At 46.0% G+C, this 144,179-nt stretch overlaps 1 protein-coding gene and 1 pseudogene across 1 annotated transcript; one reads left to right on the top strand and one right to left on the bottom strand.

Moving 5' to 3' along the window:
* Positions 1 to 25,748: 25,748 nt before the first annotated feature.
* Positions 25,749 to 123,252, bottom strand: CCDC60 (coiled-coil domain containing 60). The gene is made up of 14 exons (XM_032654073.1): positions 123,154 to 123,252; positions 122,959 to 123,038; positions 84,056 to 84,226; positions 75,593 to 75,700; positions 66,192 to 66,299; positions 50,491 to 50,581; positions 46,030 to 46,264; positions 38,998 to 39,082; positions 35,425 to 35,496; positions 32,671 to 32,733; positions 31,892 to 32,014; positions 29,799 to 29,930; positions 27,856 to 28,045; positions 25,749 to 26,028 (listed from the first exon to the last, which is right to left on the bottom strand). Exons 1-14 carry the CDS (start codon positions 123,250 to 123,252, stop codon positions 25,927 to 25,929), a joined length of 1,659 nt encoding a protein of 552 aa, XP_032509964.1. The 3' UTR covers positions 25,749 to 25,926.
* On the top strand, positions 95,162 to 103,251 carry LOC116739012 (annotated as a pseudogene).
* Positions 123,253 to 144,179: the final 20,927 nt, after the last annotated feature.

Here is a 144,179-nt window from a genome sequence, read left to right as displayed (position 1 = left end):
TGCAACGAAGAGTAGCCCCCTGCCTGCCGCAGCTAGAGAAAGCCCATGCGCAGCAACGAAGACCCAACACAGCCAAGAATAAAATATAAATAAAATACATATGTATCTTAAAAGAAGAAAATATGTTAAAGTAAAAATTTAAATAGCGAAGATGACACTCAGATACGGCAAACATAGTGAAGGTGGTCTATGGATTACTCAAGTTTGGGAAATACTGCCTAAGTTATAATGCATCTATCTGAAAAGAACCTTAGGGATAATAATCCCATTCTTTTGGTTCAATCTTTTCCCACATTTTATAAAATGTGTAGAATGAAACTGAGAGAGGGTAAATGACTTCCCTAAGGGCACAAAGTCCCCATGATCACAGCCCAAGTTCCATGACTCTTTTGCCAATGTCTCTGTTTCTCTTTTCCTTCTATTATTTATCATCTTGAAACACTTTTTTACTTTCCCCACTCCCACCCTACTATTTCCAATTCACGTTCCTTTAATCAGAGTTTCTCAAGAGCAGCAGCACTGACATTTTTGGTCAGATGATTCTTTGCTGTGGGGAACTGTCCTGTGTCATAGAGGCTGCTGAGCGGCATCCCTGACCTCTACCCACCAGAATACAATAGTGTACTCACCCGCAACTGTAACAATCAAAAATGTCTCCAATGCCTCCTCGGAGGCAAAACTTCCTCCAACTGGGTATCACTGCTCTAAAGCAGTGGGATTTTTTTTTTTTTTTTTTTTTTTTTCAGTACGCAGGCTTCTCACTACTGTGGCCTCTCCCATTGCGGAGCACAAGCTCCGGACGCGCAGGCTCAGCGGCCATGGCTCACGGGCCCAGCCGCTCCGCGGCATGTGGGGTCTTCCCGGACCGGGGCACGAACCCGTGTCCCCTGCATCGGCAGGCGGACTCTCAACCACTGCGCCACCAGGGAAGCCCAAGCAGTGGGTTTTATTTCTACAAAATATTAGGTCCTGTTGGCGCTGCTGGACTGTAGATCACGCATTGAGTAACACTGCTGTAAACTACACAGCCTAATGAGGTAACCAATTTTTTCCTTCCATTTTTGGAGACTTGTGTATATCACAGATGAAATGCAAAGTAACACTCCATTCAGTACAACATTTGCTATGAATTAAATTAGGTTTCCTATGTGGAAGATGAAGATTACAGCATTACAATTTCAGAAGCAAAATTTTCCTGAGGGGGTGGAGACCATACTTAATATAATTTTACCTCCTACACTTGGCAAATTAGAAATCAACTGGATAAATTAAGAGGAAATGCTTATCAAAAACAATCTTCACTATTTGTGTTATTTTGAAAAAAAAAAAAGTAATGAGCCTTACACATGTTTAGCAATCGCAGTTTGAGAAAGGTTTGCAGAATGAGTACAAGTGAAGTGAATAACTCCTTAGTGTGTTGTCACAATCCATGCAAAGGCTAGGATGAGCTCAGACTCCTCCTAGGCAGCAGAATAACCATTTTTAATTGCTTCAGAGAGCTTCCTGAGATAGCTGCACATTAGCGAGGGTTTGGAGTCTGTGTATAAGCAGGAAGGGTTGTATTGCTGCCCTAAACATCTTCAATTATACATGAAGGCGTGGGCTTTCTATCACAATCCAGCAAAGAAGCTCTTCTTGGGCTCTTGGGGAATTTTTGTGCATTAAGGATTAAAACTTTCCTGGATCCTTTGGGCCAATGAAGGTACAACACTCTTGGTAAGGGAAAATTTTCTCTATGGTTCTTTTGAGTAAGAGTGAAAGTGGGTTTTAAAAATTCAGAACTAGTCAGCAGAGCCCATATTTGACCTAATCTTTCTTCTTTCTTTTTCTATCCCCATCGACGTCTTCCTCCCCTGTTCCTCTTTCCACTTCCTTCTCTTCGTTCTGTACCTTTGATCTCTTTGCAAAGTGGATATAGTGAGGCATACATGCTTTTCTTTTATGATTTGCACTCTGAGGTGCTGTGTTTGCTTGTGTTTTTTTTTTTCTTACAAAAATCGGAACAAAGCAGCACAGTTCTAGGAAATGGGATGTGATATTGTTTATCAGCTATAAGAATTTTCAACCATATGGCATTATTGGTTGACACTGGATGACCTCATTTCTTCAGGCAACCAAAGTTTGGGAAGAGCAGAGTTCAGGCAGAGAAGAAAGAAGGTTCCAAATACTAGGTCTATCAAACTGGTATGTGATCATCTCTCCACTTCTGAAAGTTTCCTGGCACAAGCTGCTTATATCAGGAAGCTCAGGCTGGATAAACCTGACCTCTTCTTTGCTGCTTACCAGAATCACCTGCGGGAGCTTTCCAAAAGAGGCAGATGATTTTTAGCCTTGGGTTCAAATCCTAGCATCTTTTTTTTTTTTTTTTAAATCCTCTCTTGAGACTCAGATGAAGTCAACCTGGATCTGGTCCCAAATGGCATTTGGAACCAGTAAACTGGCAGAACTGAAAGGTCCCTTAGAAGAGCCTGAGGACTCCCTGAGATCCTCCATGATTTTAGGAACTGAGTTCGGTCAAGGGTCACGTACATCATGTGGGGGAGAAGGGTAGCCGATAGAGTGCGGCCAAAAGTAGCATGGCATACTCCTGGACAAGTCAAATTTCTGTTCTCCCACTTCTTTCTTTAGTGATTTTGAACAAATCATCCAGTCTCCCTGAGCCTCAGTTTTCTTGCCTGTAAAATGATACCATCCCTAACAAGGTTGTTGTAGGCATTAAAGGAGATAATGCATGTCTAGTGCTTAGCAGGGCACCTGACACATGATAAGAGCTCACTAAGTGTTAAGTACTGGGAATGGAAAAAGGACAAAGTTATTTTTATCGAGAGGACTTGAGGTGGCATGAGATAAGCTAAAACCACTGGGATGCTTCAAGTTAGAGGATGAAGCTTAAGAGTAGCCATGATCCAAACCTAAACTCATGAAAGGGATAATGGAGAAGTTACTTGTTTACAAGAACGAATGTCCTTTCCTAGTTCCCAAATGCTTGGGAGAATTCAGCTTAAACCAAATGACAGAACATACCATTCTGGACACTTACTGAACTTCTGATACTCTGAGCCACACTGAACTTTTTTCTGTTCCTCTAAAAACTCTTGTTCTTACCTCAGGGCTTTTGCATATTCTGTTCCCTTCAACTGGATTATACTCTGATCTTCACATGGTTTTCAATTACATTTTTCAATTATTCTAATTATAGTTATTATTTACTTAGTATCCATCTCCCCACTAATACATAAGCTTCATGGTAGCAGGAACCTTCTTTCACTGCTGTACATGAGGTCTTAGTGCCTAACACATAGTAAACACTCAGTAAATATTGATCAGATGAAAGAATGTTGAATGAATACTGATCAAAAAATAAATGAATAAATATGAAGTGATAGATATCAAAGCCATAATTTTATAAACAATAAAGGGTATCTAGAGATAAGCAGTCAGACTTAAAGGGACCAGTGAGATGATTAACTCCAAAGCATGCATATTTACAGGTGGCGATATCTTTAGAGAGTAGGACCAGGTTTAATATTCTGATATCCAAGCTTTTTACCACCATTTCCTTAGTTACCAAAATTTGAGCATGTATTCCACTGATCACAAGGATATATGTGAAGACAATGGAATTATATATTTGAAATTAGGACTCTGGCTATAAGGGTTGTCCTGACCTGGAAAATTGGGAATAAATGGCTATAGGTCAGTTTATCCTCCTACCACATATCATGACAATCAAAGTATTTCTTAGGGTGGTGGTTGTGTGTCCAAATGTGCTCTACAGGATTTGTGGATTGGTGAGGGTTAATTTCCAAAAGGTGACTGCATTTGACACTTGAAAGCCTCCTTGGCACTTGGAAAGTTAGCCTCAAGGTTTAGTGCTGGAATATTGAAGATATCAAAGCAGTAGCCATAACATAAGTAGACTGTATTAGCACTTAGCTTGGCTCGCTGGTGTCCCACTGGGGATGGCTGCACCCTCCACTTTGTTTCACTGGCTGAAGAGGAGGGGTCCAGGACCATCATAAATGCCTACATACTCTCCGCTCAGCCATCTGGGCTTCAAACCTTCTTTCAGAGAAGAGATGTTGTAACGGAGGCATCTATCATTCACTCATGCACTCATTCACCTACTTAACACAGAGTGTCAAATGGGCTGTATCGTACCCCCCCATGCTTTCGTGTGTTGAAGTCCTAACCCCTGGGACTGCAGAAAGGGATGGTTTTTGGAGACAGGGTCTTCAAAGAGGTGATTAAGTCAAAATGAGGTCATTAGGGTGGGCCCTAATCCAGTATGACTGGTGTCCTAATAAGAAGAGGAAATTTGGACACAGATACACAGAGGGAAGACCATGTGAAGACACAGGGAGAAGCCAGTCATCTACTCGTCAAGGAGAGAGGCCTCAGAAGAAACCAACCACACCGACAAAGGAATTCCAGCCTCCGGAACTATGAGAAAATAAATTTCCGTGTTTAAACCACTCAGTCTATGGTACTTTGTTATGGCCACCTGAGCAAACCAATACACTTACCCTATGCGTGACACTGAGGACACAGAGGTAGATAAGACCTAATTCAGACCTACGGGGAGCTCATAGGTTTGTGTTCCTGTGAGTTCAACTGGAGTCACTTTTTGTTTTTAAATTAATTAATTAATTATTTTTGGCTGTATTGGGTCTTCATTGCTGTGCGTGGGCTTCCTCTAGTTGCGGCGAGCGGGGGCTACTCTTTGTTGTGGTGCACGGGCTTCTCATTGCGGTGGCTTCTCTTGTTGCGGAGCAGGGGCTCTAGGCGCATGGGCTTCAGCAGTTGTGGCACATGGGCTCAGTAGTCCTGGCTCATGGGCTCTAGAATGCAGGCTCAGTAGTTGTGGCACACTGGGCTTAGTTGCTCCCCAGCATGTGCGATCTTCCTGGACCAGGGCTCGAACCTGTGCCCCCTGCATTGGCAGGCGGATTCTTAACCACTGCGCCACCAGGGAAGCCCCCTGGAGTCCCTTTAACAGTAATATCCAACTGGCCCTTGCCTTCATCTGCTCACCCAGAACTTCTAGAATACGGCAAGGGACCCTCCGTTCCTGTGTGGTAGACCCTGGGGGCATGTCACATATGCTTGCAGACAGGTCTGCCAGCTATAGTCACTATATCGAGTCTCCTATGTACCCTCACTGCTGCTGGTCCCAGTCTGAAACCCTGATTTCCATGCCAAAGTTGGTGCAACTTAAGCCTGCCAACAGCTGAAGTGCTAAGTGGTAACCTGCAATCAGTGAAAAAGTGAGGAGGATGTATTTTGTCTTGTGAATTCAAGCCTTATAGCATCCTTTATGAAAACAGGATATTTAGTGAATGGGGTGAGAAGGGGTCAGTATTCTTTTTCCACGTGGATATCTAATTAATATAGCACTGTTAATAATTTGTCATCAATCAAATGTCTAAATACATGTGGGTCTGTTCCACTGGTTGGCCTATTTGCCTCTCCTCACACAAGTACCATTGTCTTAATTTCTGTAACTACATGAGTCTTCTGCCTGAAGAACCTACTTTGTGTTTCTTTTAGTGGATGGAGTCCTTCAGCCTTTGCTAACATTTAACTTTCATTGTTTCAAAATAATTTATTTTGAAATAATTTCAAACTTATGTAAAAGTTGGAAGAACAGCAAAAAAATCCGTATCTCCTTTACTCAGATTCTCAACTTTTTAAAATTTCACTTCATTAATTCATTATTCTTTTTCTTTCTATAATGTCTGTATGTGTGTGCAAACTCATTATCATTAGTTTTTATGAACCACTTGAATATAAGCTACAGATGTGTTGCCTTATCGCCTCTAAATTCTCCTGTGTGTATTTCCTCCAAACAAGGACACTCTCCTATGTAACCATCATACAACCCTTCAAGGAAGGAAATCAACCTTGAGACAACACTGCCATCTCATCTACAGACCCTGTTCACATGTTGCTACCTGTCCCAACAGGTGGTCCTGATTGCATCTAGGAACATGCACTGCATTTTGTTATCGTGTCTCCTTCAATCTGGAATAGTTCTTCAGTTTGTCCCCATCTTATATGTCCTTGACCACTTTTATGATTTTAAAATTTTTGTGGGGTTTGTTTTATGGACCAGAATACAATCTATCTTGGTCAATATTCCATGAGCACTAGGGAAAAAAAAAGTGTGTATTCTACTGTTGTTGGGTGGAGTGTTCCATATATGTCAATTAGATCATGTTGGTGGACTGCATAGCCCAGATTTTCTATATCCTTGCTGACTTTCTTGTAGCAGTTCTGCTAAGAGGGGGATGTTGAAGTCCTAACTACAACTGTGTATTTTTCTATTTCTCCTCTCATGTATCTTGAGGCTCTGCTGTTTGATATGCACATATTTAGAACTGTTATGTCTTCCTGATGAATCGATCCTTTTGTCCTTATGTAATGTCTTCTTTGTTTCTAGTAATTTTCTTTGCTCTGAAGTCTTATTTTTTTCTGATATTATAGCCACTTCTGCCTTTTAAAAAAACTGTTTGCACGGGATATCTTTTTTCATCCTTTTAATTTAACCTACCTATGACACTGAGTTTGAACTGAGTTTCTTGAAGGCAGGATATAGTTGATCTTGCTTTGTTATCCGCTTTACCAATCTGCCAATCTCTGCTTTTTAATTGGTGTATTCAGACCACTTAACATTTAAGACAATGAACTTAAGAACTTAAGTCTTCCTTATTATTTGATTTCTGTTTGCTTCCCTGTTTCTCATTTCTTGCGTTCCTGTAGGTTATTTGAATGCTCTTTAAGATTCCAACTTGATTTCTAGTGTTTTTAGATGTATCTCACATGGTTTTTGTAGTGACTGCTCTGGATATTACTATCTATATACATATATTATAAACGATATGTGTTTATTATAAATTTTATCATACAAAGGATGTGTAACATTCCATTTACAAATAATTAAAAATACAATATTCTTTACTGTAAACTCCAAATACCCAATTAATTCTTACAGAATCCTTTTGTTGATTTTCACCAAACTCTTGTGTCCTCAGTCAATCTCTGATTATACGGATGAATGAGCGTAGCTTTGACAAGAATGTTAGTTGAGCTTTTTAGTTAGTTTAGTTAGTTGAGCTGTAGGTTAATGAGAAAGGCAAAACTGAAAGGATGAAGACCTGTGGGAATTTCACTTATTTGTCAATGATGTGAGCAACTGTTTTTTGAATTGGAGAACAGTTTCAAATAGTAGAATATCTCCTCCTTTTCTTATTCCTAATGTGATGACTACTTTTAAGTTTAACTTGTATTACTATTTTTTTCTAGCTTTATTGAGATATTGTTGACATGCCATGTTGTATCAGCCTAAGGTATACAATGTGATGGCTTGATATACATATATGTTGAGAAATGATTACCACGATAAGGCTTTAACACAGCCTTCAGCTCACTGGCAATTATCAATATACTATTTCTATGAGTTTGGCTTTATGAGATTCCACATATAAGTGAGATCGCACAGCATTTGTCTTGCTTATTTCACATAAATATAATGCCCTCAAGCTTCATTCGTGTTGTCCGAGACTTCAAATGGCAGGATTGCCTTCTTTTTTATGGCTGAATAATATTCATATATATATAGACACACATACATATCTATATGCATGTGTGTGTGTACACACACACACATACAATGTGCAGTCAAAAATCTGCAGACGGTTTTAGAGTGGGCCCTCCATACCTGCAGCTCTGCGTCTGCAGAGTCAACCAACAGCAGACTGTGTAGTACTGTAGTATGTATGCACTGAAAAATGGACCCACATTTCTGTCTATAAATGGACCCACACGGTTGAAACCCATGTTGTTCAAGGGTCAACTGTATATATATAATCATTTGTAAAGCCTTGGGGAGTGTTCACATTCCCATATGACAGTATTTTAAGTCTATCTTTTTATACCTCACGAATAAAGTATTACTATTATGTTCACTTTTTTTTACATAGTATTTTATATTTACCTATTTACCAATGTGTTTGGTATTGTTCCTTCTTAAATTTCATATTTTCTTTATGGGCTTTTCTTCTCTTTGAAATATATCTTTTAGAAATTATATTAGTGGGATCTATTGGTAATAAACTATTCCACTTTTTGAGTTTTGGAAAATGTCTGTATGTAGCCCACATTCTTGGAAGATGGCTTGTTTTGAGTGCACAAAACTAGTCTGACAGTTATTTCTGCTTTGTATTCACTCACAGCTGGCTTTCCATGTTACTGATAAGATGTGTGCTGTTGACTTGTTTCCTTTACAAATGACCTTCTTTTCGTTCTGGCTGCGTTTAAGATCTTTGTTTTGCTATTTGTAATTGTACCATGATGCGTAAGTAAGAGCTTTATCTACTCTGGTTGGGATTTGCTGGGCTGATCCAGATCCATATCTCCAGATTCATATCTTTTACTAATTTTTAAAAAACCACAACCATCATACCTTGAAATATTATGTTTTCCATTCTCTCTATTGTTTACATAAACTTTGATTAGATATTTGTTAGGCCCTCTTATCTATCTTCTATGTCACTTAATATTTATTTCATATATTTTATCTCTATGTCTCCATGTGGCTTTCTGGGTAATTTATTTAGAATTTTTTAGTTCATCAATTTTCTGTTTAGCTAGGTTTAAATTGCCTGTTAGCCCCTCCTCTGGGTTTTAAATTACCAGATTAAAATAAAAAACTTCTAGCAGTTCCATTACCTTACTTTTCAAAATCTCCTGATTATCTAAGCAGGTTATTATTTCTCGTCCACTCTTTTTTTCCCCCCTTACATTTTGTTGATATATTATAAATTTTATTTTTTAATTAATGCACAGAAAAACTGGCTTTTGGGACTGTTCAGTTCTAGGAATTTAAACACATGTATAGATCTGTGAAATCACCACCACCACAAGTTTCATCGCTCTGAAAAAAATCCCTTCGAGTCACACTCTTCCCCACTGTTCCCACCCAATCCCACACTCCCTGAAGTGTGAGGTGAGCCTGAGAGGATTTTAAAGTAGTCTCCACTTAGCGTCCAATTCAGAGAGAAACTTATACTGATGAACAGCAAACCCATCTTTCAAGAGTTGTGTGCTCATCTTTCCCACAACGTGGGGACAGGGCTGAGATGGAGACAGATTCCTGATGGTATCATTTGAACACCTGGATCCTGCTATATCTGAAGCATCTACCTTTGGATTTTTTGGGTCACGTGAGCCAATAAAATTTTCTTTTGGCTTAATTAGGCTTGCATTGGATTTTGTTCCACATAGCTCAAAGTCTCCCCAGCAGCGATCTTCCTTTATTCAAGAAGTCCGTTTTTTTTTAAACTCACTTTTAAAAACTGTGGTAAAATACATATAACATAAAATTTCCCATCTTAACCATTTTTTATGTGTACAGTTCAGTAATGTTAAGTGTACTGACATTGTCAGCCCCGGCAACATTCATTCTATTTTCTGCTTGTATGAGTCTGACTACTCTAGCTACTTTATGTAAGTGGAATCATACAATATTTGTCTTTTTGTGATTGACTTACTTCACTTAAACATAAAGTCTTCAAGGTTCATCCGTGCTGCGGCACGTGTCAGAATTTCCTTCCTTTTGAAGGCTGAATAATATTCCATTGTATGTTATACCACATTTTGCTTACCTATTCACCCATCGATGGATGCTTGGGTTGCTTCTACCTTTGGCTGTTGTGAATAGTGATGCTATGAACATGAGTGTAAAACTATCTCTTTAAGATTCAGCTTTCAATTCTTTTGGATATATACCCAGAAGTGGAATTGCCAGGTCAAATGGTAGTTCTATTTCTAACTTTCTGAGGAACTGCCACAGTTTTCCATAGCAGCTGCACCATTTTACCATCAACCATGTACGAAGGTTCCAATTTCTCCACATCCTCACCAGTACGTGTTACTTGCTGTTTCTTTCTTTCTTTCTTTCTTTCTTTTTTTGCGGTACGCAGGTCTCTCACTGTTGTGGCCTCTCCTGCCACGGAGCACAGGCTCCGGACGTGCAGGCTCAGTGGCCATGGCTCACGGGCCCAGCCGCTCCGCAACATGTGGGATCTTCCCAGACCGGGGCACGAACCCATGTCTCCTGCATCGGCAGGCGGACTCTCAACCACTGCACTACCAGGAAAGCCCTGCTGTTTCTTTTGACAGGAGCCATCCTAATGGCTGTGAGGCGATGTCTCATTGTGGTCAATAAATTTTTACCATGTGCCTGGCACTTTGCTAGTACAGCACAGCACACAGGCTTGGGGCTTGCGGGTATAACATACATACAAGTGACTAAATACAGTTCTGCAAATTGCTCCAAAGAAGTTACAGGGCCAGGGTGGAGTGGCTGACTAATTCCTGGAGGAGGGGCACCTCTTAAAGAGACGGTAGCTCACTCCCATGCATCCTCTTTGGACGTGGAACTTTTCATGCTGCTCCCTTCATAGGCTTCTGGGGAGGTAGCCTTTTGGCTGCTCAGTTTTCAGAGGCCCACAGATTTTTTTTCTCAGCACACATCAGCTTTTGGGACTGGGCTTTGCCAAACATCTTCAAAGGTCCCCAGAGAGCTCTTAATCTGGCAAACAGTTTTCCATCAATAAACAGGGCAGTGTTTCCTGCCCAGATACCTGCTAAATCTGTCTCTCCCCGTGCCCGAGAGAGAGTCACTCTTAGCTGAATGTTCCCTTGTTGGGCAAGATGCTCTGTTACCCAAAGCCACCCGGTTTTCTGTGATCCCATTTGCCAATTTGTGACCAGAAGCTGAATGGTCACTGAGGATGGGGAAAGGCAGCGGTAAATGGGGCCAGGAGACGTGGCAGGATGGCTGCTGTGTTTAGGTGCCTTTTCTGTAACTCCCTCTAAGACTCAGATGTTCTTTAATAAAGTGGCAGGATTGGACTTGATGATCCCTTCTTGCTTGGCATTTGGTGACTTTGAGAGGAGATGGCTAGGTCAGCTATTTCAACACTTTCTTTAAAAAGAGATAATCAAAACTACAATGAGGTCTCACCTCACACTGGTCAGAATGGCCATCATCAAAAAATCTACAAACAATAAATGCTGGAGAGGGTGCGGAGAAAAGCAAACCCTCTTGCACTGTTAGTGGGAATGTAAACTGATACAGCCACTATGGAGAACAGTAGGGAATTTCCTTAAAAAACTAAAAATAGAACTGCCATATGACCCAGCAATCCCACTACTGGGCATATACCCTGAGAAAACCATAATTCAAAAAGACACATGTAGCCCAATGTTCATTGCAGAACTGTTTATAATAGCCAGGACATGGAAACAACCTAAATGTCCATTGACAGATGAATGGATAAAGAAGATGCGGTACATATATATATATATAATGGAATATTACTCAGCCATAAAACGAAATGAAATTGGGTCATTTGTAGAGATATGGATGGGCCTAGAGTCTGTCATACAGAGTGAAGTCAGAAAGAGAAAAACAAATATCGTGTATTAACACATATATGCGGAATCTAGAAAAATGGTACAGATGAACATATCTGCAGGGCAGGAATAGAAACACAGAGGCAGAGAACAGACGTTGTGGACATGGCGGGGAAGGGGAGGGTGGGATGAACTGGGAGATTAGGTTTGACATAAATACACTACCACGTGTAAAATAGGTAGCTAGTGGGAACCTGCTGTATAGCACAGGAAGCTCAGCCCAGAGCTCTGTGATGACCTAGATGGGTGGGATGGGGTGGGGAGGGAGGTCCAAGAGGGAGGGGATATGGGGATATAGGTATACATATAGCTGATTCACTTTACTGTACAGCAGAAACTAACACAACATTGTAAAGCAATTATACTCCAATTTTTAAAAAAAAGTTAAAAAAAAAAAGAGACAGATATAGTGGCTGATGTTCATAGAGTGACATCACACACAGCAGAGTGACATCACCCACAGCTATGCTCAATACTCGGAAAAGTAGCTGCACTCTCTCCTCTCCCACTCAAGAGAGTCCACTGGAAAGCCAAATTCTAAGTGTAATGTTATTATAGCGAAACATACTTAACGCAGCACCTGACACTTAGCAAATTCTCAAAACCACAGGCTTGTAAAAATTATTCTTATTTATATTTAAGGTTAACTGACAACCTGAGATAGCCAAACTACACCCCAGGAGCCAAATCCAGCCTGCCACCTGTTTTTGGATAACCTGTGAGTCAAGAATAATTTCTGAATTTTTAAGTGGTTGAAAAAAAACAACATTCTGTGACATGTGAAAACTGTATGAAATTCAAGTTTCGGTGTCCATAAATAAAACTTTATTGGGATACAACAACGCCTACTTTCTTACTCATTGTCTGTGACTGCTGGCAGAGTGGAGTAGTTGTGACAGATACCATATGACCCCAAACCTAAAATATGTATTATCTGGTCATTGATAGAAAAAGTTTGCTGACACTTTCACAGACTGTGATCTCTATTGGAATCAACCTCAGATTTGTACATAGTTGTTGTATCTGTGAGGTCCAAGACCATGTCTATCTTGTTCACCATGGTCTTTCTAGTTCTGGATACAGGATTGATAGTCAATACTGTTGAGTTCATTGTATCCCAGATGTCCTGGGATTCTCCATCTTCCATTCGTAACTGCATCACAATTGTTTGAGCTCTTCTCCTAGTTGATCCACTGGAGTTGCAGTCTTCTACCAAGCTGCCCTTCCCAGGTACTTCTGGGGGTTCCTGCAGAATGCTTCCCTGCTCCCCATATCTATCCTAAGGGCTCTCCTCTGGGCTCCCACTCCTAAGTTCTCTGTTGGGCATCTCTCATCTCCTTAGCCCTACATCATTTACTGGATGCGTGGAGGTGAGAGCAGGAAACTGTACCATAGAAGGGGTAACCTAGACCCTGAATCCTGGCCTTGAAATGTCCCAACTGGTGCCTCTCCTCTCCTGCCTCAGTGGGGTCAGCCAGTTTCCCAGAGTTGCCAGTGCTTTGGATCATCTCTCCCCCAAATCAGGGTTGAAGCTGCCAACTCCCACTTTGTTCCAGAGGAAGGAGAGTCTCTCCTTTCCTGCTGACACAGAAATCTCTTTAGAGAGACATCTCTGCCCTTAATGAAGACCTTTTTAGAAGAGGCCTTTGCTTCTCCTTTGCTTAATTCAAAGGCCTCTAAACAAAATACAAGTCTTCTCTTCTTCCTATGATGAACTCAACCTCTATCTCAGGAGCAACTGAAAAAATACTATGGCTTTAAAATAGGTGTGTCTTCCACTTTAAGACGAGAGGTGGTACAAAATATCATGTGAAAATGTCCAGTTTCACAGCACAAATGAATAAATGAATGAGTGTACTTTCTATATACACACATATATGTACATGGTAAAATATAATAATCTATATACTTTTATATATCATATATATTGTGTAGTGTATAGTACTGTATAAATATATGTACTTTTCTCTATACAGCACATCATGTAGTAAAATATATTTACTACATATAATAAACTATATACTAAGTTACTATAAATATTATTTTAAAACTTGGTACTATATGTTAGTGACCCATGACTATAACCATGACTATGCATAACTCGCTTCATAGGAATTCTATCCCAGGGGTGTTTAGCCTCTGGTTCAGAACTCTGGGACCTGCGAGTAGGTATTAATACCCAAAGTTGTAAGATGAATCTGAGTGTTTCACCGGCAAAGCCCATGAACAATTCCCAGGAAATAAAAATAGAACGTGGGTAATAAAATCTAACTGTTTTCCCCTTTGTGCTTAGTGGAGTTTCACTTGCTCACAGGGTACCATGTGCAGAGGCCTTGCACCCGGCACTTCAGAACAGAGTCCCTGGAGCGAAAAGGCTGTGCCCAACACCTGGCGTACCGTGTGCAGAAGTGCCGCACACGACACCCGAGTTCAGGACGGTGGCAGTGGGGCACGTGCAGAAATGCCACACTCAGCACTTGGATCTGGAGCACCACGAGCTGCAGGAACCAGTCCTGTGACAGTCCTTCTCAAACCTGCACATACACGGCCCATAGGGAACAGTACCCACCCCATCCGGAGGCCTTGTTGGGCATCGCCCCTGTCATACAGGGCCTAACTGACCAGGGCCTTATTAGACCAGGCCAATCAGCCTGTAACAACTGCATTCTCCCTGGAAAGAAACCCAGGGGGGAATACTGGATGGTATAGGACCTCAGGGAAATCAATGAAGCCACCGAGGATATGCATCTAGTGGTTCCTGAGCCCTACACCCTGCCGACCACTCTACCGTCCACCAGGACCTGGTATTTTGTATTAAATTTAAAAGATGCCTTCTTCTGTATTCCATTAGCTCCAGAGTCACAGAATTTTTTGCTTTTGAGCAGCAGGACCCCAACTCACAACGAAAAGCAACACTGCTAGACAGTCCTGCCCCAAGAGTTCAAAAGTTCACCCACCATCTTTGGGGAAATCTTAGCTAAAGACCTAAAAGATCTACATCCTGGATGTAGACATTCTGATAGCCAGCCCTACTAAGGAGGCCTCTGAGCTGCTCTGAACCACTTAGCCAATAAAGGATATAAAGTGTCCAAGAAAAAGGCTCAACTATCACAAACTAGGGGGAGTTACCCAGGCTTCCTTCTCACAGAAAGTCAGAGAGGCCTATACCAGGAAAGGAAAGAATACACGTGCAGCCTCGCCCCTGCCAGAATTGGAAGACAGCTTAGGGGTTTCCTGGTGATGGCTGGGTTTTGCTGCGCCTGGGTCCCTAACTATGATCTAATAGCTAGACCTCTGTATGAAAGGTTGCAAGGAAAGGATGATGATCCTTTTGAATGGGATTCAGAATGTGAAGGGGCCTGTCAAAAGTTGAGAAAGCAATTAGTTCAGCCCCCTGCCCTGGCCCTTCCACATTTAGCTAACCCTCTTAACCTTCATATTCACGAGAGAAGAGGAATTGTCATTGGGGTATTCACTCAAAACCTAGGACCCCTTTCTCAGGTGGTTGCTTATTTCTCTAAACAATTACATCAAACTGCTAAGGGGTGGCCTCCTTGCCCACGGGCAGTGACAGCTGCTACCACTCTGCTACAGGAAGCTGAAAAGTTAACGTCTGGTCAACCTGGACTTCACACCAGGTTCAGGCTTTGGTTAAGTTCTAAGGGAACAGAATGTGTCTCCTCCGGAAGGTTGATCCAAGCTCAGGATATGCTTTTAGACAAGCCAGCAGTTACCATAGAAACCTGTCACACGCAAAATCCTGCCACCCCGCTACCCACAGAAATGGACCACTTGGAGCACGATTATATAGACACCATAGACATGATCTATTCCTGTCACTGTGACCTAGGAAGTGAGCCTGTACTAAACACCAAAGAGGACTGGTTCATAGACAGGAGTCGTTTTATGAGAGAAGGAAAAAGCCTGGTGGGATACACGGTGACCTCCCAGACCCAAGTCATGGAGGCACAAAGCCTTCTGCCCTAAAAAGCCAAGCCGATAGCCCTCACCCAAGCCTTAGAGCTCGGGACAGGGAAGAACTTCAATGTTTACACAGACTCCCAGTACGCATATGCCATCCTATACGCACACGGGGCTATTTGGAAGGAAAGAGCTATGCTTGCTGCAGAGAATAAATAGGTGACGCATGGCTTAAGCATACTGAAGCTCTTAGAAGCAGGACAGATGCCAAGAAAGGCGGCAGTGATTCACTGTGGGGGTCACCAAAAGTGGGTGCAGAGGTAATAAAGGGAAACAACAAGGCGGATGCAACTACCAAAAGGGCAGCCTTAGAACCAGTAACTTGGCAACTACCTTCATACCTCGAAGGCCAGATCCATTCAATTATTCCCCAAACCACACAAAGGAAGAATCAGACAAAGCCCGAAAATGGGGCTTCAATAGAGATGGGGGTGGCTAGTTAATGAACATGGACAATACTCCTTTCCCCCAAGCCGCAGCTTGTCAAGCCATCATGAAGGTTCATCAAGTAACCCATTACGGGAGGGAAGCCCTTTATAACTGGTTAGTTGAGGTCATGGTAACTCCTGGCATGAAAGGTATAATCCGCCTGAGAGTTGAGATATGCCCCATCTGCACAGTGAAAAACCCAACACCAGACCCCCCAGAGGCCTCCAGAGAAGACCCATTCAGGCCAGAGGAACATATCCTGGGAAAGACTGGCAGATTTTGATTTCACTGTCATGCCCAGAGTACCTGGTAATTTCAGGCACCTCTTGGTGCTGACAGACACATTATCTGGGTGGACAGAAGCACTCGCCGCTAGAACTGAAACGGCAGCTGGAACAGCTAAGGCATTACTAAAAGAAATAATCCCTAGGTCTGGGGTCCCAGGATCCCTACAAAGTGATAATGGTCCAGCATTTGTGTCTCAGTTGACAAAGTGAATAACGAGTGCCCTGGGCATAAAATGGACTCTGCACTCAGCCTGGAGACCCCAATCACCTGAGAAAGTAGAGAGATCCAATCAGACCTGAAAATGAACCTCAGCTGAGCTATGCCAGAAGACTCAAGAAAATTAGATTCAGTTGCTTCCAATTGCCCAGCTGGAACGCAGTTAGCCCCAAGGATAAGGTAACTCTAGTGCGTTAGAACTCACGAATGGTAGACCCATTCCCCATGCCTGAGAGAAGAGACACCTGAGCCCCCTTGAAATGGACCAACTCAAGTGGGCCCTCCAGGTGGGAGAAAACGTGAAAGCCCTCATTGAATATGGTGCCCAGGTGCTGCCCGCACCCACCCACCTACATGGCCCTGCACCCCCTCCAGCCAGGAGTCTGGGTGCACCTAAAACCCTGGAAAACCGGCGGCCTGCAAGTCCAGCTCACCCCCAAGTGGCCGGACCCCACTTGTGACCCCAATCACCCGTCTGCCCTTAAGTCGCAGGGGTCACTCCGGGGGGGCATCACGCTGGAGGGAACCTCCAGAGACAACCTGGGGCAACGGCCCCCCTTGACTACTCGCGCTAACCTCTCTCTGACCTGAAGCCTCTCCTCCGAAAAACAACCAAAGTGTGACCAGGGAGAGTCCGCCCCGCCTGGGCCTCCACATCAGGCACAGTGGCCAGCAGGCTGAAGACCAAGAGCTTCATGTTTAGGAAAAATCTGACATGTGACCATTACGCTCTTGCTAACGTCTGGGCCACGCACCCTCAACTGCCTGGCGTCCTTTGTCTCCAAGAGGTTAGACAAATGGGGGTCGCTCAGGGGCAAACAGTCAGGGCCGCGGCCTGCTGACCATCAAACACATCTAAAGGCGGCTGGCGGAGCTCTGCTCCTTCACCCAGGCCACGAAGACGCCCAGCCTCAGCAGGAGGCAGTTACAGAAGACGCCCAGCGCCGGAAGAAAGGCAGACGAGGGAGCTGCCGCTCGCAAAGCTCATGCACAGTTCCCAAGAAATGATTTAAAGTCTAACCTTTTTTTCCTTTTGTGCTTAGTCTGGCTTCCCTTCCTCCTAGGTGGCTGCGTGCGGAGTCCTTGCTCCCGGGCCGCGTGCAGGGCTGCCGCCGCCCGGCTCTGAGATCTGGAGCCTTGAGCAGCGCATGCGCCCGACTTGCGAGAACCCCGCCCCCTCCGCTGCCCAGGACCCTATAAAGCAGCCCCGCCCACGGCCTGGCGGGCTGCCGGGAGAGCTTGTCGAGGTGGCACCTCTCCATTCTTTGATCAAAGAATAAAGCTTTCCTTTGTTTCTGGACTGAATTCAGTCTGCTTCTATTGGCCCGAACAACACTGGGCAGGAGGACCCTTGTTGGGGCCCAACTCCGAAGGGTCAGAACAAGCGGTCTACTTGCCTCCATTCTTACTTTTCCGTGCCCACAGCCTGAGTTCCTTCTCCAACCTTAGCCTGCTCTGGTGTTTCATAATGATCTTCAAAGTCCTCAGGACTGGGGGCAAAGGAGGTGGGGGGGTGAGGATAGGACGAGCGTGGGTACAGATTGGTCACCTCCTCTTCCTGGAAACATTCTTCTGAGTGTATGCCCTACCGGTGGCAGGTTATTCTGGGCTCCTGAGTCTATGGGGGTGTGATGGCGTTAATAACATCCCCTGTACCGAGTGGGCACAGATGGACAAAGTGGGCACCCAGGAAGCTGGAGAAAGGCGAGAGAGGCATTCACAGGCTGAGCAAAGCACTTTGATGTTGTGCTAGTGGTGTCTGGCGTTAGCCTCTGACTGCGAGGTCCTTCTGGGGACCACGGCCATGATCAAGGAACCAGTGGCGTTGGTGGCAGTGGTGGTGATAGTATTGCCAGTGGTGAGAATGACGCCTTTTAATGTCTTGCTTCTTTGCTATTTCTTCTTATGAATTCATTGTATACATTTTTAAAAATAGGTAAGAAAAAAAAATGGGATTTCATCACTGAGCAACTTCGCTGGTATCTATAGAGCTTTTCCTATGGCTTGATTCTAGGTTCTGGGAATAGAGGGAGAATGAAGGACTCCCTCCCTCCAGGAATTTATAAACAGATGAACAAATGGATCAGACATTTTCAGAAAGCGTTAAGGGCAACGAAGAAAATAAAATAGAGCATGGAAAGTAACTTCTTGGAAGTTTAGCTTAGAAGAGATGGTCATTATTCACATCTTTACGTGTGTGCTTTTTCAAGGTCATTTTCCCCTCAGTATCTGCCCTCCTGATCTAACTATATATCATCCACCTGAAAATGGGATCATGATGTACATTCTGTATTGTAACCTTTTTTTTCACTTAATATACTGTGAACATCTTTTGGTTTCATTACTTATTCATCTGCATCTTTATTTTTATGGATGTAGAGCAATTATTCAGACAGGCTGTACCATACTTACATGACCCTTATGACTGCACACAGGTTGCTTCCAGTGTGTTGAAGGCATGATGCCTCTGGAATCTGTCCTTTTCCTTCCATCATCACTGTCACCTCCCTGGCTCAAGCTTGCACTGACCCCGGTGGACACCTGACCCAAGCTGGGTCAATTAGAGCTTTTCCCTGGAAGTTGAAAAACCAGAACAGAGGAGAGCAGCCTTGGGAAGGCCAGAAACCATACCGCCATCTGCGTTAAGAGGATGGCATGCTGCAGGATAGCATATGGCTGATGCACAGACAGAAGTAAACGGGAGGCACAGAGAGAAAGGGCCCCTGGTACCAGATGCATCAAAAGATCCAGATGCATCTTCGTCCATACCATAGCTTGCTGTTTCAATCCTTCACTGTATTCCTTGAGGCAACAAATTCCTCTCTAGTCTAAGTGAGTCTGAGTTCTGTCGCTGGCAACCAACGTGCTGCAATTCTTGGAGCCTCAGCTTTCTCATTGAAAGTGATGATGATAACGCTTTCTTCATAGAATTGTTATATTTTAAAAAGATATTGCGGGCTTCCCTGGTGGTGCAGTGGTTGAGAGCCCGCCTGCCGATGCAGGGGACATGGGTTCGTGCCCCGGTCCGGGAAGATCCCGCATGCCAAGGAGCGGCTAGGCCCGTAAGCCATGGCCGCTGAGCCTGCGCGTCCGGAGCCTGTGCTCCGCAACGGGAGAGGCCACAGCAGTGAAAGGCCCGCAAAAAAAAAAAAAAAGATATTGCATACCAAGTGTTTAAGAGAGCACCTGGCATGTAAGTGCCCAATAATTGTTAACAATGATTATTATTTAAATCAGCACCCATGGTGCCTAGAGGCATTGTGGGTGCTCACTATAAGTCTGTTGAATAAGAGAGTTTGGACTCTCCTTTCCGCTCTGCCCAAGACAGAAGGCTCATTCTTCATGACTTTAGTACCTCTCTGTCTTCTGTCCTTATTCGTCTCAGCCACGCCTCCTTCTCTGATGACAACCTGAGTTCTGAAGGTCCCTCACCATTTTCAGTCAATTCTCACTGAAGCATCTCCCACCGTGGGGGCCTGAGACAGACGGCTTTATTCCATACTCCAAACACAGCCTCACCTCACTGCATTTCCATTTGGCTCCAGCTGGTAGACACCCAGTACACAGCTCCAAGGCTTAATTGCATTCTGCTTGTATGTTGCCAAACACTAAAACCTTGTTGTTGGACTTAAGTGTTTTGGGAAACGGGCTGTGCTGTTTCCCCAACCGAGGCTTTGAAAAGTTGGAACTGCCGGATGAGCCGCCAGATCCAGCCTTGGTCTCCGATCGGCGCACCTGTACTTGCCAGGGAGGACGTATCGAAACACTCACTGTGAGCTCTGTGAATGGACTTGGAAGTTGCCCTGCTCCTGCAATGACATGACTGGCACATAGTAGGCTCTCAGTTGTTACCATAATATAAACACATTATGAATTATTCAAGACGCTAACAGTATAGTAGCAGCAAACACTTAAATCAGGGTCACACTGTGCGCGTGTTTTAAGCTGTCTGCGCACTAACTCAATGGTTCGCAAACTCTTCTGCACGTTAGAATCACCTGGGTAATTTTTAAAAGCCCTGATGCTCAGGCCATACCTTGCACGAGTGAAATCAGAATCTCTGGGCAGCAAGAGTTTTAAAAACTCTCCAGGTAATGCAAATGTGCAGTCAAGGGTGAGAATCAGTGAACGAACTCATTAAATCCTCACAGCAAGTTTATGAAGCGAGTACTGTTACTACCCACACTGTCTTATTGAGGACACTGAAGCACAACAGACAGGGTAAGTGACTTGCCCGAGGTCACACAGCCGACAAGTGTCAGAGTCAGGTTTGGAACCAGGCTATCTGGTCCCAGAGTCCATGCTTTTAATCCTACAACAATACAACTACAACACTACACGACATCCTACAGCAGAAGCCTGAGTTTCTCCCCCTTATCCTCTGTCCCCATCCCACTGCCCGGGGATCTCATCCTCTCCTGATTTCTCCTGGGTGTTTCCAAAGGCTCCTCCTTGGTCTTCTCACCTTCAGTCTCAAGCCCTCTACTCCAATAGGATCATAATGCCTGCCACATGTGTAATTCTGAGTTTCCTATGGGTTACATTAAAAAAGTAAAACAAAAAATGGATAAACAAGGTCCTACAGTATAGCACAGGGAACTATATCAAATCTCCTGAGATAAACCATAATGGAAAAGAATATTTAAAAAAAGATTGTAGGACTTCCCTGGTGGTCCAGTGGGTAAGACTCCACGCTCCCAATGCAGGGGACCCAGGTTCGATTCCTGGTCAGAGAACTAGATCCCACATGCATGCCGCAACTAAGAGTTTGCATGCCGCAACTAAAGATCTCACATGCAGCAATTAAAAAGATCCTGCATGCCGCAACGAAGATCTTGTGTGTTGCAACTAAGACTGGCGCAGCCTAAATAAGTAAATATTTTTTTTTAAATGTATTCAATATATATAACTGAGTCACGTTGCTGTATGGCAGAGACTGGCACATTGTAAATCAACTTTACTTCAATAAAAAAAGAAAAAGTAAATTGAAAGAAGAAGTTAATCTTAATACAATATTTTATTTAACCTAATATATCCCAGATATTATCCTTCTGACAGGTAATCAACATTAAAAAATATTAATGAGATATTCTACATTTCTTTTTTCATACTAAATGTTCAAAGTCCTGAGTACATTTTCAGTTACAGCACAGCTCAATTTGCACCAGCCTCATATCATGTGCTCAGTACCCACAAGCAGGTAATGGCTACCATATTGGACAAGGTAGCTAACTAAGGGCGTAGAGCTTAAAAGTGCTCATCACAAGAAAAAAAAAAAAGTAACTGTGTGAGGTGATGATGGATGACATCTACACTTACTGTGGTATATCAAATCATTACATTGTATACCTAAAACTAATACCACGTTATATGTCAATTATATCTCAAAAGACAATTAAAAATAGAAAAAAAGAAGCGGTATCGTAGTTTACTGGAAGACTGAGGATGAGAAGACGATGATGCCTTGATGAACCCTTTCATACTGTGGAACTCTCCTCTCCTCTTGGGTTTCCTGGCTTGACTGACACCAGACCCATAGAGCCATTCTCAGTACAGACTGAGTGAAGGTTCCAGGGTCAAGCCACATCTAAATGACTAGTAATGCTTAAAATAGACTTTAGTTAAGATAACTCTAAGTTCCGATATTTTCTTCTCCCTAATGGATCATCTAGTGCATGGCCACCCCTTCCAGCCCCTCACCCCACACTTTGGAGACCACGGAGCTGGGGACTTCACTTATCCAGCATCTCCTGTCACATACGGGAGGCTTGGCTCTGATCACAACCCCTACCTTACGTGTATCTATGCTCTTTTAAAGCTAAATTGGCACTTTCACACCTGCTGCAAAGCTGAGTGATAAAACATGTGTTCCTAGTCTGCCCTTTGTGTCTTGATTGGTGCCACGGGCTTTAACTCAGGATTTTCCCTTAGCTTTACCTGCATCATTTATTGTATCTGATGTTAGTCTCTCCCACTACTGTCCCACCAGCCCTGTGAGAGGAAGAGCCCCTCTTCAGGGCTGTCTAGAATTTGGCCACACTCATACACGGATCCCTTTTCTCCTTTTTAATTAGGAATCCTTTTGTTGCCAGTGAAGGAGACCAAACTGAATGTGGCAGAAGCAGGCTTTATCCCCATGACTCAAAAGTTCAAAGGTCTGGCTAGATCCAGGTGCTCCCATGGTGTAACCAAGATTTGGTATCTCTCTCACTGCATTCCTCAGCTGTGTTATCCTCTCTTTATTGGCAGTGTCCGTGTGGTGGCTTCCACAGACTTATTTTGTCCTTATTGTCAACAATTCCAGCAGAAAGCCCCTTTTTCTCACCAGTTCCAACACAAGTTCAGGGCGTGACTTTTATTGGATTACTTTACATGTCCATCCCTCTGTTCCACTCTGGCCCATGGTCCAAATCTGTCCTGCAGTCTACTTCAGTGTGACCTCCAACCTCAGAAGCTTTTTACATTTTTAAAGGGCCACGTATATAAGAAGAATATGCAACAGATATGTACTATCTGCTCCTTTACAGAAAAAGCTTCTTCAGGGCGCATGGGGTTTTAAAAACTCTCATGATAACCACTCAGGTGGCTCAGTCAGAGCAGTGGGACAGAGGACCACCTGGCATGGGCTTGGCATATAGTAGGTGCTCAATTATGATTCTGATGAAAAGGCTCACAGCAAAATATTTCTCCCTGAGAAATATTTTTTGAGCTTGGGAGCTGGGGGGTGATGTAATGCCTCCTTCTGGTCCCTAATCTATTTTAGTAGTAAAAGAGCTTCCTTTGTTTGAATAAATACTCCTTGCCTAAGCTGTTAATGCTTGCTTTCTTCCTTTTTGGCAGGTTTTATTTTGCTGGAGAGCATGATGGAAGCATAATACTAATATATACCACTAGATGGAGCTACAGCTCTTGAGCAATAGGCTTTCCCAGAAAGTGGCGAGCAGGAGGGTGGAGTAAGTCTTGTAATTCCAGCATCTCCCCTGCCCAAGACAGACAGACACGTTCTCCACTTGGCTCTGCCACTTGCTGCCCATGTGACTGTTGGCAAATGACTGTAAGTGTCGGCATCCTTACTTGTAAAATGGGGATTATAACAATGCCCACAACAGAGGGATGCTGTGATCATCAAGTAAGATGCAAACCGTAGAAGGCAGAGTAAATGTAAGTTAATGAGACGCCAGGAGGCCCCATCATTAGAGCTATTCCTGGGACATGATTCCAAAAGCCAGATAACTTTCACGACGTTCTTGTCGCATACAGCCAGGGCTGGGGCGTTAGAGGGCAGCAGCAGAAGGGAGGGAATTCAGTCAGCAGGACATGAGTACAGAACACCTTTTGGAGGCTCCATTTCATCATCTGTAAAGCAGGTGAGCCCTGCCTTGCAAGATCACGAAGATGAAATAACACATGGCAAGCATTCTGCACAGTGTCTGGAGCAAAGCAGTCCCTCAGTCAATGCTAGGTTGTGAGTGGGCTGCTTGAAGCTTTTTGTGACCCTCAAGGGTCCTCAAGACCCACCCTCTCCTCTCCTCTTCTAGCCTCTCCGCCCACTTCTTGCTTTAACAGTCACAGCCCATAGGATGTTGGTGTCATGTTTCTACCCCTAGTGCTACCCTGTCTCCTGAGTTTTAAGTCCCCCGACTCGACTGTCCCACAAGCATCTCCCACTCAATATGCTCAAAACAGAACTCCTTACCTTCTCGTTCTGAACCTTCTTTTCTTCCTCTCCTCCTGGTACATTAAAGGCATCATCCTCCACCCCGTGCTCTGAGCTGAAAAACCGGACATGATTCCTGACATTCCTGTCTTCTGTCCACTTGTACCACGCCACACCAACTTCTGCTGATTCCACCGTTTAAACACCCTTCTAATATCTCCCCCCAGCCACTGCCACCCACGGTCGCTGCCGTAGCCTTATCTCAGTGCCCTTCTCCCTGCCTCGTCCTCACACAGGCGTCTTTTTTTTTCTGAATGCAAATCTGATTATTCCCCTGCTGAAAATCCTTCCATGGCGCCCCATAGCCTAGAAGGCATCTAAAAATCTGGCTTCCACCTCCCTCCCCAGACTCCCTCTCTTCCCAACCCCTGCTCTGCGCTACCAACCTGATCTTACAGTCCAACCAGACGCGTGTTATTCTGGCTCCTCAGATGACATTAAGCTTCTTTTTGCCTCTAGGCCTTTGCCCTCCTCCTTTCTTCTCTGCTCCCCCTCACCCCAATTCTTACTGAATACAGAGAAGTTTAGGATCTCTTAACTTTGCAGACTCCTGACAGACTGCATCTCACCTCTATACCCTAATGGCTGTCACAGAGTCACCCTAAACAAAGGGCACCAGTGTGGATGTCATGCAGTCCCTCTGCCCTCCCCATCAGCCTTTGTTGACTCCAATCCATGTAAACTGTCTGTCTCCGTGTAAACTCTCGAGATCAGGAGCTCGTCTGCTTTGGTCACTGCTCTACCCTCAGAACCCAGAACCTGGTTGACGCATGTGGTGCTCTTGATAAATATTCATTGAATGAGTGAGTAAATAACTGAAGAGGTGAACGGATGAGTGAGATGTTTCTTAGACAGAAGAATGGCTCCAGTTCAACTCTCTTCCTTTCCACCCCTTCTGGATCATGGAGAGATGCGGTGCTCCAGCCTACATGAGTGTCCTGATAATCGGGGCATAACCGCAAATCAAGTCCAGTTGTTTCATTGGTAATTCAGCTTGGCCATCAGTGACAGAGTTAAAATGACTACAGGTCCTGTAGCTTAGTGAGGATGTAGGGAGCAGAAGATCAAGATGAGAAAAGAGGTTAAATGGCAATGAGCCCACACACATTCGGCGATGACAGGAAGTTAAGCCTCCTTGGACAACCCAAACCAGCACAAGATATTACAATGACTCTTAAGAACGAGATTTTCTGGCACACTATTTGCCTTGTTGGGAAATGCCCCATCCATCCACCCATCCACCCATCCACCCACCCACCCACCTCTATCCGGGACAGTATATACAAAGCTGAGAAATACACTCTAGCTCCAATGGTGTGAAATGGGGATAACATCAGTACCTACTTAACCAAGTAATTGTGAGATTTAAATGCTATTATTAGGCAATAATTTCACCCAGCGCTGGGCCTGTTGTATAACGAAAACTCCATAAATGATAACTGTATGTTATTATCAGGATCTGAACACCACGCCCAAATTCCACAGCTCCAACTTTTTCCCAGCTGAACATCAAACATTCAACTTAATTTTATTATCTAGAATTTGAGAAGGAGAAATAGAGTGAAGGATTCTGGAGAGGGAGCAGGTAGAGTCAGGCTAGACCAGTGAGGGACGGAGGCTGGGAGACTGAGGCTGGGGTGCGAGGCTGGAGGGAGCTCCCACCTGGGAGGAGCTCCCTCTAGAATGCTGGCAGGGTCATCTGGTCTCCAGATGACTCTACTAGGTCATAACGAGTATCCATGAGAGTAGGTAGGAAACAGGAACACAGTGTAGACAGCCCTCCTCCACTGGGATCGCTGGTCAACCCAGGCCCACTACGTCTGGGCACTGTGGGGCCGGATGGGGATGTTGATTCGGTCCTGCAGCCAGCTGATATAATCCTCTTGAGGCATATGGATGATGTGTTCTCGCACAAACTGAGGGGCAGACACAGTGACAGCCTCAGATTTGGTCTGAAAGCTAGACTCCATGCCCCCTCCCTCCCCAACAAGATCCTGGAAGATTTGTGACTGAGGCTGTGGCCCCAGGATACTTCCAACCCTTCAGGCTTTCTGAATGCTTGGAGCATCACACTGGGGATGGTCCTCTCAAGAAAAGGGTCTCTTTCCAGCTTCCCGGTTCAGCAGGCTAATGTTACGTCCCTCATTGTCACCACTGACCCCAAGAAATTTGGGAAGAGCAGGAAAACCCAGTTGTCTGCGTCTTTCTTTCTTTTCTCCTCCTGAATATCTTTTAAAAAAGTCATTTGACCCTAAACTTGTTTGGGTTCTTAGGCCCCCTTCGAGAATTGAGGACAACTATGGGCTTGCTTCCAGGAAAGGGTTAAGACACAAAACATAGAGCCTCATGTAGATTCCAGGTTGAGAGACTCCCGCATCCAGGTTAACAGAAGTTCTGTGATGTTCTCACTGGGAGAAGAGCATGCTAACTTTTATTAGCTAGGGCCACGAACTCAGCTCAGCACAAGGGGAGCATCCAGGCCCCCTCCCCTCTTACCCACTCAGTGATTGCCTTTTCCACGGCCTCCACAATTGGCAGGGGGAATGCAGACCCCATAACTGGACAGATGCCCTAGACTTAGTTTTGGAGTAGCCTGCCAGAGCCTCTCCCGAAAGAGCTTCCCAGGATGTGGGAAGTAGAGTCTGGGCGGATGAACTTGCCCACAGAGTCATCCTCCCTCCCCCACTCCTGACCGTGCACCCATATACACAACCCAGGTCAGCCTGTGGAAGGGCCAACTTCTCATGAAAACACCGAGAGGACTGAGAATGCTACCACTTGAGTCACTTCTTCACCTTGAGGCATTGAAAGCCCTATTAAAATGGACACGTGCCATCAGATAAAACTTAGGAAGTGACTCCACTGACACCTGTTAATACCTTAGCGTGGGCCATCCCCGTCCCCCATCTGCTGACCCCTTTTGATGCCCTAAGGGAACTAGGACTTCTAGGGTGGGTAGGGAAGGTAAGCCACTACTGCAAACCCTTCAGTGGCTCCTCAGCACCCTCCAGATTAAGACCTAAACCCTTGACTTGACCACCAGAGATCTGCACAGACAGACCTCTTCAGTCCCCTCGGAACTGTGCATCTTCCTGTTCTCTTCCTCCCAAACCCACTGACTGCCGCTGAACAGGTCAAGTTCTGTCCTGTTTTGGGGCCTTTGCACCAGCTGTTCCCTCTTCCTGGCCTGCTCTTCCCCTTCTCTTCACGGGGCTGCCTTTACATTGTTCCGATCTCAGCTTTAAAGTCATCTTCCCCAGTGGCTCTAGTTACGATGAGCTCCTCTACATTTACCTTACATCAGGGCTCCTCAAACTTCATTGTCCACACAAGTCACCCGGCATCTCATTTAAATGTAGATCCTGAGCTGATGACATACGCTTTGGAGCCTGAGATTCTGCATTCCTAATGAGTACCCACGTGAGGTCCATGGGCCACAATTTTAAGTTGCCAGATTTAGAGCGCCCCTTTTCATGATCGCCAGTTATTGTATTCACATGTCCATTTATTTATGTCTCCCCAAAACCTCCAAGTTTCCAGGGGCACCGTTTACACAGAATATAACGTCCCCTGGAGTTGAACAACCAAGGTCACGTGACAACACCTCTCCTATTAGATGATGAGTTCCACGAAGGCCTTTATGTCTTTTTAAAACTTTAAAAACTTAAACAGTGCCTGGATGTTGAGAGAGGAATAAATGAGTGTGCCGGAGGCACTGTGAGGGGGAAGGAAGGGGTCAGTACCTCGACAGCCACCGCGATGTCCGGAGAGCACAGCTCCCAGACCCTCATGTCCTGCAGCACCTTCAAGAGAACGTGCGGCCGGATCCTCAGGTCCAGATTTTCCCCAAACTTCTGCAGTTTCGCCAGGATCTTTTTGGCAGGGCGGAAATTCTTCAGATCCTCAGGGAGTTTGGACAGCAGGTCAAAGTACCTTCAGTTCCAAGAGGAGAGGGTCAGTTAGGAAACTGCTGGGAGATGGGTCTGGGCACCACAGGGACCCCATCTCCACTATCTCTATCACTCATGTGGTGTCTCCAAGGCAGCATCGGTCTTTATCTGGGGGACTTTCCTCCCCCCCCCACAAAGTAAAGTGCCCACAGATCAGGCAAGTCTTTACTTTTATGGATAGTAAAAGCTGGACCATGATTTGCACCGCATTAAAAAAATTAAGGGCATGCTTTAAAGTGATGCATTTATGATTTCTCTACCAAGCAGACAATGTGAAAAGTTAGAAGAAAGGAAGAACGCTGGTATTCTGAAGCTTCTCTTGTTTTTTGAAGGTTTTATTTATTTATTTTTTTAACATCTTTATTGGAATATAATTGCTCTACAATGGTGTGTCAGTTTCTGCTTTATAACAAAGTGAATCAGATATACATATACATATATCCCCATATCTCCTCCCTCTCGCGTCTCCCTCCCACCCTCCCTATCCCACCCCTCTAGGTGGTCACAAAGCACCAAGCTGATCTGCCTGTGCTATGCGGCTGTGAAGCTTCTCTTTTGAGAGTTAATCAAGCCAGGGAGGACACAGACACATCTGTGGGATACCTTCCAGGATGCAAGAGTGCTGCTGCTGCGGGTGTGTGTGTGTGTGTGTGTGTGTGTGTGTGTATTTTCCATGTCCCTGATAACGAGTAAGCAGGAGTCACAGCTTCGTGTATTTTAAGAATCTCTATTAATATGATGACAGCGTGTGAAGGTAGTCTGGGAATCCATCCTTGAGATGGTGGGAACGAGGTAGGTTCTAACCTGGGGGCTCAGGTGCGGGTGACGGCAGCAGTGGTACCTCATGAAAAAAAAGGTTTTTTTCCCTGATTGCAGAAAAAGTTGAAGAACTTGATCCTCCATCATACATTCCGGCTGCCCATATTGCTTTCCATCTGTGATATATGTTTAGATATTTATTCATGTCTCTTTGGAAGCTCCCGCTCTGCATTATTAACATTTTTGAAGGGATTCTGGGTACGTTTTTAGGCTTGCCCATCTTACTCGTAGATCTTGATTTACTCACCCTGACAGGATGGAGCTTTGGGAAGTCAGACTCCACTTTTTTATTGCTGCTAAGCATAGAGACAGGTCAGACAGAGGTTTAAACCCTAACATCTCCTCGTTTGTGAAGTGGGGGGTTAATATGTACCCTTCGGGAGTTTTGTGGGGAACAAAATAGATAATTTATGAAAATTGCTTAGGAGCGTGTCTGCCATCCAGTAACCACTCAGTTCCCACTGCTTTCTGTTGCACTTACTATCACCCCTGCGCTGGCGCACAGGGGTCCTGGGATATGCCTGTCTGGCTTTGTATCTTTAAGAGTTAAATGATTTGGAGAAATATAGTTCTCCCCCCGTAGACCTCAGAATCTGTAGAATTTTCAGATTGGTTTGCCTCTTCTACCTCTCTTATAGGAGATAGCTTGGATAGGATTTGCAAGCTGAATCAAACAAGGTAAATATGGAGAACACAGCTGGGTAGATTATCTGCAGTTCAGGAACTGAGGGGTTCTTGCCTGGTTGTACTCTGGATATAGCCTGGTTTGAGGGGGGGTGGTACTGGTGGCCAAGGACAGTTCTGGAGTGATGCCTCTCTGTGTCTTGAAGGATAATGGGATCAAATGTAATTTTGTAACACCACTGCCCCCTTCACCCACTTCAGGGACTGTCTTATCTGGCTCTCAGGATCTTTACCAGTGGTGTGCAATGTCTTCTGCATCTCCTTTTACCACGGAGATGTGGTGTCTCATTTTTGCTACATCCTTTTGGAAATTTGAGACAAGGTCCAAAGAACGGAACTTCTGGAGACCTCTTTCTTCTTGGCGCCTGCATCACAGGTTGCATGAGAAAGAGGAAGAAGAATCAGATACTCTTCTCCTTTAACCATCCTAGCTGCCCTTGGAGATCTGAGTTAAACACCTCTTCCTTCTTGCCATCCTTCTCAACCCTCTCAGCCACTCTAATATACAAGCTGGCCTTGGGCACAAGAGCATACAGCTCTCTCCGAGGTCCTGAAATGCTCAAGTCTCGCTAAATCCAGTCACTTAATCAGCCCTCATTCTCTCCCTACTTTTGATTGTATTTACTCGGCTCTCTCGTCTGTAAAATGAAGGATAATAACGATTCCCAGATCCCCGTGGTGAGGAGGAAATGGCAACGTGTGTACAGTGCTGTGCTTGGTGCCAGACGCACAGTAGGTGTTTAACTCATGTTGGCTCCTCTCTTCCCCATTCCCTTTATCATTTGGTGTATATGTCCTATCTCTCCACAGAGACTATATTACAAATATAACCACGTCCTCACCTATGTATTATGAATTTCAATGGCTTTCCATTGACTCAGAGTAAAGTCCCCTCAGTGACTTACCCTCCAAGGCGCTGGATTATTCAGCCCCTACGACATCGTCCAGCTTTATCTCTAGCCTTTCCATCCCTTTCCTCCCAGCATTTTACAGTTTGGCTCATGAACAAAGACTCTGAGATAAAGTTCAGCCTCCACAGCTGGGTTAGGAAGGCCTTTTATGATCTGGCCTCTGTCTGCCTCTCTGCTTACCTTGTAAACAACCTAAGCCCCAGCACACCCGACTACTGGCAGTTTATGGCCCACTGTGCCCCTTCTTGCCTCTGGGACTTTGCTGTTGCTTTTCCCCGGAACTCTCTTCCCTCCTACTGTTCCTGTGTGACGGTTTAGGTTTGAATTCCACCTTTACTATTAATACTTAACCACTGCGTGGCCGTCGACAAGAGACATCTTTGAGCCCACTTTTCTCATCTGTAAAATGGGTCTAATAATAGCACCTACCCCACAGGACTGTTGTGAGGCCCAAGTAATAAAAACAAAGCTCTTACACCCATGTCTGGTACAGAGTAAGTGTCCTGGAAATATCACCTATTTTTATTAAGCTGAAAATATTGTTTCCTCCAGGAAGACCTTTCTGATTTCCCTTGGACCTTTCTGTGTTCCCTTAGCCCCCTCCTTATTCCCATGCTGGCCCTCATCACCCTGTGTGGTAATCGCCTCTTTATTTGTCTGTCTCCCTCACTAGACTGGGAGCTCCCAGAAGGTAGGGGCAAGTCAACTTTGGACCTGTGGCCCAGAGCAGCTGGTCCCTCCACGCTGAGAGGGTGAGAGGGCAAAGGGTCATCACGAAACCTTCGCTGAATGGATGAGTTCACTGGAGTGAAAACAGTCACCGTAGTCAAGGGGTCAGGTGGGAAGGGAGGCAATGACCGGCTTGTTGGAATAGAAAAGAAAAGCTTCTAATTGTCTCCTGCTGCTTGGAAAGTCAAGTTCCAAGTCTCAGTCATGACATTTATGGCTGTGCGTGATGCAGAGCTCACCTACTACTTCTCCCTCCTCTTCAAATGTTCTACATCCCTTCCTACCTTGGGAGTTTTATGTACTTTTCCTGCTGCCTGGAATGTCCTTCCACCTTCTCACCATATCACCAGCTCCTCTCCATGTGTCAGGGCTCAGCCTTAACATCATCTCCTTAGAGAGGTCTTCCTGGATTATCCAACCTGCATTAGGAGGACCCCATGGTTTCTCTCTCTCTCCGAGAACCCTGTTCTCTTACAGTATAGCAATGATCATAATTTGTACCTATAAATTTATCAATTCAGTTATTTTGTCTCCGCCCATATTTTCCAGGAGACTACAAGCTCTCTGAGGGCAGGGAACAGGTCCTTCTTGTTCCCTGTTATAACCCCAACTCCTAGCATCTGGTGGGTACAGAGTAAGTGCCAGATGAATGTCCTTTGAGTGAATGGATATATGTGTGCCCTTACTTCATGAGGATTTCCATCTTGTCCTGTAGACAGAGGCCAGCCTCCTGGGCCACACTGTTAAACTTGGCCCTCATGGCGTAACACACCCCACTCTTGCAGTGGATGATGTCACGGTTGGTGCGGCTGTGGACACAGATGAGAAGGGTTTGGGGGATGGAGCCCAAGGGACAGGCCCACGAGGCTGGCCTCCCCGGGCCCCAAGGTGCTCTGCAATAACACCCACCCAGGTTCTCCACCCTCACTGGAGCCTCCTTCAGCACTCCCCTGGAGGTAGGAAAGATAGATCTTCCCAAAAACATCAGGCTGGTGGGTCAGGCCTCATGAAACGAGCCCACAGAGAGACATCTGGTCTCTTCAGCCCAGCAAGTGTTAAGGACGGTGTGATGGAACTGAGAGATTCAGGTTCAAACTCCCATACCACCACTTTTTAGCCGTGTGGCCTCTGGCGAGACATTTCACCTGGCCAGGTTTCAGTCTGTTCCTCTGTAGAATGGGACACCACCCCTGGCTCATAGGATTGCTCTTGAAGAATAAGCAAGAGAATGGATACAGAATGCTTTGCCCAGTGCCAAGCATGAAGGAAGACCTTGCTGCTGTTGTCTGTCTGGTTGCTCAGCATCCTGGCCGTGAGCCCCTTGCCCTGGGAGTCCTTTGTCCTTCAGGTGTGTCTACGGCTTCAGGGAGTCTGGTGTGCACCGGGTTATTTCTACACCCCTGGGAAGGTGGAGAGTTGCCACAGTCCCTCTTACCTGGCATCGCCCACTGCCCAGCTGGCCTACCTTTTAGACTTCTTCTGGAGCACCTGGGAGTGGCTGTCTCCACTTGTACTGCTGGATCTGTCACTGAAACACAAAGGTTGGCTTCAAGTTGCCTGGAGCCTTATATTTCCAGAAAGGGTGACTTTAGGGCCCCCATGACACCTGCTGGCCACCAGGATTCAGGTGAGGGCGGTGGTTCTAATCGAGGCATCAGAAATAGAACACGATGTGCATTTTCCCCGCGTCTTGGCCTTTACTCCTACCGGACGCACTGCCTGGACAGTCCTCGTTTCTCCTCTACCTGCTCAGATCCCGCCCTGTCTCATGGCCTAGAGCAAGCTCTGCCTGCTCTGACGCTCCAAGTCCAGCTGTGGCCTCTTGCCTCTGCATATTGTTGGGAGGACACATTGTCTGGATCCCAGCTTCATCTGGATGAGATCGGTCTCTCCATCTGGAGGACAAGCTCATTTCGGACCCTCCCACCATCCTCCTCTCTGCACTTGTCAGCACTTACCCTGGGGCTGAGTGCAGACCTGCTGAGGCAGCGGGGGGGGTGGGGGGTGGGGGGGCTGTCGAGTCCTCCTGGGAACATTGTCTGTGGTGTTCCCGGCCCCAGGCCACCTCTTCATTCAAGGCTTCTCTTCTCTAAGCTGAGCACCCACTGCACTCAACTCTGGAGGCAGGCAGAGCTGGGTTCAGAGCCCAACCCTGGCGCTGCCTTCTCCCAGGCTGTGGATAAGCACCTCTGCTCTGGATCGTCAGTTTCCTCATCTGTCATCAGTCGACTCCTGGTGTCATTTGACCCTTTCTAGGTGGGGGTGGGGGTGGGGGTGAATTCCTTAAGCAGCTGCTCCCTCCTGTGACTCTGCCTGGCTAGGGTCCCTAGATGGGGGTGAAGGTCTTTGCCCGCACCCATCCCCCCATACATTCTTCCAGGTCCTCCTTCAGTGACCTGGGCCTGCAGCATCTTCTCTCACACGCTGCCTCCCTTTGTTTCTCTAAACATTTGAGAAACTGACTTGACTGCTTTATCTGTGTGACTCTAGAGGGTAAGACTGTTTTTCTTATCCCTATGATGTGTGGCTAACCCTTCCCTTCCAGCCCTGTGGCAGGCGGGGCTTCTTCAGGCCATTTCCCAGACCACTCCCCATAGGAAAGGGCCCGGCCTTTGCTGCTTTTCCCAGAGGCTCATTGGACTAGACCTAGAGACCTTAGGTCTGGCAGGTGATGGAGCAAGCCCTATCCCACCTTGCTGGGAAGCAGAGCCCTAGTAGTAATACCCAGAAGGCCATGTGTTTGGATTCCACCCAGCTGCCCCAACCTCTGCTGCTGAATTCTCTGGGGGAGCAGGCTGGCTTTGACCTTCCTCCTGTAGACGGCTCTCTTCTAGGGCTGATAGTGTGACTTGGCGGGGAGGCAGGAGAGGAAGGAAGCAGTGTTATTAGTTGTGATAAACAAACAAGCAAACAACAACAAAAGACCCTTCTGCCTGTCTCAGCCTCCCCTCTCCTTGGCCCTCCCTGAGTTTCAGCCACACTGGTCTTTGCTCAGTGCCTCTAAGCTTCCTCCTGCCTCAGACCCTTTGCACATGCTATTCCCTCTGCTCAGAACACTATTCCTACTATTCCTTCTAGGGCAGGGCCCGTAGGCTCTACAGGGGGAAGGGCATTGGAATCACCTGGAGAGATGGCTCAGAATGAGAACGCAGATCCCAGATCCCAGCCTTCCCAGACACAGGCTAGCTAATTCTTCTTTTTTCCTTCAGGTCTCAGCTTAAATGTCAAACTCAGCCTTGGTTAGAACCCTGGTGCTCAACATTCACCAAATCCTCCATAATCCTCCTTCAGAATGCTTTCCACAGTCATGATTATACAGCTACCTCTGTGGTGTTATTTGATAAATGCATGACTCTCCCATTAGAACAGCAGTTCTCAACCATGGGCAGGATGCAAGGGGTCCATGAACGCAGATGGGAAAAAACAGCTTTTACCTCTTCACCCAGCCTTTCACAGAAATGGAAATCACCACTTTTACACATCACGTTAAAATTGTGGGCGAGATTTTGAAAAATCATTTACACTTGACACTAAAATTACAGTAGTTATTAGACCCGCTGCTAAGTCTTACTGCATAAGGTATTGCTAAAGAAGCTCACAGACGACTATATATCTCACGTTTGGTTGTAATATTGTAATCGATATTACTATAGATTTCTTTGTAAAGCTTTGTCATTTATAGTCTGCATTTGAAAGCATTTTTTCTGAAAGGAGTCTGTAAGCTTCCTCGGATGGTCAAAGAATCTATGACACAAAAGGAGTTATGACCCCAGACGAGACAGTGGGATCCACCCACGTGGTCAGACTGCTCCTGTCTTGTTTGCTGCTGAATCTCTAAAGAGCTGAGCACAGTTCCTGGCATATAGCGGGGACTGAGGAATATTCTATAGATGAATAAATGAATTGAGGGCAGACCTTTACCTCCCCCATTACAAGTCACCCAAGTAAAAAGGGAAGAGGTAGTTCTGTAACATACCCTCCCCACTTCATCCCTCCACTACCAGAAGATTGTAACTTCATGGTACACGATTATTGGGGAGAAACGGCTGAATACTCACCCCCAAGACCTGGGAGTTAAGGAACTTATTTCCAGGGAATAAGGAAGAAGATCTCCCTCCCTGCCCTACTTTCCACAGTCTGGTGAGGGGCATCTCTGCAACGCCACCCATAACTGTGCGGTGCCCCCTGACCCACCTGCTAGGGCCCCAGGCCTTCCTACCTTGATTTGCGGGTGGTCTGCATGTCTTTATAGGCAGAATCACTCTTGTTTTGTCTGAGCATCGAGAAGATACTGCAAAGCAAGATGAGTCACTTAATACGGCGCTGAACAAATGATGCTCCCCAAGGCACTAAATATCTGTGGGAGAATGGAAAGTTCTCCTTCTAGAGCAGGGATCCTAGGCTCTACAGGAGGGCATGAATCACCCGGAAAAATTGCTCAGAATGAGAATGCAGATTCCTGAGCCGCACTTCCAGAGATTTGGATACATCAGGCCTGGAGTGGGACCCCGGAAGCTGCATTTAAAACCACACACACAGGGCTTCCCTGGTGGCGCAGTGGTTGAGAGTCTGCCTGCCTATGCAGGGGACATGGGTTCGTGCCCCGGTCCGGGAAGATCCCACATGCCGCGGAGCAGCTGGGCCCATGAGCCATGGCCGCTGAGCCTGCGCATCTGGAGCCTGTGCTCCGCAACGGGAGAGGCCACAACAGTGAGAGGCCCACATACCACAAAAAAAAAAAAAAAAAACCACACACACAGACTTCCGATGCAGGTGTGCAGGGAGCATACTTTGAAAACCTTAGCATTTCCTGGCACACCATGAAATAATGCCTGCTTGAAGTGCCTGTTAAAAAATGCGGTTTCCTCTAAGGATTCTGACTCAGTGGGTCTGGGATGAAGACCAGAAATTTGTAGTTTTCACAAGCGTCCCAGCTGACTCCGTTCTTCGGGGACATTTGTAAAATACTGCTAGAGGATTTTAAGAAAAGGTCATCTTCCTAGGTGATGTTATGGTCTGAATGTTTATGGCCCCCCAGATTCATCCCAAGAGGATGCTGTTAGGAGGTGGTGGCCTTTGGGAGGTGATTAGATCATGAGGGTGGAAGCCTGATGACTGGAATTGAAGCCCGTATAAAACAGACCCTTGAGAACTAGCTTGTTCCTTCTACACGTGAGGACACAGTGAGAAGGCAGCCGTCTATGAGGAAGAGGGTCCCTGCCGGACGCTGATCTGCTGACACCTCGATCTCGGACTTTCCATCCTCCAGAAACTGTGCGAAATAAATGTCTCTTGTTTACAAGCCATTCAGTCATGACGTTTTTATTACACCAGCCCAAATGCCCTATGACAGGTGACCAGAGCGCGTCTGGTCCTTGAGGCTGAGGGCTGGAGAGAGAAGGCTTTCAAGGGGTTCCTAAAACCCCCAGAATTCTACGTCAGTCTTGATGGAGCAGGACACTGCTGTCTGAAGTGAAATAGGGATCTACATTTTTAAAGTGCGGGAGGGCAAAAAGCAAATCTGCAGCTTCCCCTAACTATCTCTGGGCAGCTCCACAGAGAAGGCTTCAATATTTGCTGCCTTATTAGCAAGGGGTTAGGGAGGTTTTTCTCCCGGAGGAATTGAAGAGGATGGGAAATTTCAACAGGTTCTTGCACTGTAACCATGGTTATTTTATCATTAAAGTGAATGCAGAGGCCACGTGATGAGTTCTGTGAGAACCAGGTTCTTGTGTGGTTTTGTCTTTGAGGACCTGAAGCAGGTCACTCTCGGCCACCCTTCTCCATCTGTGAGATGGGACCATGGTACTGGGTACTGGTTAATCAACCTGTCTCAGCGAGTGGCTGCAGAGGTTCCATAGGAGGCTGTATGTGAAACAAAAGTAACAACCACCACCACCACTGTCACCAATTTTTGTTTGCTTACAGTATGCCAGGCACACGCTAATATGTTAAATGCATTATCTCACTAAATGCTTCAAATGACTGCGATGTAGACATTTAAAAACACTTTACTAGGAAATTATCATTTAATTCTCATAACAGCCCTTTGGGATAGGTTGTTAATGAGCCTCATTTCACAGAATTGGAATCAGGCTCAGAGAGGTGAAGCAACTGGCTCAACAGCACACAGCAATTGAATCATGGAAATGGAGATTGACCCTAGTCTACTTGGTACCACCGCCAGTGCTTTGATGAAACACAATCTCATTTTACAGATGAGAAAGCTGAGGTTTAGAGAAAGGCTGAGGGACTTCGGTTCAAAGAGCATCTAGGTCTTGAACCTACGTCTGTCTGACTCCAAAGCCAGTATTTCATGGCGTGAGTTCTTGCAAAGGAAGGAGCCTCTTGGAGCTGATGCTTCATCACTGTCATCTGTCTTTAACGCTGATAAATCAGGCGCAGCGACCGGGCCCTTAAGGGCCAACATTGTCTCTGAGAGCCTTCAACGCCACCCTCCAGAGCCCCGATGTGAGTTGAGGCAGCAGCTGCCAATTCATCATGAACAAGCAGAGGCAGGTGTGGTGCACGTGAAACGTGCTTGGTGAACCGTACTTATGCTAGTAACATAACCAATAAGTCACAGCCGCATCCCAGGAGGCTGAAGGCGATAATTGGACCTCTCCAGTGCCTCATTTTTTCTCAGGAAGTCATCTGCTTACTCTGAGGGATCCACACTTGGAAAGGGAACTTCAGCTCTAGCCTGCGTGCTCTCTGAGGCTTTTAGAGGCCAGAGGTCCAGTGGACAGGGCTTTCCGCTGGAAGGAGGACACCTTAGGTTCAAGTCTGACTCTCTGAGCCAATTACATTGGTTGCCGGCTTGAAACTTCAAAGGGTTCTTTTTGTTCCTAGGATAGAAATCAGAATCCTAGAGGTGGCTTCCAAGGTCCCCAGACAGACTTATATCCCTGCCCATCCCATCTGGGAAGCATTTCAGTTCCTTGAAGGTGCTACACTCCCTTTGGACCATGTTTGCACATGTGCCGTCTGCAGTATTCACTCCCCGTGCTGGCTCTCCCGGCGACCCCCCAGCGACTCTGGCTGGTGAGCTCCTTCTCATGCTTCATCCCAAATCTCAGCTTAAAGTTTCTTCTTTGGAGGGAACTTCTCTCATCCCCATCCCGGACTAGATCAGATGCCCCTATTATGTCTTCTCACAGGTCTGAGCTTTTCTTTCATAATGCTTCCTGCAATAATTAGTACGGTCCATCCATATTCACAAATACTCACTAAAAGAATGAATGAATAGGGCTTCCCTGGTGGCGCAGTGGTTGAGAGTCCGCCTGCCGATGCAAGGGACACGGGTTCGTGCCCCGGTCTGGGAAGATCCCACATGCCACGGAGCAGCTGGGCCCATGAGCCATGGCCACTGAGCCTGTGCGTCCGGAGCCTGTGCTCCACAATGGGAAAGGCCACAACAGTGAGAGGCCCGCGTACCGCAAAAAAAAAAAAAAAAAAAAAAAGAATGAATGAATAAACCTCTGGGTTCCTGGGAAGCAGTGCAGCGGAGTGGATAAGAGAACAGTTTTTGGAATACGAAAGATTTGGATTCGAGATGTGGCCTTACCATCCGTTAGCCTCTCTGAACCTCATTTCCTTATTTGTAAAATGAAGACAACGGTACCTACCTTGTAGGGTTGTTGGAAGAACTCAGGGAGGTGATACACATGAGCAAAGTACACGGTTCAGCGCTTGTCACAGAGGAGATGCTCAACCGTTGGGAACTGCTGTCCTTTATGTTATCACTATGATGCTGACATCCTTTATTTGCCCAGGTGTCAAAAGAACATACCTGGCCGCTTGTTTTTGCATCCCATTTGCCATTGTGACTGTTCTCTGAGCATCTTCCCGAACCATCTCCAGGAGCTTCTGCAGATCTGATGGGAACACAAGAGGTCACTGTCTGCAGGGTGCTCGTGAGACAGGACTGCGCAGGTCACGGCCCAGCCCCCAGGCCGATATCGCCTCTGCTCTGGCGTACTGGGGAGCCGGAGAAGGATTTGACCGGGGTCTAGAAGTCTGCAGGTTGTAAACGTGACTCGTCTGCTTCCAACCAGTGACTGGCCATCTCCTTTGGGACGACAGCTAAATTCCTCCCCGTGGCCTGTGAGGCCTTGAGGGTCTTGGCTTCTTTCTATTTCCTGTTTCATCTCATTCCTCCTGGCCGCAGCCCCCCTCCACCCTGCCCTTAAACACTCTTCTGTAGCCTGAGATAACTGTTTCCAATTCCAAGAAGAAATCAACTTGCCCGGGAAAACCCTCTCTGATCCCAAAGACCTGAAGCTCCAAACTGGTGATCCACAGGCCGACTCTAGCTCGTAAATGTGTTTGATTTGATTTGATGTAGATGCTCAAACTTTTCGTAACTGGAAGTTTTCAAATTACAAATCTGGGCCTCCAGTTTCCCTGGAAAAGACTCTGAGGTGGGGCTCATCCCGTGCTGATGGGGCCCTTTAGAACTTCCAGTGCATCCTCCAGCTCCCCATGCCCCCCCCGCCCACTCCTCACTGCATTAGTTGACTTATATATTCACACTTCACATTGTTGCTTTTTACACAATGTAGAGATATTTCTTTGTGCCTATCATGGGTTGACTTGTGTCCTCCCAAAAGATAATGTTCAAGCCCTAATCCTCAGTACCTCACAATGTGAATTATTCATATTCTTATTTAGAAATAGGGTGGCTACAGGTGTAACGAAGATGAGGTCATACTGGAGTAGGATGGGCCCTCAATCCAATATGACTGGTGTCCTTGTAATAAGGCGGGAGAGACACAAAGGGAGAAGATGGCCATGTGATGACAGAGGCAGAGACTGGACTGCTGATGTGTCTACAAGCCAAAATGCCAAGGCTTACCAACAATTACCACAAGCTAGAAGAGGCAGGGAAGGGTTCACCCATACAGATTTCAGAAGAAGCATAGCCCTGCTGACGCCTTCATCTGGAGTCTAACCTCTAGCGCTGTGAGACGATAAATTCCTATTGCTTTAAGCCAGGAAATGTACTTTGTTAAGGCAGCCCTGGGAATCTAATACATGGACACTCTTAAAAGTTGGAAAATAATATATATTTGGAGTAAGCGAGGTGCTTCAAGAAAAGTGGGAGAGTGGGAGCCCTAAGTGTTTTGTACAAATACAGATGGGCAAGCAGTTGGCACCCTGCTTGTCATACAGGCGTCTCTGTCAACATTTGCTAAATAAATAAGCAAACGACTAAGGAGGAAAAAAAAGTAGGAAGGGGTTTGGGAGACTATGAGCTAGATTTGGGATATCAATGAAGGAAGACAGGGCCAACATGGACACTTTTCACTCTTTAGTAGGCGCCTGTAGTCAGCTCGAGGTCAAGTCTCAAAAGCCGTACCTGCAAGGGTGAAGGCGGTGCTTCCCAGGGCCGTTTGTGTCCAACCTTGTTTGTGAATGCAAGTCACTGGGTGCTAGGGAAAGGGTGCTCCCGTCAGTGACCTGGGAGCCATCTAGGCTGTGACAAACGTCAGCATTTAGCCACTTTCCACTCCCCCTTCCTCATTCTCAAGTACTGATAGTTTATCTTCCCAGTAACTGGTGGGCATGATTCCATCTGACCTGGATCTGATCTTCATTTTTGTCTTGTCATGCCCACCTTCCCTACTGCCACGCATCCCAGAATCCTTGGGGTGTGTCCAGAAGCCTATTGATGAGGGAGCTCTGGCTGCTTCCTCCACTTTCTTCCCTTCTCTTGGGGACCCAGCAGCACCATCTGACCACTCCCCCGCTCCTGCCCCTACCCGGAAGCAAACCAGCCTAGTGTGTGGATACCAGCAAATGAGCCCAGTGACCTGGCACACTGGGCAGCTCTCCTACAGAGTCCCCTATAAGGCTCCATATGCCATTTAATGCACCAAAGGTTTCTTTCTGCTTGCCAATAATGCCTCTGGGCAGGAACGGTGCCCACCAACATCAAGCTCCACCCGTCACATAGCTGAGGTTGGAGATGTATGAACTAGAACAAAGCCTTGGGACTGCGAGGCCCATGTCTACCCACCAAGGCCCATGTCTACTCTCCAAGGAAGGAGAGATTTCTTTGGAAAAGGTGCAGGTGCCACAGAATAGAGTCTCCCTGAGGAAGACAGTCTTGTGATGGATGTCCACACTCAGAGGAACCTGCTTAGCTCCCCATCCCCAGGGCTATGGGGATGCCATTGCCCAATGCTCAGAGATAACAGCATCCTCTGTTTCAGCGCCGAATCACACCCCTAAAGGAAAATTCTAACTCCCTTCCTCCATTGTCCATCCCCGGCCTGTCTAAGAATCCCCCTCGAGAGCAACTATACCCATTTCTTCCTCTCTGTTGGGGGAAAAGAGAGGAAGTCCTTTTGTTGTATGGGGTTGTTTCGGTGACGGAATAGGGGGGGAACAGTAGAAGGCACAGGACCCCTCTTTTTGAGTTACTATTTAAGTAAGTTTCTCCTCTAACAGTTCCAAGACTGGAAGATTCAAGACTGGCAGAAGGAATGGTCTGGGCTTTGGTTCCTCCGGAATCCCTTGGCCATTGATTTGGGAAGGGACCATTCCACAGAGAGGCCACGGCCTGCTGTCCCCAGCGATCTGTGTCCACAAAGACTTCATTATGCAGCCAGCCCTGGAAATTAAACCTTGGTCAGATGGCGTGTCTCTTAGAATAGGATTCATGAATTCAGAATCAGTTGGAGGAGGTTTTAGAAGGCAATGAAAGTCTGGGAAATTAATCTACTTTTGTGAAGGCTCTGACAAATGCAATGGAGGTTAAGGTATAAATAGAGAAAAAGGGTGAAGAGGCTGAGGGAGAAGGACTTTCTCTCCTGGGTGTTGGTCTCTGGTGGGAATGCATCTCCCAGCCATTGCTGTGCACCTACCGTGTGCCAGGTAGAAGGTGAGTAAGACGCTGTTCCACGCCTGAAGGGAGCTCACACTCCTTTCTCCTTTCTTCAGTAACAGAAATATATGTATGCATATGTACTTGTGTGTGTGTGTGTGTGTGTGTGAGGGAAGCATTTATTAGCCCAATTTCCCAACATGCTTTGTAGCTAGGTGTGCCCCTGTGACTAAATTCTGGGCCATGAGATTTTAGGAGAAATACTGGATGAAGCTTCTGAGAAGACTGCTTAAAGCTCAGCTGGAAGTGAGCACTTCTCTACTTCACCTACTTCCTTCTGCTTCCCTCGTAGGATGTGACTCTGATGACTGGCATTCCAGCAGCCATTTTGGGCCATGAAGTGATCCGTGGTGAAGAAAGACAGAAGGAAGTAGGATCCCTGATGATCTTCTGGAACCACCCTATCTCTAATCTGTAAGAAAAATTAGTTTTTATCTTTTTTAAGCTACTTTTTTCAGGTCTCTGTACCTAGCCAAAAGAAGTTCCTACCCGATACAGTGAGATGTAGTTGTAACTTAAAATTAAGTACTTAATACAAGCAAATACAAAATACTAAGAGAATTGAGAGAAGGAGAGTCAGAGAAAACTTTACAGAGGAGGGAATATTTGAGCTGGGTCTTAAAGGTTGAATAGGAGTCCATTCGACTGAAGGGTTGGAGGTGAAAGGGCACCACAGACAGAGGAGGGCATGAAAGAAGATGCATTGTTTAGGAGGAGAGAGTTTTTTTAGTGAGGCTGGAGCACCTGGTATAAGGTGTGACATGGCAAGAGCAGAGCCCATTATAGGCAGCCTGGGACAAGATCAGATGGAGTGTCTTAGAGGCAATGGCGGGGGGGGGGGGGGTCACTGAAAGATATTAAGCTGGGAAGCACTACATTAAGTTTTTAATTTAGAAAGTTCCTTCTGGTTCAACACGGACAAGAATCTGTAGGCGAGGGGGTGTAAGACAGAAGCAGGGAGGTTAATTACTAGGCTGCTACTGTCATCTAGATGAGAGGTGATGAAAACTGGACCAGGGCTCCCCAGCCTAGGTGCCTACCGGGAGCAGATACCACAGGTGAGTGACAAGAGCTAGTGTGAGAAAAATCAGGCTGCTCTCTTGGTCTTTCATTTCCCACTTTTTCTAGACTTGGGTAAAGCAAAGAAATTAAGTGTGACATGAGAGCCAGACTGCCTGGTTTCAAACTCTGGCTTCATCACTTATTGGATGTGTGCCTTTGGGCACATAATTTAACCTCTCTGTGCCCCAATTTCCTCATCTGCAAAATAGGCAAAAAAAGTTGTTGTGAGGATTAAATGAATATGTATATCTGTGTATATTCACATACACACACGCACTCACATAGACAGTGTCTGACACATAAAAGTCCTCTTAGGGTTAGTTATTGTATCATCACCATTATCATTCTAAGACAAACAAGAGGGCAAAGGAGATGATAAATGGGCAAGCACTTGGTCAACTGGGAGCAATGTAATGATTGGGAGTAACAGGGAGTGGTGGGGACTGTGGAAAACTAGAGAGCACATGCCCCACCTAAGAAGGGCAGCTCCAGTTGACTGCTGTCATGCAGGGATGCAGGCTCACTGCTGCCACAAAGAATACCTTCTTTAAAATCAGAATTGTGATGTCCAATCCCTCAATCTTAAAAAGTCACTCCTACTTTTTTTTTTTTTAAACAAAGCCTTGTGTGGTAAACAAAACACAGTGTGCAGGAACCAGCCCATGTGCCCCAATTTTCTACCTCTAAACTAAGACAAAAGCAATAGGAATGAAGAGGGTAGGGTTCAAAAGAGCTTTGGGAGATGGCACTGGTTGGGGCAGGCAACTGGTTAGACTGAGAGTAGGAGTAGGGCGGCCGTTAGGGAAGGGTCTGTGGTGTCTCAGGTGCCTGGAGAGAGGGCATTATTCTCCCCTCCCCTCACTGCCAAGTCTCTTCCCCCTCTGGCCCCTCCTTCCTTCAGCTCTCAGGTTGCCACTGGGACTGAGGCACTTCTTGAAGCTGGGGACTCTTCTCTGCTTGTCTTACTTGAGAGCAAGGTTTTCAGAGTTAAGAGACACAGAGTGGACACAACATTAATAACCACACACAGACCTTTGAAAAGAAAACCAGGTCTTGTTACTCCTACACTTGCAACCTTCCAGAGCCTTCCTCTTGCACTTGGAATAATTCTGAAGTCCTTACGTTGCTCTACAAAGGCCACGCATGCTCTCACCCCTGCATCCCTCCCCAGCTTCATGTCTTCAGAAACTCAAATGTCAGGGCTGAGAGAGGCTTCCCTTGACCACCCTGTCTAACCTAGCTCCATTCCCACCAATAGTCTCTCTCCAGCCTGAATCTTGTTTTATTATCTTCCAATCATGTATTATCTGCAATTGGCTTGCTATTTATGGCTTTCTTGTTTATGTCTGCTTTTTCCTTGTAAAATATAAGCTTGGGGAGGGCAGGTACTGTCATCCCAGGTTCCAGGAACACAGTAGCTGCTCAATAAATACATTTGGAATGAAAGAAGGTTCAAGAACTCCAGAAGAGTCATACATCTGATGATGGTTTATCTCAGTTCCTCTCCATCTGCGATAACACTTCCGTTCAGCAAACAGCTTTTCAGGGCTTAGAACTTTTCTTGGTCTCCTGTTAACAAGGGGGATGGTGGAAAATTTTCTCATTGGCCATCATTACTGTGAGTGCTGACCACTTACTGAACTTTTGCACTTTTGCCCATTTCTGGCTTTGATAATCGGGGCCCTAATCAGGCTTTCTGGTTTACCTTGACCTTTTTTTTTCAACCTCCTTGTATCTGTACTAAACCTGGTCCAGCTTTGGTTGCTATGGGCATTCTAGATTGTGTGAAAGAACACTGACTGAGCAGGCAGGCCTCAGCTTAGGTGGCACTGAGGGGACAAAGCATGTGGGGATATGGCAGGGAAGGTGTTTCACGTGCCAGAGTCAGTAGTTCTGCAGTGAGCCTTCCTCTTTCATGCCCCTTTCTCTTTCTTCCTTCTGCCTTCTCCATCTTTCTGCATAAATCCTTTCTTTTCCTGTCTCCTTTTACTATACAAGCTCAAGCCAGAAAGTCCTGAAAATGAATTTTTTTACACAACTTATGGAACCCAGTCACAATTCTACCTGGTGGAGGTCCACAGGGTCCCCCTAAAAGAGTGTGCAAAAACATGTATGTGTGTGTGCTTGAATTTTTTTCCTAAAGAGAGGCCCATAGTTTCCAACAGATTTTCTAAAGAACCTGTGTCCCCCAAACTGTGAACCATTGAAAAGGCTTGTTTCAGAGTGGGGGGCTCACAGAGTGATACAACTTCCCTATATAAAATGTCCAGAAAAGTCAAACTTCCAGAGACAGAAAGTAGACTTGTGGCGGGAAAGGGGAGGGACTGCCAGTGGACGTGAGGTTTTCTTTGGGGTCGATTGAAATGTTCTAAAATTAGATGGTGCTGTTGGTTATACAACTCTATAAATTTACAAAAAGTCGTTGACGCGTACACTTAAAACAAGTGAATTTTATGGTATGCAAATTATACCTCAATAAAGCTGTTAAAAAAAAAAGTAGGCACCGAATTTCAAAAACATAGTATGAAAAAATGTAAAATATCTTATCAATACTTTTTTATATGATCACATGTCGAAATGACAATATCTTATAAATTGGGCTAAGTAAAATATACTATTAAAATTTTTAAAAAGAGCAGTTGATGACCATGGGCTGTCTCCCAAGGAGAAATGGTTCAGAGTAACCCAAGTTAGAGTACATTTCTGATCTCCACTGAGGGAAAGCAAAGAGGTCCATGGAGACTGAACAGGGCTAGGGGACCCGTGTGTCTCCTTTGCCTGAGTGGGGCGAAGGTAGAGCACACGGGGCTCTTGATATCTGGCTTCAGGTCAGAGTCAGGGCAGACTCGTCAGATCTAAGGAAGGACTTACTGACATGGAGAGGTTCTTCTTCAGGCTTGGCCGAAGACGATTCGCTGTCCTCAACGTCCTTGCTGCCTGTCGCCTGGGTGATCACACTCTGGGGCTCATCTGAGCCCGGGTTCACGGAGACCATGCTGCTCTGGGGGGATGACCCTCCACTTGTCCGAGACAGACTGAGGGTGGAGCCTCGCCGGCTTGGTTTGCGGCTGGTGACGCGTGCTACAGGAACCTTGAATCTCTTGGTCTGAAGGAAAGAGAAAATAAAGAGGGATTTTAGAAAGGAAGGAAGGAAGGGAAGAACGGAGGAAAAGAGGAACGGAGGGAGGAAAGTAGGAAAGAAAAAAAGCGAAAACCTGGCTCTGAATATGAATTCCTTTTGGCTCTTTCCAAACACCATGAGACATATCCTGGGTCTGGAAAGACCTTCTGTCACAAATCAAGATAATTTATACACATGTGTTTATTGGAAGCGAGTTTGATGGGACTTATTCTACTCAGTGAGTGCAATGGTTGCCCAAGTAGTCACCACAGGAAGCCAAACATGTTATTCCAATGATGTTGCCATGGACGACAAGGGTTTTTTACTTTTCTTTTGTAATAATCATCAGAGTTGATTTTTAAACTGGGGGAGGATGGGTCTAATTTCTTTAGCTGCATCTTGGTTTCGACCCCCAATTCTATGTGTCAACCTTTTGCTCACCAAATGACACCTGGGGCTCAAAGAATAAAGATTTATGTTCACTGGGGTTTTCTGAAGATGGAGAAAACTCTAGGCTTGACACTCAGGAGGTGCAGGTGAGGGATGCAGATTTGTCTGATGAGGGGGCACTCTTGGGTGGAGGGGGGAGGAGCCATGATGGAGGTGGGTGGGAAGACCTAGATGACAAGTCCTAGGAGGTAAAAGGAGGTAGGTAGGGAAAGTCCTGCGAGAAGAATGGGAATTTTTGGAAGGGGTCAGAGTGGACAGGTTACAGGAATGTGTGCGTGTCCGTGTGTGTGTGCGTGCGCGCACACACACCGTCTTGCATGATCGGTGTCACTTCAGAGCGTACCGTGTGCGCTTATGTCTTCGTTTAATTCATGCTTCCTGTCTTAGGCTTCCTAACTTGCCCTAAGTTGCTCAGCTGCTCCAGGATAAGAGCTCAGTGAGGGTCTGGGCTACAGTTTACACTCCATTAAAAGAGAAACAATTTCATCTGAGAACATTTAAAATGAAAGCCCTTGGAGGGCAGTCCAAGGTCTTCTTTGGATGAAACTCATAGTGTGTGATACCCTAGGGAAGAAGATAAGGAGAAGAGGCAGCACGGAAGACCACACAACACTTCATAAATATCTAACAGTGTGGAGAGAACTGTTTTCAGCAGGACTCACCTCAGGGAGTCCGCTGTGTGTGATCAGAAGTAATGTTCTGATTGGCCACCTCATGGGGCCCTGAGAGTAGGTTGGAACCTCCCTGCTCCGGAGGAGCGGAGGGATTTCTTGCTTGCACAGGGCAAGGGGAGGGTGGCGGAAGAGAGACGGAAGAAGGTTGTGGGGCTTAAGATGTGGTATCTTCCTGGGAAGGCCACCTCCCCCGATGTATTCGGTGAAATTCTACACAAGTGACGGAACGCTTCAGAATGTGATAGCCTGGGGAACTGGAGTTCAAACTGGGTTTAACCGGATCTCCAAGGGAGCATGGGAGTTACAAAATGACTGTGATAAAGAAAAAGCAAATGCCAAAAGTTGGCATGTTCTTCCCTTTGATAAATTAGGGGCTTGATGCAACGTCCCCTTTGTCCTGGCATCGCAACTGGACAAGAGCTTGCCAGACTGACAGCCCCTCTGCTCTCTGCCCCCAGAGGGAGAGAGAATGTCAGCGCTCAGGGATAATACCTGTAGAAGGCAACTCTTCCTGTCTCACCTGGCACGACATGAATTCTTGACTCTGGAAACCACAGTCTTTACATCAATGTCATTTTTGAAGGCTGGACAGATTGTGTCACCAGGGCAGCCTGGAGTCTTGCAATGAGCACCAGACTCAGAGCCAGGGAACCTCAAGGGGGCCCTGAACAGGTCACTCTCCCCTGCTTCCGTCCCCTCATCTATACAACAGAGAGGACGGGCTGGGATGATCTCAGAAGAGCTTTCCATACCCAGAGTTCTGTGTGCATCTTCCTTGCATCAGGATTTCATCCTGTGCTCCTAAAGTTGCCATTAATTAAAATTCAATTAAAAGCCACAGACAGGAAATCCAGAGTGAAGGGCTGACACTTCTCATTAATTGAGAGTGGCAGAAAAATAAAATGTGGGGGGAAGATGTGACAGGCAGTTTCAGCATCCTGCTTGCCCTTTATTCAACTGACTCTCCCTGAATTGACTTAAATCCCCAAATGTTTCTTCTCTCTGTTTTGTATTTCACTCAGGAGTGGTATTAACTGGCTGCCATGTTGCACCTCGGGAGGGACTGCTTTTTGGCAACAAAGGAAAAGATTTCCCTGAATGATTCCTTGTACTTTCTTAGAAGGAGGGATTTCAAACTGGTGGCCCATGGGGAGACATGTTCAGCTGCCCAGAATTCTACAGATTGGGGATATCTTTATATAAGAACTGAGGTTACTGGTCTCTCTTGAAAATGATAAGCCCTGGGTCCCATCTTCACATGACGAGATGAGTAGAACTAAGCAGAGGTTCTTCCCTTTAGCTGTGCAGAATTCCTGTTTGCCACAGACCTCACCACTCCCTACTGTGTTACCCAGCCTGATTTTTTTTCATTTATGCCATTTGTCCGGCTCTTAATGATCACTGCCTTGGCACTGACAAACTCCACACATACAGAAGACTATCAGTTGCTGTGGAAGTTGACTGGAGCCTCTCTTTCAAAGTCCTTAATTTACAGGTGAAGAAACTGAGGTCAGGAGAGAGGAAAGGACTTCTCCAATGCCATGCAGTGAACAGAGTCACAGTGGCTAAACTAGGTCTACTGATTCCTAATTCAGTGCTCCCTCATCCTCAGAATGGACCACACTGCAGCCCAGAGTTTGATCTACAAACTCGCCCAGGGGGTATTTCAATTCAGTGAGAGTTCAAGTGCAGTGACTCACTCGTCCTTCCTCCAACTGTAGTTGTGACTATTCCTGAAGGACATTTTTTTAAAGGTTTGTGGCTTCTGCTTTTTCTGTGCATCTCTGGAGACAGATACACACGATATCTCCATAGCAACTTTCTGTGATAAAAACAAAGGCTCTCCTTCTCAGGGCACTTAGAAGTGCCCTGATGAAACAGCAAGAAAACGGTGAAACTTCATGAGGGGCAATGATAATCCTACCAGAGAGAACATGCTTTTGAAGAGCTCAGTGTTTTAATAAACAGGGTTTGGTAAACAGATCCAGGATTAACTCTGGGCTCTGCCACTGCCCAGCTGCGTGGCCTCATGCAAATCACTTAACCTCTTCGAGCCCTAACTTTCTGCTCTCCTACCTGGAAATAAGAATACTGCCCCCATGGGGTTATTAGGAGGACAGGACTGGCTAATACAGCTAAAGAGCTTCCTTAGCACAGAACCTGGCCCACTGTAATTCTGTTCAAGATTGGCTTCTAAAAATTACATAACCACGATAATGCTCAGCATTTTCACATTTTCAAAGTGAGATTGCATACTGTTTCCTGGGGTTCTTTACTAATGTAAAATAGATAGCTATCGGGAAGCAGCCGCATAGCACAGGGAGATCAGCTGGGTGCTTTGTGACCACCTAGAGGGGTGGGATAGGGAGGGTGGGAGGGAGGGAGATGCAAGAGGGAAGAGATATGGGAACATATGTATAACTGATTCACTTTGTTATAAAGCAGAAACAAACAAACAAAAAGAAGTGAGCAGAAACCAGCATTATATCCATTTTGTGGGTTGGAGCACAGGTTCAGCAAAAATCTCATTGTGCGTCCTCTCAACTGCCTTTAGCTCTCTCCTCTTGCCGTTTATTATGGTGGTGCTTGCTTGTTAAGTGGATGCGTTTGGGGGTTTTGGGGGTTAGGAATGGTTTTGAGTGAAAAGAACAGACCTCTTGATTTTCTCTTAATAATAAACACACGTTCTAGTTTGTAGAAAACCCTGTCTGTTCAATCACTCACTTATTTTCTGACTGAGTTTGAAAGAAAAGGGAGAGCGAGAGAGAGAGAGAAGTGACTGTTACTGATTCAACGTAGACAGTGAGTGAATCCATGTCCTTCCAGTGACGTCTTATTAGGCGGCTGCTCGGCCACCCCCTCCCCACTGCGTGAGGTGGTGTCCAGCCAAATGACCTTTCTTCTACAATCCCCAGATAAGCATTTCAATTAAAATTTATAAAAAACCATCCAACAGCACGAGGTTCTGACTTCCCTTCACTCAGAGAACCAAGTAAAAAATATCCCATCAGAGAGAAGACTGGCGAAAATCCTCCCCCCCAAGTTGGGGCTGGTAGCCAGGCGGCAGGGTCACGTGCTGACAGTTACCTTCGGGGCTGTGACGAAGCGCTCCCACCTCTGTCCCATGGACTTGTCCTTATTGATTTTCTTTATTGTGCTCTTGCTTCCACCTGGGTCCCTGAGTGAGAAACAGCTTAATGAGTTTTCCGTTTCTAGAGCCTCAGTTTATTACAAGTACTTTTAAGAAATGCAGTAAAGAGATGATGGATGGTGGCTGTTCTCTGCTGTGATTTTTTCCCCCTCCTATACTCGGGAAGCAGTGGAAGGGACAGTTCTTCACAGCCGGGTCTCGCGAGTGGGAATCGAGGTTAGGAGAGACCGCCGCTTACTGGGCAGGGACTGAGGGAGGTGGAGTGTATTTGTACACATTCCGCATCTGTTTGCGTTTTGGACTTGGGTCCTCTCATAGACTCCAGGGCAGGTCTGCCGTTCCTCTTGGGGGTGAATTAAAAAGCATGTTCATTTCCAAATCTCTGCCGGCTCTGGTGCCTAAGGGTCCCACCATCAGGGCCACTTCTGAGTAAACGCACAGAGAGAATTACTAACTTTGCTTGGGCGGGGGGAGCTTACAGGGTGCGTTGCACAATGAAAATCACTGGTTTGGAGTTTATTGAGTGAAAATTCTACACAATTCTACATGCAAGACGCTTCTGTGCATTCTCGCTGAATCATCTCAGCAAAACCTTGTGACGCAGTGATTTATCATCCCATTGTACAGATGAGAAAACAAACTCGGGGTCTCAAGTCACTCATCCAGGTGCATATTCACAATGAATCTAATGACCCTCACTTGCATGGGTCCCGCCAGGGCCCTGTACCTAATTTTGTATTTTAACTTTGTATTCTTTTTCTTAAAGCGCCCCTCTCCCCAATTAAATAAACTTCAGGTTGCGTGAAACCTGCATCTTCCCTCATGGGTTGGAACTTTCTGGGTATGAGACTGAAGCCCCAGCAAGTTTGGATGGTGACATACCTATAACCCTTGATCTGAAACCTGTGGGACCGGATGTGTTGCCAAATTCAGAATCTTGGCCTTTTGGAATGGAAATATGCTGCACGTATACCATATGTTAACATAATCCTTCCAGTGGGGTCTCAGCAGCATCTTATAACCAAACACATTAATATTTCTGCAGTGATATATATGAATATTTACACTAGGTGGGATAAAGACCATAAATAGCTTCAAGTCAAGTCTTGCCACCAAATCAGTTTGGTTCGTGTCAGATTTTGCTGTCAAATTGAGTTATGGCGAAACTGAGTTTTCAGAGCCTTTTGGATTTTGGACCTGTGGCTATGGGGTGGTGGATCCCTGTTGATAAGCAAGCTCTCTCAGCGACCTCTACCTATCTATGCATTGACTGATCTGTTGATCTCTCCATCCATCCACCCATCCATCCATCCCTTTCTTTCTTTATCCCCTTTTTCTCTGCAGAAAGGGTTTTAGATGGCTGGGAGCCTTTAGATCATTTGGCTGGCTGTCACTCAGCGTAGAGGAGGGACTTGAGGGAATGAGACGGCCAGACCAGTTTGATGTGGGGAGGCACCAACAGGAGTCTAGACTTAGCAGGGGCTGCCAAGTGCTGGTGGTGGTGGGAGATGCTCAGATAGGAGGCAAAGGTGATCAAGATAAATAAAGCTCGATTCTTATGGCGTGGGGGTCTGAGCCGCAGAATCAAAGGTTTTTACCAGCCCAGACCGGGAGGGGGATGTGTGTGTGCTCTTTATTGGCGGAGCCCTTGCTGGGCACCTACCAGCTCACAGTCGCAAACTGAGAAATGCACACAGACGACAAGGTGAAAGTCAGGCTGGGGAGGGCGGGGTGAGAATGTACCTCCAAGCTTTTTGTAAGACTTTATGTTTGATTACACAAGAAAAAGCCCTCTGAATAATTAACAGTGAAGCTCACATAACGTTGGTTCTGCCCGCCTCTCCCCAGAGTAATCAAATTAGGGAATATTTAAAATCCAGCTGGAGGAAGGAGCAGCAATACTTCAGTCCTATAAACAATATTTAAACTAGCGGCACTTTTGAAGTCTAATTTAAGGCTCACCAACTGGAAGCTTTAGTGTTTCCACTTCGGAGCGTTTCTTTCAAGACCAGAGGGCTTTTCTCGCTTTTCCCCTTTGCTAACGCAGCTCCTGCTGTGCCTCCAGGCTTCTTCTTGATGTTCAAAAGCAAACCCTCTTCCCCTTTTAAAATTAAATCTGGTACGGCCAAGCTTTCAAAATCTTAAATATTCAGACCCGATCGGGAAGATGGAGGTTTCTCGTTCACGCAGACTTCCAAGACGACCCCAAATCTATTGTGACTTCAGGCAGCAGGTTAAATGAGCTAAAAATGCAGCAAGCTTCCCAGGGATCTTAAAAAGCCCTGAGCATCGTTCTTGCAAAGCCACTGATAAAGAAAAGGCCTGGTTGGACAGAATCCGTCTCTCTGATGTTTCACTTTCAGTAGCAAATAAGCCAAAAAGGAGGATCGATAGGGGGAGAAAAGGAAATAACCCAAGCGCTGTCATCCACAGTGGGCTGACCACACACTACTACACAGGCAAGCTGAAGCTCCTGCCCACGGCCTGGAGGGACAGGCAGGGCCCTTCACCCACCAGAGTCCCAGGTCTTCTCGGCTTCTTAAAGTCGGGGGTCGCTCTGTGACTTGCTTTGTTCAAAAATACTTGAGCGGAAGTGACACGTGGCCTGTAGGGCGATGCTTTAAGGGCCAGTGCTCAGGTCAGATTCCCTTTCCCGCTGGGTCCTTGGGCCACTACGGTGAGCAGAGTCCCGTGCGGTGGACACGTCAAGGGTGAGCGAGAAATGAACTTGCGCTGCGCTAAGCTGCTGAGATTTGGGGGTTGCTCATCACGGCAGCTTAATTGACCTTACCTAACCGATGCCTCTGATTTACTGTCTGTGTGACCTCAGGCCAGTCTCTCCTGAGCATCAGAACCAGGAAAAGGGGTGTAGCTGGGTGGTTAACAATGGGTTTAAGAGTCGGGCGGACCAGCTGTTTGAGTCCTCCGCCTGCCCTGCTGCTTCCTAGATGTGAGATTTCGTGTAATATTTACCCTCTCTGAGCCTCAGTGTCCTCATCTGTCAAGTGGGGGAACATCAGCTAAGTCAGAGGATGATTAGAGTGAAGATGCAATGAAATGGGGCTCGTTAGGAGCTTTCCAGGGTGCCTTGTATACACAACTGAATACAGCTGAACTATGAACACCACATGCTTTTTTCAACAGAAACCTTAATGTGGCTTGGAGGAGGGGCTGATGGTGGGGAAGGAGACACTAGGGCACATCCGTGGGGGAGAAGTGGCTGTGATTTTGAGACCACATTTTCTCTCTGCTGAAGCTTTCTGGGGGATCCTATTTGCCAGAAATCAAGGGAAGAAGTCGTTGAGCACCGCTGCATCTCTTTTTAACTGTACCGCCAAGCACATTTTGTTCCTAGCAGCCACTTGAAGACATCTATCCACAGCGGCAATCAGAGTAATTTTCTCAAATACTTCACTCTTTCTGAATCCGCATTTGCTTCTCAGGGTGGAAAGTCTGCTGGCTGGTTGAGGATGTGTTCACGTGTCCACAAAAAGATGGGAGAACGGACGTAACTGCTGATTTTGCAGTAGGGAGGGAACAGAGTTCAAAGCTCCCAGGATCTCCCAGGCCAGGGTGCCCGTCCCAACTCCTGAGTGACAGGTGCTCTGATCATCTTGCCACGTTTTCCCACTCCTGTAGAGATGTCCACTTGAGAACAGGCGTGGAGGAATGATGCAATTAGGTCAGTGCAGGTAAAATCAGAGACTTCACTCAAACGTCACCTTCTCTGTGAGTCTTTCCCTGACGACCCAACTTAAAAGTCACCCCCCCACACCCTGTCACTATCACATCACCCTGTCAATTTCTTCATGACGCTTAATGCTATCTCAAGGAATCTTGATTATTACATGTTTATTATCTGTTGCTCGCCTCCACGTGGATCCCTTGGAATAGAAGATCAAGAGAGCAGGAATGTTGTCTTATTTTCATGGGTGAATCCCCAGTAGTGCCTGAAAAAAGTGGGTTGAAGGAAAATGAGACTTTCTGGGGTCGGGGTGGGGGGAAGCATTGCTGCTAACGTGTTGTTCAGAATGATGCTGCCTTTTTTTCACAAGAGTGACAATCCGGCAAACACTTAAAAGATTTGGGGGGAATTGGTTAAGTATGTTGATAAACTCCACAGTCGTTAAAAGAGGTTTTGACATGGAGAGATGTTTAACGTATTTATTAAGTTAAATAACAAAAATTTAGTTGCAAAACAATAAATGTAAACGGCTTTTTTTAAAGGAAATTATATATTTAGATATCATATGATCTTGGTAAGTTGGGGTCCCTTTTGTATCCTGGCAAATAAATGAGTTATTCTTTTTTTTTTTTTCTTGACACCAGACTGTTCCCTAAATTAATTGAAGATTTGAGTGCCTTGGCTAGAAACAGAGGAAACAATCATTTAGTGGTTAAGTGCACATGCTTTGCGTCTGGGCTACCTGGGTTCAAGTCCTGACTTCTACTAGCTGCGTAACTTGCAGCAAGTTACTTAAATTCTCTTTGACTCAGTTTCCTCATTTGTAAGTCAGAATGAGGCCCCAATAAGGTCATATATCCAGAGCAGTGCTTGACAAAGAAAGCACTCAAATGCCAGCTATTTTCCTTATAACACAGTAGCTGGATTTAGGTGACTGTGTCATATTTGAAATGCTTTATATATAGAAAGGCATCTATATTTTTCTAAAGCAGGTGTGGGTTCTTTGTGCCTGAGAAGCCCAGCCTTTTTCTTAATGAAAATCAGGATTTTCCATTTGGACTCTCCACTTAAGAGTGGGTCCAGGAGTTCCCTGGTGGCCTAGTGGTCACTGCCGTAGCCCAGGTTCAATCCCTGGTCGGCGAACTGAGATCCTGCAAGCCAAAAAAAAAAAAAAAAAAGAGTGGGTCCAATGGTGTCTCTCTGGGACAGCCCGAGGCAGTAAGACATACCTGACTGCCCCAGCGGAGAGCACATGATTACATGCCTATGGAGGCTCAAGGCTGTTGGAACAGCTCCTTCCCTCTGCCTGGAAGGTACATCAGTAACTCTTCACTTCCCTCTTAGGCCTGGGGTCTGTTCTGTCCTTCCCCACTGGGTGGGGGTGAGTGGCACTGGGAAGAGGTGGCACTAAGGCTTGAAGTGCTTGCTTAACACCGGGTCTTGTCTGTTTCTCTGTAAAGATCCATTCGTTTCTACTCAGTCCTTGGAAAGTGAGTCTCTAGTAAGAATAAAACCAGTACAAGTTCACAACCCCTGAACCAACTCCAAAATCCAAAGGGTCTTGACAACCAAAAAAACAAAATTAATAACCTATTTGGCAGCAAAACATGACCTGAACTGATGGGAGGCTATTGATGACCTTTATTTACCTTTGAGTATCCATTTAGTATAAATATTCATTCAGTTTTTTTCCTGCAGAAATATGTTTGATGCTAGGGTGCTGCCCCAGCTCCCTCTGGGAGTATGATATTCTATATGGTATATGTCCCATATTTCTTTTCTAAAATGTCAAAAAAGAAAAAAAAATTCAGAATTCTGAAACGCAGCTGGTCCCAAAGGTTTGAATAAAAATCTGTGGGCCCTGATATATGAAACAAGTCTTACTTTGCCTAAACAGAAGCCTACATCTCTCAGAGAAGGGTAATTAGTACATTCATTATTGAAGGCTCAGTTTCTGCTCTGTGTGGACCTGATCATCTTGTCAATTGAAATAAACTGTCCTGCTAGGAGTAGAATTAATGAGGATGCTGGGAAATGATAATGTGTTTCAACTGCCACATGATGAAATTGGGAAGGCCTTTTTTCCTTTTTTTTTTTCTAAATAAAGCAGAGACTCAGGTGCAACTAAGAATGCAATGCTAAAATCTCTCATCTGTCCATTTACCAAACCATTCGCCAATCCATCCAAATATGGGATCTTCCTGCAGTGAACAAAGATCATCTGTTTGTAGCACGCTAGATGCCAGTTAGTAAAGTTTTGCTGCCTGTAGAAAGCCCACTTTGAGGTGTTGAATCACCCCACTTTCTTACTATAAAATCCATAAGGGGGCAGGATTGGACCTACAGCCATCATAATGTCTAACAGAAACGAAACCTCTGGGATCTACAGGTCCTGGAGAATGGATGTTTCCTTCTGGAAAATGCATGGTGGGTATCAGGACTCAAGGTTTATGTTTCGAGCACTTTAATAACAGAAGATGCTTGCTTGTTGGTGGAAACTGAGAAGCACAGTCAGGGGAACTGAAGATGTGGTATTTTCCTCTTGGGGTCATTCCCTGGATTGCCCATCTTTGCAACCAGATTTTGGTTGAACTCACGTAGCCTTCCCCCCACCCGCCCCCATCTCGTTGTATCTGTATCCATTCGCTCAGTGAACATGGATCTCAGCTGTTGGTAAAATTCTGCTCAGAGCTTTATTTCTTCCCTAGCCCTAAGTCTCAATGGTATTGACAGTCATAGCTCTAACTGCTCTTTAAAATCGGGATTTTGATCTTGAATAGCTATTGTCTTCTCAGACATCAGGCTAAATGTTCTATGTACTCTGTCTTGCTTAATCCTTACAAGAACTCTTCTGAAACAGGAACACATTTGACACATGAAGAAACCAAGACCCAGAGATGTTAAGTGACTTTGCCCAAGGTTACACAGCCATTAAGTGGCAGGGCCTGGACTCATCCATGTCCTTCTGAGGTCAAAGTCCTTGACCTTAATCACTCTACTCCCTCTGGGCTTTAAAAAATGTGTTTGAAGATTTGGGGAAATTCACATTATGGCATAAGTGTGAAACATCATAAATAGGGATTAAGCATTAAAGCAGAAGACACCCTTTTCTTACTAACTAAAAAAAAAATCTTTCTGGCACTTGCTAGGGAATATAACACTCGCCCTGCCCCCATCATTCCTAACTTTTTTTTTTTTTTTTTGTGGTACGCGGGCCTCTCATTGTTGTGGCCTCTCCCGTTGCGGAGCACAGGCTCCGGACGCACAAGCTCAGTGGCCATGGCTCACGGGCCCAGCCACTCTGCGGCATGTGGGATCCTCCCGGACCGGGGCACGAACCCGTGTCCCCTGCATCGGCAGGCGGACTCTCAACCACTGCGCCACCAGGGAAGCCCTATTTTCTTTTTTAATCAATCCCAAACAATGGTGTGCTAGAGTCAGCTCATACTGCATCACAAGAACTACACTTGCGCATCTCTTCCCAACTCCAAGTTAGTAACATCATTGTGGTAAGCTTGAAATCAGCCATGGAAATCAGCATGGCTGCAAATCATGGTTCTTCCCTCTCTGGAGAACTGGTGATTAAACACTGACCAGCATACCACTGACCCCAAAGTAAAATCACCATCAGGAGCAAAGGGTTCACTGAAAAAAACAACCCCCAACAAATACTCTGACTTCCTGGGGGAATCATTCCTGGGCTGCATTTTTCCTTCAGGTCTGGCTGAGGTTCTGGTTGGTTGAGGTTCTGCTCTTACAGAGCTGGACATCCTCGGTTCCCTGATAGGATACTGTCCTGACAAGTCACAGAAGAACCTCCACTTGACTCAATGTAACCACTGTCTTTTTTTTTTTTGGATAACAATTTTGGGTCCCCTTATGGGCATATTTCTAAAACCAATCAAAGGAAACAAAGATGGTCCTTTTTGTCTTCTCAATCCAAATTCTGTATTATGTCCTTTCCTCAGTTTGGGAGAGTGGTGACCAAATGTCAGGGGCAAGATGTTGCCAATGGTAGCTCATTCAGGGAGATACAATGCTTTTAGAGGTCCACTGGTCCTGGGGCCTTTCTCTTAGAATCTAGGTATCAACTGTGAAAAAAATTAGATGTTGCCCGGACCCATAAATTCTATTTCTCAGAACCTAGCCAACAGAAATATTTTCAACCCGGCACAAAATATACGTGCAAGGATATTCCATGCAGTACTATTTGAAATGGCAAAAACTGGGGAACAACCCTAGTGTCCATTAGTAGAGAAATGGCTATCTAAAATATGGTCTGTCCAGACCAAAGAATACTCAAATATGAAAAGAATATGGTAAAAATGTTAAAAGAATGTGGAAGCTTTGCCTGTACCATGTTGGTGAACAAATGTTTGCTGGGCCAGGCAGATTCAATGGGACACAGGGTGGACTCACTCACTACACCCAGCCCGTATTCTTTGCAGGCATCTCTGGTGATAGCTCTATTCTAAGAAGAGGCCCTCAGTCTAAATCCTGCTAGGCAGTTACGGGGAAGGTCAAAGTTTCTTCCTGAGTCTTTTGGGCCTTTATTGTTTTTAGCTCAAAGTAATCCACATGCCAAAGAGACATTCTGGCGTGGCAAATTCTGCTCCCCTACAACCGTGATGGAAAGATGTCCGTTAAGACACTGTAAAAGGGGGAAAATCACATGCAGAACAATATGCAAAGCATGATCCCATTTCTGTTAAAAAAAAAAAAAAGTATATCTGTGTGTGTGTGTGTGTGCGCGCGCGCGCGCGCGCGCTGGCGCAGCATTAGAAAGGAGGCGGAAGGAGGAAGGACATACCTCAGACTTTAAAAGGATTTCCTCTAGGGAGCGGAATGGATTTGGGGCAGGAGGAGATAAAGGCTTTGACATCTTATATGCTTCTGAATTTTTTGGAAATTTTTAATAGGAATAGATTGTATTCATTTATTACTTGAGCAGTTTTGTTTCACACAAAAATAATGTGTGGGAAATGTTTTAAAGCTGTGGTTTTCAAACAAATTCTGTATGCCACAAAGGTATCTTGGAAGTAACAAGGGTGCCTTGGTTGGGGTGGAAGTGAGTTGCTCTCCCAACCTCCTGCTTCATGTAGAAGGTCCATTTTGAAAAATTTTTTAAACATTATTGGGGTTTCTATTATTAAAAAAGGATTTCTGCTGCTTAAAAAAAAATAAAGGTTATAAACCACTGCATCAAGGGGAACTGCAGTTTTAAATTCATCCCAACCAAAAATATGGAATCAGTTGGAGTTACTGATCTATCAATAGATGCATGACTTATATTTCTGGTTACATTTGAGGTTAGTAGCATGGCTGGGGGAGGGGAAGGGATCCCTCACCCCAAGGGGGAAATTGGGGGAGCACTGGGAGGGCAGAGGATCAAAAGGGAGTGTGGCCAGGTTCCCCCTGCCCACTTGGGCCCCCAGGAACCTGCTGAGATCCTGGGCCTGATCCTCTGCCCAAGGAGGCAGCCTCCAGCCATGCAGGTCCTGAGGGAGTGGGAGGGAGGGAAGGGGGAGCAAAAGTAAAGGCAAGACCTCTGGGACCAGCACCCCTGAGGGGCGGCTGGGGGAGGGGACGAGTTCCTACACCCAGTGGGACCCACCCACGATTAGGGGTCCAGCGACGGGAAAGACCCTGGGGGAGACGGTGGGGGAGGGGCGCGAAGGAACGGAGGGGAACGGGGCCAGCGCTTTCCCTATCCACTTAGGCACTGGAGAGCCCAGCAGGCTGGGTCTTAATCCTTTGCCCTGGGAGCCTCCCTCCTGCCGTGCAGAGCCCAAGCCCCACCCCACACCCCCACCCAGGGCCCCCCAGTTTCCCGTGTCCCCTGCATCGGCAGGCGGACTCTCAACCACTGCGCCACAAGGGAAGCCCTGATTCTTTTATATTTTTATTTTTCCTAATAAAGCTTTTATTTTTCTAATTTTATTTTATTCTTTATATTTTGTTAGTGTTCTCTCCTTTTGGCTTGTCCCCCCCACACACACCTTTTTGTTTCTTTTCTCTGTTGTGGTTTTATTTTACCTTGTTGCAGTTGTTTCAATTATAGTTTTATTTTTCCTAATATATTCTTATCTTTCTAATTTTATTTTGTTTTTTATTCTTTGATATTGTACTGCTCCTTTTAATCATTTTTCTTTCTTCCTTCCTTTTTTTTTTTAACTGCACCATGAAACTTGCAGGATCAGGTTGGAGGTCGGCCCTGAGCTCCTGTGGTGGGAGCTCTGAGTCCAAACCACTGGACTAACATACAACCTCAGACCCCAGGGAATATCAATCGTAGTGAGGCCTGCCACAGGTCCTCCTCTCAGCACCAAGACCCAGCTCTATCCAACTGCCTGCAAACTCCAGTGCTGGACGTTTCAGGCCAAACAACCAGTAAGACAGGAATACAGCACCACCCATCAAAAAAAAAAAAGCCAAAAAAATATGTTACAGACAAAGGAGCAAGGTAAAAACCTACAAGACCAAATAAATGAAGATGAAATAGACAACCTACCTGAACAAAATTCAAAGTAATAATAGTAAAGATGATCCAAAAATCTCAGAAACAGAATGGAGAGAATACAAGAAACATTTAACAAGGATCTAGAAGAACTAAAGAGCAAACAAACAGTGATGAACAACACAATTACTGACATTAAAAATACTCTAGGGGTTCCCTGGTGGCGCAGTGGTTGAGAGTCCACCTGCCGATGCAGGGGACACGGGTTCGTGCCCCGGTCCAGGAAGATCCCACATGCCACAGAGTGGCTGGGCTCGTGAGCCATGGCCACTGGGCCTGCGCATCCGGAGCCTGTGCTCTGCAACGGGAGAGGCCACAGCAGTGAGGCGCCCGCGTATCGCAAAAAAACAAAACAAAACAGAAAAACAAATTCTAGAAGGAATCAATAACAGAATAACTGAGGCAGAAGAACGGATAAGTGAGCTGGAAGATAAAATGGTGGAAATAACTGCCAGGGAGCAGAATAAAGAAAAAAGAATGAAAGGAATTGAGGACAGTCTCAGAGACCTCTGGGACAGCATCAAACGCACCAACATTTGAAATTATAGGGGTCCCAGAAGAAAAAGAAAGGGTCTGAGAAAATATTTGAAGAGATTATAGTTGAAAAGTTCCCTAATATGGGAAAGGAAAGGAAATAGTCAATCAAGTCCAGGAAGCACAGAGACTACCATACAGGATAAACCCAAAGAGAAACACACCGAGACACATATTAATCAAACTATCAAAACTTAAAAACAAAGAAAAAATACTAAAAGCAGCAAGGGAAAAGCAACAAATAACATACAAGGGAATCCCCATAAGATTAACAGCTGATCTTTCAGCAGAAACTCTGCAAGTCAGAAGGGAGTGGCAGGACATATTTAAAGTGATGAAAGGGAAAAACCTACAACGAAGATTACTCTACCCAGCAAGGATCCCATTCAGATTCGATGGAGAAATTAAAACTTTTATAGATAAGCAAAAGTTAAGAGAATTCAGCACCACCAAACCAGCTTTACAACAGATGCTAAAGGAACTTCTCTAGGCAGTTCCTAGAGGAGGAAACACAAGGAAACACAAGAGAAGGAAAAGACCTACAAAAACAAACCTAAAACAATTAAGAAAATGGTAATAGTAACATACATATTGATAATTACCTTAAATGTAAATGGATTAAATGCTCCCACCAAAAGACACAGATGGGCTGAATGAGTACAAAAACAAAGCCTGTACATATACCATCTACAAGAGACCCACTTCAGACCTAGGGACACATACAGACTGAAAGTGAGGGGATGGAAAAAGATATTCCATGCAAATGGAAACCAAAAGAAAGCTGGAGTAGCAATTCTCATATCAGACAAAATAGACTTTAAAATAAAGACTGTTACAAGAGACAAAGAAGGACACTACATAATGATCAAGGGATCGATCCAAGAAGAAGATATAACAATTGTAAATATTTATGCACCCAACAGAGGAGCACATCAATACATAAGGCAAATGCTAACAGCCATAAACGGGGAAATCGACAGTAACATAGTAGGGGACTTTAACACCCCACTTTCACCAATGGACAGATCATCCAAAATGAAAATAAATAAGGAAACACAAGCTTTGAATGACACATTAAGCAAGATGGACTTAATTGATATTTACAGGACAGGCCATCCAAAAACAACAGAATATACTTTCTTCTCAAGTGCTCATGGAACATTCTCCAGGATAGACTATAACTTGGGTCACAAATTAAGCCTTGGTAAATTTAAGAAAATTGAAATTGAATCAAGTATCTTTTCCGATCACAACACTGTGAGACTAGATATCAATTACAAGAAAAAAAACTGTAAAAAATACAAACACATGGAGGCTAAACAATATGCTACTAAGTAACACAGAGATCACTGAAGAAATCAAAGAGGAAATCAAAAAATACCTAGCAACAAATGACAATGAAACACGACAACCCAAAACCTATGGGATGCAGCAAAAGCAGTTCTAAGAGGGAAGTTTATAGCAATACAATCCTACCTCAAGAAACAAGAAACATCTCAAATAAAAAACCTAACCTTACACCTAAAGCAATTAGAGAAAGAAGAACCAAAAAAACCCAAAGTTAGCGGAAGGAAAGAAATCATAAAGATCAGATCAGAAATAAATGAAAAACAAATGAAGGAAACAATAGCAAAGATCAATAACACCAAGAGCTGGTTCTTTGAGAAGATAAACAAAATTGATAAACTATTAGCCAGACTCACCAAGAAAAAAGAGAGAAGACTCAAATCAATAGAATTAGAAATGAAAAAGGAGAAGTAACAACTGACACTGCAGAAATACAAAGGATCATGAGAGATTACTACAAGCAACTATATGCCAATAAAATGGACAACCTGGAAGAAATGGACAAATCCTTAGAAAAGTACAACATTCCGAGACTGAACCAGGAAGAAATAGAAAATATAAACAGACCAATCACAAGCACTGAAATTGAAACTGTGATTAAAAATCTTCCAACAAACAAAAGCCCAAGGCCAGATGGCTTCACAGGCGAATTCTATCAAACATTTAGAGAAGACCTAACACCTGTCCTTCTCAAACTCTTCCAAAATATAGCAGAGGGAGGTACACTCCCAAACTCATTCTACGAGGCCACCATCACCCTGATACCAAAACCAGACAAAGATGTCACAAAGAAAGAAAACTACAGGCCAATATCTCTGATGAACATAGATGCAAAAATCCTCAACAAAACACTAGCAAACAGAATCCAACAGCACATGAAAAGGATCATACACCATGATCAAGTGGGGTTTATCCCAGGAATGCAAGGATTCTTCAATATATGCAAATCAATCAATGTGATACACCATATTAACAAACTGAAGGAGAAAAACCATATGATAATCTCAATAGATGCAGAAAAACCTTTTGACAAAATTCAACACCCACTTATGATAAAAACTCTCCAGAAACTAGGCATAGAGGGAACCTACCTCAACATAATAAAGGCCATATATGACAAATCCACAGCCAACATTGTTCTCAATGGTGAAAAACTGAAACCATTTCCTCTAAGATCAGGAACAAGACAAGGTTGCCCACTCTCACCACTATTATTCAACATAATTTTGGAAGTTTTAGCCACAGCAATCAGAGAAGAAAAAGAAATAAAAAGAATCCAAATCGGAAGAAAAGAAGTAAAACTGTCACTGTTTGCAGATGTCAGGATACTATACAGAGAGAATCTTAAAGATGCTAACAGGACACTACTAGAGCTAATCAATGAATTTGGTAGAGTAGCAGGATGCAAAATTAACGCACAGAAATCTCTTGCATTCCTGTACACTAATGATGAAAAATCTGAAAGAGAAATTAAGGAAACATTCTCATTGACCACTGCAACAAAAAGAATAAAATACCTTGGAATAAACCTACCTAAGGAGACAAAAGACCTGTATACAGAAAACTGTAACACACTGATGAAAGAAATTAAAGATGATACAAACAGATGGGGAGATATACTATGTTCTTGGATTGGAAGAATCAACGTTGTGAAAATGACTATACTACCCAAAGCAATCTACAGATTCAATGCAATCCCTATCAAACTACCAATGCCATTTTTCACAGAACTAGAAGAAAAAATTTCACAATTTGAATGGAACACAAAAGACCCTGAATAGCCAAAGCAATCTTGAGAAGGAAAAATGGAGCTGGAGGAATCAGGCTCCCGGACTTCAGACTCTACTACAAAGCTACAGTCATCAAGACAGTATGGTACTGGCACAAAAATGGAAATATAGATCAATGGAACAGGATAGAAAGCCCAGAGATAAACCCACACACATATGGCCACCTTATCTTTGATAAACAAGGCAAGAATATACAATGGAGAAAAGACAGCCTCTTCAATAAGTGGTGCTGGGAAAACTGGACAGCTACATGTAAAAGAATGAAATTAGAACACTCCCTAACACCACACACAAAAATAAACTCAAAATGGATTAAAGACCTAAATGTAAGGCCAGACACTATAAAACTCTTAGAGGAAAACATAGGCAGAACACTCTTTGACATAAATCACAGCAAGATCATTAGAGAAATGCAAGTCAAAACTACAATGACGTATCACCTCACACCAGTCAGAATGGCCATCATCAAAAAATCTACAAACGATAAATGCTGGAGAGGCTGTGGAGAAAAGGGAACCCTCTTGCACTGTTGGTGGGAATGCAAATTGATACAGCCACTATGGAGAACAGTATGGAGGTTCCGTAAAAAACTACGGATAGAACAACCATGTGACCCAGCAATCCCACTACTGGGCATATACCCCGAGAAAACCATAATTCAAAAAGAGTCATGTACCACAATGTTCACTGCAGCTCTATTTACAATAGTCAGGATATGGAAGCAACCTAAGTGTCCATCAACAGATGAATAGATAAAGAAGATGTGGTGTATATATATATATACAATGGAATATTACTCAGCCATAAAAGGAAACAAAATTGAGTTATCTGTAGTGAGGTGGATGGACCTAGAGTCTGTCATACAGAGTGAAGTAAGTCAGAAAGAGAAAAACAAATACCGTATTCTAACACATATATATGGAATCTAAAAAAAAAAAAATGGTTCTCATGAACCTAGGGGCAGGACAGGAATAAAGACACAGATGTAGAGAATGGACTTGAGGACATGGGGAGGGGGAATGGTAAACTGGGATGAAGCGAGAGAGTGGCAATGGACATATATACACTGCCAAATGTAAAACAGCTAGCTAGTGGAAAGCAGCTGCATAGCACAGGGAGATCAGCTTGGTGCTTTTTGAGTACCTAGAGGGCTGGGATAGGGGAGGGTGGGAGGGAGACGCAAGAGGGAGGGGGTATATACGTATGCATATAGTTGATTCACTTTGTTATACAGCAGAAACTAACACAACACTGTAAAGCAATTATACTCCAATACAGATGTTAATAAAAAAAAAAAGACACACAACAAAACTTTGAAAGGCAAAACATGAAAACATGGAGAATGAGAGGAGTAAAAGGAGCGGGAGAGGAGGAAAAAGAAGAGGAACAAATGAGGAATAGCACTGGGGAGACATGGTCCAAGAAGGGAGCTGGAGAGAAATCTAGCTGTGCTTCCAGGGTGGGGCTGGGCTAGCTGGCCAGTTTCTGTGGTGTAAATACTCCCACCGTGGCTGAATCATCTCAAGCTTCCGATGTGGAGTTGGGGAGAGATGCTGGGAGGGATGCACAGGGGGGCTGTCACCACCGCATGACCTGTATGACCTGGCTCCAGCTCACCCCCCGTTTGGACCCCACATAGTAGCACTCCTAAAGCAACCCACCCACCAAGAAACAGCAGTAGGAGGAAGGGAACCCATGGGAGCTTCCTCCCCCACGGCCCAGTCTCTTGCTAGTTACACGGCAGGTGGAAGGGCTGAGACCTACTTCGGATTCCAGCAGGTGATCACGGGCTTCATGGTGTGGTGGGTGTGGTCGATAGTCAGGGCTTCCAGGAGCCAGTGGAGGGCACAGAGCTGGCGGAAGATGGGCTCGCTGCAAAGACAGAGGGAGGAAGCCCAGGAGGCTCCTGTTAGAACAACATTCTTCACAACAGTGGCGACAGATACAGGGGTGGTGCTGGCTCCCGGCTGGAGAGCTGTCTCCAGGCTCCAGGAGTGTGGCAGCATTTGCCACGCACCAGCATTAAACTTTCCCAATGGGCTCCTGAGCTATTTATTGGCCCCACTTTACAGATGAGGGAACTGAGGCTCAGAAGAGGTGAGGAACTTGTGCAGGTCACTGGGCCAGTAGGCGGCAGAGCTGTGATCTGACACAAGGTGACCCTATGCCAGTTACTGGGGATTTGCATGCACAGTGGGAAGGGACAGGGGAGGGTGTCCCACAGGTAGAGGACTGGATTCAGGCAAACGAGGGGACTGAAGGAAATGAACACCCTACAGGCATCCGGTTCTTCATCTGATAAAAATACAATAAATACACTAGCAGGGTCCAAAACGTCCGGAAACACAAGGAAACTAGTGTATTTATTGTACTTTCTCTTCACCCCAATTAACAACTAGACCCACTGCTTTAAATTTATAAATCCTTTGCCCCAAATGTAGCTGGATGTTGAGGAAAACCACATTGAACACATGATTTGAAAATGTAACTAAAACACCATTTAAAAATAGGTCTAACCTGTATTTTCTGATTTGGGGGGCATTCTGTATTACGATGAGACAGGCATTGGGTAGGACACCTGACACGTGTTATTTATTTCTCCCCAAACCCTGCCGGATAGGAATCATTATCTGAATTTTAGAGAAGAGGAAACTGAGCCTCAGAGAGGGGCCATCGGTTTGCTCCAGGTCACACAGCATGTTGGTGGCAGAGATGGGGCCTGAATATCCCATTCAATGCTCTCGACAACCCTATAAGAAGGGTGACTTTATTCTGTCCTCTGCAGACAAGGGACTGGGAGAGGTAGAGTTGCCTGAGGTCACGCTAGGATTAGTGAGGATTTGAACCCGCATCTGTTTAATCCCAGAGACGGTGCTTTTGTGGACCTGAGCTCTTATTGTTTGAGGTGCTGATGGAGCCAAATGAGTGGCCACCCCGAGAGCAAGGTCAGGAGAGGGTTAACCTGCTGCCTGCATTCTTCCTGGAAGTGGGGGGGAGTCCCAACTGGCCAGCCCCTCCCTGCATGATTTCTCCTCTAACACTAATGGGCCAGACGCCTCCATTACCAACCTGTGTAATTGCTCTTCTCTGAAACTGCTACTGTATTGATCCATACTCCCCAGGGCTCCTGGGCCTGTGCTCAGAGGGGCAGGCAGAAATCCACCCTCCAGCTTCCAGGAAGGCCCCAGCTCAGAAGGTGGAGTCCGAGCCCTGGGGCTCAAGTGTGGAGCAGGCCCAGGCGTATCCGGGAGAGCCCCTTGAGAGGCACCCATGTCACTCTGCTTGCAGGGGGAGCTACCCCCATGCACCCCACTCCTCCGCCCCCATGCTCTGGGGCAGCCGTGTCCACCCGGTCTTAGGAAAACTAGAGTCAGCAGCTCTGTCTCTCTTTTTTCATCTATAGCGCCTTCCTTCCTTTTTTTTTCCATCCACAAATTATTTTCTAATAATAAGCACCCACGCATCCCTCACTTCTAATTTAAAGGACCCGCAAGTCCACAGCCTTCCCAGTTCTGTGTCTTCCCCCTTTATACCATCTTGGTCCCTACAGGTAAGTGCATTTTGGCAGCTCTGGGTACCAACAGTAGCAGTGGCTGTACCATGTGCCCAGCCCTGTGCAGACACCTCCCTGTACCCTCACTGTGACCCCAGGCAGTTGTGAAAAGCCCAAGGAGACGCCCCCTCTTCTGTTCACAACTCAGAGCCCCTGCAGGCCTGGGCGTTCCGTTGTGTCCATTGCGGGTGGGGAGGGATGGGTAAGGGAGTTAACTGGTGAGGTGGGATGTGCTTCGTCGCAGGGGGCCGAGAGGCATGTGAGCATCAGACTCATTTCTGCAGGTGACAGGAACGGGCACAAACGTGGCCCTCTCCCTCCCTTGCTTAAGATCTTCAGACTCCCTAAACCATCTGCTATGGATTGAGTTATGTCCCAAAGTTCATATGCTGAAGTCCTAATCTCTAGTACCTTAGAATGTGACTGTACTGGGGACCTTTAAAGAGGTGATGAGGTTAAAATAAGGCCAAGAGGGTGGGTCCTAACCCAATCTGACTGGTGTCTTTAGAAGAAGAGGAGCCGTGACCCACGGAGAGACACTGGTGTACACGTTTACAGAGAAAAAAGTGTGTGAGGGCAGAGCGAGAAAGAAGCCCTCCGAAAGCCAAGGAGAAACGACTCAGTAGAAACCAGCATGTGGGCCCCTTGATCTTGAACTTCCAGCCTCCAGAACTGTGAGAGAATACATTTCTGTTGTTTAGGCCACCCAGTCTGTGGGGTTTTGTTATGGCAGCCCTGGCAAACCAACACCCCATCACATGGGAGACTCCCATCCATCTCCCCAGCCTCGAGTCTCCTCTCTCACCCCTGTGCCGCCACCTGCAGCCTGGTGAAATTCTGCTCTGTAGCGCAAGCTCACCGTACATACTCTCTTTGCACTGGGTTAAAATCCTAGCTTTGCCATTTATTAGCTATGTGGTCTCGGCCAAATTACGTCATTTCCCTGAGCCCCAGTTTTCTCATCTGTATAATGGCAGTAATCGTTCTAGTGAAAGTGAGGTGAGGTGCTCGGCACTGTCCTCTGCTCCTGATACACATTCCCTTTCCTCCTCCTCTGCCTCTCCGTGATTGGGTCTCAGCTCGGATGTCGCCTCCAGCAGGAAGCCTTCCTTGATTTTTCGAGCATCCTCTCTCCGAGGAGGTTCTAAAGCACCCCCCACCCTACAACGTGTCCCTCTGTCCCTACATTTTGTGTCCCTGCTGTCTTGTAACTACCTGTTTACTTGTCTCTGCAGCCCACAAGCCTCTGAGCTACAGAGTCTTGTCCATCACAGGTATGCACAGAGTAGGTTCAGTACATTTCTGGTTACTGAATGGGAGATGGAGGGAATAAATTGGTTGGGATCTGACACTTTCCAGAGCTGATAATTTGGGCACAATTCTCATATGCACAACCACAGAGATAACAAAGAATAGTAGCAACAACAGCAAAATAACAATAATAGTAAACACTTCCCATAGAGCGCTGACTCTGTGCCAGACACTGTTTTAAGTATTCTACATCCATTAAAGTCATTCTTATAACAACACTGTGAGGAAGGTACTATTCGTATTCCCATTTTTCAGATGAAGAGACTGAGGTCATATAACTTATCCAAGGTCAAAAAAGGCAGCAAACAGCAGAGCTGGAATCTAAGCCCAGACAGTCCGGTTCCCGAATCTGTGCTTTAATACAGTGTTGATGTCTCTTATTATAGGGTAGAGCCCTCACGCCCTTTTCAGCAGAATAGGGTTTCATCCAATGGGTCTGGACCTTTTTCTCTGCTTATAGAAAGTGCCTTACAACACCTGCACACAGATGTTTATAGCAGCTTTGTTCATAATTGCCAAAAATTGGAAGCAAGCTTTAGAGATGTATGGATAAATAAACTATGGTATATCCAGACAATGGACGGTTATTCAGTGTGAAAAAGAAACAGGCTACTAAGCCATGAAAAGCCAAGGAGAAACCTCAAAAGCATGTGAAAGAAGTGAAAGAAGCCAATCTGAAAAGGCTACATTACTGTATGATTCCAACAGTATGACGTTCTGAAAGGACAAAACTATGGAAACAGTAAAAGGATCAGTGGTTGCGGCGGTGGGGGGGGGGGGCGAGAGGGGGAGAGGGATGAATAGGCAGAGCACAGAGGATCTTTAGGGCAGTGAAAATACTCTGTATAATACGTGAGTGGATGGATACATGTCGTTATACTTGCATCCAAACCTATAGAATATACAAAACCAAGAGAGGACCCTAATGTAAACTAGGGACTGCAGGTGACTATGATGTGTCAGTGTAGCTTCATCAGTTGTAACTAACGTCCCACTCCAGTGGGGGATGTCGATAATGGGGGAGGCAGGAGGGAAGTGGGAAATCTCTGCACCTTCCCCTCAATTTTGATCTGAACCTAAATCTGCTCTAAAAAAATAAGGTCTTAATGAAAAAATACAGTGCCTCAAACCCGATGATCTCTCATCTAACATGCAGTGAAGCAAACTAAAAGAGAGAGACAGAGAGAGAGGAAGGGAGGGAGGGAGGGAGGGAAGGAGGGAGGGAGGGAGGGAGGGAAGGATGGATGGAGGGAGGGAAGGATGGATGGATGGAGGGAGGGAGGGAGGGAGGGAGAAAGAAAGAAAGGGTCCCCAGAAACATGCTTGATAGAAATCGCTCCTTTCTCATAATGATTGTATGTCAGGTCAAAGCACAATACCTTGGATTTTGTCAAATTAAAAGAGAAAGCATTTATTTTCTTAAATGTGGGGCATAATAGATGAAAACGCTGACCAGGGTGCACAAAGCCTGCTTCTAAAATCCCTGTGCTCAGAACTCTGGGGGAGCACCTAGCGGTCAGTGCATCTGAATAGCCCTCTCTGTTGAAACTGCTGTACCAACCAGAATACGAGTGGGAGTCAACATCCCTGAGAAAAAAACAACGTCTTTTCAAAAGTTTTACTAAGAGAAATCAGAAAATGCTACAAAGCTCCCCATGCTGACTGCCAAGGGCAAACCCAGACAGTGGCTGTAGGCACTGCTTTGTTGCACGGTTGCTCAGGAAGGGCTGTAAGGACAGGCCAGTCATCTCCCAGAGGAAAGGAGGGGCTGTCCTCCTTCCTACAGACTGTGCCCCGCCTCTTTTTTTCAAAAGGTAAAGGTCCAGTCTTCCTCGGCATGATTGATCCCCATACAGTCGCACTGGGATTGAAGGGACTGACCAGGCTCGGATCCACCTCGGCTCACGCGAAGACTGAGAATTTGAGAACTGACCAGGCGGGCTCTGCCCTGATGCCTCTCGGCAGAATGATGATAAAACTGCTCGGATTCTCCCCTCCTCCCGCATCCATGCACTTCACAAGGGGATTCTGCCTCTCTCTCGCCAGGCGGTGGAATCTTTCTTTTCCCCATCGCTTGTATCTGGGCAGGCCTGATGTCTTTTTTGGCCAACAGAATGGGGTGGAAAGGTCCTTGGTCCGTTCTGAGCCTAAGCCTTAAGAGGCTTTGAGTGCTTAGGCTCTTGTCCTTGGAACCCTTCTTGACAGCCACGGAACAAGCTCGGCTAGCCTGCTGTGTGAAGACAGTGACAGTCGCTGCCGTCACCCTAGCCAACAACCAACCAACCAACAGACCCGGGCATGAGGCCACCCTAGATGGGCCAGCCTCCAGCTTGCCACATGCATATGCAAGCCCAGCCAGGACCAGCTGAACTGATGTGGACGAGCAGAGCCACCCAGCTGACCTGCAGACTTTGAACAAGAATAAATGGTTGCTGTTTTATGCCACTCCACCTCGAGGTGGTCTGTAATACGGCAATAGATGCCGATACAATCACCAAATGCAGCCAGAGCCTTTGAACAGCCAAGGAGAAGGAGGGGCAGCCTTCAATCTAGAGAAGGAGTGTGTGCCTTTGTTTGCAAATAAAACTTTATTGGAGCACGGGCACATCCATTCATTGTAGCTTTCCTGCTGCGACAACAAGGTGAAGTACAGTTGACCCTCTGCATCTGTGGATACAGAGGGCCGACAGCACTACCCCATTTTATACTCATAAAAGACTCGAGCATCACAGATTCTGGTATCAGCAGAAGGTCCTGGAACCAATTCCCCGCAGATACCTAGGGATGACTGTAGTTGCGAGAGATACCATCTGGTTTGCAAAGCCTAAAATATCTACTCTGTCCCTTTAAGAAAAAGGTTGCTGATCCCTGGTCTAGGGCATAACGAATAGTAACAACCACCACTGTGATAATCACCACCATCACCATCACCATCACCATCAATGAACAAACCTGATACAAAGGACTGACTTAAGAGTCAGGAGATCAGAATTCCTGTTGTGAGCATTTTGGCAGGTTCTGCCTTCTCTCTGGGCTTCAGTTTCCCCATCTGGCACTGAAGGAGGATGAGCAAGAACCTCTCCAGTCACTTCCACAGTTGATTTAAACCTCAGTTTGCTCAGACCAAAGGAAATGGGGGCGGGGCCTAGGAATACGCATTATCCCAGGCATCTCCTTATTTTGCTATCCCCGCACCCAAGCCCAGAGCCCCAGATGATCCAAATGCAAGTGAAAGCCTAAGAACCACTGATTTACACCATTTGTTTTCAGAGGGCTTGTCCATGGAAAAGAAAGGCCAAAGCGCAAGTGTTTCCATGGGACGTTATGAGAAATTGCAGAGACTACTTTTGCAGGGAGATGTTTTAAGAACATCAAGCGGAGGCTGCCAGTTGGAATGTCCCTGAACAAATAAGTCTATGAAGAAGCCAGTCCTAATATTCCTCAAAGGGAGATAGGAGGAAAGTATGGAGTGGGGCGCAGCAAAAGCTGGAATATTAGTAAGGGACAGGAATGTGTCCAAATACATGGTGGTGGTGGCGGTGGCAGGGCTGATGATGGTGACGATGATGATGACGCCCATGGTGTTGGTGACGGTGCCATCTTCCACCCACGAACTAAGTGCTCTTACTAAGGATCTGCCATCTTGTCTTACAGTTTCACTCTTGCATTATTTTACTCTTCAAGTACACGAGACTTGGCTGTCCAAATATCACTAGCTCCTCAAAGGTAAGGCCTTGGGATATACCTTCTGTGTCGTGTGTGGTGGTGAGAGGTCAGGCTCTGCAGTCAGACACACTTGGCTTAAAACCCCAGTGCAGCAACACACTGAGCTCTGTGACCTTGGGCAGGCTAGTACACCTCTCTGAGCTTCTGCCCTCTCGTCTGCAGGGACGGGATAATAATACACCTACGCAAAAGGGCTGCTGAGAGGACTGAGACAGGGCCCACAGAGCAGTCAGCAGTGCATGAGCTTCTGCCCTCTCGTCTGCAGGGACGGGATAATAATACACCTACGCAAAAGGGCTGCTGAGAGGACTGAGACAGGGCCCACAGAGCAGTCAGCAGTGCATGAGCTTCTGCCCTCTCGTCTGCAGGGACGGGATAATAATACACCTACGCAAAAGGGCTGCTGAGAGGACTGAGACAGGGCCCACAGAGCAGTCAGCAGTGCATGAGCTTCTGCCCTCTCGTCTGCAGGGACGGGATAATAATACACCTACGCAAAAGGGCTGCTGAGAGGACTGAGACAGGGCCCACAGAGCAGTCAGCAGTGCATGAGCTTCTGCCCTCTCGTCTGCAGGGACGGGATAATAATACACCTACGCAAAAGGGCTGCTGAGAGGACTGAGACAGGGCCCACAGAGCAGTCAGCAGTGCATGAGCTTCTGCCCTCTCGTCTGCAGGGACGGGATAATAATACACCTACGCAAAAGGGCTGCTGAGAGGACTGAGACAGGGCCCACAGAGCAGTCAGCAGTGCATGAGCTTCTGCCCTCTCGTCTGCAGGGACGGGATAATAATACACCTACGCAAAAGGGCTGCTGAGAGGACTGAGACAGGGCCCACAGAGCAGTCAGCAGTGCATGAGCTTCTGCCCTCTCGTCTGCAGGGACGGGATAATAATACACCTACGCAAAAGGGCTGCTGAGAGGACTGAGACAGGGCCCACAGAGCAGTCAGCAGTGCATGAGCTTCTGCCCTCTCGTCTGCAGGGACGGGATAATAATACACCTACGCAAAAGGGCTGCTGAGAGGACTGAGACAGGGCCCACAGAGCAGTCAGCAGTGCATGAGCTTCTGCCCTCTCGTCTGCAGGGACGGGATAATAATACACCTACGCAAAAGGGCTGCTGAGAGGACTGAGACAGGGCCCACAGAGCAGTCAGCAGTGCATGAGCTTCTGCCCTCTCGTCTGCAGGGACGGGATAATAATACACCTACGCAAAAGGGCTGCTGAGAGGACTGAGACAGGGCCCACAGAGCAGTCAGCAGTGCATGAGCTTCTGCCCTCTCGTCTGCAGGGACGGGATAATAATACACCTACGCAAAAGGGCTGCTGAGAGGACTGAGACAGGGCCCACAGAGCAGTCAGCAGTGCATGAGCTTCTGCCCTCTCGTCTGCAGGGACGGGATAATAATACACCTACGCAAAAGGGCTGCTGAGAGGACTGAGACAGGGCCCACAGAGCAGTCAGCAGTGCATGAGCTTCTGCCCTCTCGTCTGCAGGGACGGGATAATAATACACCTACGCAAAAGGGCTGCTGAGAGGACTGAGACAGGGCCCACAGAGCAGTCAGCAGTGCATGAGCTTCTGCCCTCTCGTCTGCAGGGACGGGATAATAATACACCTACGCAAAAGGGCTGCTGAGAGGACTGAGACAGGGCCCACAGAGCAGTCAGCAGTGCATTTTTATCGTGCACACAGTAGGGGCCTAATAAATATGTGACAAAGGAGCAGACAGAATCCAGTGCACCATGTTCATTGGCCTAGAGCAGTTCTTATGTGGGAGGGCTGGGGGTATGGGTGTGATTTTGCCCCCAGGGGGCATTTGGCAATCTCTGGAGACATTTCGGTTGTCACAGCTGGGGAGGGGGGTGCTACTGGCACTAGGGGGTGGCGGCCGTGAATAGTGCGAAACATCATACGGTGCACAGGACAGGCATTTCCAACAAAGAAGTATTTGTCCCCAGACGTCAGCAGTGCCGAGGATGAGCAATCCTGCCTCACAGTCAGTTTCTATCTCTGTGCCTGAGATCTCCCAGTTGAAAAGTGCTAACTAGTGAAAAAGAAAAAGCTGGGCTTAGAATTCTCTGGAACAGATAGGAGGGGAACAAGGTGTCAAGGTTTTGGAAAGCCCCAGTATTCTTTGGAGGGTTGGTCAGCCCCTGTCACATCACGCAATGAAGAGTTTGTGCCTGGGGCCGGCTCAGAAGGCGGCAGGGGCTTCTCCGGGAAATAGCTCCTTGAGTCTTGGGGAAAACATGTCCCCGGAGCCCTGGGTGAGACATCTGCCAGGCACATGCTGCAGACAGATTTTACCGGGCTTTGCAAACTATTTGACATTAGTGCGTCTGGTGTGGTAAGGGATGGAATGACTCAGTCCCAGCTGGATTGCCACTTAGCTCTGAGCCCCCATGTCTGCCTTCTGTTATTTTCATACACCACATAACACTGCTGGCCCCAGGCTCCCTGTCCCTTTTCAAGAGGACAAAGGAACAGCTCCACAGCTCCCAGCTGTTTGAGTCATTTGACCTTGGCTTCTCGTGATAAGCAGATGAGCCAGAGGTGGGACTACTTACACGTGAGCCTCAGGCAGTGAGGGCGCAATGATGCAGCTGTGCACGGGGGTGAACGGACGCAGGAGGACTCCCATCCCCACCTTCTTCATCTTCTTGTCCCCGTTTGTGCTGAAGGTGAAGCAGAATGAAAGCAGCAGAGTGAACGGACAGGAGCTGTTTTAAATGCCCTCTTCTCTCGCCAGGGGTTGTCTGGCAAATATCACTGGGCACCTGCTATGGGCCAGGCAGTAATTCCCGCTGGAGAGATGAAGGTTCTAGATGCAGCCAGTAAGCAGAGCGTATTAGACGCCCTTCTCTCATGGAACACATATTCCCATGAAGGAGCAAATAAGATAAATCAGGCAGCTGTGTGGTATACTGGTATAGTAGACTAGCAGTCGGATATGTTTTGTTACCTGGCTAGACGAATATTTATGATGTTGTGAGACATTCGGTCTATGTCATGACTACTTAGTAGCAGGAAAGCCGTTGACAGAATGCAAGCAATAAGCAAAGGGGAGGGTTCCAATAAAACTCTATTTACAAAACCAGCCTGGGGGCTGGATTTGGCCCATGAGCTGGAGTTTGCTGACCCGTCCCCATCCCCACCCCCACTAGACAGTGACACATGCTACGGGGAGAAAAAAGAGAAGGGGGCTCAGAAGGGCTGGGAGAGCTGGGGCTTGCAATTTTCAATAGAGTGATTGGGGAAGTTATCACCAAGAAGGTGACATTTGATAAAAATCTGCAGTGGAAGGGAGTGAGCCATTCAGATGTCTGGGGGCAGAGCATTCTGGAGAGAGGGAGCAACAGGTGCAAATGTCCTGAGGTGGGACTGTGTTTTAGAGACGGCAAGGGGGCACGTGTGGCTGGAGTGAGCAACAGAGAGAGAGGGAGGGAAGGATGGAGAGAGAATGGGGGCCTTGCAGACCAGTGCGGGGACTCTGGCCTTCTCCCTCAACGAAAGTAAAGGACTCTGAGCTGAAAGAGGACATGATGTGACCAAGGATCCCTCTGGCTGCTGTTTTGAGAATGGCCGATGGTGGGAGTGGAGGGCAAGGAGACCAGTGAGAAGTATCACAATTATTTCAGCTTGAGAGAGGAAGGTGGCCGGCACCCAGGGTCCTAGCGACAGGGATGGTGGGAAGTGGAAATGGCGGGTGCACACAGGGCAGGAACTGCCTGGAGTCAGCGGCTTTTATTTGCGGTCCTTTCCTTAAAGGGGCTTCTCCCAACTCTCCAGACTGCTGACTCACTGGCTGGATGAACCAGCCGTGAGACGTGGGGATCTCGAGCTTCAGACGTCGGCACAAGTGTGCCCCCAAAGATCAGCCACGACCAGGCGTACCTCTCCGGAAGCCCATCCCCTGCCCCACAGAGAATACAGAAGCTTCCTCTGAAGCCAAAACGATCTGGGGGAAGCAGGGGTGGGCGGGGGTGGGGTGGGGAAAGGGATGCTTAGAGAGGAGAACTGCCCAAACAGGCGGTTCATCTTTGAAACCACTGGACATTTATCGAAAAAGGACTGTTTCAAAGTGAAAAATATTAAGTTACATTTAATACCACAGCTAAGTTTTTCTTTTCAACACCATCATGGAGTAAGTCATTTCAGTCAGAGAAGACAGGGTTTGTTTGTTTTTTTTCCTTTTTGGCATGCCTGGGTCACAGGGTATATATTTTTTGCCCATGACCAAATCTAGCCCATAGACATGTTTTAATAAGCCTACTGTGTGCGTAATGGAATTGATTGTCTATATTCTAAAATTGGGAGATGTCACATAAAGATGGAAAAGCTTTGTTTCTTGAAGACTCGAAAGTTCTTGCCACTCTGAGTAAGAGTTGGGTGAGGCCCAAGGTCAAGATCGCTGCCCACTTTGCACGAGGTGGTGCCTCTTGGGTTGCCTGAGACTCAAAAACCCCTGGCATCTCAGTCCCAGCTTGCCTTACGTATTTATGCTACCAGTGTGCTCCTTTAAAGCCTTGTAGTTTCTCAGCCTGAGGACTTTAATACTGATTGAATCAGTGACGGGTTCCCTGATTCATTCACGTCTCCCCATATCTATGGAACATCTCTGCGCTGGGGGCTGTAGGTGTGGTGATGGAGACAGATCCAGCCCCTCCCCTCCGGAGCTTAAGAGCCTCCTGGCGGAGACGGGCTTTACACAAACACAGCTGTGATAAGGCTGAGTTGGGGAGTGTGTGGTGCTTTGACAGACCCAAACAGAGAATCTGGCTGAAACGGAGCCAGGGAATACTTCCTGGAGGGAGTTGTGTCAATTTAGAAACAGGGGCCTCAAGTTTCTTCTAATGCGAAGGTGGCTTTATAGCCCCCATCCCCCTGGAATCTTGGCTTTCTGAGTGGCTGGGCCAATAGAATGTGTCAGAAGTGGTGTGACGCCAATTTCTGGGTCCCAGCTCCAGGAACTGGCAGCTTTTCCTTCTTATGTCTTGGGAAGATCACTCTTAGCACCCAGGCACCACCATGCTGGGAGGAAGCTGGCAGCCTGTGAAGAGACTCATAGGGAGGGGGACCAAGACTGCGGGCTCTCAGTCCTGGATGAGCTCAGAGCTGACAGCCAGCCCCCAGGCGCCACCGTGTGCACGCGCTCTCTCGGAAGCAGACACTGAGCTGCCCCAGCTAGTGCTGAATCCCTCCCCACTTGACCCTGCTCAAATGGCAGATTTGTGAGTGAAATAGATGTTTGCTGTCTTGAGTTAACAGGTTTTGGAGTGGTTGCTCACAGCAACAGTAACTGGAACAGAAGTAAATATTGAGCTGAGATCTGCAGGTTGAATGGGAATTCAGTAGGCAGAGGGCAGAGGGAGAGGCCCTGGGGAGGAGGGGGAGGGAGACAGTGTGGCTGGAGGGGAAGCCAAGGGCTAGCCCATCCAGAGCCTTGTAGCCCCTGCTCAGACTTTTGTCTTTATCCGATAAAGAATGGTGGCCACTGAGGATTTTAAACTGGGAGTGGTTTACATTTGGAAAGCTCGCTCTGGCTTAGCGTGGGGAAAGGAGCCAGAAGAGGTGGAGGCAGCCATTAGGAAGTCACCTTCCTCCTGGGAATTTGAGGACAATCTTGGGGTCACAGAGCTAACTAAAACATAGGACCAGAATCTAGGTCCCCTGCTTTCCATTTCCACAGGCTCTTTATTCAACCCTAGAGCTGAGGAAACCACAAGCCAATATGTTGGCATGCCCAGGCTTACTGGCTCAACCCAGTGGTCTAGAATACGGGGAAATTAACCCAGCTATTACACTCCTTAATCTCTTGTTTTATGTCTCATCTCAACTGCGAACCTAAGACAAGTTCTACCCGTTGTTTTTTTCTCCTTTTTCAGCCGAACCTGCAGCTGAGAAATGAGGTCAATGAACACAGTGGGAAAGACTGCTTGCAGGCCGGAATCTTTGGGGACACGCTTGATTTTCTTTTTTCCCTACATAGTTTGTCAGACTTAAAACTTTGGTCCAAAAGAACTTATCCTATGGTCTTAGGTCCGGGGGGGGAAATCCCTTTTGCTTTTAGAATGTGCAGGATCAAATACTGCGTTAAAAAAGCAGTTCTAAATGAACACGTGTATTTTCGATAATTCTGTGATTGGAATTATATTTATAGAACATAGCTCTTACATGTGAGATGCCTTCTAGCCTGCCTGGAAATTAAGATTTTTAGCCATAGATCTGAGGGTTTTAAGTAATTGAGGGCCAGAGAGATCAACTTCATTTCACTGCATAATAAGAGCTAGCAATTACTAAGCACGTCTCATAAGCCAGGCTCTGCGCTAAGTGTTATTTCTTTTAATCCTCATAACAAATTTGGGAGTTTGGTACCATTCATAAGGGTGTAGAGAGAGGAGGCTCAGAGCAGCAGAGCGACCTGCCCAAAGCTAAACAGTTGTATGGGGGAAGTCTGGGCTCGAACCCCAGCCCTGTGCTCTTAACCACTACTCCCTACTGGTAGGGATAATCTCCCAGTGCTATTTTATAACCCCTGCCGCCCCCACCTGCATTTGATGGCTATGTTGCAATAACAGTCTCCAGTTTTATTTTAATGACCAGCCTTGCACAGCTCATGGAATCCACTGGATAAGTCATAACCAGACCAATGTCCACGTGAGGCAAGATCTCATGCATATTTAAACTTATTAAACTTTAAATATACCATGTCTTGCACACTGAAACATGGATCGGAGAGGGAAGAATTGTGTTCTGTGACCATGGATTAAAAACCCCATGCAAACAAGGGCAACGTTACAACCAAACTGTTTAAACAGTCACGGGAGGATCTTTACAGATGCCACCTTCCCCAGAGCCTGTTTGTTTGCCCAATAATCTGGGTAAAAAGTTCCTGCAAAAAGAGCCACTAGTTCGTTCCTTCTCTTTATTCTAGAGAAAGGCTGCCAGGTGACTAGTGCCCCTAGAGGTACCAGACTCAGAGAGGGTCATCGGGCTCTTAGATGACACTAAGGGCAAAACTTGCACTGAGCTCGCGGGACCTTCACGGAGAGGGTAAGAACGCCTTGGCTCACCGAGTGGCTTTCTCTGTCTCCTGCGCCTCTTCAAGGTCCCGTGAGGACACTTCAGTGGGGTCCACCGAGTGGCCGGATGGAGGTGGCTCAGGTCATGACTTGCCTGCTTTTATTTTTTTTTCCATTCTGAAAATCATATTTCTGATTTTGGCAATAGATACCACCAGCACACCCTCCTTCTCCAGCCCTGGCCTTTCTAACCTGACATGCGGGCTTACAGGATTTCTGGCGGGCTGATACAGATGGGTCTAACCATACCTCTTTTTTTGTCACCCACTGAACTCCCATTCAGCATTAAAGACCCTGCTCAGAAGTCACACTTCTGGGGATTCTTTCCAGATTTCCTTTTCACCCCCTAAAGTTGAACGGGCGGACACTGTGAAGTAATAGAAAAAAAATATGTATATTGGTCTCTGCCCTCACTTTCTGGCACAGAGCTCCTAAAACCCTTGGAATTTCCTACGTGATAAAGAGTACCAGGGGCATCTCTTGTTTTAATATTTGGTCTTAGACCCTGGATCCTGACACAGAGCTCCCAAATCCCTTGGAATTTTCTGGGTGATAGAGGTGTCTTTTTCTGGGGAATGGGGCAACTCTTGGTGGGCTCCTGGATAGCTTTAGGATGGGGGCTGGTCGCCAGAAAGACCAAGCCATGATTAGAAGCTTGGACCTCTCAGCCCCACCCCCAGTCCTCTGGGAAGGGGAGAGGGGCTGGAGACTGAGTTAGTGACAGAGCATGCCTATGTGATGAAGCCTCCATAAAAATCCCTGAAGTACGGGGTTTGTAGAGCTTCCGAGTTGGTGATCACATCCAAATAATGGGAGGATGGCACTCCCCAACTCCACAGGCACAGAAGCTCCTGTGCCTGGGTCCCTTCCAGACCTTACCCTGGGTACTTCTTGATCGGGGTGCTCATCTGTACCCTTTATTATGTAATAAAATGGAAAATGTAAGTCAGTGCTTCCCTGAGTTCTGTGGGCCATTCTAGAAAATTATCAAACCCAAGGAAGGGGGTCATGGGGACCCTGATTTATAGCTGGTTGGTCAGAAGTACAGGTGACAACCTGGGACTCGTGATTGGCATCTGACATGGGGGCAGTCTTGTGGGACTGAACCCTTAACCTGTGGGATCTGATGCTAACTCCAGGCAGAAAGTGTCAGAACTGAATAGGATGGTAGGATGCCCTGCTGGTGTCGCAGACATTTGCTTAGTGTGGGGGAAAACCCCACACATCTGGTGTCAGAAGTATGAGTGTGATCATGGTGTGAGAGTAAAGGAGAAACACATGGGAGGAGTGTTTTTCCTTTACAGGCACACTTCAGGGCACTTGAGGGGCACCCCCATGGTACTGTGCTGTGGCACCGCATGTGGTAGGGACTGTCCCTCAATCCTTTTCATATCTCCGTGCCATCAGAAGGCCTGCACGCAGTAGGTCTTCAAAATACAAACGGTTGCTTGTACAATGAGAACAGGCCTGGGTCAAGGTCGTCTCCCATTCTCACCCCTACACTTACTTGGAAGCCAGGATAAAGGTCCAAGACATAACGCACTAAGGGGTCACGGGTATTTTACTGAAGATCTTCTGGGGAAACTGAGGAATGGATCTACATGTCACACTATGAGGCAAAACCTCGTAAAAACCCTCATTAGACATCTCCATTCTCTCCCACTGTTGGCTGCCTTTCCTCTCTTCCCTCCTCCGAAGGGTCCCTTCCGCTCACACTCTCGGCCCGTCTCCTGAATGTCTCCATTCTATCTGTCAGGGAAGCCTCTCTGTTCTTCCTGTCTACCTGCGTATTCACTTGAATACACTTGCTCACCAAAGAAAGTTTCTCCTTGGGATGCTCACTCCTTGGAAGGCATGTGGTGGGGATTGTAAATCATAGATATTTTCTCTAGTCTCAGAATGAATGAATGAGTTAATAAATGAATGCACAAATGGTAAGCTAGCTTACTTAGACCAACCCACTGGGTAAAAATAACCAAAAATGCTGGACAAAATGTTTTTTTAGAAAGAGTGGCAAGGGGACTTCCCTGGTGGCACAGTGGTTAAGAATCCGCCTGCCAATGCAGGGGACACGGGTTCGAGCCCTGGTCCGGGAACATCCCACATGCTGCAGAGCAGCTAAGCCCGTGAGCCACAACTACTGAGCCCGCGAGCCTAGAGCCCATGCTCTGCAACAAGAGAAGCCACAGCAATGAGAAGCCCGAGCACTGCAACGAAGTGTAGCTCCCGCTCACCACTAGAGAAAGCCTGCACGCAGCAACGAAGAACCAGTGCAGCCAAAAAATAAATAAATTTTAAAAATAAATAAAATAAAATAAAAAGTGTGGCAAAGAGCCAACAACAAAGTGGGAATCTCTCGGCCAAAACTAAAGAGAGACTGGAAACCAGAGAGGTAAGGCGGCCTGGGAGCTGCTTTGGTCCTAAGGACATTTGCCAACTTAGAAAAGGTTAACTTTCCTTCTAACAGCTTCCCAGGGCAAGGAAAAAGCATAGTCCATGGTCTGCACAAATGAGGAATCAAAAAGACCCTTCTTACAACAAGCTGGGATTCCCAAGGGCCAGACTTTCAGGGGAAAGGAGACTAGAAATATACCAGCCCCTCATGGTCTCACACTCAGGGTTCCCACCAGTCACCGGGAACCTTGAGCTTTAAGAAGACCTCCAACCACTAGTGTCCAGCCCCCTCACCCCCCACACCAGGGCCTCACAGACCAGAACTCCCTCTTTTTTTTTTTTTCCATTAAGTTGAAATTTACATAACATAAAATTAACTGTTTTAAAGGGTGCAATTCAATGGCATTTGAATTGATGGCTGTACAACCACTGCCTAAATCTAGTTCCAAAACATTTTAATCAGCCCCAAAGGACACCCCACACCCATTAAGCAGTCATTCGCCATCCCCCCACTTCCTCAACCCCTGGCAACCACCAATCTGCTTCCTGTTTGGGATGAACCTCAAACAAACTATGGCAAGTGAAAGAAGCCAGGCACCAAAAGGTCCCATATTGTATGGTTCCATTGGTAAGACCATTGTTTTTAAGACGTACACATGCATATTTCTTTAGGTTAACGTTGTGAAGAATTTGGGAAATGGTGCATAACCTGCTGTGGATTCCATTTCCCCTTTAGCTGGCGACATGTCAGTTTGGGCTCCTAAAAGCAGCCCTAGCACAGTAACTCTCAACCTTGGCTTCACATGGGAATTATCTAGGGGAGCTTTAAAAAGTACTATGTCTGGGGGCTTCCCGGTGGCACAGCGGTTGAGAGTCCGCCTGCCGATGCAGGGAACACGGCTTCGTGCCCCGGTCCGGGAAGATCCCACATGCCGCTGAGCGGCTGGGCCCGTGAGCCATGGCCGCTGAGCCTGCGCGTCCGGAGCCTGTGCTCCGCAACAGGAGGGGCCACAACACTGAGAGGCCCGCGTACCGCAAAAAAAACAAAAACGGAAAAAACAAAGTAGTGTGCAAACACATTAAGGGAACTCAAGAGTCCAAATGGGCTCTGGAGGTGGTTGGGCTGAAATCTGGGAGGGATCAGGAGAGGGCAGCATTTAAGCTGGGCTTTTAATGATAATTAGAACTTTAGTTGGAAGAGGATGTAGGGAAGAGTACTTAAGGCCCAGAGAACAGCACGGGAAAATGCCCAGAGGTAGGGACAAGCCTTGGAATGAGAGGGAAAGAGGCACTTCTGGGGACCAGCAAGATTTCTTGGGTAGCTCTTGGCACTGGATGTGAAGGCAGACATATGTAATAGAAAATACCTCACTGAATACCAGGAGGTGAGGCTGGCGAGGTAGGTTGAGCCAGACTAAAAGAAGTCATTAGACACCAGCCTAAGAAGGGGCTCCCCATGTGAGACAGCTGCCACCCCTCAACCCAACCAGGCAGTGTTCCTTCACAGTGGTCCTTCCCAAGACCACTGGTGCCATGGTGATGGTGTCTACTTACGTCAAAAGAATATCCCCATACTGGATATCGGACATCTTTTTGGCTGGTTGGAATATCTTTCTTTCTTCCTCTTTGAGTTTCTGAAGTTGCTGTTGCTTCTTTTTCAATGCACTCTCCTCCCTCAGAATAGTAAAGTATCCACGGCCAATCTTCACCCACTGAATCAAGATGCTGGAGAAAGAGAAAGAGAGAGGAAGATGAGTTGGCTATCAATGCAATGTCTTACTGTCTTGGGACTGATACCCATTGAAGGGCACTCTCATGCCCAGTAGCAGGAGACCTCCTGCCTTTAGAATTCCAAAGTCACAGAGACCTAAGCTTGGATTATGGACCCACGTCTTACCAAAGACCTTGAACAAATTATCTAACCTCTCCTGGTTTCAGTTCCATCACTCCGCAAACATTTATTGAGTGCCTACTATGTGCTAGGCACTCTGCTATGTCCATTGAAATGAGCATAATTATTCACACCCCAGAGAATTAATTTAATTGGTGGTGTTTTTATTTTGTTTTGTTTTTCATGGTGTGTCTCAGGTTCACGGAAATGCGGTATTTGAGTTTCTTATACATATGTCACCGGAAGGTCACCAGCAATCTTTTTCTAAATTTAGACCCCGCTTCTCAGCTCATGTAAAGTTTTCTGAATCTCTATGCTACACGACACATGTGCATCCCAGCCGGTCACTGGCAGGTATGGATCAGGCGTCATCTGCCCAGCCCATATTCTTGTTACAGCAAACTAGTCTCTCAGGTTCCTCATGTGTAAAATTGTGCAAAACCAAATGAACGTGTACGCTGGTGGAACACAGTGAAACCAGATCATACAGAACTGGCCCTGGATTGTCCATTTGGGCTCTTATTTTTAAGTTTAGGGATGCAAGCCGTTGATCTGAGGTGGAATTCATATTTGAAACAAAAATGTGCTTCGGTTTTGCCTTCAAGCTTCTGAAATCCACTCATCAAAGAGCATCCTGCGGTTGCCGGATAACCTGACAGAACGAAAACCGTAACCAGGGGCAACCCCTTAATTTCACAGGGGAGGATTTTCTGGATGTGGCACAAAGCAAATGCAGAGCTGTTCAGGGAGCTGGGGCTGACAGCAACCGTTTTTTCGCGGTTATGTTACTTCACAGACACTCTCCGCTCAAAACGTGGTTCATAGGTCAAGGCTGACGTCACACACGCAGCACAAGGGTGTGAAATGCCATGACTCACATTATGAGGCTTTCTGGGCTCCGAAGCGGGTCTGCAATCAGCTGAGGGAGCCGGGGGGGGGGGGGGGGGGGCGGGAAGGGAGGGCCAGCTTAGGGTTTTCTGGGAGTGGGGCTGGGGTGAGGGGTCCCTTGTTTGGGTGTGGTCTCAACTTCCCGCCAGCACCAAAACAAGGAGCACCTTGGGTTTCTTATTAGCTTTTGCCCAGATGTGGGGCAGAGGGAACGGGGAGGAGGGGGGCAGGCAGCTCAAACGCTGTCAAAGGTCGCACGTCAAAAATGGAGTCAGGCTCTTCACTGCGTTAATTCACGCCCAATTTCAAATGTGTGTGTTTGCCTAAACAGCTGCATCATTATTAACCATTCAACAAAAATGTACTGAATACCCGCTGTGTGTCGGGAGCTACTCTAGGTGCTGAGGTACAGCAGCAAACCAAACAGCTCACAACATTCCTGTCCTCGTGAAGCTCCTATTCCAGGGGGTGGAGACAGACACGAAACAGAGTGAAGTGTAGGTGACACGCTAAGTTCCAGGGAGAAGCATAAAGCAGGGACATGGGAGAGTGAGAGACAGGGGTGGGGTATGGATTGGTGCCATTTTAAATTGATGTTCAGCGAGGGCCTGGCTGAGAAGGTGACATTTGAGGAAAGACGTAAAGGAGGTGATGGAGTAAACCATGCAGATGCCTGGGGGAAGGGAACAGCATGTGCAAAGGCCCTGGGCAAGTACAACTTTTCATCCAGAAAAGTTTCGCTTTCATTGAATAAAATGTTATGTGACATCACATAGTACAGTTTGTGCCTGAAAGATTATATTTGTCTGATTTAGATACTGGTCTTCTATCTAAGACTTTTGTTTAACAGAAAGGATCTGCTCTGAAAAAGGAAGGAAGGAAGGGAGGAAGGGAGGGAGGGAGGGAGGGAGGGGGGGAAGGGGGGAGGGGGGGGGGAGGGAGGGGAGGGGAGGGGAGAAGGAGGAAAAGCACTGCTGTGTCCCAGACTGGGTGCTACTCTAGGAAGCAATAGATGTTACCACTTTCATTAAGACGCTCATCTCTAATAACTCCAACTAACATCCTCAAGTTCCGAACCCCAGCAATTGGAGAGGTCCCTCTCTGCCATCGGACCTCAGTGAGACTTCTCAAGCGTACCCAGGGTGCTCCTGAGATGCAGCAAATCATCTGGATAAGAGGCTTTTTCAGTGAACGAGGCCACGTTGTGGTTTCACATCTGTGGTAGAACTTAGCCCTGTAGCTCAACAGTTCTGTGTTCTGCCCTCCCGCGAGTCCCTCACTTCTGGGTGTGTGAGTTCACTTATTTATCCTCACAACAGCTCGACCTTGTGGGCACTGTTGTTATCATTTCCATCTGCAGATGAGGAAACAGGCCCAGAAAGGTGAGGTCAATAAAGCTGGAAAGGGGCTTCCCTGGTGGCGCAGTGGTTGGGCGTCCGCCTGCCGAAGCAGGGGACACAGGTTCGTGCCCCGGTCCGGGAGGATCCCACATGCCACAGAGCGGCTGGGCCCGTGAGCAGTGGCCGCTGAGCCTGCGCATCCGGAGCCTGTGCTTCGCAATGGGAGAGGCCACAACAGTGAGAGGCCCGCGTACCGCAAAAAAAAAAAAAAGCTGGAAAGAAGCAGATCTGGGGTCTGAACCCAGGCAGTGGATTCCCCCGTGGGGTCAGACTACAGAGTCTGCTGGTTTGTAGGAGGTCAGGATGTTTCCACTGGGGGAGTCTCACCAGCTTGTCCTGGAAATCCCTGTCCTTGACTTGGAGATTCTATAGGCCACCAGGTGTCCTTGGCTAACTTGGGTGGCTTGTCATTGACTGGCCGGTGTTAGGGGCTCGCCTTTACCTGTTGCCCAGATTCTCTCATGGAGTAGAAGGCTGTCAGCAAGGCCTCTCAGGTCCCAGAACAGACCATGGTCTTCAGAGGCAGAGGGTGGGACCGGCACTGAGAAGTCTCATGTGTGATAATTGCGTACAACAGTGGGAGGGGTCCCAGGGACCTGGAGCAGACCCAGGCAGTATGGTGGGCTTTGTGCTCTGATTTCACTGTGTAACTGAACAAAAGCCTTTGTCTTTCCCTGCAGAAACTGTAACCAACTAGATCCTGAAATGCACGTGTTATGGATTGAATTGTGTACCACCCCCCCAGCCAAATTCATAGGGTGAAGTCTCAACCCCCAGTACCTCAGAATGTGACCTTATTTGGAAATAGGGTCACTGCAGATGTCATTAGTTAAGATTCGGTCATACTGGAGGAGGGTGGGTCCCTATGCCAATATGACTGGTGCCCATATAAAAAGGAGAAATGTGGGCACAGACACATAGACAGAGAGAAAACCATGTGAAAATGAAGGCAGAGATCAGGGCAATGCTTCTGCAGGCCAAGGAATGCCGAAGATTGCCCACAAATCAGCAGAAGCTAGGAGAGAGGCACGGAACAGATTTTCCCTCTCAGACGCGAGAAGGAACCAACCCTTCTGATACCTTGATCTTGGACTTCTAGCCTCTGGAACTGTGAGACAATAAATTTCTGTTGTTTAAGCTACCCAGTTTGTAGTACTTTGTTCCAGCAGCCCTAGTAAACTGTTACAGCATGATCAAATATCTAAGCCTACACTCATGGAACAGCCCAACTCTTTATTTTCTTTGACTGCAAGGGTTAACGAACTCCTTATTAATTTTATAATAAGTGACAGGCTGAAGGTCACGCCACAGTAAATAAAAGGGACCTGAATATTATGTCCCAGGCCCTGAGCTGGCATAAAAGGGACCTGAATATTATGTCCCAGGCCCTGAGCTGGACACCTATTTTGTGTCAGATCCTATTCTAGGCAGTTATGATGTGTCCGGTTCTGTTCAAGCACTGGCACTACAAAGGCGAACACATCCTCAAAGAATTCAGTCTTCACCTCTGCCTCTAAGTTATCTCATTTCTACAAAAGTAGAAATTGAGAGGTTGTTAAGAGATTTATTTGATTTCTTTATGCCCTTATTCCAAAAAGGATTAGGAGCAGAAAATTTTAAAAGTGAGAAGAGCAGGAGACATGAAAAAATAAGAAAACAATATCAGGTAAGACAAGTATCGAAACCCATGACACATAAGCTAGTGCCCAGATTTGGCCCTCAGCATCCTAGTGGCCAGCACAAGGAGGGAAACACAATCCCTCATGTGATTCCTCATGACCATGAGATTTTGAAACAGCTGTTCAGGTGATGCCTAGCCATTCCTGGTGGAAGAAGAGATTTCTTTCAAGGACCTGTATAGGGACGACACTGTGAAAAGCGAGGTCTGCCACAAACCTCTAGATGCGGGTAGCGATGAATGCCTGTCTTACTGATTGACTCACAGAAAAACATCGGGGAGTTGGTGTTGGCAATTTGAGGAATCTAGCAAGTTTTCTGGTAGAACTGCAGCCCCTTTCAACCAAGGCAGCCAGACTCCTAGCGGTTAGATCTTCTGGAAAGACCTGGCTGAGAGATGAACAGAGGTGGTGGTGTGTGTGTGGAGGGGGGCAGGGGTTGTCTGGGCCCTCAGGTCAGACCCACCAGCCTATTCTGGGAACTTCAGGCTGCGGGGTGTTCGCGCCGTGCACCGTGAAGTGCTCCCCTGTTACTGCAGAGGCCCATTTAAAAATGCCTAGTATTTTAGCAAACCCCCATTTAATTCCCTGTATGTTCCCTCCATTTTCTTCATCATTATTGTTGATTACCAGGCTATTCGTCTGAAGGGAGCTATTATGCAGGGAAGAGCAGTTTTCGTCTTTAAATCCACTCACCCGGGGCCTCCTGTTCACTGCTTTCCACGATGTAAAACTCCCACAGCTAACGTGGCAAGAGGAACGACGGGGAGTCAAATAATTAACTGCGCCAGGCAAACGGAGGAAGAAGCGGATTATAAAATGGAAAGTTTCCTCTACCCAAAGCCACTTCCTCTTAACCAATGCATGCGGGTAGGTTTTCACATTTAAGGGACATGTGTTCTCTGTACATTCATGAGCCTGTGTGAGCTGATGAATGAAACATTCGCAATATGGCAATAGGAATAGTCTCAGTGGGGCTGAGCTGAGCCACACCAAAGGGGCAGGTTTCACTCCCAAGCACCTTCAGACCTGAGGGCCAGTGTACGAAGTGGTAAGCCTCGGAGGGGCCAGCCTCTTGGATGGGGTCTCTACTTTGCCACTCCCTTAGGCAGGTTTTAAACCTCTCTAAGCCACAGCCTCTTCATCTCCAAATGAGGAGAAAAGTGATTCTTGCCTCAAAGGGCTGTTGGGAGGATTAAATGACAGTGGGTGTAAAGAGTTTAGTGTAGTGCCTGGTACCTAGGACTCAATGATTGGGCGCTACAATTATTACTGTCAACTTGCTTAACAGTGCTGAGAGGGTGGTGTGATCTGCAGTTGAGAAAATAGAGGGAAGAGGTTAAGTAAACGATGAGGGTCATAGTAGTTGGGAAGTAGCAAAGCAAGGGTTGGGAGCCAGCAGGGATGATTCCAGAATTTCTCTCTCCGTCTGCATGCTGCAAACACAAGAATATTCAGAAGGAAGTTTTAAAGCTTTGAGTCTATGCATCTCTGGGCTGCTCTTATTGTGCAGAGTTCACCTCTAGGCCCACAGAAGAGAAGCTGGTGGATTACACTTTCCTCCTTTAGACCATGTTTTACCCAATCCAACTCACCACCTGTGGCAGATCACGTCATCATTCAGCACATACTCCCTCCCCCATCCCCTACATTCGGGGGGGGGGGGGGGGGTGGGGGTGGGGGATGTTCTCCCAGCATCCTGACTTTGGACTTCACCATATGACTTCTTTGGCCAATGGGATGTTAGTAGATACGACCTGAAAAGAAGCTTGAAATAAGCTTGCTCAGTTGGGTCCATGACAAGAAAAAAACCCCACTATTTCGCTGAACCCAGAAGAATAAGAAAGGCATGGAACAGACCTGAACCCAGCTAATCTCAACCTAAATCAGCCAAACCCCAGTTATCCCACAGACACATGAGCAAGGAAGAAATACTTATTGAAAGTCACTGAGTTTTAGGATAGTTTGTTACACAGCATTATGGTGAAAATCGCTGACCAATACATCATTTGTTATAAGAGGTGACATTATTTTATGAACCACAACGAAGGAAAAATCCACGCCAGTTCGATTAAGACATGATTGTACACTGCATCTCCAGTTCAGAGATGTTAAAATGTGGGAAAAAATGTGCCTATTAGATATAAAATATGGCATTAGGAAAGAAATTGCCTCAGACCTGAGAAAAGATGATCTGGAACAGAACTTGGAACATAAAGGTAATTAACAGCCCCTTCAGAGAAGTATCTAGCAATTTTCTGATATTCTCTGATGAGACTGAGAGTCCTTCTTGGGGTGTTAGATTTACCCCCACATCTGGCCTGTCAGACTTGTAACAAGGCTGTTAATCTTTACTAGTCATCCTACTCTTGAGTGACGCTATCCAGCTGCTTGTCACTCGAAGTGTGGTCCCTGGACCAGCAGCATTAGCAACATACAGGAGCTTGTTAGAAATGCATAATCTTGGGCCCCCCTCACACCTCCTGAATGAGGATCTGCATTTTAACAGGAGGACCCCTAGATGACTCATATATAAGTTGGAGTTGCACTGGTCTAGCTGTCCTCTCCCTTCTGTTAAAAGATACTCTTTCCAGAAAGAAATCTTCGAACTGGCTTTATTAGAAGCCCAATTCCCTTCCTACAAGTTTGAAATAAAACTTTGACACACACTAGCAGTCAATTCATCTCAGAAAGTTCTTCAAGCACAGCTGTAGCAGCCATTCTCACTCTTTGAGGGCACTCTGCTTGTCATGAGTCTCCCACTACCTGAATCAGCAGCTCCATCCCCAGGGCCCCAAAGGAAACATGGAAAAAAACAGACAGCCCCAGCTCTTCACAGGGGCCTTGCAGGAAGCTGTGAGTACTAGAGCGTTGACAGGCAGCGAAAGAAATTCACGTTCCACCTTTCTATTATGGGGGGCAGGGGATTAACCACCGCAAATCACTTTGTTAAAAATCAACAGCCCAGATGTACTTAAAAACAAAAAAACACAACTTTTAATGGTATTATTGCTCTGCATCCAGCTGGTTTTCACTCACATTTTCTGTCTCTGCCTGCAAGAAATATGGGACTATAAAGCCAGGAGAGCTTCCATGGGGGAGGAAGCATGACATTAAAATGAACAAACACTCCTGGCAATATCCGATTTCAGGGATGTCCTGCTCTCGCAGAAGGGAATTGCCTACACGGGAAATTTTCACTTAACAAATTTTACTGTTTTCCAATAATGGCAAATAAATCAGTTTCTTCCCAGATTGTGGAGGCTGAAGGCTTGGAGAACCCATTTCATCTGGCTGGCTCACGTCTTGCTTTGTCAGCCCACCCAGACATATCGATTTCAGAGGAGGAGAGGGCAAATGTGATGGAACTGGAGGGATAGATCTGAAACACTATCCTGAAATTCTTGAATTTTCAGGCAACCCCTACAGGCAAATTAATAACCCAGCCCTAGCTCAAACGCACCAAGCAAATATTTTGCGTTTAAATTCCCGCATTAGAATGCCCTGTTTATACAATAACTTAATAAATCTGCCTGGCTGCCAAATCGACAAGAAGGTGAGAATCATTCATTAAAATGCAAATGCAATTGAGATGAAATTTGGAATACATTTATTACAGTAATTGAACTTCAGTCAACTGTAGGCGCGACACAGATTCTGAACTACCTCTCAGACAAAAGGACGTGATGCGTTATCAACACCCCACCCCCACCCCAAGTTAATATCTTTGTCAGCATGCAAATTAAAGACATTTCCTGAGGGCCAATGATTTGCAATGGAGGATTTCACTCTTCTTTATAGGACAAGATTGCCAGAGATAAAGGTCAACTGCATACACAAAAGATTGCTCTGGTAGCATATTGTGTATACAGCCAATGGACTGCAAACATCTTCCCAGTGCTTACTGCAACTATATTCTTAGTAAATCACATCTGAACATCTCTTTACTCTCCCTGGGTTATTTGCTAATTGTAATGCCTAACAATGGGAGATTCACCAAGTCAGGATTTCAGCTCTCAGATCAGAAGTTTCAGAGGGATTTCTCTCCTGTCTGAATGACTCAGCCCAAAGACGAGGCCCAGTTCAAGGGTTCTTTTTAATCAGATGAAAGAGAGATGCTACTGAGACTGTGATAAAGACACAGCAAAATTGACTGGCAAGGGAGAAGTCGCTTTATCTGCTTCAGTTTTATTCTCTCTGGCTCCTTTGCAAAATTCATGTGGCATTTCTGAGGTCTGGACAAACAGCGCACCTGCACCTAGCAGACGCTGTTTGAGTCGGAAGAAGGCACAGCCTAGAGTCTTTCTTTGGCCACGGGCCAGTCTTCCTTTGCTATCCAGAAGTGACCTTGGTGGCAAAATACAATTCATTTCACCTGTAAAATGGAGAGATTGCTTTTGTCCCCTTCATCCCCTTCATATTCATTAATTCATAATGAAGTGATGTCCACTCTATTTCCTAAATGTCACTAGACTGACTTCCTGTTGCCACCACCCTAGCCAGAAACCATCTATTACTTTAAGTAGCTTCCTACCTGGTCTTCCTCCTTCTCAATCCATTGTCCACCTGGCTGTCACAGGGCTCTTTCTGAAATGCAGACTCATTCCCATCAGTGTTCCAAACCCTTCAGTGGCTTCCCACTGCTCTCAGGATGAACTTCAGACTTTTTCCCATGGCAATAAGTCCCTCTAAGATCTGGGCTTTATCTCTAACTGTTAGGGGAACCACTGACTGAAACCGCCCACCCTGGCCAGGCACCACAGTAACCATTTGCATGAGTCGTTTTACGACAGGAGGCCCTGGTAAGGAACCCGGAACTAACAAGCCACCACCCACCGGAAGAATTCGGGAAAGGTCAAAAGGAGACGCCAGTCCATATGTCCTGCCAACCTCCCAGAATCCTCCCCGCTGGAATCCATCTTGGCTGAGTGATGCATGCGCCACCAGGAAGGACCCGAGTCAGAATGATTGGCCAGAGACTGACCCAGAAACTAATCCCATCACCATAAAACCCGAGACTGCGAGCCACGTGGCAGAGCAGTCTTCCTGGGATCCCTTACCCTGCTGCTCTCCACCCGGGCGCCCCTTCCCAATAAAATCTTTTGCTTTGTCAGCACGTGTGTCTCCTCGGACGATTCATTTCCAAGTGTTAGACAAGAGCCGACTCTCAGGCCCTGGGTAGGGGTCCCCCGTCCTGCAACATACCCCACTCATCCAGTCATTCATTTGTATCTCTCTACCCCTCAGAGTCCTATGATTCTGCCTCTTCCTGCAGCACTTCCTCCCCGTTTTCACTTGCTGATTCCAAGGCTTTGGAAAAACTGTCAACTGTTGACCATTCAATACTGCTACTCCTTCCTTCCCTCCAGCTCTAGGCTAGGTCAAGTGCCTCCTCTGTGCCCTCACAGCTCCCTGTGTCCATGTGCTCCCCGTCACTGCACTCCTCACACTATATGGCAACTGCCTAGTTCCTTGTCTGCTTTTCCCACTAGAAAGCAGACTCCTTGAAGACAGTGCCTGATAAAGAGCAGGCAGTCAGCATTTACTGGTTTTCCTTCCCTACCTCTCGCCCTTTCTCCCAAAGCTCCATTTCCGGAGCTTCCTTAGTAAAGACCACATTATCCTGGACATCAAATTCCTAGATAAAAAGTCGACAAAACAAAACAACAACAAACAAAACTACATTTTCCAGCTGCCCTGGCAGATAGGACAAGCCAGTGAGGTACAAGAGGAAATCGTTGGGAGGGACTTCTGGGAAAACTCTATAAAGGAGGTTAACACAGCTGGGTGGCATATGCCCTTTGGTTCCTTTTTCCTCTTCTTCCTTCCTGCTGCCTGGAACTTAGCTACAATTGTTGCAGTGCCAGTAGCCATTGTGTGAGCATGAGGAAACCCTGCAGGTGGAAGCAAACACTAAGCATAGTGGATTAAAAGATAGAAGGAATCTGGGTACTTCCTCCAGAAGGGAAACCTCTTTTATGTGAGGGAGGTAAGCCTTTACCTTGCTTAAGTCATGGTAATTTCAGGGCTCTGTTTGCTACCCAGTTGAATATAGACCCCAACTGACAATCTCTCTTAGTATCTGTCTCTGTCTCTTTTTTCCTTGACTAAACTGTCATGATTATCACGTTTGAAATGCCATCATCTTGGCTAAATCACTGGCTGTGGACTAGGGAAAGATATTAGGAGAGGTTACTTTGGATCATGGGAGATGAGGCAAGGAAACTTAGAAGCGTGAAACTCTTCTGTGAGAGGTAGGTCTGGGAGCATCTCCCCTGAGGGTGCCTGAACATCTGGGAAATATACAACAGGAGGGTCTGAGTCTGTAAGGAATGAAGGCTGGGGGCCCAGGGGAGTGGCTGCAGTTGGAGAGAAGCAGGTACTGTCTGGGGTGGTGGGAGGAGGCGCAGTGATGACCTGAGCGGCACCGAGCTAGGCTCTCGATGTGCAGCTCTCTCCTCGCATCCACGCACCATCCCCATGAAGGAAGTGCTCTTCATTTTGCTGTCGAGGAAAGCATGGCTCATAGAGGTCAAGCAGGAGTCTGACCAGAGGTTAGTAACTGGTGGAGCTGGAATTTAAACCCGGGTAGCCTGACTCCAAAGTGTTGCATGAGGAAAATGCACTGGTTTTAGAAAAGGTCTCTTCTAGGTTTAACTGCTCATCGTTTCCTTGCCACTCAACGTCTGTGACTTGGGGTGAGTCACTTTTACCTCTTTGAGATGCACGTTGCTCACCTGCAGCATTGGGATGAATTGATACCCTCCCGGGATATTGTTGAAACCATATATGTGAGGCAGTTAGCATGATGCCTGGCACGTCGGAGATCCTCACAACCACTATTCTCATCATCATCGTCGTCATCTCCGTGAAGCTATAAATGACTGCTGTTACAACAGCTCTCTTGCTTTGCACACGGGACGCCGTTTGGCTCCGAGCCTCCACAGGCTTCTGGGAAGCGGCACTTGGCTCACGTGTCAACCTTAGGAGTTTCTCTCCTCTGAGAGTAGCGGCAAGAACGGTCTAATTAGACCACAATTATTTGGGGGTTCGGTCAACTGCACTACACAGTAATTAATAAAGGTCTGTGAATCCACTGTACGTAGTGGTGGTAGGATCAACGCTTGGTTGTCATGTTAAGTAATGAAATTTATTAAGCTAAAGGGCCAGGGAATTAACCTCTGCTCTGCTGAATAAAAATTGACGTGCAGAGACCTTCTAATTATTTTAAGTGGTTTTCTTTTCTGGGTTCTTCCTTTATTTAACCTCTATCTCAGACCTTCACTAAAGAAAATGAAGGGGTTTCCCTGGTGGCGCAGGGGTTGAGGGTCCGCCTGCCGATGCAGGGGACGCAGGTTCATGCCCCGGTTTGGGAGGATCCCACATGCCGCGGAGCGGCTGGGCCCGTGAGCCATTGGCCGCTGAGCCTGTGCGTCCGGAGCCTGTGCTCCGCAACGGGAGAGGCCACAACAGTGAGAGGCCCGCATACCGCCAAAAAAAAAAAAAAAAAAAAAAAAAAAAGAAAATGAAGAAAGCAGGAAAGGAAGACAAAGAGGTAAAAGAGGAGGAGAAAGAGATGGAAAGAAGAATGTAAGGAGCCCACACCAGCCTGGGAGACCCGCTGAGGACAGGCGATGGTCACGAGGCTGACGGGTTTGGGCGAAAGTGGGACATTAAGGTCAGTTAGGAAGCCAGGTTCTAATTCTAATTCTACCAACAACTAACTGGCTGTGTGATTTAGGCAGAATAGTTAGCCTACTGATTTAGGGATAGCCATCACCCCACTGCCTCTATCATGGCCGCCATCACCATGAGAACATCAATAATTACCACGTGGCAATAACTATGAAAAGGCTTTAAAGTTACTAATCTCTCTAACTTCTAAAACAATTCTCCAAGGCAGCAATTAGCAGTCTTACCGCCCCATCTCACAGTGAGGAAACTGAAGTACAGAGAGGTTCGGTGACTTATGCAAGGTCACCCAGACGGGGTGCCGTGGAGTCTGGACTCGTATCCAGGCCTGAGCCTGTCTTCCTCATCTGTCTTTCTGAGATAGTATTATCTTATCTGACTTGTGAAAGATGAAAAATGAGGAACTAGATGTGAAAGCATTTTTTAGAAAGTCAGAGTACAATCTGTACGACAAAGCACAACTGGGTACACACACAGGTAAGTTAGTGACGCGTAAAATTAAGATGCAAAAAAAGCTGTACCTCTGTGAATCTCTATGCGCTCTCTGCTAAACCCTCTGCCACCTTAGGCACCACTCAAGGAATTGAAAAAGGCACGACGTGTTTGGCTGGGGGTTTGGAGTCCAAAAGTCTTGGCAACGTAATTACTCAAATGTTCTTGCCTCTTAGCACCGCTCCCCTGATGTTTTGGCCCTCCACCAGGCAACAGAGTCAGCTTCTGAAACGTGAAGATGCACATCCTATGAAGAGTGCACCACTCCGCTGTCCTCGCAGCTCCCCACCATCTGGCCTGGCTCCACCCTGCTCTGTCTCAGGGCTGTACACTTCTGAGGGGCTAAGGAACAAAAGTTTTCCACCCTGGATGCCATGCCCTGAAATCAGGCTGCCGTTGCCTTTCCCCCGCCGTTCCCTCTTCACTGGCCTCCCTATCTTGGAACTCTTTTCCTCTCCAACCCTTCCCTACGTTGCGCACCGTCTCCAGGCTTCCCAGTGCAGCCTCCAGGGCTCTGCGCGAGCTGGACCTGTCCCACCCCCTCAGCCTCCTCCTTGCCCCCTGATGCTCTAGCGACACCATCAGTGCTGCACAGCCATGCTCCGCCCCATCTCGTGCATTTGTCCCTCTGCTTGGAATGCCCTTTCTTCTTCACCTGGCTACCTTCTACTCATCTTTTAGAACTTACTCAGGTATAAACCCCACCCTGTGTGCAAGTTGCCTCTGCTTTTCCCGTGCTGGAGCAGGCACCTCTGTCTGGTACGTGCTGCCCTCAACTGCCGGTTGACTTGTTTCTGTCCACGCACGCCCTCCTCCTACCCCCACTACCAGACGGAGCTCCCAGAGGGCAGGGACAGTTTCGAAATCTTTTCTGCGTCCCCAGAACCCGCACATGGGGAGTCCTCAGAAAATATCTGTTGCCTGAATAACTGACCATTTGAAATCCTTGCATCTCTAATCTGAACGAAATACACGCCTCCTCTGGGGCGCGTACCAATGGCGCAACCCGACTCTGGTGCTGTACGCTCCCGTTCTCTCTGGGTGGAGTGGGTGTGCAGAACCGCCCGTGCAGAAGCTGAATCATCCGAACAGGGTAGAGGTGAATGGATGCCTTTGAAATTTATTTTTTTTTCCATCTGGGAACTAGACTATAGCGGTGTTCTGGAAGAAAGTGATCAAATGAAACAGGCTCCCCATGTGACTCTCGGGAAAGTTATTTCTTTAGCTCGTAGTGCGGTCTCTGACCTGCCTTGTGCCCAGTGACCACAAGTGGTGCTTAAACCCCTCAAAGGAACACAGATCCAGCCCTTAATACCAGGTTACACAATAGGCATACGTTGTGCTTTGACTGATGGCACAAGTTCACGGACTTTCCAAGCTTTTGTGACCTCACGATTCACACACACACACACACACACACACACGCACACACACACCCTTGTTCTCACACACCATCCTCCTCCAAAATCCATCTCAGACCTTGTAAACATCTTGAAATGTAAGCACAGTGACAGCAACCTAAAATGGTCATTTTGTCAGAGGATGCTGAGTAAGGCTGCCGTCCCCATGGTTCCTTTGTGGTTAAAAGGTGCCTTGGCCCAGGGCTACTCTGTAATTAATGTGAGTCAGCATTTGTATGAGAGATGTATGCATCTCTTCTGGAAGAGGAAGATCTCTTCTGGAAGAGGAAGAATTAAAACCTGCCAAGTGTCAACAAACCGTTCCATAAGCATCCCAATTAGGGCGATTTCTGGAAGGGAGCAGAAGCCCCCATAGCTCCGGTTTCTAGGCAACTGCGATGAGGAGCTCTGAACCTCGTCGGGAAGGGGAGATTGGCAAGTCGGCCTGTGAAGGAGTGTAATGTGCCTCTTGCTGCTCCCCTCACTTCCCCACCCCACCTTTTGTCTATTTACCCCATCATATTTAGAAGCAAATTAGAACTTGGAGGGGGTGTGGAAGAAGCTAACTATCCTTGAGTGCAAAAACCCTGGGGAGGATTAGGCTTTGAAAATTATCCTAATGATAGCCATTACCTACAGAGCACTTTCTGAGTGTCAGGCAGGGCCCCCGAGGCCTCACACGTATTATCTCATTTAATCCCTACGACAGCCCTGCAAGGCAGGTACGATAATTTCAAAGGCAGAGAAACTGAGGTTCACAGAAATGAAGCCACCTACCTAAAGTCACACAATGAGAAGGTGGCAAAGCCAGGACTTCCACTCTGGTCTGTCTGAATCTAGGAGTCACCGACTCTTTATTTTCTTTCTTTTTTTTAAGTATAGTTGATTTACAATTTTATATTAGTCTCTGGTATATAACATAATGACTCCGTAGTTTTATAGATTATACTCCACTTAAAGTCATTATAAAATAATGGCTATATTTCCCCGCGCTGTAAAATATATCCTTGAAGCTTATCTATTTTATATATAGTAGTTTTCCTAACCACTGCCCTCTCCTGCCATCCATCAACACACAGAAACTTACCCCACCTGAAAAAAAAAAAGTATACCATTTGGAGGCAGTTCGGCAGTCAGTTTTCGGTTCTGAGATAAACTGGTTGAGTATTTTTTTTGTTTTTTAAAGAATGTAAGCCCCACCCTACAATGCTCATTACTACCTATTGTGCTCAATGACTAAATGGGATGGAAGGATTGTTCATGGACCAGCCAGTGTGGACAGAAAACATGCATCAGCAGAGAAACAGGCTTTTTCTGGAGCACACTGGCCATCTCCAGAGAACCACCGGCTTACAATTTTGAAACAGACAACAGACGATGGAATCAGGCACAAGACCACAAGCCTGTGAGCTTTTGACCCGTGTTCTTCTGCTTGATTGATGGTGGGGATTACCTGCTGGAGAACAAGAACTGCTCAGGAATTCACAACAGCTTCTTCGCTAAGTGTCACTATGAGGGGAAATTGCAGGGGTCTGAGGCGCTGTGCAGTTGCTGGGGGCAGTGTGTTGTGAAAGGCTTCCCTTCTCAATTCACAGCTTGGGTCTTGCCTGCCGCCAGGAGGGGCAGCTTCTGACGGCCTCCTGGACGTGGGGCGGCTGTCTGCCACAGCTTGTCTTTGTCATGGAACATTGAGAGAGATCCCGGAAGATGCAAAACCTCTGTTCAGGACCACGGTCAGCCCCCACCCCCACCCCGGCCCCCATTTACCCAGGGTCTGTTGAGCTGCCTCAGTTTGAAAGATGTTCTGTTTACTACCTGATCCCAGGATTAAACTCTCATCTTCCTCTCACATTTGAGATGACCTTACATCGATCCCTAGCCCAGCGTCTGAGACAGAGCAGGAACTTAGCAAAAGGTGTCTACAGTCAGCCAACCTTCCAGGTCCTGTCCTGGCTGTGATCGTGTTGTTTTCCCTGCCAGGGATCCCTCCCCCAACTCTATATCCTTTTTACCTGGTCATTTCCTAGTCACTTTTCTAGACCAAACACTTCCTAAGGGTGTAAACTCAAAGAACCACAGAGGTATTGCAGGGAAAAGGTAAATGAGTCCAAACACACTCTTTTTAAGGCAGTATCTAGTCTACAAAACACCATAGACACTTACCAATAATTTGGCCTGTGATCCCTTCTCCAACACTTCCCCGCTCCCAGGCCCCAGGGTCTGAGAGCTCGTTAAGCTCTTATTTTTATCTTTGTACAACTATCAATAAAGTGCTGTTCAATTGTACAACCTCAGGGCCACTATTAACACTGTATTCTACAAACTGAGTTTTTTGGGGGTGCCATTCACTCTGAAACATACATTGCGAATGGTAGCCCCTGGAACTGTGCAAAGGGGCAGCCCTGTTCTGAACATATACCACTCCTTTCCCCACCCCTGTCCTAGCATGGGTAGTAGGAGACCTTCAGAGAAAGTTCGCTGGATCTAAAGGTTGCTTTTCAGCTAATGTGCATTTGGGGCTGTTTCAGGGCAGGGATGGAGATTCAGATTCTTGCCTTAACTAGTTGTTTGGATTTGGCTTTATTTAATGGATTCCCGAATAAGCTCTTCTGATTTAAAGATTATCTTGCAAAGCAATATTCTAATTGGTTTCCTTTACTTTGCACCCACATTCTGCCAGGAAACTCTTGTTTGGAGCTAATCTGACCCAGAACGACTCCTAAAGCTAAGCACACAGTCAGATGTGAAGGGCGAGGACATGCGTTTTCCTTAAATGGTACCCATGGGCCTGACAGAGCAGCGCCAAAACAGTCAGAATTTCCTGACCCTCAAAACTCCGTCTGTCTGCCTCACATGCAACCTAAGGGAACTCGCTGAAACATCATTCTCGGCGCTTCTCAGCCTGTTTGATCTGACTGTCCTGCATTTTCTTGAAGTTCAGGGCAGAAAAGTGCTTCTGCAAGCATTCTTGCTTTGTTCTCATTTCCATGGGAAATTCTGGGGAGATAAAGTCCAGGTAAGTAAGTTTGTAAGGGGTCCTTCTCATCCCAAGGGGGATGGCAGTGTTCTGCTGTGATGAGGTCTGACTTTGGGAAAATGTCCCATTCCACATTACTGTCCATCTATTGAAATGATTTATGTGACGTATCTGGGCTGCTCAAGTAGGAAAAAAAAATTGTGCTCTCTCTGTAAGTTTTTCAACAAGAAAAAGCCCAGAAAACCTCTACGGTTATACACTAGGGTGGCTTCCCTCAGATTGATCAGGGAAAAGGCATCTTGGAGCCCCTAAAGGTAACCTCTCACATGCAGGTAGCCCTGATTGTCTGGGGGGAAGGTTCCTTATCAAACCTTATGGGATTTGAGAGCTATGATGGTATGGATCAGTGAGACGTCAGGAAGAACGGCTAGTACGGTCTCTTAAGAGCTTGGAGGACCTGTTCTCGACAGCGACACGTTGTGGCAGTGAGGGGCAATGGAGGGCACAGAACCAATTTTCTCCCTCCACCTCTGGGTGTGGAAGGTAACCAAATAAAGCTATTCATTAGACATTTCAAGGGGGAGGTGAAGCTCCTAGAGGGAGACACTTGACTTCCTGCGAAAAATTCATGTGATGGCTCCTATGGCTAGCTGGAAAAATATAAGAAGTGTGACTTTGTAGCCTCTCTATGTTACAAAAGAGATGGTCCTTATGATGCAGCTGCTCATATTCTAAATGCTTTCTGTGTATTAACTAATTTAATCTTAAAAACAGTATCTGAAAAGTATCTAGCTCTTTGTCTCTCAAGGCAAAGGACAAACTACAGCACCCTAAGCTTCTTAGTTGTATGCTCTCCAGCATTTGACTTTCCTTCCAATCAGATAGGAATGAGAAAACTCTGGGTCCCCGCACAGGTGATAAGAAAATCTCTCCTGGGACTTCCCTCGTGGTGCAGTGGTTAAGAATCCGCCTGCCAATGCAGGGGACACGGGTTCGAGCCCTGGTCCAGGAAGATCCCACATGCCGCAGAGCAACTAAGCCTGTGCGACACAACTACTGAGCCTGCACTCTAGAGCCCGCGTGCCACAACTACTGAAGCCTGTGTGCCTAGGGCCTGTGCTCCACAACAGGAGAAGCCATCGCCATGAGAAGTCCGCACACCGCGACAAAGAGTAGCCCCCGCTCATCACAACTAGAGAAAGCCTGCATGCAGCAACCAAGACCCAACGCAGCCAAATAAATAAATAATTAACTAAAAAAAAAAAAAAAAAAAAAAAGAAAATCTCTCCTAAAGAATGGACAGCTCTTCTGCCCGTGGACGCCGCCAAGTAAGCATCGTTGACGTCTCCCCACCTCTCCACTGCTGTCACGTCTAAGTCAGAGTCACCCAAAGAGCCCGAACAGCTGCGGAAGCTCTTCATCGGAGGTTTGAACTTTGAAACAACCGACGAGTCTGAGGAGCCATTGTGAGCAGTGCGGAGTGCTCATAGACTGTGTGGTGTTGAGTGATCCAAACACCAGGCGCTCCAGGGGCTTCGGGGTTGTCACATAAGCCACTGTGGAGGACGTGGATGCAGCCATGAATGCAAGGCCACACGAGGTGGATGGAAGAGTTGTGGGACCAAAGAGGGTCGTCTCAAGGGAAGATTCTCAAAGACCTGGTGCCCACTTAACTGTGAAAAAGATTTTTGTTGGTGGCGTTAAAGAAGACACTGACGAACATCACCTAAGAGATTATTTTGAACAGTATATGGGAAAACTGAAGTGATTGAAATCGTGACTGACCGAGGCAGTGGCAAAAGGAGAGGCTTTGCTTTCATAACCTTTGATGACCATGACTCCGTAGACAAGACTGTCATTCAGAAATACCACACTGTGAATGGCCACAACTGTGAAGTCAGGAAAGCCCTATCTAAGCGAGAGATGGCTAGTGCCTCATCCAGCCAAAGGGGTCGAAGTGGTTCTGGAAGCTTTGGTGGTGGTCGTGGAGGGGGTTTTGGTGGGAGTGACAACTTTGGTCATGGAGGAGACTTCAGCGGCCGAGGTGGCTTTGGTGGCAGCCGCGGTGGCGGTGGCTATGGTGGCAGTGGAAATGGCTATAATGGATTTGGTAACGATGGAAGCCATTTTGGAGGTGGTGGAAGCTACAACGATTTTGGCAGTTACAACAATCAATCTTCAAATTTTGGACTCATGAAAGGAGGAAACTTTGGAGGCAGAAGTTCTGGCCCCTATGGTGGTGGAGGCCAATAGTTTGCCAAACCCCGAAACCAAGGTGCCTATGGTGGTTCCAGCAGCAGCAGCAGGAGCTATGGCAGCGGCAGAAGGTTTTGATTACTGCCAGGAAACAAAGCTTAGCAGGAGAGGAGAGCCAGAGAAGTGACAGGGAAGCTGCAGTTTACAACAGATTTGTGAACTCAGCCAAGCACAGTGGTGGCAGGGCCTAGCTGCTACAAAGAAGACATGTTTTAGACAACACTCATGTGTACGGGTGAAAAAAAACTATATTTGTGACTAAGTGTATAACGGGTTATTTTAGTTTCTGTTCTGTGGAAAGTGTAAAGCATTCCAACAAAGGGTTTTAATGTAGTTTTTTTTTTTTGCGCCCATGCTGTTGATTGCTAAATGTAATAGTCTGATCATGACGCTGAATAAACGTGTCTTTTTTCAAAAAATAAAAGGAATGGACAGAATCCCAGTGGCATGGTCAAGCAGTTGGAATGAGGTATAAACACCAGCCATCAGGAACACTGTGTTTCTTGTATGTGTGTTTAACACATGCAATCCAAGTGCCAGACATATGCATCTTAACTCATTTACCCTTCACAACGAAGTGTTATTATTATCCTCATTTTACAGAGGAGGGCAATGAGATTCAGAGAGATTAGGTAGCGTGCCTGTATTCAAACAGTTTGTCAGTGGTGGCGCCGGGATTCAGGCTGGTTCCAGAAGCCATGATATACTACCTGTCAATACGGTAGGTCAGGGAGGGGTCGGTGACTGGAAAACGGGTTTTAAAGATGACTCTTGCTCTTATGCACTTCTGGAGTAGAGCCATGAGGAAACGTATGCCTGTTGAAATACACTTACAAGCATTAATTCTGGAATAGCAGGGTTTGAACTGCCTGCTGTCTTATTGTTATTATTGCTTTGTACTCCTGTGGGTCGTGGGCTGGACCAATGACCGAGCGTCACTTTTCTCACAGTGGGCTGCAGGCTGGTTCTTGGCCCGGCATCCTAAGTGTTGCTCCTGGGCACCGTACAGGTTCTCGGAGATGCGCCTGGCGAACCTGTGAGGTTTCTGACTTTGTAATATAATTTTATTTTATTTTACTTTTAAGTGAAATCATAACTGCAAAGCGTCAGTTAATATTACGGAGAAGATCCAGAAGAAGACGAGGTCAAAGGCTATAGTCTGTAGAGAACAAATGGAAGTTTTCCCTTGCATTGATAAAGGTGAATGGATTATAGTCTTTGGCAATGGCTCATCTGAGTGAAAGCCATCAGAACAATCACTTGTGGAGGGGCTGGGATTAAAGGGTTGTACTGAGTAAGACAAAGATTTTATGTGAAGAATCCTGGGGAAGAGAAATGATCTCGCAGATGCAGATTGGGTCTGCCTATGGGTCAGTTGGACATTGCCAGTAAACTTGGGGGGAGGGTTTTGTTTCATGACCATTTTTTGTTTTCATTTTGCTCTCCATAAACTGCTCTTTTCCTTTCTGATGACTATGCTAAGGTGAAAAGGGCAAAAAGTCATGTCTGAGGTATTGTCAACCTCTTACACCTGTTTGTTTTTTTTTTTTGCTTTGCTTTCATTTCTTATGGGAAAAGCTCATTTGTTTCAAGCATTTATGAACTAGCTCTTTTCAGCAACTGAAACTCAGTATAAATCTAGAGGACTTCAGCTAAGGGTCAAGAACCTTAAAGCTGCATGCCCTAGGAATTATCTTATGGAACTAGAGTATAGAATGATGTAACTCCGAAGATGTCCATCTAAGCACTGTTTATATAACAGGAGAACAAATCAAAAAACAACCAAGAAGTCCAATGATAGGAAATTGGTTAGATAAATTATGCTACATCCTTACACTGGAATATTATACCAACCATTAAGATGGTTGTATTTGAGTGAATATTTGATATTAAAGACATTGCTATTTGTTTAGATGTGATAATATTACTGCGGTTATGGTTTTCAAAAGAGTCCTTCTCTTCTTCTCTAGCATTCTCTAGTCCTTCTCCTAGATAGTTGTTTGAATATTTACGGATAAAATGATAAACGCTTCAAAATAATAGGGGAGGATGATGTGTAAATGAAACAAGATTGACTATAAGTTGATAATCATTGATCTGAGCAATGGGTACACAGAAGTTCATTGTATTGTTCTGTTCAAATACAGATACTTGAATATTTTCATACTAAAACGTTTAAAAAATGAAATTGTGGATGTGCATTTATTGACATGGAAGATGTTCATAATCTATTGCTAAATAAAAAATCAGGTTAGCAAATGGAATATGCAAGATGGTTCTATTTTTTTTTTTTTTGGTAAAAAAAAATACACATGTATATATAAAAATACTGATAAAAGTTGACATACCAAAATATGAATAGGGATGATTCCTAGGTGATGTAATTGAGTGTGGTTCTATTACTTATGAATATCTACTTCTCCATATTTTCCAGTTTTTCTAAACCATCTTATTTGTGTATTTTTAGAAGTTCTTTAAAATATAGGGCTCAGGAAACTGTTTGGCAGTATTGACTACAGCTGAGCCTACACAAGCTCCGAGAGCCAACATTTCCACTTTTAGGTATGTTCCCAACAGAAATGCATACACACGTTCAGCCAAAAACATGCATAAGAATGTTCATAGCAGCTCTCTTCCTAATAGCCCTAAAGTGGAAACCACCCAAACGCCCATCAATCCCAGAACGAGTATGTTATGCTACCTTCACACAATGGAAACTGCCCAGAAACTGAAGGATTACAAACCCCAACTCTGTGAGGCAGTGTGGATAAATCTCAGAAACACAATGTCCAATGGAAAACAAACAAACAAACAAACAGATACGATAAGAGTGCCAACCGTACAATTTCACTTATGCAACGTTGAAAACAGGAGATACTAAATGTAAGTCCTAGAAGTCGGGAGAGTGATTTTCTTTGGGGTGAGATAGTGACTGGAAGGGCCGCAAGGAGGTTTCTGAGAGGCCTGGTAATGTTCCTTTTCTGGATGGGGTGTGGCTTCCAGGGGTGTGTTCATCTTGTGAAAATTTATTGAGCTGTAGGCTTAATGATTTGTGCGCTTTCCTGTATTGTGTTATATTTCAATAAAAAGTTCAAAAAAATTATAGGGCTTAACGCAGGCAGCATTTGCGCTAAGTGGTGGGTTAGTGCTTTATTGTACAGTCTGTGGTGACATCCATTAGAATAATGGCTTGTTGAACAATCCCAATAGGAAGAGATTTCAAATTAATATGAAAATCCAGCACTAACAGCTGCATTTGCACAGCCTCCACTTACAAACTCTCCATCCTCACTCCCCGCTCCTACCCGCTATCAGATTTGCTCCAATGGTCCCTTAAGCACGGACCTCTGAGGTTCAGAATCTGGGATCAGGTGTGACATGCTGGATCTCGTGCTGAGCTCTGCCTGTAGCCCCATGACTGGGGCCAGGGAGAAATCCATGGGATCATAACCATACTGCACAATAGCTACAGTCACTTGGGGAACATGAAGGATGCAACACACGCAGCTACCATTTATCAAGTATTTACCATGTGTCAGACACTGTTCTAAGTGCTTTATTAACTCATTTAATCCTCACAAGATCCCTGAGAGAGGAAGAAAGTATTTTTGCAGTCTCTACTCTGGGGAATCAGAGAAATTAGGAAGGCTGTTCTCCACTATGTGGCTTGTAAGCCACAGAGCTGGGATTTGAACCCCAGCAGTCTGGCTCAAAGCCTGCATGGACTCACATGACGGGTCTGTGCTTACTGCTCTGAGCTAGGTTTCCTCGTGGCTCAGCCCGGGCCCCTGATCTTTTCAGGATGCATCCCGCCACCTTCCATTCCCCCTGTCCCCTCAGACTGATGCCTAAAAAGAAAGCCAGAGGGATTCTGAAACATGCATTCATTCATTCAACAAAAGTATTTATAAACACCAAGTACATTCCAGACACTGTGTTGGACACTGACAATATATTTGTGAGAAAGGCTCACAATTGTTGTTAGGGAGCCTTTAATCTAGTGGTGGAAATGGCCATTATTCAAATAACTAAACAAAATTGCAAAATTATACACATTAAGCAAGAAGTACAACATGGAACAAAGGCCCTAGAGTAGATGTGAGTTCCAGCTCTGCTACTAACACATCCTGTGATCTTGGACAAGGCAATTCCTATCTCTGGGCTATGGTTTCCTCACCTGGGACATGGGGGCCTTAGACTAGATAGATGATCAATTCCCAAACTGACTGTGGTAGTCAATGGTACCACATCTGTGGGATGTTAATTTAGGATGGCTACGTTCCATTGTCAGTTCAGTTGTGTTCTCATAACCTCTCTCTGCTTGTTATTCAAGCTTTTATTCCTGGACACATATTCCAGGGGATGCTGGGGTAGGCCACCCAGAATCCAACTTCTAGACAGCGGCCCCCATTTCTCCAGGTGCCGGTGTCTGCTGAGGGCTCATAGCTGAGTTCTTTCCCGGGATCTGTCATCAAATAAAAGGAGCTGCTTCAATAAAGGTTATGCCCCTCCTTAGAGGAAACCTGCATTCAGCAACTGGTTCCTCCAAGAACAAAGGTCTGGTCCTCTTGCCTCTAAAGCTGGGATATCTCAGAATGGCCATCCCAGCTCCAGAGCTCCCTGCGGATCATCTGAAGTTTGCGCTGTGATTGCTTCTTAGCTCAACTTCTCCCTCTGCCCATCCTGCTGCCCTTACTTGCTTACAGGTGTTGCTCCTAAGAGCACTTCCCAATGAACAACCTGCACGAAAATCTCCATCTCAGCGTCTGTCCCAGGGAAACTGACCTACAGCAGTTAGGTGCAAGAGTGATCCTCAGAAGTAGACTCCAAAATGGGATTAGGCAATAGAAATAAAAGCAAAAATAAACAAATGGGACCTAATCAAACTTGTAAGCTTCTGCACAGCAAAGAAAACCATCAACAAAACAAATGGACAACTTGCAGAACGGGAGAAAAGATTTGCAAACGATGCCACTGACAAGGGGTTAATATCCAAAATATACAAACAGCTCATACAACTCAGTATCAAAAAAGCAAATAACCCAATCAGAAATGGGCAGAAGACCTAAATAGACATTTCTCCAAAGAATACATCTGGATGGTCAACAGGCATATAAAGTATTCAACATCACTAATTATTATAGAAATGCAAATGAAAACTAGAATGAGGTATCGCCTCACACCGGTCAGAATGGCCATCATCAAAAAGTTTACAAATAATAAATGGTGGAGAGGGTGTGGAGAAAAGGAAACCCTCCTCCACTGTTGGTGGGAATATAAATTGGTGCAGCCACTACAGAAAACAATACTGAGGTTCCTTAAAAAATACTAAAAATAGATCTATCATATGACCCAGCAATTCCACTACTGGGTATGTATCTGGAAAAAATGAAAACTCTAATTTGAAAAGACACATTCACCCCAATGTTCACAACAACACTAGTTACAACAGCCAAGACACAGAAGCAACCCAAGTGCTCATTAATGAATTGGCTTAAAAAATGTGATACATATATACAATGGAATATTACTCAGCTGTAAAAAGGAATGGAATATTACCATTTGCAGCAACATGGATGGGCCTAGAGAATATTATGCTTAGTGAAATAAGTCAGACAGAGAAAGAAAATATTATATGATATCACATATGTGGAATCTAACAAATACTACAAATGAATCTATATACAAAACAGAAACAGACTCATAGACACAGAAAAAAAACTTAGGGTTACCAAAGGGGAATGGGAGGGGAGGGAGGGACAAATTAGGCACATGGGATTAACAGATAGACACTACTATACATAAAGTAGATAAACAACAAGGATTTACTGTATAGCACAGGGAATTTTACCCAATATCTTGTAATAGACTATAATGGAATATAATCTGCAAAAAAAAAAAAAAAGATGGAATTTTGGAGCTGGATTAACCACCATCCATCTGGCAATGAGGACCTGATCCAGTGGCGTGCTGAGCCAGGCCACACCAGCTTGTGAGCGTGGACTGTGGACATCTCTTCCCAACCACACATTCAGCGCCATCACATTAGTAGCTTGCGGCTGGCTGTGGTGGGAGTATTTACACCACAAAAATGAGTAAATACAACATATCAAGATTTTTTCCCCCACTGAAGAGTGGGGTGCTAAACATGGGCCAGCAAGCCACCCATCCCGTCTCCGGCAGTAGGTGCAGTAGTGAGTGGCCCTGGTAGGTTGTGGAAAGAGCAGCTGTCAGCACTCTCAGCGGGGAAGACGGGACCAGATCCCCGCGGGCGGCGCTGCACGGGCTGGTGCAGCATCTCAAGCTGTTGAGAGTCTGGAGGAGGGGACAGTAAAAAAGACTGTGGAGCTCGATGGCTGTTGTGCGGGGTCTACTGGTGCACCGGAGAAGGTAATAAAAGAGTGAGCGTGAGTAATCACCGATTCAAGGTGAAGCGTGAAAGCTAGAGAGCCTCTTGGCACCTGTAACATTCCCTGTGACACAGTTATGATCCCAGTTATAACCCATCATAAGATGGAAGTGGTACACCTGGAATCAGGCACGAGCAGGGTCAGAGGGCACAGTTAAGGTTCATGAGCGGTGGTGCGGACTCCTGTGTCACCCACCGGCGACGCTGCACCACCCTGTGTCTCCACTGCCTGACAGCACCCCCCAATAGACCACGGCACACAAGTCTCCATTGGCGACTGCTTCCCCAGCGACCCACCCTGCGACACATACTAAACATCAGTGGATTTTATATCCAGACTTTCACCTAGTTGTTTTCCCTCATTCACGGTGTCTAATCTGCCACGTAGCCAGAAATGGAAGTCCATGGTTTAAAAATTAGCCAATGCTAAGCCATGTGCGTTTAAGTAGACTCCTTTACTACAGAACTTTACAGAACTTTGAAATTCTACTGTGAATTGGGAATCTCTGAGGTGGGGATATAGCTCACAGCATTTTCCAAATATATGTGACCACAGAACACTTTTCTTCTAGTGCATCTTGTAGGATGGGTGCTCAGCTCAACATACAAGGGGAAACTTTGGAGAAGGTGACTTGTTCTCTTCAAGAACTAAAATCCAGGGTGTCTCCTAAAACCATTAGCTCCCTCTGCTCGTGGTTTGGGGGGACTGAGGTCAGCATTACTGCAGTGATACTGAAAATGATGGAAGAGTAACAGTTGTCACCCATTGTCAGTATTTTATCTCCTGGCATTTCCTCTCTGAATGTAGCTGATATAGACTCTCCCTCTGGTAAAAAAAAAAAGGGATGCAAATGAAACAAACTCTGACCTGGATAATATCCCCTCCGTTCCCTCCCAGCTCTGGGGAAGCCAAATATAGTGTGAGGTCTTTGTTTTAGATAACAGACCGTCTCTTTTTCTTCCTCTGTCTCTTAAACACACACACACACACACGCTTGCATGCACACGCACACATTTAATCAATAAGGTAAATTCACCTTAGGACCTATTTACCTAAAAGTTTTGTAGGGTAGTGCAGAACTGAGTTAAATCATTTTTTTTGCCCACAGGAGAGAAGCATATATTGTCTGTACTATGCAGGCTTCCCCTGAAATGGTAAGGAGCATGTTTTTGCATGGTCCAAGACCACTGAGGTCTAGGGAATGGAAGATGCCAGCCTGAGGTCTTCTAGCTTGTCACACATGGTGAGACTCTGAGTTCCTTGGTCTTGCCTCTGTTTTCAGGTCACTGGAGGAGCAAAGGGAAGGAAGTGAAGCAGAACAGGAGATTTTACGCACATTGTCTCATTTCGTCCTCACCAGAAAAATCCTTGAAAGAAGGCACTGATTCCATTCTACAGATGAGAAGTAGGTTTAGAGAAGTAAAATGACCAGGCTGAGGTCACTCAGCTGATGAGTGACAGGACGGGGTTTCTTTGCTTCCAAAGCTCATGCCCTTCATTGCTGCCCTTGAATATCTGCAGACAGTCTCAGGACAACCCGCTTAAAGACAACAACAACTACCTTTTATCGATCTACTCCTACATTCTTCACCCATAATCGCCCCCGCAAATCCCAACAACCGTGTGGGGCAGACTTCTAATCCCTGCAACGCATCCCACAGATAAAGAAACCCAGCTCTACAGAAGTGAACTGATTCGTTCATGGCCACCCAGGTAATAACTGCTCGAGTCAATATTTGAAGCCACAGCTGACTCCAAAGCCAGTGCACTTTCAACTATACCGTGTGAACCCTCCAAGCCTGGCTATAAGCCTGAGAACACTGCCTGTCATCTGGGAAAGGATTTCAGAAAACAGAGTTTTGTGCAAACCTTTATGTAACAAAAGGTTCAAGGGTTCAAGATATTTTGATGCTTAAATTTGAAAACATGGTCTTCTAGTTGAGTTCCTTTTTAATGTGGGATTCTCTGAGGCAGCCATAGCCGTAACGAGAGAAATTAAACAAAGATATCCACCCTCAGTGGAGAGTGGTACAAGAAAAGCAGAGAAGAAAACTTGCCTTAGAACTATAGTTAACTAGAGGTGCCAAAGACACACGAAGATACCAGTAACAAAGAAAAAGTAGGTACAGCCTCTGGGTCACGTTCAAGATGATAAAAATGCAATTAACTCGAGCCAGGTTCTTCCAGCCCACAGCAGTGACCTACCCTTTGGGTGTGCGGCTGTGTTGATCATTTCTGGGCTAAGGACACGGGGCCAAGCCCTTTCCTTCATGGAACATGCTGGGAACTCATTAATGTCTACCCGCTGGCTGCAGGGCATGGGGATGATGTAATGTGGGGGAACTAAGGTCTTCTTTGAATGATTCATAAGGTACCATTCAGAAGGCTTAACTGTGCCTGCCTTCTAAAGTATTGACCAGCATATAAATCCATGATGTTAAACAATTCTGCGGCTTTGAGGCAAGTCTCAAGTCTGGGGAGGGGGCAGTGGGAAGAATCAGGCTTAAACTTTGAAATGAAGAAGTTCTGGGCTATAGGCTACGGATGTGGAGGTCCTGGGTGTAGAGTGATGAGATGCAGAAGCCATTGAGAACCATCAGTAAATGTCAGAGGTCAACAACAATTTTTCAACTGTTTAAATTCACTGATTGAGATCAGCCTCATTTATGAAGGGATTTGAGTGAGGTTTGTTCTCCTGCTGGTCTCTTACACTCCCTCCCTCATTTTGGATTAATAAGGTGCCATATTATAGATACCAAAGTCTCCTTTTGAGTCTTCTAATTTATAGATGACAAATAAATTACATCCTGTTTAACAACTCTAATCAATGGTAGCTGCCTGGAGTGCTGGATTGAGAGGACTTTTGAGACCAAGTCTGGGCTCAAATGGAAAGAGTGCTGTGATCCATCAGTAATGTCTGCCTTGGGCACAGGAGAAAGGAGTGGGGGTACATGTGCCACCCATCTAGATTTAACTTTTAATTAAATTATCCGTTTCATCTCTTTTTGTTTCAAGAAGAGAAGTTCACTCCACCTACCAGCTTAGACACAAACCATAACACAAAGGGAATGTCCCTTATTAAACACCATTAACTCATAAAGCAGCCCAGCAACAGAGTGGAATGATAAAAGTGTCACATTTCCTCTGGATTCCTCTGTTTTTATAGATTAAGAAGTCATTTTAGTCATCGGAGTCCTTGCTTGCCAAGCTATTCCACTCAAGAGGGGTTTATTGTAAGGGTACATATAGGGGTGATAAAGGGTTTGAAAACTCTTGTGGGAATCCAAGATGAGGAACTCAAAGAAGAATTGGAGATTTTCTCCAAAAAGAGCTTCAGGGACCTCAGTAGCAGGATCTGAAAGTCTTCAGGTTGCGTCTTGACATGACGTCGGGCTCTCTTCTCTTAGGTTGCTGTCTTCTCCTCTAACTTCCCACTCAGCTCCTTTATCTTCCCTCTCTTTGCCCCTCACGCCCTGGTTCCCTACAGCTCTCCACGCCTCTCTGGTCCCCCTTCCTCAGAGTCTTGTAGCTTCTCCCCTCACTGCTACCTGCTTGATTCTTGACGTGTCTTCCACTTTACATTCCCAAGAGAGAGACTCTGATTTGTACAAATTAACTTTTGGGAAACTAGCTCATGTCTCAAAGGCTAGCTCAGAATTGGCTATCTGACTGTGGTCGACTGAAAAAAATGACCCCAAATCTCCACCCTTTTGCAAGGAGACTTTGCAGATCTTCCCATCAAGAAGTGGAGTCTATTCCCCCACCTTTTAAAAAAAATAATACATTTATTTATTTATTTATTTTGGGCTGCTTTGGGTCTTTGTTGCTGCACACAATCTTTCTCTTTGTGGCAAACGGGGGCTACTCTTCATTGCGGTGAGCAGGCTTCTCATTGCAGTGGCTTCTCTTGTTGTGGAGCACGGGCTCTAGGCACACGGGCGTCAGTAGTTGTGGCTCACGGGCTCCAGAGCACAGGCTCAGTAGTTGTGGCCCATGGGCTTAGTTGCTCTGCCCATGGGATCTTCCTGGACCAGGGCTCAAACCCATGTCCCCTGCACTGGCAGGCGGATTCTTAACCACTGCACCACCAGGGAAGTCCCTATTCCCCCACCTTTTTTTTTTTTTTTTTTAATTTATTTATTTATTTATTTATTTTTGGCTGTGTCGGGTCTTCATTTCTGTGCAAGGGCTTTCTCCAGTTGCGGTGAGCGGGGGCCACTCTTCATCACGGTGTGTGGGCCTCACACTGTCGCGGCCTCTCCCTTTGTGGAGCACAGGCTCCAGATGTGCAGGCTCAGTAGTTGTGGCTCACGGGCTTAGTTGCTCTGCGGCATGTGGGATCTTCCCAGACCAGGGCTCAAACCCATGCTCCCTGCACTGGCAGGCGGATTCTTAACCACTGTGCCATCAGGGAAGCCCCTCCCCCACCTGTAATCTGGGCTGGATTTGTGACTTGCTGTGGTCACAAGAATACGGTGGAAGTGATGTTTTGCCAGTTCTTAGCATAAATCTTCAGAGGCTTCACACACTTCCATTCTCTCTCAGAATCCTGCTGTGGTGAGAACAAGGCCTAACTGACCTGCTTGAGAATGAGACACCCTGTTGTTAGGGCCAAGGCCATCCTAGACCTCCCTACGGCTGGTTATCTTCCAAACCATATTAGACAGCCCAGCCAAGATCAGCAAAGTCACCTCCCTAACCCTCAGCTGAGGACAGACACTCAAGGGAGACCAGCTGAGATCACAGAACTTCCCAACTGAATTATAGACTCATAAACACTAATACATGTGACTGTTTTAAGTCACTGACTTTTTGAGGTGACTTGTTATGTGGTGATAGCTAACTGATACAATGACTGCAAGTAAATCTCTGAACTTTGCTGAGTCTCAGTTTTCTCATCTGAGAAATGGAGCAAAAGGAACTTTCCGGCCTGCCTCAGGGAAGATTTTTAAGATATGATGCAAATATAAACTTTAGCAAATATTCATTGAGTGGTTTCTCTATGCTAAGAACTGAGCTAGACCCTGGGGATTTCCAGGACAGACTGACCCTGTTGCAGGACAACATTAACACCTTCTCCTCCCAGCCACAGGCCATGCCCCAATAAGGCAGAGTGGACACTCCAGCTTGAAGGCAGTGGAAGAGGGAGACCAGCCTGATGGAGACAGCAATGGCCCAGCCATCTCATCAACTGGTTTATCCCACAGATTTATATGTAAGCCATCTCCCTCACTCACTTTCTCTAAGTTAACGTACAGGGCTTCCCCTTTATTTTTAACTTCTAAGTTCCAGGGATGGACGACAGAATTAATTCATCCCATCACTAAACACTCGGGGACCATGACAGTGGACATGATATTTTCTAGGTTAGGAGACATCTTACAGCCCAGTGAGGAAACAGGGCGGAAGAGATAAAAACATGTTGATCCTGCCTTCTCCCTTGTCTCCCACATCTGATCTCATCCTGTGCCTCCAAACAAATCCCGAATCCACCCACTTCTCTCCAATTCACTGCTATTTGCCTGATCCAAGCCATCGACATCTCTTACCACAGCCTTTCTCCTGGTCCCTATGCAGCCGATGGAATGTTCTTTTAAAGATCAGATCAGATCCTTCTCTTGTTCAGAACCCTCCAACGGGTTCTCATTGCACTTAGACTAAAACCCAAACTTTTCACCACGGCCTGTGAGGCCCGAGGCCCTGGGGGCTCCAGCCTGTGCCCATCTCCCTTACTCCGGTCCAGCCACGCTGGCCTTCTTTCTGCTTCTCCGGCATTTCTGCTTTGTCCCAGCTTTGGCACCCATCCATCTGTTGTCCTCTGAAATACTCCCTTCAGGCATCACTGTTCAGGCGTCCGCCCACGGCCCCCTTTACAAAACCGCTCCCTCTGACCACTCTGTTTTGTTTTTGTTTTAGTTTTTGCGGTACGCGGGCCTCTCACTGCTGCGGCCTCTCCCGCTGCGGAGCACAGGCTCCGAACGCGCAGGCTCAGCGGCCATGGCTCACGGGCCCAGCCGCTCCGCGGCACGTGGTATCTTCCCGGACCGGGGCACGAACCTGTGTCCCCTGCATCGGAAGGCGGACTCTCAACCACTGTGCCACTAGGGAAGCCCCAATGTACATATCTTAATTAAAAAATACTTTACTGCTAAAGAAGGCTAACCATCCTCTGAGCCTTCAGTGAGTCCTAATCTTTTGCAAGAGTCACATCAAACATCACTGATCACAGATCACCATCCACACATAGTAAAAATGGGGGGCTTCCCTGGTGGCGCAGTGGCTGAGAGTCCGCCTGCTGATGCAGGGGACGCAGGTTCGTGCCCCGGTCCAGGAAGATCCCACATGCCACAGAGCGGCTGGGCCCGTGAGCCATGGCCACTGAACCTGCGTGTCCAGAGCCTGTGCTCCGCGGTGGGAGGGGCCGCAACGGTGAGAGGCCCACGTACCGCAAAAAAAAAAAAAAAAAAGGGGAAAGTCTGAAATATTGCAAGAATTACCAAAATGTGACGCAGAGACACAAAGCGAGCAAACGCTGTTGGGAAAATGGTGCCGACAGACTTGCCACACACTTTCAATTTGTGAAAGACGCAGTATCTGTGAAGCTCAGTAAAACGAGCTCTGCCTGTTCATCACCTTGCTTCATATTCTTCATAGGATATAGCCAATGTCCCCTGCCCCAATCCTGTTTACCTACTTACGAACTTGTTTGTCTTTGCCCCATTTTAATGCACATCACTGTCTCTTATTCACTGAGGACTGGAATTTTGTCTACTTCGTGCACTGCTGTGTCTCCAATATATACAATGATGCCTGGTGTATACCTGGTGATTCCTGGTAGTCAATAAATATTTGTTGAAGAAAGTGAATGACCGCAGAAAAACTAAGGAGGGACCAAGAAGAAGTGTCTAACTTCATACAAAAGAAAAAGCTTCTTCCTTTGCCAGAATTCCACCTTTGTCATTTCTCACTGCCCTGCTTCAGCAGTCTACCAAATGCAGCTGGAAAGCAAAGTCTCAGACCTTGGAAACAGGTGCATAGTCTGTACCCTGCTGGGATCTGCTGGGAGAGGGGGCTAATTTATCACTGCTTATTTGCGGTTGCCAGTACCTAACTAAACTTTGCCACGGGTATATCATAGCTTCAGGTTCAACATTTCAGTTGTTTTCATTGCAGAGATGTCTATTTTTCTTAAAAAAACAAAAAAAAACACGTGCAATAAAAAGTACTGGCGGCTTTGGAGGAAAACATGTCATTGGTTTCAAGAGTCAACCAAGAACTGGGCACACACAGAAGCCCCAGTTGTCAACTTCTGCTCGGAGAAATTTGGGGAGTGAGTGCACAGTGTGCTGCTTAGTGCCACCGAACACCTGGTGGAAGAGGCGAGGAGGAAAGCTGTTAGGTTTTTTTTTTTGCGGTACGCGGGCCTCTCACTGTTGTGGCCTCTCCCGTTGCGGAGCACAGGCTCCGGACGCGCAGGCTCAGCGGCCATGGCTCATGGGCCCAGCCGCTCCGCGGCATGTGGGATCCTCCAGGACCGGGGCACGAGCCCGTGTCCCCTGCATCGGCAGGCGGACTCCCAACCACTGCGCCACCAGGGAAGCCCATGATTTTTATTCTTTTCAGCATCATGTTAAATTGGCCAGGAAACCAGGAATGGTGCAATTGAATTATAAGGGGGCTGAAGTATTAAATAAAAATCTAGGAGACAGTCAAGGTGCTTGGCTCATTCTAACACCTCCTTTTGGTGTTTTGGGCTAGATTCCAACAGGAGGTGAAGCAGATTTTAAAAACAGTAAGTGGAAAAGACAATATCTTCTTTGTTAACAATTCACCTCATTTAATACTGGGTGATGGGGCCAAGGGGTGTGCATCTCTTGGAGGGACGATTTCCCCTGGAAAACAGGTGTTCCTTCTGAAGGGGAATCTCTGGTTCCTTAAATGTCAGTGGGATCCAGGAGTGTGGTCAAGTACAAAGTTTTACTGTCATTTCTTGCCTTCTTGCTTGTGGCTTTTCTGTCTGGCCCTTTCCACGTTGTCCCTCACATCCAGCACTTGGACAAGCCGAGCCTGTCTGATGAGGATGTTAAATTCTAGCCATGGTAAATGTGTCTGGCACAAAGGACAGACGCAGCTTGCCAACTCGAGGATGGCAGAAAAGCCACTGTCTTTATCACCTTTTCATCACCCCTCTACATCACCCCCTACTGAACCCCTCTAGATTAGTGGAAGTTTCTGCCTTGGTCATTCGGGGGCATGTCCCCAGAGTGCTGGTGAATGTTTAACAACCATCTCTCTGGAGGGACAAGTAAGCCCTGATTTGTACCTTTGGCTGATTTCTGCACCTAAGTATTCCCACTGTAGCTGATTTTGACCTACCAATATGATGTCAGTGAATGTGGAGCTGGAAGGAGATTTGCAGTAGCCCCCATCATACAGTATTTCCACCACACAGATACTATAGCCAGAAATAACCTCAACTGCACAGCTAGCAGTAAAATGTATGAAATCATTAAGAAATGATGAGTTGCCAACATCATTAATCATTAGAGAAATGCAAATCAAAACTACAATGAGATATCATCTCACACCAGTCAGAATGGCCATCATCAAAAAATCTAGAAACAATAAATGCTGGAGAGGGTGTGGAGAAAAGGGAACACTCCTGCACTGCTGGTGGGAATGTGAATTGGTGCAGCCACTATGGAGAACAGTATGGAGGCTCCTTAAAAAACTACAAATAGAACTACCGTATGACCAGCAATCCCACTACTGGGCATATGCCCTGAGAAAACCATAATTCAAAAAGAGTCATGTACCACAGTGTTCATTGCAGCTCTATTTACAATAGCCCGGAGATGGAAACAACCTAAGTGCCCATCATCGGATGAATGGATAAATAAGATGTGGCACATATATACAAGGGAATATTACTCAGCCATAAAAAGAAACGAAATTGAGTTATTTGTAATGAGCTGGATAGACCTAGAGTCTGTCATACAGAGTGAGTTAAGTCAGAAAGAGAAAGACAAATACCGTATGCTAACACATATATATAGAATTTAAGAAAAAAAAATGTCATGAAGAACCTAGGGGTAAGACGGGAAAAAAGACACAGACCTACTAGAGAATGGACTTCAGGATATGGGGAGCGGGAAGGGTAAGCTGTGACAAAGCGAGAGAGAGGCATGGACATGTATACACTACCAAACGTAAGGTAGATAGCTAGTGGGAAGCAGCCGCATAGCACAGGGAGATCAGCTCGGTGCTTTGTGACCAACTGGAGGGGTGGGATAGGGAGGGTGGGAGGGAGGGAGACACAAGAGGGAAGAGATATGGGAACATATGTATATGTATAACTGATTCCCTTTGTTATGAAGCAGAAACTAACACACCATTGTAAAGCAATTATACTCCAATAAAGATGTAAAAAAAAAAAAAATAAAAAAGAAGGAGGTTGGACTAAATGACCCCTAATTCCATTCCAACACAAAGGCTCTACAATTCTAAGACTTGTCGAAAGGAACCCAGCTATTTAGAGGCACAGCCTGGACCAGAACCCACGTCTGTCCACTGCCAATCCGGAAATTACTGGAGAATGAATCCCAGTTTCTCTTTCCTGATGAGTCCACCATCAATTTGGATTTTTCAGCTCAAATCTTAAACATCTGTTAAGTATACAGACATCTTCATAATTTTCATGGGGAGAGGAGAATACAGGTGGAGGGCTGAAGAAGGACTAAAGTAAGAAGACACTTGGAACTCCCTTTATGCAGCTGATATTTTCATTAGAAGCTAAAGAGTGTTGGGGAACCCAAACACTTCCACCCACCACCTTGCCAGGCCCTAAACTCCATGAGAACAGAAGCTCCTTTGTTCGGGACCTCACCCTACATATCTCTTCATCTGACTGTTGATTCATATCCTTCAATATCCTTTGTAATAAACTGGTAATCTAGTGATTATACAGGTTTCCTGAGTTCTGTGAGCCACTCTAGCAAATTAAATCCACAGAAGGGGTTGTGGGAACCTCTGATTTACAGCCAGTGGGTCAGAGGCATGAGTAACAACCTAGGCCTGAAATTGTCGTCTGAAGTGGAGGGGAGTCTTGTGGGACTGTGCCCTTAACCTTTGGAATCTGATACCACCTCTGGGGTAGGCAGCGTCAGAACTGAGTTGAATGATAGGACACTCAGCTGGTGTCAGAGAATAGATTGATGTGGGAGAAAACAACACACACACTGGAACTGGTGACCAGCATCCCTAACCATCCCACCAATAATGATAACCAAAGATGACTCCAGACATTGCCAAATGTCTCCTCATGGGAAGGGGGGAAGGGAAGAGAATCGCCCGCAATTGAGAACCACATGTCTTTCGGGATTTAGCAGGTTACTAAGGAAGTAAAGGAAGAGACTAACCTGGGTCTGCGTGGACCAGGGAATCTATTCAGACCTAACAATCAGTGCTGCAGATTGAACAGAGCTGCGAGCTAGTGGCAGGAGCAGGAGGGTGGCTGGAGGGCTGTGAGCCTCCTGACGGAAATGCCATGAAATGCCAAAGCCAGTGCTATAGGAACAGAGAAGGCTTAAACTGTGGCAAAGTAAGACTCAAGGGGAAAGTGAGAAGTATTTAAATAATACCCTGAATTTGTTAATGTTGCCCAGAGTATTTTTTCCATCTTACTGGGTCCTTACAAGGTCCATGCAAGGAGGAAAAGGGCAAATATTGCTCTCCTTGTAAGAAGAAGAAAAAAAAAAAAAGAAATGATGAGTTGAGAGTATTTATCACCTTTGTTTTAATATAATGTATTTAACTGTAAGTTTATATAAGTTAATTTTTAACAATAGCTGCGTTTAATAATTGGCTTGCAAATTTCCTGGAACTTTAGCGAATCAGTTCTGGTTACAAGCTGGCTCACCACTGCTTGCTGCCCTCCCTGGACTGGGTTGAGTCTTGGTATCTGGAACCTACATAGATCAAGGCATGTATTGGTACTTGTAGTGATCAGCTCTCAGTCTACAGTATAAATTATCATGGAAACGCTCATTTCCTAGGCTCTAGAGATTCTGCTATGTATTGAAGGCTGATTAGAATCATCGACCTCCAGGTTGGGAACACTCAGCTGGTAAGAACTGACATGGTCATAATGGCTGTGTACGGCCAGTGTCTGTTCTGACTGGTGGCCATGACATACAGATGGAACCTCACCTCTGATGCAATTTCCCTGCTGTACCATTTCTTCTGAAGCCTGGAAGATTCCCTCTGAAAGCTGGAATGTCCTTCAGGCATGAGTGCGGAGCAGAGTACAAATCCCCGCTGGGAGGTGCACCCTCAGCTGTGCAACCCTCTTCCTTTGCTGCCTGCCCAGATGCTGCCCCACTCAGGTAACTCTGGCCTCCTGACACTACCTCTCACCAGTCCCTGGGGCTCCCAAGTTCCCAAGGCATCAGCCTCAAAAGCCCTCTAACCTGGGTTCAAACACTGTAGAGGCCAATGTGTCCACAACTAACAGCGGGGTCGCTGTGCGGATCACCTGTTGATTTTCAGGGACAAGTTCACATGCCGTCTCTGAGCTCTGCTCGGCTTGAAACTCCGAGACTGAGCCCCATCATCCCCCCTTGAGCTGGGGACATTCTCTGCAGGATTATTCCAATGTTGACTATTATGTTAGTCTGATGCGGCTGTCATCACAGAATGGGTGGTCTCAACAACAGACATTTATTTTCTCCTAGTTCTGGAGGCAAGAAGCCCAAGATCAAGGTGCCTCTCCTTGGCTTGCAGATGGCATCTTCTAGCTGTGTCCTTACCTGGCCCTTTCTCTGTGTGTGCACATTCCTGGCATCCTTTCCTCTTCTTATGAGAACACCAATCCTATTGGATTAGGTCCCACCTTTCGGACCTCACTTAACCTTAATTACCTCTTCAGTGGCCCTCTCTGCAAATACAATCACGTTGAGGGTTGGGGCTTCGACATACGGATTTTGGGGGGACACAGTTCAATCTGTAACAACTACTGAGCACTTGAAATGTGGTTGGTCTAAACTGATATATGTTCTAAGTGCAACATACACTGTGGATTTTCACCATTCATCATTTTTCATCACATGTTCAAAACAGACTATAAAGTATCTCATTAATACCTTTTTATATTGATTCCATGTCAAGTGACAATACTTCGGATCTATTTGGCTAAATAAAATATATTATTAGAATGACTTTCACTTGTTTTTTTTCCCACTTTTTTTTTTAGTGTGGCTACTGAAAAAATTTAAATTACACGAACAGCTCACATTATGTTTCTGCTGGACACTGGGTGTCCAGAGACCCTCTCGGAGCCGATGCAGCCACCCTTCCTGTGGTCGGTGGGGAAATATTGTTCTCTGGGGCCCTATTCTGATGCCCCCGTTAGCCTCCTTCATCCCTTTCCTTCTCCCCCGTTTCAAAAGCCCACACCTTCCTGCCTCTTCTTGAGCTGTCACCCGTTCCGTCAAAGCCGTGTGGGGAGGAGATGCAGGTGTGCAGTGAAGGAAGAGCTTCCAGACCATGGAGGTGAGGAAGGAAGCATCTTGCTGTGATTCTTACCAGGGTCTGGCTCGTGAGATAAGCAGACCCTCCGCGCTGCCTGTATGACCCCCGCTTAGCGTGTCTCTTACGTGTTCTGTGTTAAAAGAATCTCCATCTCTTACTCCGCCTTCAGTTGTTTGGCCAAAAGCCCCATTTATGACCCCACCTTGAGGAGAAAGAAATCCTTCCTCACGCCAAGAGATGACAAAAATATGATCCTAGACCTCAGTTTGCTCACGCTATCACGCTAAGGAGGAAGGACTTGATGGGGTGGAAAAAGATATGAATGGCATTGTCTTCAAGGCGACGGCACTTTTATGCATTATCTCACCCAGTCCTTCTAACAACCTCATACTATATTCACTTTACAGTTTAGGAAACAGAGACTCAGGGAGGTTAAGTAACTCTTCCAGTGTCGCCAGCTGGCAGGTAGCAGTATTTGAGACCAGGTCGATCTGACTCTCGGCTACCACACTGTGGGCGTGCAGCAAAACGGGAAGAGTCTTCTGGAGCATAAGGGAACGCTCTTGAGTTGGATTCAGTCCAAGAAAGGAAAGCAGAGGGAATTCTAGGCATGGGACTGCCCTGAGCAAGAATGGGTAGGTCGGTCTGGTGCAGGTACTCCCTGAAGAGTCCAACCAAGAAATGGGTCTCATCCCCAGCCCTTACAGGGCTACCCTCCTGCAAATCTCCTGCTTAATGTTCAGCGTTGAGGGGCACTGAGGCTCGGCAAAGACTCACAGGCATCACCCCATAGCCTGCTTGTCCCTATCGGGCTGTCTGTGGGTCATTCGGTGCAGGGCTCACTCACCGGCTTCGCGTAAGGTCTTTCTTGAGGTTTATTATATTCTTCTCCATATACTTGATGCTCCTCATTGGTTTGTCTGGGACCTGAGGGAAGTCAAGAAGTGAAAGAAGTGTTAGTACAACTGTGCCAAGCGGAGCCAGGCCGCAGGGGGCTCATGCACTCACGTGAGATGTCTGATCAGCTTGGAGGGGTCCTTACGCAGCACAGCGTCCTTTCTTCCACCAAAAGAGAGGCCTTGTGGCACACTGGTGACAGCAAGGGCTTTGGAGACCGACGAACCTGAACTCTGATCCTCATTCTGTCTGGTGACCACCTGCGTGACCTTGGACAAATTACTCAACATCTCTGGGCCCTAATTTCTTCAGCAGAAGAAGAGGGGAATAATTCCTACTTTGTTGTGATGATTAAATTAATCGCTAAATTCCTGACTCACGGCAATCGTCGGAAAAATGGAAGCTTCTATTATGAGCATTAGACTCAAAGTAAAGCAAAAAAATAAATGCTGATAATCATCGTTGTAAAGCGGCCCAGGTACCTGATTTAGAGAGCTTGAATTCTGTCAATATAAAGATGCAAATGTACTTTCCCCCCCGCCCTCACCGCTCCGCTAGCAGGATTTTAGGAGTGAATTATCCAGGTAATTGTTCATGGGTTCTTCTTTCCCTCTTCTCTATTCATTTGCCTTTCTTAGCCATCAGGGAAACCTCACAAGACTTACTTAAATTTATTACTCAGAGGTGGCTATCAGGTCAATATAAAGAAGAGAGTTAAATTAACTATACTGGAATATAAAAGTCACTTTTCTCAGCTACCAATTTGGTGAACAATAGCAAGACTATTATCTGGATTATCGTGTCGTGAAATTAATTCCTGCAATATTGTTTTTTTTTTTTTAAATGAAAGGAAGTGACAAGAAATTATGAGAAAATGGATGCTTTCAAATGAAACTGTGGGAGAACACACTGCAATGACTTTTCTGAAGGGCACTTCCTCAACGCACACCAAATGTTGCAAAGGCACGCTTGCCCTTGGTCTAATGCTGCTTCTTCTGTCAAGCATCCTATGGGAACGTCCCTGCGTGGGCACAGAGGTTCACATCAACAAAACTGCTAAGATGCCGCTTGTGAGAGCAAACTCTTGGAAATCACAGCTTCACAGGAGAAGACAGGTTCGATAATCAGGGTGCCTCTAAACGACAGAATACTAGGCAGCAAATAAATGCAACGACAATATAATGATCTAAGCCTAGAGGTGCTGGAGGAGTTCTCCGAGGGAGAAGACGTGTTACAAAGTAATAGGTATTGCACGATTCTTTGTTTTTGAAAAATGATCTGTTTGAATGTATACATATCAAAAGATATGATAAGCTCCCCCCCACCCACCATGCAGTGATTCTCTACGGGGGTGGGATTATAGCAGATTTTATTACTTTTTCTTAGTTTACGTGACTTTCCCATTGCTCTGCAGTAAATATGAATCAGTTGTGTAATAAACAAAAAGAAAAGATTTTAAAAAAATAAGTGGCAAGTGAAGTCTGCCCGTGGCTGATCAGTGGTACTGCACTGAGAGTGTTTTCTGAAGGCACAATGAGGACAGTTCAGCTGCTCACTAACAGAAATCACAGTAATACGGACGTGTGGGAGGAGGTGTGCTGTTTTCTCAGCAGCCGTCATCACCCACTTTCTCTGCAAATGAAATTGGGCTGTGGTGCCTGCTGCTCTGGGCCTTTTGAGTGGACTGTGGAAGGCACGGGATGTAGCTGTATCAAAGTTGAATGATGTCTGGATGGATCTGGAGATTGTCATACTGAGTGGAGTAAGTCAGACAGAGAAAGACAATTATCGTAGCTATCGCTTATATGTGGAATCTAAGAAAAATGGTACGAATGAACTTATTTACAAAACAGAAATAGAGCCACGGATGTAGAACACAAACTTATGGTTACTAGGGGGGAAGGTGGGGGTGGGAGAAGGGATAAACTGGGAGTTTGGGACTGACATATACACACTACTGTATATAAAATAGATAAACAATAAGAGCCTACTGTACAGCACAGGGAACTCTACTCAGTACTCTGTAATGGCTTATATTGGAAGAAAATCTTAAAAAGAGTGGATATACGTGTATGCATAACTGATTCACTTTGCTATAAGGCAGAAGCTAACACAACATGGTAAATCAACTCTACTCCCATAAATTTTTTTTTTTACTTGAATGATGTCTGTAGTGGGGTGGTGAGGATAGAGAGTGGGGTCTGGGGTGCAGGGAAGGGACCGTTACTAGCCTGCCTGATTCTCAGCCACTTTTCTCCTGGGTCACCCAGTACGTGTCCTGTACCAAGCAGCTCGGGTTAGAGGTGGAGAATCTACGGCAAGACCCCAGAGTACCCCGTCTTGTTCACTAAATAAAGCATACGGAATACCAGAAAAGCACCTGGGATAGCCTTGAATAAGCTCACCTAGACATGAAACAATAAAATCATTTATAAACTTTATCTCTTTAGCTATCACTAGGAATGACTTGTAGGTAATATTATCAAGCTTATCCCAATACACCAGGGTGTTTCAACCCCTTGGCTGAAAATTGATGGCAAATCTATCAGTTTTCATCTTGAGGGATGGTGAAGTGGGTGGAGAGACAGTCCTCCAAGGAGGCATATGAGGATCTCTTTTTAAAAGAGAGTACTTTTAAAAGGGAGTACTTTTTAAAACTTCTGCATAATGGACACTGGCTTTTCTCACACTCCCAGTATCCCTTCTCCCTCCCTCTTGATACTGGTTGGTCCCCTGGTTAGACTTCCTGCCCCTCAGAAAATACTTATGGTACCAGCAACAGGGTGGCCCTAAATGGCTGAAGCCAAACAGCAGAGCCCACCTCTCATCACAGTGACTGGTTGAGGGATGGTCATGTGACACAATTTGGGCTAATGAGATACAAGCAGACTTTTGCCGGGAGCTTCTAAAAAGCACGATTCCTAGATCTAAGGAACCATAGGCAAAGAAGTTCTCTTTCCTCATAGACTATGAACAGAGAAGCAGACACCTGTGAGGTTTGCTGGCAGCCATTTTGTGCCTAAGAGGGAGCCACCCTCCAGCTGAAGAAGATAAGGGGGGAAGGCGGAGAGGACAGTCAAAGAAAAACTCTTCCCGTGGTACCTTGTTGAACTGAACAAGTTACAGTAGAACCTGGACTTTTCACGAACATTTCCTTTATTATTTCAATCAGTTTGAATTGGCATTCTTTTTCCTTACAGCCACAAGATTTCTCTCTGAAACAGCTTCCTCCCTTGAGTGTGTCAAGGCAGCAACAGATCAAGAATTATTGCAACTAGTTCTCTTCCCCCTCTTGGGGATTAAGATCAGATGACCCCTATGCTGGTGCATTTCGCAGTGAAAGCGATGAGATTGGCCATGTTGAGATCAAACATTTGAAATGAGGGTTGTCTCTTTTTAATGCCTCTTTTTTTTTTTTTTTTTTTGAGCAGCCAATTAATTCCTTCTTTCAGAACCAAAGCAACTTTCAGAGATGTTGTGATGAAAACACTTACGAACAAAGACAAAATAAACACACTCAAACCTCCTTGCTATAATTTGAAAATCCACGACTGAAATGCTGCTTGATGTCAGCTGTGTACCCATCACTCTCCCAAATGTCTCAGGTTTCACCCCCTTCATGAAGCAACTATGATTCTGTCTAAATTTCAAGCATTTTCCCTGAAATCTCACCTAATGATAGTTGCCCATGCACCAGGGATTCACACTGTTGTAAAAGAGTGAGTTTGTATAGACTGGGATCGGTGCTGAACAACTTATAGCAGCAAAGCCAAATTGTGTCCTCAACTTGACCTAAGACTTGAGCAGGAGAAGATCCACTCCACAAGTGCTGAAATTATGGCAGCATTTCAATGGATTCTCAGGAAACCATTTTCATTGTGACCATTGTTTGATGACAACTGAAATAAGCCACTGGTAATAACTGGCATTGAATGAGGGAGTGCCGGTTGTCAGGATATTTACGAACACACTTTGATCTGAGCACAATGAAAAGTTTACGAAGCATCCAAGAATCACTACCTCTACAACCTTTCTGAAGGAAAGTTTCACCATATGTATGACAAGCCTTAAAAATACATATTCTTTTCCTCTAGCAAATCTGCTTCTATCCAACGAAATTATGCAGCAAGGATGAAAAGATTTATCCACGAGGATATCTACCACAGCGGTGTGAGTAACAGTGAAAAACATCTAAATGTCCAGCAACAGGCATTGGGGCAATAAATTGTGGTCGATCCAGACAATGGTATATGATGATTTGAATTTGGTGCTACTATTTAATGTCGCTGTAGATGTCGACTCACTGATTTGGAAAGGAGTATAATTTCAAGGGAAAATGCATGTCACAAATATAAAGAACTAAGATCATAGAAAATTTTAAGATATATATTCATAAAAATTTATAGACATTCCTAAAAAATGTATATAAACTGATACAAATTATGTTTTAAAATACTGACATATGGCAAGGTATATATGTAATAATATAACAAGCTGGAAGTAAATATAACAAATTGTTATCTCAGGTTTGAACTGTAGGTAAATAATAATTTTTTATTTTGGTTATTTTTTTCTGATTTTAAAATAATTTACTTATACTGTCTAATAATAAGATAATAGTGATTTTCATATTTGTAAAGCAATTCTAACTCTATCAACATAAGCAAAATATAAGTTTTTAATGTTGGTCTGGAATGATGTAATTTAAAAGTATATTTTGGGCACAAAGGAACTTATCTACAAAACAGAAATAGACTTACACATATAGAAATCAAGCTTACAGTTACCAGGGGTAAGCAGGGGGAGGGTAAACTGGGAGATTGGGACTGACATATACACACGCCTATATATAAAACAGATAAATAATAAGGACCTACTGTACAGCACAGGGAACTCTACTCAATACTCTGTAATGGCCTATGTGAGAAAAGCATCTGAAAAAAAAATGGATATACTTATATGTATAACTGATTCACTTTGCTATATACCTGAAACTAACACAACATTGTAAATCAACTATACTCCAATAAAAATTTCTTTTTAAAAAGTATATTTTGGGCTTCCCTGGTGGCGCAGTGGTTGAGAGTCCGCCTGCCGATGCAGGGGACACAGATTCGTGCCCCGGTCCGGGAGGATCCCACATGCCGCGGAGCGGCTGGGCGCGTGAGCCATGGCCGCTGAGCCTGCGCGTCCAGAGCCTGTGCTCCGCAACGGGAGAGGCCACAACGGTGAGAGGCCCGCTAACCGCGAAAAAAAAAAAAGTATATTTTAACACACTCTATCAGGCGGGGTACTGGCAGGAAGTCAGAGCTCATGCAAGATAGTTCAAGAGAGGGACTTTAATATAGGGGCGCAGTTACAAAGGTGTCAGAAGAGCTGAAAGCCAAGTAAGTGAGGGCAAGACATACTAGAGATTTAACAAAAGGAGGAAGTGTGTACCCCCTCCAGGGCTGGAAGAACAAAGGGAAGAGGAAGCCTTCAAAAGCCCTAGAATTCGGCCACGTGGCAGAAGCTGGACTCACGGAAGACACGTAGTCTCAGTCGGAGGTGCCACCAGAAACTGAGAAAAGGGGAGAAATATGCAGATCTCTCTCTCTCCCCGCCTCCCTCTCCCCACCCCCACCCCAATTTCCTGCTCCACCTCCTATTGGCCAAACCTACCGCGAAGCCAGCTGGCAAGGGTGCCAGGGAAATGTAGTTTGCAAGGATCAGCTCCCTGTGGGGAGCGGGAAATGGAAATGAGGGCCCAAAACAAACGGTTATGTTATAGCTTATGCAAATGCCTTGGCTCCAGGTGCTGACCAGCTACTTTTAGACCATAAAGCTGGTTCTCCCTTTAATCAAGGACCTCTTTGCAGATGATAATTTTGTAATCCCTTACCTTTTGATCCTAAACCTGACACTCCCAGAATTTCCATGGCTTAGATGCATATCCAGAATTAGGATCATTCTCTCTCTCAAAATCATTATCGAAATCCATGTTTCTAGGAAACGCAGAACCCTCCTACTTCTCCCAGTTTCTTTCCCCAGGAAGTACTGTATATTCCAGATCTTCAGAGACCACCTCCTCTTGCATCAAAACTCGTGTGTTCTAAGTCTCACACTTTTTAGACCCTTATCGTTGATAAACAAACTAATGCTAAATCTTTCCTCCCTACTGACACTGATTAAGGTGACTCCGTACCCAAGTAACACATTTGCAATACAACTCTACTTTTAAGATTATCATCTGGTTATGAAACTAATTAATGGATATCAGGAAAAGATTTTAAAATTAGGAGAAAATAAAAGCCAAGTATAATCCCATCACCATCTCTTTGGATGTCCTTTGTTTCACTTTCTGTGACTACTCCCAGCCGGATTTCATAAAAGCAATCCTGAGAGACTTGATTTTAATTCTGTCTTTGCTTCCTTGGGTGCGCCATTGGTCTTAAGAGCCTTCGGTTCTTCCATTGCTTTGCAGAGTGTGGGCGATGCCTCCATTCTTTGTTTCCTGGAAAACCAGGTCGACTCTCTGCCCTGTCCCTTTCTACATACATCACGTGTCCTTTCTCTCATCTGCAAATGGGTCTTTGAGAGCAGGACTGTGAGAAATGCCGCATGACATCCGGTAATGTGTCAGGTTAAAAGATGACAAATGTTGGAGGGGGAGGTGAGAGCAGAGACTCACAGTGGAGCCTTAGGTGGGGAAGGTTCTTGGGCAGGTACACTCACATTTCATATCCATGTACTGGGACTGTTTAAATAGCAGCATTTGGAAGTGATTTGGTTTAACCTGACAGCTGAGAAGTGGGAGGTGACAGGTGAATGTAAAGAGTTTTGTTGTCTGAAAGGCCCAGGGTGGAGTCCTAATTCTGTCGCTTCGGTGTTGGGTAACTTTGGGCCTGTGAAAAGGACCTAATGCTGCCTACGTAACATTATCATTCACCTATGTGCCATACAGGATCCTAAGTGTGTTCCCATTTGAAATACGTGATTCTACTTGGTCCTCGCCGCACTATTATTCTTCCCATAGAGGAGCAAACTGAGGCTTTGAAAGGAGAAAACAACACGCTATTAAGTGGCAAAGTCTGGAATTGAAATCATCTCAAGTAACATCAGAACATATGTCTTGTTTGGGGTTGTTTTTTTTTTTTTGTCTCTTTTATAAGTTTCAGGTGTACAGGAGCATTATAATTCAACATCTGTATACCCTACAAAGTGATCACCACTGCAAGTCTAACTGCCATCCACCACCATAGAGTTGACCCCTTCACCTGTGTTACCCACCTCCCCAAGCACCTTCCCCTCTGGTAACCACTAATCTGTTCTCTTTATGTGTTTGTTTTTGTTTGCCTTGTTTTTTTGGATTCCACATTTGAGTGAAATCATACAGACTTACTTCACTTAGCACAGTACCTTTAAGGCCCATCCACCTTGTGGCAAATGTCTGGATTTCATCCTTTTTATGGCTGAGTAGTATCCCATTATACATATACACCACATCTTCTTCATTCATGCATCTATCAGTGGCCACTTAGATTGTTCCCATATCTTGGCTATTGAAGTGGAATATTGGGGTCTCCTACTCTTAACTTTTTGAGGACTCTCCATACTGCTTTCCAGAGTGCCTGCACCAATTTACAGTCCCATCAGCAGTGCACAAGGTTTCCCTTTTCTCCACACTCTCCGATTCTTGTCTTTTTGATCATAACCATTCTAACAGGTGTGAGGTGATAGCTCATTGTGGCTTTGATTTGCGTTTCGCTGATGATTAGAGATGCTGAGCATCTTTTCAGGTACCTGTTGGCCATCAGGGTATGTCTTCTTTAGAAAAATGTCTATTCAGATCCTCTGCCCGCTTTTTAATCAGGTTTCGCTGCTGCTGTTGTTGTTGAAAAGCATGTGTTCTCAACCACTACTGCATTTTGCCCCCAGTTTTGACTAGCAGGGGCTAAACAAGGGATAGCAGTTGCTAGCCATTAATTTACAGATAGTACCTCCAAAGCTTGCCCACTGAGTTTTGTTAGATTTTGTCATAAAAAATTTTATATGGCAGAAAATCAGAATGATTTTGTTGCAGGTCAAGACCAGAGAGGCAATCTTTGAAATGTCTGCTGTTCTCTTGTCTTTTATGAAAGAATGTTCCAAATCCATCTTTGTTACTTCTTAAAATGTGATCTACTTCCTCAAATCAGATTAAGATGGAAATGAATTCCTGCTAAACGTACTTGGGCTGATACAGATGTCAGCTGGCGATGCTCTGTCAAGTGGTGAGGCGGGGGAAGGGAGGCCATTGGAAAGGAGAACACTGAGGAACAGGCAAGATGATTCGCAAATTTTAGACTTATTATGGACAAGCTGTAAAGAACGGAGAGGCAGAGAGCGGGTAGGGTCCATGGGAAGACGTACACGTGAGTCCAGAGACCTTAGCTTGCATACTGATATTTAAGCTTTGGTGGTTTTATGATGGTGATAGACACTTTCCTTTGGGGAGAGTGAACGTTTTTGTCGTAAGGGTATAAGGCAGGTACCTACCTATGTAGGGATAACCCTGAACTAGTGACCTCATCCACACGCAGACCTTCCAATTAAAATATGAAATGAGCTATTGAATTCTTTAAAGACTCTCTTCGATAAAGGCAAGGTGCATCCTTTAGGGAGTATTTATTATTTTTGAGATATAATTGACATACTAAGTTTCAGACGTACAACATAATGATTTGATATTTGTAGAGTACACTGGAAAATGTTCACCACAATAAACCTAGTTGACACCGTCACCTTACATAGTTACAGGATATTCTTCTTGGATAAGAACTTTTAAGATGGACTCTCGTCACAACTCTCAAATATGTAATACAGTACTACGAACTACAGTCGCCATGCTGTATAGTCATTCTGCAAAGTAAATGACCTGAACTCTTAAAAAAATGTCAACATACGCATCATCTGGGGCCTCTGGGAAGCAAGCAGAGACAGGAGTACAAGAGGCTCACTGAGGGTGAGAAAGAGAAAAGAAGGAGAGAGGAAGATTGGGCAGAGGGAGCCTCAGGCCACAATGGGGATCTCATGAAGTCTCGGCCAATGCAACGGGGAGCTCCTGAGCGAAGCTGACCCATGATGGGACTCCAAGCGTAGGGCAGAAACGGCTCATTGACTGGGGGCTGCTGCGTTGATCCTGGCCTTGGCATGAAAGCTGCAGTGGATCCTGAAAGCACCACCCATTTTATAAAAAGAGAAATGGAAGCAACGAGGAAACCATTCAAGGTCGCATAGCTGGTCAGCTGGCAGAGTCAAGACTAGAAGGCTGGTGCGATTGTTAATTTTGTGTGTCAACTAGACTGGGCCGTGGACTGTGCAGGTATTTGGCCAAACATTATTCTGGGTGTTTCTGTGAGGATGCTTTTGGATGAGTTTAACATTTAACCTGAGTAGAGCAGACTGCCCTCTCTCATGAGGGTGGGCCTCATCCAATCAGCTGAAGGCCTACATAGAATAAAAGGCTGACCGCCCCCAGCAAGAGGGAGCTTCTTTAGCGTGACTGCCTTCCAGCTGGGACGTCAGGTTTTTTTTCAGCCTTCAGACTCAATCTGAAACATCGGCTCTTCCTGTGTCTTGAGCTTGGAGGCTTTTGGACTAGAACTTACTCCATCAGCTCTCCTGGTCCTTAGGCCTTTGGAACTATACCACCAGCTCTCCTGGGTCTCCAGTTTGCCCAACTGCAGATCTTGGGACTTGTCAGCCTCCATAAGCACGTGAACTAATTCCTTATAATAGATCTCTGTATCTGTATCTATACTTAAATGCATCCCATGAGTTCTGTTTCTCTGAAGAACTCTGCCTAACACACCCAGTCTCCTTGAGAAGGAAGACGAGTGTGAAGATGGATACTGGAGAAGCACACACAGAAGATGAATGTTCCAGTTAATAAAGGCAGAGTGATGTATTACAGAGGGTGAGGAGGGAGCCTTGGTGTGGGGAGGAGGCAACCGATATTCAGGGGAAAAGCACCAGTTTAAAGGACCGTGTCATTGGTTTTCTTCCATGGGATGCAACGGAACCTTCCTCTCCTGCTCTCCCGTGAACCCTCCAGTGAAATCCATGTTACGCACGAGCACCCCGGGAATGGGAATTGTGCTCTGAGGGACTTGGCAAGGTACTGAGCCGGGCGCCAAGGTGGGCCGGGTGGAGCAGTGCTCACCTGGCACCTGCCGGGTCCTCACCCAGAAGACTAAGAGGCACACTGGGTGCATAGGTCTTTGAAACCAAATGTGCCAAGGAAATGTTACTATTGTTGTCACTACATCATGACGATATGGCATTTTGACAAAATTAAATCATAAATTATAAAAGAAACATGAAGATTTGAGTGAGATTATGAAAATGTTGCCAGGTACACTCATTAAGGGCAGGTTAAGGCTAACAGCGTCGAGTCATCAATGACAGCGATGCAGTGACATAACGGTAGGTGGCGCCAAATGCCATAGCTTGCAATCAAGTCCTGGCTCCTCTCAATCTCTGCCTTTCTCTGCCTCCCCCCTCTTGCTCGATTGAAATGGAAATTGGCTGCCACCATCAATGAGCCCCCATCATTGATTGAGCTGGCCTGCCAGCAGCAAATGTGCTATCCACCTAGTTTAAAAAAAAAAATTTTTTTTTTTTTTAAATCAAATACATTAATCTCATCAGCTCTTTTGAAAGACTAAATACGAGGGGCCAGCAGTCCAGCTACTGGGCGTTAACAGCCAATGGGAATCCATATGATGGCTGTCACTCAACGCCCCGAAGGAGCTTCAGGAAAAGGGTCCCCGAATGTAACAACCACCTTGCCAAAGGTGCTTCTATTTAATGATAACAGTGCCTAAATCTTCAGAACCTCCCTAATGTCTGGAAATGTGCTAGGCTAGAGATAGCACATTGGTTCCAACTTGAGCGTCAGTTTCAATATACCCATTAGAAGCAGTGGCCGCCTGTAGCTCCCTGCGGTTCAACCTCATCAGAAAAGAGTTCTGTGGTAGCAATGTCAGCCATGGTCCCGGGAAGGAAAAGGAGCGTCGTGACACACGACTGCCATTCCCATACCGGGCACTTTACATGCCATTTCTCACTGAATCTTCACAACCACTCCAAAAGTTAAGTGTTGTAACTATTATTATCCCCATTTTATGGTTGAGAAACCTGAAACCCAGATTAGTTAAATAACCTGTACCAGAGGTCGCCCAGCTAGCAGGAGTGAAACCTAGCAGGACCCTGTGGGGTTCCTGGGCATAAAAGTCTTTCTGTCTCCCGTTTTTTGATTACAGGAAATAGGCTTCATTCAGCCTCCATGACCCTCCTTTGAATTCCAACGGCAGGGTCAAACAGCTGCCAATCAGGGAAGGGAGGGAGGAACCCTCAAGAAACAATAGTACAGCCCTGGCCGCCGCAAGGGGGTCATGGCTCCCCTCAAGGGATACACATAACAATATCTTTGAGCTGTTTTACAGGTACTGAAAGCCCCATTGGGTGGAAGAAGTTAACTGCTTGCTGCCCACAAGCAGGCAGACCAGTTGGAATCAGAAGGTTGATGATGCTGACTCCCAGTTACCTCATCACCAACCAATCAGAAGAATGTCCACGAGCTGATCACGCCCTCTTTGAACCACTGCTATAAAACTCCTCACTGCCCCCTCCAGGTCAGGACACACAGTCTTGAGGGCATTAGCCTGCTGTGGCCCCCTTTGCCTGGCAAAGCAATAAAGCTATTCTTTTCTACTTCACCCCAAACTCTGCCTCTGAGATTCAATTCGGTACAGAGGCTGGATTTTGGCTACAGGAGGAAGAAGAGGCCGCTCGAGTTGATCACAGGGCGCTCTTTATTGCTGATCACACCACAGTTTACTCCCTTTCTTGAAAATGAGACAAATTAGTCGATTCATCCTGGAGAAAAGAAACAAGTGGCGACCCAAGAAAATCTCCTTTCGTATTGTCAATATCCGGGTGGAAAGAGTCTGTGGGTTGGGCTAAGGGGTTAAGTCCCCACGTAGCTTCAGCTCTTTTCTCCTTCCCTGGAAGAGGACCAAGTCAACATCTTAGCAAAATCCGAGCGAAGCCCCTGGAGGTCAAGGAAACCCAGCCCCACATTGCTCAATAACTGCTAACCTCATTTTCCATGTAAGCAGAAGCTGAGCTGAGTTTAAGCCAGTGGTTCAGAGAAAAGAGCCCAGATGCAGAAGAGCTGGCTGAGGCCTGAACTCCCATCGGGATGAGGCTTCATGTGACCAGGGCTGCTGCGGTATGAATTCTACGATCCTGTCCGCAGGGTGCTATTCAATACCAAGTTACATGAGCCACATTACGAGGCTGGGTGCGGGGCAGGTGTAGTCCGGATATTTCTTAAATACCTACTGGGAGTTAGAGACTGGCTGGGGATATGAGGCTGAACAAGACACCATCCCTGCCCTCAAGGAGCTCGTGGTCTAGTGGGGGAGACACGAATCAAACAGGCAATTCAACTACCCTCCAGTGGGGCTGGGGGTTACTGCTCCAGTTTCAGACTGAGCTGAACACAGAAAGTGGCGGGAACAGTTTTTCAAACGGAAGTTACCATGAGGAATTGAAATGTAGAGTGTGACGGCGATGAAGATTCTCTTGACATCCCCAAGCAGGAGGAAAGATGCCTAAAGCTTTAATGCTGCTGAGAAACCATGAGCAGCCACTTCGGCAAAACAAGCGTAGAGATGAGGGTCCTCACTATGAACTGAAAGTAAAGCACTGAATTTTACTTCATTTCAGTTCAGTTTTTTAGTGGGTTTTTTTTTTGGGGGGGTGGAATAGGAAATATTTTCAAATGGTTTTAAAACATATAAGAGCGTGTATAGTTAAAATGTATTATTTCTACCTTGTCCTCAAGCTATTCATTTCCCTCCCTGGAGGTGACTAAGTGTTACCAAGTTCTTGTGTATCCTTCCAGAGAGATATTATATACTTCAATAAACACACACACACACTTCTTTTTCCACCACAAGCATTCCCTTTTCACACAAATGGCAGTACTGTTTGCACCCTGATCTCCCCCCAAAGAACAAATATATCTGGGAGGGTTTCAGAGGGCTGGGAGTGCACGATGAGGCTATAAGCGAAGATGACGCCCAGCTCTTGAGTCTTTGGAGCTGGGTCTGGGAGCATGAGTGGGGCTGAGAGGCAGTTGTCTGATACGTGCATGTGGATTGGGTGGGTGTGGATTGGAGCTTGGCGAAGGGGATGGAATTGGAGATTAAGGTCGGAGGTGTTGAATTAAGTGTCAGAGAGGAAGGCTGGGGGAAGAGAGAGAAATTGAGAGAGAGAGAGAGAGAGAGAGAGAGAAACAAAGAGAAGGGACAGAGGGAGGAGGAAAAGGTCACAAAAGGGATGGATGGGGAGAGAGAGGGAGAGAGGAGAGGGGAAGGAAGGAGAGGGGAAGAGAGAGGAGAATAAGATTAGAGAGTTAAGGACTGACACAAAAGGAAAACTGGCAAAGAGGCAAGAGTACCAAGAAGAAGATACAGAGAAGCCTGCCTGTTTGCGTAAATAAAGTTTTACTGGCACACAACCATTACCCAGTTGTTTACAGATTGTCTGCGGCTGCTTTTGAGGTCCAAGGGCAGGGCTGACTACTGGCAACAGAGACTGTATGGCTTGCAAAGACTAAAATATTTACTACCTGGCTCAAAAAAAGTTTGCTGAGCCCTGGTTTAGAAGAATGAAGCCTGCACTTCTTCATGGCTTAAGTTGTGGCCATAGATTATTTTCGGAAACAAAACAAAAAATCCCACCTTGAAAGAAACAAGAGCAGCAGCTCCAAACCGCATGTCATCGGTGTGATAATGGTGCCACAGTGTCTAATTCTTGTCATTCTCTCTCCAGCCATGTTTGAGAAGGTGGGAAAGCTGGGAGTCACACACATTAGGGCTGGAGAATTGAGTCCATCACCTGGCTCCCCTGTGCAAAGGACCTAAAGGCAGAGAGGACGCCCCCCCCCCCCCACCGCCCCGCCTTTCTAAGAAAATGGATATTGGGTCAACCCCCTGCCTTCTATGCTTACAAAATCTCAAATCACATCTTTTCTCTTTTCCTAGTTATTTGTTGGCGTGAGAGCTGGAGCACATCTTGGTGATAATAATGACTATCATTCATTCGTTAAGGGCTTACTGATGACCTGCAAGTGCAATGCCTCCCCTTCATTTCCACTGAAGGTGGACCTTCAGGAGAGACCCAGAAAATTTCCCAAAGTGTCACTGAAGCTCCTCCTGGTTGTCATAACTTGGGGGGGTGCATCTGGTGGGTAGATGCCAAGGATGCTGCTAAATCCTACAACGTACAGGACGACCTTCTCCCATAAAGCTGTATCTGACCCAAATCGTCAGGAGTGGAGATTGAGAAGCCCCATCAGAGAAGACAAGTTTTATTTCTCCTGGAGATCCCAGGGCACCCGGCTTGTTGATGATCACGGTCTAGGTTCTGCCTTTTCCCTTCACCAGCATGTGTGGTGGGCAGCTTCCAGTGAACCTCCTTGCATTTCCACCCTTGTCTAATCCCTTCTGCTGGAGGGTACGCTGGACCCAGTGACTCACTTCTAAGGAACAGAATATGGCTTCTGTCTCGGGCATTCTCTCCTGCTCTGGGGAAAGTCAGCTTCCAGATTGTGAGCTGCTCTGTGGGAGAGGCCCACTCAGCAGGGAACTGACACGTCTAGTCTACAGCCAGCGGGCACCTGATACCTGCCAACAGCCTCGTGGGTGAGCTTGTAAGTGAGCCCTCCCCAAGCTGAGCTTTGAGATGACTCCAGGCCAACGTGGCATCTTGACTGTGGCCTCCAGGGCCAGAGGCCTCTAGGTAAGCTGCAGAAACTGTGAGATAATGTTTGTTTTAGGGTCACTTGTTACACAGCATAGTTAACTAATATATAGCCATAGAGGAATAAACTCTGCATAGGAAACAATCGATGATTTGCATTATATAAACTCATTTAATTTCTCTTTAGCGTCTACTCACTGCTTTTACCATGTATATCAGTCTCACCCACTGGCAAAGAAAAAGCATGGGCCCATTTCAGGATGTGAATTGGCCTGGGGAATGACTGGATTGCAAACAAGATAATTCCATAACTGAGCTACCACAGGAGACAGTAGATTGTAGTACTGAAAAGCACAGATTTTAGAATCAGAGAGACCTGGGTTCAAATCCCAGCTCTGCCACTTGTTACCTTTGGGTAAAAGCCATAAGAAATAAATGCCTATTTTATAGGTTAAAAAAAAATAAAACAAAAAACCCAAGGCATGGAGAGAGAGAGAGTGACAGATCAAGGTCACATAGTCAAGGAAACAGACCCAATGATGATCATTAAGTAAACAAACTACTGAGTTGTTTGCAAAATAGGTAAATAGAAGAACAATCTGGGACTTTCTTAATTGACGTGCATACACCTATGTGTGTTTGGATAGAGACTACATCTTATAATTCAGATTTTCCTAGTGCACTTGGCAATCTGGCCTCTAGTGCTGCCATGCTCCACTCATACACACACACACACACACGCCCCACTTGGATGGGACATTCATGCCAAGGGTAGTCAGAATATTCCCCTCCGTGGCCCCAGAGGCCCCCTCGGTGTCCCGTGCTGGGCCATGGGCATTGTTGTGACCACTCCGGCACCTCTCGTGATGAGCATGTGTGTCCCCAGCTGTCCTCTGAGTGATATTTCCAGCCAGTGTGTCCTGGACAAATGCATCCAGTGCTGCAAAGGCTCCCTATCGATGAAGGAGCTTTACAACCATGAAACAAAACCGCAACTGTGATGCCTCTCACCACCTCTCAGTCTGCAGTGTGTAGAATGCTCTAGTGTCGTGGCTTCAGCCTGAGGATCAACGGAGAAGCAAAACGGGCTGAGGTTCAGACACCAAGACTCTGTTTATGCTTACAGAGCCTAAAGGAAAGCAAGCGGCTCCTATTTAAGACACCTGTCTCATTCAGCTTACCTCTGTTACATTTCATATTCATGTTTTGAACATGAAGTTAAAAACCGCTGATTTCAGCAGTTATTATGCTTACAGTGTAACGTGTACGTTTCCTCTCTCTTCCTCCTCTAAATTTTAGCCTTGTAATTTGTGCAGGGAGCGTGACCTTGTCACACGGCATCTTTGGTCTCTGGCACAACGACAAACACGGAGTGGTTTCTTGGTAGTTATTGGTTGAGCGCGTGAGTGAATGAACGGGTGGAAAATACCACTGTAACATTTGTTGATTTTCTACTTGAACACTCAGCTCATAGACCAAGCCTGGAAAACAGTTACAAGTCCTGAACAGAATGCGAGTGTTATCAATCTCCACAATGTAAGAGCAGTGGTAAAAAAACGCAAGAAGAGCCTATGAGGAGTTAACCTCCTCTGCTGCAAAGTAAGGGGTCAGGTCAAAATACTCTTTAGGGTGAATGCAGCTATGTTACAAGTGTAACATAGTTGTTTTTTTAAGACAATTTTTTAAAGAACACTTTTAGGTTCGCAGCAAAACAAAGAAAGGTGCAGAGAGCTCCCGTACCGCCCCCTCCCCCATCCCCAACACCCGCCCCTCACCCGCCCTGCACTGGGTCCACACACGCACAGCCTCCACCCTTATCAGCATCCCACACCAGAGTGGTGTTTCGTTACAAGTGATGAACCTACATTGATACATTATCACCCAAAGCCCATCTTTACATTAGGATTCGCTCTTGCTGCTGTATATTCTACGGGTTTGGACAAATGTCTAAAGCCGTGTATCCATCACAGTAGCATCATGCGGAATAGTTTCACTGCCCTAATGACATATTTTTAAAGGTTACAAAATTACCCAGTACCGGAACTAAAGGTAGTGCTGTCTCGGCGCGGGGAACGGGATTCGGGAGTGGGCAGTACATGGGGATAGAAGGAAGCCAAACCCTCATCTTTCATAGCAGAAAGCCATCAAAGCCTTAAACATATCAACTGAGAAACAGAAGTAAAACTTAAATAATTTGGAGACACGGATCACGGGAAACAGCAACAATACGAAAAGTGTTAGACATGGCTCACTGGGGAATGGCATGGAATTTAAGGAAAAAAATGTCATGAAGAACCTAGGGGTAAGACAGGAATAAAGACACAGACCTACTGGAGAACGGACTTGAGGATATGGGGAGGGGGAAGGGTGAGCTGTGACAAAGCGAGAGAGAGGCATGGACATATATACACTACCAAACGTAAGGTAGATAGCTAGTGAGAAGCAGCCACATAGCACAGGGATATCAGCTCAGTGCTTTGTGACCGCCTGGAGGGGTGGGATAGGGAGGGTGGGAGGGAGGGAGACGCAAGAGGGAAGAGATATGGGAACATATATATATGTATAACTGATTCCCTTTGTTATAAAGCAGAAACCAACACACCATTGTAAAGCAATTATACCCCAATAAAGATGTTAAAAAAAAAAAAAAGAGTGAGGTGTGGGCAAGGAAGATGGGCTCCTCTTTGGTAAGAGGCTTTCCGTGCTGTTTTTTCTTTTTAACTTGTGTATGTTTCACATTAACTTTTTTAAAAAAACTTAAAAGAATCTGAGAGCCCTACTTGGAATGAAAATACAGAGCCCTACTTTGTTTCCATGACAATCAACACAACAAGCCCGTCATGTCCACTCTCATTTCAGAGTCAAGACAAAATTAATTTGGAAAAGAAAATACAACCGGGGAGCAGAGTTAGCAACCTCAGGAAATTCAGGGAAATGTAATTGAGTAAGAATTATCTCCTTAATTCCTTCTGACCAAATCAATAACAACGCTAGATGAGATACCAGGATCACCACCAATGGGTATCAAGTTACTGAGAAACTAATTGGGGTTCAGACTTGTTGGAAAAAGCAAAACACCTTCCTTCTCAGAGTTAGCAAACAGGGCTGGGGGGTGGGCATGAGCCGAGAAGGGAGAAGAGTGTGGCTGGCAGCCTGGGGTGGAGAAAATTATGAGCTGAACCTGCATATTTTCAAATGTGAAAAGTCTGAACAGAGAGGGCTTCTCCAAAAAGGCGAAAGCACGGATGCCCTTGATGGTGCCAAATGTTCATTTTCATGCTTTCCTGGGGCTAAACAGGGGAGGGGCCCGTTCGTTCGCTGTGCAAATCAGAGGGAGGTGAACCAAACACCACAGAGGTGGGTGAGAGATTATTTTTGTTTTCACAACACAAGGTTCTACACAGGAAGTGCTAAGATTTTTTTAACAACCATCTTGGATGTGCCTTTGGGGGAGAGGTGGTGAGGAGCCTTGTTCCAAAGGGGTCCTGCTGGGCACAACTTCTAGATTTTTCTGGGACATGGTAGTCGGGCTGGGGTCAGATCCTAGCTAGAGCTGAGATTCAAGGGTGCCCATTCGCCTAACCTCACGCAGACCTACCTGTCCCCACCAATGTTTGGGTTTGGGTTTCCTGACGGTTGTCTAGGGTTCCCTACTCCCCTCTCACACTCTGTGCTTTGCTCCTGGCTCTCCTGCCCCTTGGACTTATCAATGAGTCATCCCCACTGTGCAGGACATACTGGATATTCTTTCATTCAAAAAAGGCTTACTGAGCCCCCCTTAGGGTGCCAGCCCAGGGCTAGGACAGACACACCCTTTTGGAGTCTCATGGGGACAGGCAGGCAATTAAGCAAATCACAATGCCATGCTATGTAGGCTGTGGGCACATCGGATTCATCAAGGATGGAAGTGACTTCTTAGGCCAAGCAGAGTCTGGAAGGCTAGGAGGCTCTAGAAGAAGAGGAAGGAGGAAGGTGTTCCAGGCAGAAGTAACAGCACACGCCAAGACCTGTAGGTGACTAAGAACTTGATACTGAAGATGGCTCAGTCCAAGGGGAGCATACAGGTAGGGCAGGGGGTGCAGAGCAGTGAGGAAGGGGAGGCAGGTATAATAAGCTGAAGCTAGATTTACCTGTGGACTTTGGTTTACCTGAGGCAATTTCCTCTTTTGCTTAGGCCACTTTGACTTGGGTTTTCCGATCATTTGCAATGAAAAGGGTGTTGACCATGATGTTTGTTAGCACACTAGAGGACCCCAGACACCCCAGGAGAGTTATATATACTATTGCCCTGTGGCTAAACAACCCATGGGAGGTCGTTAATTTCAGAATCATCAGAGATCATCAGAGTTGAGAGATCACCCAACACAATCTTTCCAGCAGATGACAGATAAACTAAAAACGGCCGGCACTTATTGAGTGCGTACTTAGTGCCAAGCACTGCTGTAAACGTTTACATGCATTAACCCATTTCACCCTTGCAACACATCCTGTGGGATAGGACTGTTATCTCCATTATACAGATTAGAAAATGGAGTTGCAGAGAGGTCAAGTATCAATACACTTCCAGAGTTGCATGACAAGCAAGGGACAGAGGTGGGGTTCAGCTCCAATATGCAGTTTAGTTCCAAAGTCTGTACTCTCCCTGCTCCACTAACAGATGAGCAACCCAAGACACAGAGAGGCTGAGAATTTTCTGAAGGTCACACAGCAAAGTAGAAGACTCAGGACAAGAATACACAGTAGGTCCTCACTTCCCAACATGCCACCCAGGGTCTTTGGCAAATATGATACCTCTTTGAGCTTTGGTTTCCTCATGCACGGAGCCTACTTCGTAGGGCAGTGATGGAGATTCACCACGCTAATGTGTGTCAGATTCTCAGGACAGGGCTGGGTTTACGGGGTCTTCTCGATAAATGCTAGTTGCTAATGTAATTATTATAATTATGGATAATAAGCTGTGCTATTAATGAAGGTGTAAAATGCAGGTGATCTGCCACAGGACCATGGGCAAGTCGCTGAGTTATAGGGGCCGTTGGTCCCATCTGTAAAATAGGGTTATTATCCACCCTTTGCTCATGACACCAGAGCATTACAGGGATTAATTAGGAGTTGTATAATGTGTTGTGCTCTTTGATGCTCTATAAACACAGAAATGTGACGGTTGGATATTTATATAATCCCCATTACTGAAGATCTTGAATTGCTTTACTGATGTTAAAAAAAAATTCCAACTTTCCAAAGTGTATAAACCTGAGTTAAATAAAAGAAGACTAGGTTTTTATTATCTGCCAACAGCTTGGAAGCTCAGTAGGACTGGGTGGACTGGCTGCTATGCCGAAGTCTTGGGAATGTAGAAGGGATGTGGACATCGTGGGGCTGTCTCTTCCTGTAGATTGGAGTTCCTTTGGGGCTAAGACCGAAACTTGCCATTTGGGATCACAAGCATTGAGCACAGAGGCTGATGTGCACCCAGCACAGGATAATCGCTAGGTGAAGGGAAGGATGACTGGATGGACGGCTGGAAGGCTGGATGGACAGATAGATGGATGGAATCCTTAACCTCTTGATGGTGGGGGGTTAGGTACATCTGGCCCCAAATACTTGGGCCACACTAGATGCGGAGTCACATCAGACATTGGAGAGAAAGCCACTGAGAAAGCGTAACAAATTGGCATCATACAGACCTGGGTCACCAGCTGAGTGACCTTGGGCTTGGACTGAACCTCTCTTCATGTGAAAATGACAGTAATACCTGTTAGGATGCTTTGAGCTGAAAAGTAACAGGAAACTCCATCCACCCTTGCTTAAACAATAAGGAAATTTATTACTTCATGGAAGAGGGACTCCAGGGGAGAATCCAGGGTTGGCTTAGAAGTTCCGTAATGTCACCGAGCTTCCCACAGAGTCAACTGTCTATAGAATCAGCTTCATCCTTAGACATCGTCCTCTTGTGTTTGTAAAATGACTGCTGGTAGACGTCAGGGTCAAGACTTCTTTCCCAGGAGCCCCTGGCAAATCTACCATTCACGTCTTATTGGCCCAGATGGGCTTTAGGCTGGCCCATCATTTGGACGGATCACTGCCTAGGTGAATAAGATTACCATGACTAGACCTGTGCTGCTCAAACTGCGGTCCACGGACCAACACCACCGGCATCACTTGGGAGCTTATTACACTTGCAAATTCATGGGCCACAGACAAGACCAAGTGAATCAGGACCGCTGGGGGGGTGGGGCCTGGGAATCCCCATCAGGCTGTCTTGGGGATTCCTACACCCAAGTCTGAGAACCACTGGGTTAGACAACTCAGCTGGGATGGTCGTTGGTGAGTCAACTACAAAATGTGGACGATAATGCCAACCTTAGGGTTGTCTTG

Source organism: Phocoena sinus, chromosome 14, assembly GCF_008692025.1.
Source record: "Phocoena sinus isolate mPhoSin1 chromosome 14, mPhoSin1.pri, whole genome shotgun sequence".
NCBI lineage: Eukaryota > Metazoa > Chordata > Mammalia > Artiodactyla > Phocoenidae > Phocoena > Phocoena sinus.
The sequence above is the reverse complement of the archived record's forward strand: the minus strand, read 5'-3'. Positions and strand labels throughout refer to the sequence as shown.

Coding starts and splice junctions, on each gene's coding strand:
- CCDC60 (XM_032654073.1), bottom strand. CDS start 123,252: ATGAGGATCAGAGTTCAGGTTCGTCGGTCTCCAAAGCCCTTGCTGTCA. Junction 35,497..38,997: donor ATGCAAAAACAAGCGGCCAG/GTATGTTCTTTT, acceptor CTTGCTTTGCAG/TATCTTCTCGATGCTCAGAC. Junction 32,734..35,424: donor CAGACCACCCGCAAATCAAG/GTAGGAAGGCCT, acceptor TTTGTGTTTCAG/TGACAGATCCAGCAGTACAA.